This window comes from Rhododendron vialii, chromosome 13a (assembly GCF_030253575.1).
Source record: "Rhododendron vialii isolate Sample 1 chromosome 13a, ASM3025357v1".
Classification (NCBI taxonomy): domain Eukaryota; kingdom Viridiplantae; phylum Streptophyta; class Magnoliopsida; order Ericales; family Ericaceae; genus Rhododendron; species Rhododendron vialii.
Genome location: NC_080569.1, coordinates 7801852 through 7919123, shown reverse-complemented (window position 1 = coordinate 7919123; position 117272 = coordinate 7801852). Strand labels below are relative to the sequence as shown.

The 117272-nt window shown below is 38.9% G+C and overlaps 5 protein-coding genes and 5 non-coding genes across 14 annotated transcripts; 8 read left to right on the top strand and 2 right to left on the bottom strand.

Annotated features, from left to right (window-relative positions):
- Nucleotides 1-2494: 2494 nt before the first annotated feature.
- LOC131314335 (cell division control protein 6 homolog B-like) lies at nucleotides 2495-10099 on the top strand. Of its 2 annotated transcripts, XM_058342889.1 has the most exons (16): nucleotides 2495-2929; nucleotides 3687-4112; nucleotides 5182-5256; nucleotides 5339-5448; nucleotides 5561-5667; nucleotides 5799-5858; nucleotides 6423-6496; nucleotides 6598-6648; nucleotides 6874-6923; nucleotides 7422-7554; nucleotides 8259-8348; nucleotides 8554-8616; nucleotides 8707-8802; nucleotides 8916-9005; nucleotides 9100-9227; nucleotides 9810-10099. In XM_058342889.1, the coding sequence occupies exons 2-15, from the start codon at nucleotides 3882-3884 to the stop codon at nucleotides 9130-9132; spliced, it is 1263 nt and encodes a 420-aa protein (XP_058198872.1). In that variant the 5' UTR covers nucleotides 2495-2929; nucleotides 3687-3881; the 3' UTR covers nucleotides 9133-9227; nucleotides 9810-10099. The 2 variants fall into 2 exon arrangements, with proteins under 2 accessions (XP_058198872.1, XP_058198873.1); XM_058342890.1 differs by lacking the exon at nucleotides 2495-2929 and having other exon boundaries at nucleotides 3981-4112; nucleotides 5186-5256.
- Nucleotides 10100-11757: 1658 nt separating this feature from the next.
- On the top strand, nucleotides 11758-17249 carry LOC131314334 (anthranilate synthase alpha subunit 2, chloroplastic). Its single transcript, XM_058342887.1, has 11 exons — nucleotides 11758-12025; nucleotides 12104-12294; nucleotides 12687-12876; nucleotides 13701-13852; nucleotides 14172-14287; nucleotides 14416-14662; nucleotides 14748-14804; nucleotides 14947-15099; nucleotides 15754-15834; nucleotides 16186-16272; nucleotides 16505-17249. The coding sequence occupies exons 1-11, from the start codon at nucleotides 11860-11862 to the stop codon at nucleotides 16826-16828; spliced, it is 1764 nt and encodes a 587-aa protein (XP_058198870.1). The 5' UTR covers nucleotides 11758-11859; the 3' UTR covers nucleotides 16829-17249.
- A 2230-nt stretch (nucleotides 17250-19479) lies between these two features.
- On the top strand, nucleotides 19480-20124 carry LOC131314333 (pleckstrin homology domain-containing protein 1). Its single transcript, XM_058342886.1, has one exon. The coding sequence runs from the start codon at nucleotides 19510-19512 to the stop codon at nucleotides 19957-19959; it is 450 nt and encodes a 149-aa protein (XP_058198869.1). The 5' UTR covers nucleotides 19480-19509; the 3' UTR covers nucleotides 19960-20124.
- A 2963-nt stretch (nucleotides 20125-23087) lies between these two features.
- LOC131314331 (LRR receptor-like serine/threonine-protein kinase EFR) lies at nucleotides 23088-65002 on the bottom strand. Of its 4 annotated transcripts, none has more exons than XM_058342884.1 (2): nucleotides 24887-27721; nucleotides 23088-24724 (listed from the first exon to the last, which is right to left on the bottom strand). In XM_058342884.1, exons 1-2 carry the CDS (start codon nucleotides 27585-27587, stop codon nucleotides 24360-24362), a joined length of 3066 nt encoding a protein of 1021 aa, XP_058198867.1. In that variant the 5' UTR covers nucleotides 27588-27721; the 3' UTR covers nucleotides 23088-24359. The 4 variants fall into 4 exon arrangements, with proteins under 4 accessions (XP_058198867.1, XP_058198865.1, XP_058198868.1 ...); XM_058342882.1 differs by lacking the exon at nucleotides 24887-27721 and adding an exon at nucleotides 62193-65002 and having other exon boundaries at nucleotides 23089-24724; XM_058342885.1 differs by lacking the exons at nucleotides 23088-24724; nucleotides 24887-27721 and adding exons at nucleotides 60034-60552; nucleotides 62193-65002.
- A 5535-nt stretch (nucleotides 65003-70537) lies between these two features.
- Nucleotides 70538-78744, bottom strand: LOC131313841 (probable LRR receptor-like serine/threonine-protein kinase At3g47570). Its single transcript, XM_058342342.1, has 2 exons — nucleotides 76041-78744; nucleotides 70538-71045 (listed from the first exon to the last, which is right to left on the bottom strand). Exons 1-2 carry the CDS (start codon nucleotides 78742-78744, stop codon nucleotides 70681-70683), a joined length of 3069 nt encoding a protein of 1022 aa, XP_058198325.1. The 3' UTR covers nucleotides 70538-70680.
- Nucleotides 78745-82928: 4184 nt separating this feature from the next.
- LOC131315417 (U2 spliceosomal RNA) lies at nucleotides 82929-83126 on the top strand. Its single transcript, XR_009196747.1, has one exon. It is a non-coding gene; the product is annotated as a U2 spliceosomal RNA (small nuclear RNA).
- An 11953-nt stretch (nucleotides 83127-95079) lies between these two features.
- Nucleotides 95080-95277, top strand: LOC131315424 (U2 spliceosomal RNA). The gene has a single exon (XR_009196753.1). It is a non-coding gene; the product is annotated as a U2 spliceosomal RNA (small nuclear RNA).
- Nucleotides 95278-99714: 4437 nt separating this feature from the next.
- LOC131315460 (U2 spliceosomal RNA) lies at nucleotides 99715-99913 on the top strand. Its single transcript, XR_009196788.1, has one exon. It is a non-coding gene; the product is annotated as a U2 spliceosomal RNA (small nuclear RNA).
- A 2697-nt stretch (nucleotides 99914-102610) lies between these two features.
- Nucleotides 102611-102808, top strand: LOC131315406 (U2 spliceosomal RNA). Its single transcript, XR_009196738.1, has one exon. It is a non-coding gene; the product is annotated as a U2 spliceosomal RNA (small nuclear RNA).
- Nucleotides 102809-112247: 9439 nt separating this feature from the next.
- LOC131315423 (U2 spliceosomal RNA) lies at nucleotides 112248-112445 on the top strand. The gene has a single exon (XR_009196752.1). It is a non-coding gene; the product is annotated as a U2 spliceosomal RNA (small nuclear RNA).
- Nucleotides 112446-117272: the final 4827 nt, after the last annotated feature.

Here is a 117272-nt window from a genome sequence, read left to right as displayed (position 1 = left end):
GTGAAATTGGGAAAATTTCAGCCACTGTTGGCGAATATAGGGCTTCAACAAAAGATCTACAATGAATTAAGCGGTCTGACTTCTCGTGAGAATACTAAGAAAACCAAAGAGAGGAAATGGATTTTAGCAAGTACTTATGCATCTACGTTTCGGTTTTGCAATATAAAATTTCTACAACTTGAGTGTTTAAAGGCCAATTCATAATTCTTCAATTGTAGTTTTCCTTTTCAGAACAAGTGAATTCATGCACATTATTTAGTTTTTTTTTCACACGACACTGTTAATTACGGGATTAGTAGGAAATTAACGTAAGACTGGGGTACGGTGCTCTTCTATGAGCTCGAGCCTTGAAGCCCCAACCTTATTTCGCTCGAAACCAAGGACTACGTACCACTTGATGAGGGTCATACGTTACACATTATGCATATGATATCCAATTATTGGGATTAATTGATTCGAACGTTCACCGAAAAAAGAACGATTGATTCAAACAAACAGGCCAGTATGCGATGCTGGGCATTCACAAAATTTGGGTCGACTCGTCTACGTGGGCTTACAATGCATTCGATGGGCTTAGCATGGTTAGGCCCAATCCAACACCAACATAACAAAGTTGAATCTAAGGGCCCGTTTAGCTTCATTATTAATACTTTTTTTCTTTTTCTTTTTCTTTTTGCGAGTATTGTATACGTCAGTGAGGGTAGAGGGGATGTTAGTAGGTTAGTTCACATGAAATTTCAGAGGCTATTCATAGCTCTAAATTCCAAACACTTACGACGGGGCTCGAACCCCGAGTTCCCACATGGAGAGGACTAGGAGATGCCAATTGGACTAAAGCCTGTTGACAGCTTCATTATTACACTAATCTAATAAGCGAAGTAGTCGTTGTCTGACCAATAGGCTCGGACATCAGACCACTCATGCCCGCCCATTTTGTCTCGCCTTAAATGAAATGACTCTCTTAGTTACGTTGCGCCCCGACCCGAGTTCCCACGTCCGCTTTTCTCTGCCCACAACCCAAGAAGTTGGCTTTGCCAACACAACATTAGGCCGTCCCTTAGGACATGTTTGATAGCCAGTTATGGACTTGGGATTGGACTAATAAAGTGGTTTGGACTTGAAATTGCTTGTTTGGCTTAATTTTGGTGGGTGGGATTAGGAGTCCCATGGGATTGTGAATCCCACACATTGGCCGGATTACCCAACCCAAGAGGGGGGTGTTATTACCAATCCCATTCCCCTGGGATTGGTGTTGCAAGACTTTTATGCCCTCTTTTTTTCATAAATTGACACAATTACCCTCATCTATCTATATAAATGAAGAAAACCAAAATCCCCCTGTATACTTCGGATACCAGTTATTGATTGCTAGTGCATGGTTTTGTTCCGTTTCTGTGATTGCAAAATAGAAGAGTTAAATTTTGTAATATTTTTATTTTTGTAATAGTTATATAACAGCCACACATGGAAAAATAGAAGAGTTAAATTTTGCTTCATTTTTTTTACTATTTTGCATAAGGGTAAAAATGGAAATAGGCATTTTAATCTAATCCTATCCCATGTAAAACAAACATGGTAGATAATACTCCTATCGTTTAATCCGGTGCAAAACAAACATACTCATTACCAATCCCATCTCCTTATCAATCCCATCTCTTTACCAATCCCTATCCTAATCCCACCTCATTACCAATCCCCTCCAAATAAAATCTGCTATCAAACACGCCCTTAGATTCTACATTTTGCATTAAACGGATTCTGGCAATTATACATTTTTGGATAAAGCATTCTCAAAATCACACAATTTGAAGAATCTGTCTTGGAGGAGTTTTTGCATTCTTATTTTCCCTTACCGATGAAAATGATGAATTATCCTTGCCATTTTATGGAATTTCTTTATTTTCAAAATATCATAATACGATAATAATAACTAAGGGTAACATGGCAAAAAACCGACTAATAAGTTATTTTGATGTTTATATTATCAAACACCACTTATTTTGATGTTTATATTCTCAAACGCCAGTTTGTTGAAAAATCTATTATGCACAACACTCTACCAAATTCATCATCTATTACGATCACAATTCAAACTTGACAATTCACAATTCAAAATGCAAAATGAAAATCAGGCTCCCAAATAACCGGCCCCGGGGTGCTGTAGTGCACCTCCCGCACTACACGTGTAGTGCGAGCAATCTGACCGTCTATCTCGGCAATGGACGGCTCTGATTTTTATCCGAACAATAGATGGCTAGGATTTGTAGGAGTTCGAATTAAATCCGAGCCATCCGTATCGAAATGGACGGCCAGATCAACCACACCACACAATATACTGCGATGGGTGCACTACAACTCCTTTCATTTCCAAACAACCCCTCAATTGTTAACTTTTTATTACTAATAGTCGAGATGAACGAAAGTTGGGGTAAGAAAGAAGAAGTTAAATTTGATTAGCAGTCCAGACTACACAGGGGATCTATAGAAAGTCAAGCAACACGAAAAAATGTGGCGGGAAAACGAAATCCATACGGTTTTACATTTTTCCCGCTAAAAACACACGTTTTAAACGGAAACAAACCACTGCACTACATCCAAATCCTCTCACAGATTCGCAGTTGAGATCCTTGAGAGTTTCGCCGTTCTTGATATTGTAATTAGCAGCTTAAGCATGCCCACCATCGCCGCAAACGACTCAGCTGCCTTCGCAGCCGGCGACAAACTCAAGTGTGGGATAGCCGTCAAATCTGGAAGATCCGGCGAGACCCGGTCCAATGGCTGCGCCAGTCCGCGAAAACGAAAATTGAGGAACGAGTCGGCCGTAGAGGATAATCAGCTCCCCACTACGCCGCCGCCGGAGCTACGCACGCCGAGGAAGTGGAAATCTCCTCGCCGATGCATGGACGGCAGCCCCATTAGCCCCCCATTTGTATGTTACACAACGTTTAGATTTCATTTTACTTACTTGAATTACGAAGTGAAATTATGCTCGGTTTGGATATATGTGGAGGGATTTCAGTGTTTGATGTTTCACTAATAATACACGCGATTTAGTAATGGGTACTGGGCAGATTGTGGAACTAGAGTAGAAGATGGATTTGAACTAGGGAGTAAGCTATGGTACACCCATAGCAATGTTACGCAATTTTTTGTGCATGTTATGCTTATTTTGGAGGATGGTGCACATATTTTTGGCTCATCACGCATTTTCATAGTATTAGTTAGGCTTTTTTTGTTGTTGTGAAGTTCAAGTGAAGAATAGGGATGTATGGTAAATCCAAAAATAATTACGTATTTCTTTGTTAGTTACGGATATCTTTGTATTATTTACTTTTTTTGTGGTGTTAGTTATGCATTTTTTTGATAACAAATTTTTTTTGTCACCAATTTTTTTAAAGGTGTGTACCAGCCTTCTCCATGAAATACTAGAGACTTAACTTTTTAGGTTTCAATACTATTATCAAACCTGTCAAATCCAATGCCAAAATTAATATCTAGACCATCAAACTTACATATGAGTTTTTTTTTTTGGTCTGTGAAAGTCAGTATTGTTAGTTGTAGTTAGTGGGGTTTGAACCTTAGTCAAATCCATGGGAGCACATGCCTACCGCATTGAATAATTTGACATCTAATCCCGTAATTTGAAATCTGCATAAATCCAAATGGTGTTCTTCATATTTATGCAGGGAATCAATGAAGGATCTGGCGAAAAGCTTGCAAAAGCCCATACATTGCTGGTGAAAAAATTGTCTGATAGTTTTCTCGACAAACCAAAATGGAATCCGAGAGGCAAGTTTAATTCTAGTTGCAGTTCATTGCACCATGGCAGACCAGTTTATTTGATTTGTTTGTGTGATTTGCTCATGTGTTAATCAAGTGAGATGTGTATAGATTTGGAGCAACTGAGGGCGGTGAAGGAGTCATTGCATGTGTCAAGTATGCCCTCTATGGTTGTTTGCCGGGAAGATGAGCAGAAAAGGGTTTTGGAGTTCTGCAAGCAATGCATAGAAAATGAGAAGGCAGGGAGTTTATATGTGTGTGGATGTCCAGGGACTGGAAAATCACTGTCTATTGAAAGAGTCAAAGAGTCCCTGCTAGATTGGGCCAAGGAAGTAAGCTGATTGCCCTTGATTAATGTTTCTAAATCGAAGCTTAAACTATATTAGAATAATTTCTATAGTTCAATGATTTGACATGTCTGCCTCAGTACCAAATGGTTATGTTTATCATCATATACATGCAGCTGCAGTTCTATCTGGTGGATTATACAATGAATTAATCTTGGCGAATGATTTGTCTCTATGAACAAAAATTATCTTTTCCCTATCTGGCTTATAGAAGTATGATAAGTAAGTGGTTATCAATGGTCAAGGGAAAAACTAGAATAACTGCTTCGACAGTTAAAACACATTCTAGGTAAGAAACTTCTCCAAACCATGTCATAACATCTGTTATTTTTCTCCAGTTTTCCCACTGCGATACTTGTTAGTTGATGCATGTCTTATTTCGTAATCAAATGATATGTTTATACTGTAGGGCAAAAACTACATCCAATTTCAAGAATTAGCTCTGTGTGTTTTCTTATTTTGTTTTTTGGATAAGTGCAAAATTTTATAAGCCCAAACAAAGAATACAAAGTCTACAGTGTGGACCCCAAAAAAAAAAAAAAAACAGCAGCTAATGAAAAGCTATACAAAAAAGAAGAAGAAGAAACAACTGTGACAAAGAACTAGGCATGCTCCAGAATTTTTTCAGACAGCCCCCAACTACGGAAATAGCCCTATTCCACAAGGATTATTTCAGCTTCCTTCTGGAACTAAGAAAGTTTCTAACACCATTGGAGATTTTCAGAACTAATTGAGGTTGCTCTGTATGAAGCAGACCTTGATAATTTCTGTGATTCGTTTCCCTCCGCAAACCCACAGAAGCAGCTAAAGAAACTTTGAGGCACATACTACTGAGCTCCTTACCCTTGGCATTGGAATTAAACAATGTTTTCAGATGTTTCTTACGCTATTCCAATAGTTCACAACTTCACATGTTAATTACCTCTTCCCTGGTAATACAATCATGCATGGGTTGATTGGGAAGGACATTTGTAAATCTAAACATGACTGTACATTTTCTTCTATAATGTCTTTCTTGCCATTTTGCTAATCGAATAACAATTCCTTCTATCAGGCAGGTTTTCAGCCACCAGATGTGCTAGCTATAAACTGCACTTCTCTAACAAACACGCCTGAAATTTTCAGCAAGGTACTGAAACTAATAGCAGTATTAATTTTGACACCTGAGCACCACAGTATCACATATGCTTATGCCCCATTGACTTTGGCAGATTCTGGGGAATAATCTACCACAAAAGAAAGCCAAAAGTGCCACTTCACCTTTACAGCATCTTCAGAGCTTGTATTCACAAAATCAGCAATCAACTAGCATGAAGATGACGTAAGACGCATATCCTCGCCCACATAGTATTGTAGTATCCAGAAAGCAAGATGGACTAGGAGTTTTGGGTCACCATAAGTCATATTGTAATTAGCTTGGTCTCTTTATACAGGTTGATTGTTGCTGATGAGTTGGATTATTTAATAACTAAAGACCGGGCTGTGCTTCATGATCTCTTTATGCTTACGACTTTCCCTTTCTCTAGATGTGTATTGATAGGTACAGTATAGGTAGTTGTAGATTTTTTGCTCTTTATAATTCATTTTGCAGCGCCGGCAAGCTTAGATTCCAGATTTACATCTGTGAGCTACTTGTGAGAGGGACTTCTCATAATTTCTTTCCTTTTACAGGAATAGCCAATGCTATAGACCTCGCAGATAGGTTTCTTCCTAGACTGCAGTCTTTGAATTGTAAGTTCATTACTTGCTTCAATCAACTAAATTTATTCTTTATTTTTTTGATTAATCTGGTGCGATCACATATTCTTCTTCCAAGATCCTCGTTACGATGATAGAGCATTGTCTTGTCCTAGGATAATTCATATCATCTGAATAATTTATTTCTTTATTGGTCAATGAATGTATACTTTGAGTTCTAAATATAAGTACACTAGTTCCATCACAATGATTTTTTCCGTGCAGTTTTTGGTCATATGTCTCTCTGCCTCTCTTTCTCTCTCCACATACATATTATGTTATTTTTTTTTAATCAGCAGAAGACTGTATAGACACGCGTGTTTTATTTTTATTTTTATAAGGATGTAATTAGCAGCTTTGAACATGCATTTAAACGGTCTGAATGTCTAAAGCTTACAACTGTTCCTTTATAGGAACTTATTTTATGACTTGCTATGTTATTAATCCACTCCCCATCCCCCATCACAATATTCCATGTGACAATAATATAGGAGAATTAGCTGTTTCTTGTTTGTTTGTAGCACTTACTTTTCGGTTCCTACTCTTTTCTTGTGCTAGGCAAGCCTATGGTACTTGCTTTCCGGGCCTACACTAAGGATCAGATAATGGTAATTCTTCGGCAGAGGTTAACGGTATAGTTGAGCTCCCTTTTCTCCTCTCTATATAAATGATTGTCCTTTTTAAGTCATGCAGTAGCTCTTGACTCAAGACTGAATGCTCTCTCTTCCAACAGGCACTTCCTTACAATGTCTTTCAACTGCAAGCATTGGAACTCTGTGCCAGAGTGAGTCACGATCCTCCATTTTCTGCTGTACTACTACAAAACTTTGCTACAAGATCCATAAATGAGCAATTATGTTTTCATGACATAACTCATTAAGAATGATTAATGAATCTGCACTTGTCTATCTTTTGTAAGTCAGCAGTAGACCTATGGCACTAAACACCATAAGGAAAGTACAATCTAAGTGTAACTATAAGAAACTGATATTCCGTTGAAATATGGCAGAAAGTAGCTGCTGCATCTGGAGATATGAGGAAAGTTCTGTGCGTCTGCAGGTGGGTTTTTATTGCAATAGTTGCATTGCTTAGTTGTAGTGTACATTGAAACTGTTCAAAGCAAAACTAGTTTGATGCAACATATGCTTAAATTGACGAGTCAAGTAGATTATGGTTTTCTATACAATAACGTTATCTAATCCTTATTTGCAAATGCGTGCAAGGCTAGAGCACACCAAATGAGTGGGGTTTGGCCTGGCCCCAATTTGCATCCGTGATGCTTTTATCTTTGTAGCTATAGTTTCAAGAGATTGGATCCCAAGCAAAAGTAGGAGTTTTTTCTTTCTTTTTGTATTTCTTGCCTAAATTCATCATTGTCAAACAGTGGTAGCACAAGGTAGTCGCTCAGCTCTGTAATAGATCTTATGACATAAATCTAGTAGCCGGAGAAAATAAAACCAATATCTAGGTAGTACATACTCGTATGTATTTTATGCTTTCACTTTGAACAGTTATAAACTGCAATGAAGTCACTTCACCTTTTCAATTGTGTTTCAGGAGTGCAATTGAGATGCTAGAAGCTGAGCTGGTGCCGTCTAAGTACAATATGGATTTGTCATCCAGAAATAATGGATACTCCGATGATTGGATAACTCCAGCTATTGATCCAATAAAGCAAGAAATTGATGTAGTAAGTGCTGTCCTATCCATGCATGAGCCAGTATGCCAATATACACAGCATGTTCGTGGACGGGCATATGGGTCACTCTACTAAGATTTTATATCTATTTGCTAGCAATCATCTTCAACCATTGTTTTCACGCATTCTGTCTGCTAGTCAGAAATAGGAATATGTAAATCCTCAATGTAGCAGTACGAGACAAAATAAAGCTAAAGCTAGCTAGGTGGGAACTTATATTTCAGTGCTTATTGGGTCACAACCACATATATTCAGCAACAATGAACTTTTCAAGACACAGTTGGTACATGTACAATCTTTCACAGATGCACCTTGCCGGTTGTATATCAATTGTCGGGACTTGGATTGATCTCAATGTTATGATTACAATTGCTAGTCATGACTATCGTAAGCTGAACACAAATATGATCATGATAGTTTTGAGAACTCTCAATTGATTCACCTTTTCTAGTCACTTATTTTCTCTTGTAAGTATTGCCTTTCAGCAGTCTTATCATGTTAAAGTTTTTCACAAATGCCCTTGCCATATTTCCTTTATCATTGATGCCTGATCTATTTTACTAACCTTTTGTTATCCTTTCCATTTTCTCCTCGGATTTTGAATATCTATGCCAAATTATACTTGTATGTTGAGCATCTTCTGTGCATGGAATTGTCATCTTGGGCTTTTACACAACTTTTGGAACTTGTTACAGGTGAGGGTTGACCATATGGCTGTTGCCTTGTCAAAGACTTACAGATCACCAATAGTGGAAATCATACAATCCCTTCCACAACATCAACAGGTACCTTTGTTCACTTGACGAGTTGTCCAAATAACTTTTTTTTTCTTCTAAGTCGCTAGTTTCAGCTTAGACTGATTCCTTTTCTTGTATATTATTTAGTTCAGTTAATGTCCAAACAAATTTACCATGAATCGGCACCTGTTAGTTTCTATATATCTCTAGAAACTTAAATGTTGTATTCCAATTTTTTTATACTCGGCTGCAGATTGTTCTTTGCTCTGCTGTAAAGCTTTTCCGCAGGGGAAAGAAGGATACCACCATAGGGGAGGTATGGTGTCTTCCACAATGTGCAATATAAAGTCTTCATATAGCAGTCAAGTACCTGGTTAGTAAGTTTCTTCTGTGTGGATGCATGCAGCTCAGCAAATCTTACTTAAATATCTGCAAATTAACCGCAATCCCACCAGTAGGAATTATGGACCTTTCAAGTATGTGCAGAGTGCTAGGTGATCAGGTAAGCCAACTATCACGTATTATCATTGAATCATTGCTTTATAGTTCTCCATAAAGATTTAGACGGAGCATCAGAGATCGATAGGCTAACTTAAAGACATCATTAAAATGCAGGGTGTTCTCAAAGTAGGTCAAGCTCGAGAAGATAAATTAAGAAGGGTATCACTTAAAGTAGATGAATCAGATATTGCGTTTGCATTGCAGGTACTAAAATAATACTAACATTTTTTGTATGTTTGTTTGCTAGTTCAATCTGCTTGTTTACAACAATCTCAGTTTTGTTTCTGCTAATTGGCAGGGAGTTCGCCTCTTTCGAAATTGTCTTAAGTAGCGATGGTCCTACAGATATGGACGACGAGGAACTTTCTTGGCGCTTGGCATTCATGGCTGTTCCATATCCAGTGAATGTGCCCCGCCGAAATGAAGGTTAGAAGGCATTTTTATGATTCTTTTCAAAAAGTCACTTGGCTTTTAGTTTATATTAATTATTTCTCATCATAATTGTGAAACCCGGTGTCATAGAAAAGGCCTCTTCACTCGCATCTAAACAACAGAAAGCAATGTGTTTGTTCAAAATGGCTTTTCAAATTCTTTTATGCAAATTTACCAAGCAAATAACAGAAACAAGATATGCAACAACAAATTGGTGCAACCTTTGTCGATAGATCATGGCTAAGGAAATTACTTATAATAGCCAGAGGGAAGGAATCAGGTGCCAAACGTATACGAAAAAAGGTTAATGACCCATGTCGCGTGCAAGATGAGATTTGACCCTTATGACGGTCCTAAGTTTGGCAGTAAAGCTGACCTCACGTAGTCCACTAAACATATGATACTGTATCCTGTTCAAAGCATGCTGCTTCCAGATGCTGTTCATCTCTTCTTTTTTGATTGGCCCAGTTCATCTCTTTTGTTAGACTCACATTGTCACCGTACTGGAAGCATGATAATTCCCTCAGAGTCTCAGTTCATTGAATGAGTCTAAAAAAGCCTGTATTTTCATTGCAGAATTAAGGGAATTGTAACCCGAATGATCCGAGATGATTAGTTCTGATTAAGTTAACAGAAGGATGGCTGCAACCTTGCAAGGATTATTGCTTGTTGCCAGCAATGAGTTGTTGATGGAGCCTGGAGATATTTGAAATCATACAAGTTATTTCTAAATCAAAAGGAAAAAAAGACACCGGGAAGTGTTTTAGTATAATTTATAGAGATGCTGTAAAATATTTCATTTTGTTTCGCAAATATGTACCAGCACAAACATCTACTTGCAACAAAGCCATTTGGAATATGGTACTCCCGATATTTCCCTTTTTTCAGTTGAACTAAAATCTGTCCGCTCCGTTCCGTTAAGAAAAATAAATTCTTATAAAATACTTGTGAGAGAATGATATGTGTCGCAAAACAAAAAATAAGTACTTAAAATATAAAATTCTTAGCGGTTGGGGCCTGTAAGAATTAAGATGACATTTATTACGGTTTCACTTGACAACTTAGATTTGTTTATTTTATTATTAATATAGCTGTGTTTATATTCATACGAAAAATCAAATAGATTTGTCTTGTAATAAATAAATATGCTTTTTTCAAGTGGATGTTACTTCCCGTTAATTTGATTTTTTCACAAATAATTAACATATTGAGATCTACAAAAATAAACGAATCAGATCGTTAGGTGAGACTGTAGTAAGTAATATTCTATGTCTTATGAGAGGATTTATCACATGATCTATCGTTCTAGTTTACGTGATTTCTTTTCCGATCCCCAAAATGTCTTTCGTGATTTCATGCATTAATAGTAATTTTTGCCACCTGAAGCTATGAGATTTTTCAAATCTGATGTAATCATAAGCTAGACCCAGCATTCTAATGTCGTACTCAACGTATATTCACACAGTTTCGTCATTAAAATCGTGGACCTAAAACCCGAGTGGTAAATGATTTCCCGTGTTGCACAGCTGTAGGTTTGTTCGTACAAACGAATAATGCACATACAAACATGAAAAAATTATTCAGTGCCCTAAGGTATCGTCATGTGGTGTTCCAAACTATTTCTCCACCATATATTTGTATGATTTTCATTGGTCACCACAAAGTGTGTACAGCTCACAAAAAACATGTAGTAGAGAAGAGTTTGGAGTACTATCGCATGGGGCCTTAGGGGCATGAAATAATTACTTCTCACACCATCGCGTGGGGCCCTAGGGGTATGAAATAATTACTCCTCGTAAACATGTGGGGTTTGATCTTCTCTGTCCCAAAAACCTCTGAGCTCGTTCGTTTTGAAATTTTAGATTTGAATTTGGATTTATAGGTAACAAGTGTAGAGAGAAATAAAGTAATAATTAAAAATATGGGTAATGATTGAGGAAAGATAGATAGAAAAAATGAGAGTAATGATTGAAGGGAAATATGATAATGATTAGAATCTAAAGGCTGCTGATTTTGCCATTCACTTTTTTGTTAATGTCATTCCCCTGCAAGTGTATTTTTGGTACAAAATACACTTGCAAGAGAGTGGCATTAAAAAATAAGTGGCAAAATCATTTCCCAATCTAAAATCCAAAACCCGAAAGAGAGAGATAGAAAAAAAAAATGAGAGTAATAATCGGAGAGAAATAGAATAATTATTAAAATCCAAACTTTTTAAACAAATGGGGTCAGATGCCTTTGTGCCGAAGGATTTTTCAGCCGTCGAATTATGTAATTTTCCGAGCTCCTCTACCCAAAAATCTCTATTCCCCTGTATTGAGAATTTTTTCAGCCATTGAATTATGTGTTTTTTTTATTAAGTATTAAACTCTATGGGCGAGGATAAAAAAAAAAAAAAAAAAATTCTATGGGCGAAAAGCTTCTCGATACAAGGTTTTCGGGCACACACGATCCTGCCTCAAAGAACACATGATACGGAGTAGTTCCTTAAACTTCATACAGTCCGATGTAAAAACTCCCCAGGCGGCCCCTTTAATAAATACCAAATCAAACGAACAGCACAGGCCCGCAGCCGCCTTTTTCTTCTTCCTCTCTCTCACATGCTCTACTACAAACTCTGACCAGAATGGAAACCCTAATAAACCTCTCTCGCCTGCCCATTCCCTCCGCCCCCCGCCTCCCCACCGCCTCCTTCGCCTTCCCCCCGACCACCTCCTCCCTCTCTCTCCTCCCCTCCCCAAACTCCCGCCTCCGTCCGCTCCGATGCTCGGCTCCCTCTCCTCCCTCACTAGGTTCGAATCTCGCTGGTGCTCTAATCTCGATTCATTTGCAGTTTCTTTAACCGTTTTTGTAACGAGTGCAATTGACAGGTGCGATTGACCAATCGGAGAAGTTTACGGAAGCTGCGAAGCACGGGAACTTGATTCCCCTGTACCGGAGCATATTCTCCGATCACCTGACGCCGGTGCTTGCGTACCGGTGTTTGGTTAAGGAAGATGAGAGAGACGCTCCCAGCTTCTTGTTCGAATCGGCCGAGCCTGGCTTGCAGGCTTCTAGCGTTGTGAGTACACCCTATTATACTTTTCTATTTCTATTTCCGGGGGCGGCTGCAAGATTTTAGTTCGTGGCAAAAATGTAGGAAAAAAATTTTGTAGGCCTAAAATAAAGATTTATTTTGGTTTTTATTTTATTTTATTGAGCAATGTTATCCACTTAGTCGTAAATTTAAGTAACTTTTCATTTACGCTGGCTTCATATGAATGATTCAGTGCAAATAATATCATATAGCAAGATAGAATTATACAACAAAAAAAACATTTTAAGTGCATTTTTTGAAACCGTGGCGGAGCCGCTCATGTCTGTTTCCACTCAGTTTTTATAGAATTTAGAATTTGGCCATGTGCATTGTAAGTCAACAGTGAACAAAAGCTCATGACGGCTTGGTTATCTTAGGGGCGCTTTAGTGTGATTGGAGCTCAGCCGACTATGGAAATTGTGGCGAAAGAAAATATGGTGACGGTTATGGACCACAGGAAAGGGCAGAAAACTGAGGAGTTCGTAGAGGATCCGATGGTTGTTCCGAGGAGAATAATGGAAAAGTGGAAGCCCCAACGTATTGATGAGCTCCCTGAAGCATTTTGTGGTAAGAAATTTGAATTCATGATCGCTTGCTATTTGCCTTGAATTGTTAAACAACGAGGTAAAGTTGCATGCCAGATCCAGATGTGAATGTGGCCTTTTTTATCTTGAGTAGGATTATTATACTGGACCAGCAATAGTATTGGATTGAGGAGAATGAAAAGAATAGAGACCTAAAAGTTTAAAAAATAGGAAACTGAGCTAAATTCACCGGAACCTCAGGTTTACATATACACAGCTTCGGCTGCAATTTATTTATCTATTCCATTATGTCTATGCAGTTTTTATCAAGTTTGTTTGGCACCGTAATTGAAAATGGTTTTTGTGGACTCATGGAGGGAGTCCCAACAAACACGGTGATTCAATGCTCTTTTGAAACTAACTGTAGTTTTACTTTAATATTGAATTAGATTTGTCACTAATCTTATTAAGCATCTCAAAGTGGAATATCTGGGCCTAGTGCAACTGTGGGAATAGCAAACACATGTTTTTCTTGTGCCTCTGCACTTGAATTACATTACTATTCTTACCGATGTAGTTTAGAGATGAAAGATGAGTTGTGTTTAATGTCAAATAGATGAATTCACACTGTGTGACATAGTTCACGTATTTCTTGGTGAGTTGCAGTGTACCGTTATTGATGCAATTTTCAAACCTATGATATCTGCTTTTTTGCACTTTTCTATGCCACAATGGGATTTTCTTTGTGGATGTGTGTTTTCTTCTTTGGTTTGTAGTTTCTCTTCGAAGTTTTCTTAGTCATGCCAGTATATAAGGCACTACAGAGTAACTGAACTATATTTTGGAATGGTCTTCCTTCTTGTCCAGGTGGATGGGTTGGTTATTTCTCATATGACACAGTGCGTTATGTAGAGAAGAAGAAGCTTCCATTCTCAAGTGCTCCAAGGGATGATAGAAACTTTCCTGATGTTCATCTAGGCCTCTATGATGATGTGATTGTGTTTGATCATGTGGAAAAGGTTCTCTGTTTGCTCATTTAAAAATATGTTGAGGAATTTGAATATTATCCTTGTACTTTTGGAAAATAGTAATTGCGAATTACTATTGTTTATTTTCAAATAGATACTTGTCATTTCGTAGGTATGTGGTTTCAATACTGGCATTGACTGTTTTAATGATTTGGAAGTAAAGCACCTGTTGTGAATCATGATTTGCCTTCGGAAATGTATTTGATTTATGAGAAATTAACTGTCCTTTAGCTTCAGTTGTGAATGTAATGCCAAGTTTTGAGGTTTTCTTGATATTAGATTTTGTGTTGTTTGGTATTTTTAACCTCAGAAAGCATGCGTGATACACTGGGTGCGGTTGGATGAATTTTCTTCTGTTGAGGAGGCATTTAATGATGGGATGAACCGGTTGAACACCTTAGTCTCTAGAGTGCATGACATAGTTCCGTGAGTAGTCACCCTTTAATGCTTAATGAGCCATACCGTTCAATACACTGATTTGTTACTTGTATAATTTTTTCTCTTTTACAATTGTATATGTCGTTGCAGTATTTTGATTGAATTGTCAATTTCAGCCCAAGGCTAGCTGCAGGTTCGATAAAATTATATACCAGCCTTTTTGGCCCATCCTTGAAGAACTCAACCATGAGAAGTGAAGCATACAAGGAGGCGGTGTTGCAAGCTAAGGAACATATACTGGCAGGGGATATTTTCCAAATCGTATTAAGTCAGCGATTTGAACGGCGAACTTTTGCAGATCCATTTGAGGTCTACAGGGCATTGAGGATTGTTAATCCAAGTCCATATATGACTTATTTGCAAGTATGTTTGTTCTTCCTTGAATCCTCTCGTTTGTGGTCATTGTAGGATTCATTATGACTTTCTATTATACAAATTTGATGATCAGGCTAGAGGGTGTATTTTGGTTGCTTCAAGTCCCGAAATTCTTACTCGCGTTAAGAAGGTAAATTCTACCCTTCAATATTGATTACACTTTGTTTTCATGCGTATACAAGTTCCATTGTTCTAGATTGCACAATTGTAGTGTCGCTTAAACATCTCTTCTGCAGAAATTCATTTACATCACATTAAACTCTTGTTGACAGAGAAAGGTCACTAATCGACCACTTGCCGGGACTGTTAGGAGGGGGAAGACGCCCGAAGAAGATTATATGTTGGAAAAACAACTTCTACATGATGAAAAACAATGTGCAGAGCATATCATGTTGGTTGACTTGGGAAGGAATGATGTTGGAAAGGTATTACACTGATGTTTTCATTATTTATGTTGGTATAAATTTTTGTGTATCGAAAAAAATCTTTCACTTAGTATAGAAAATCTGTCCTGAGTTTATTTGTTCTACATAAAGCTTTATAACAACCACTGGGACATAAAGCTTCTAGGACACTCTACTTTGTTCTACATTTGCTCTTGGACATAAAGCTTCCATAATTTGTTCTACACTTCTACATCATAACAACAACATTTGTGCTGCATTATTGAGCCATATTTGTTATATCCTGTCATAGTGCTGTTTTGTGGTTCTTGCACTATACATATTATCCTATCAGCCTTTTCACACCCCTTCAGCGGGATTTGGATAAAACAACCATGAGATACATTGGAGGATGTAATCTGGAGTCATGATGAAGGGCTATAAATAAGTTAAATTTAAAATTTGTCTATGAATGGAAGTTCTGTATATGAATTAAACTGGTTTGTTTAAAATTATAGTTGTATGATTTCACCTGGCACATCACATCAGTAGATCTCCATTTGTTTATGTTTTGGTGATTACATTGCAGGAGTTACATTATACATACCTTGTTTTGAGTACTTGATTTTGCACCAGTGGTGGAAGGTTTGATTTTTGTTGGGATTATCTTGGTACTGAGATATGGTATACTTGCAGGTTTCAAAACCTGGTTCTGTGAATGTTGAGAAGCTCATGAACATTGAACGCTATTCCCATGTCATGCACATCAGCTCCACGGTAACTGCTCCTTGCTTTGTTAACAATGTGGATAAAGGGGGACTTTATCAATGTTTACCATCTTTCATAAACCTGATGATCAATGACCCAATGCAAAATTTTCTCCAAGGAAGATGGAAATCAAAGATATTGAAAAGCAATTGGTACAATAGTGACGTCTCAATTAGAGAAACTGCCTTCTGTTATAGCTAATCAATTATCGAGGGCTATAATGTGAGTAAAGTAAAAGAAATCAAAGCATGGTCCACATTTATCAGAGTTAATGAAAATCAAGGCAATGAATTTTGAAAAACAAGTTTGTTTCACTCTTCATGATAAAATACATTTTTTGACAGTTTATTGCATTTGCAGGTCACTGGAGAGTTGCTTGATGATTTATCCAGCTGGGATGCTTTGCGTGCTGCACTGCCTGTTGGAACAGTTAGTGGGGCACCAAAGGTTTTTTTCCCCCCTTATTCTCATTCTTCTTCACACAGTCGTGCACATTCAAGGCTATTTGACAGGAGGAGTCTAGGAGCTTCACCCTACGATAAAGAGAGAAAATGGAGAATGAGATTTATTCCTCGTTTAAAATACTAATGGTTTAATGTTATAGTCGATGGTGACCTCTATGGTAATTGCTTTAGTGAGAGCAGTTGGTTTATATGTGCTTATTGTAACTGTCGTGCAGGTAAAAGCCATGGAGTTGATTGATGAGCTAGAAGTTACGAGACGGGGGCCATATAGTGGTGGATTTGGAGGCATTTCCTTCACTGGCGACATGGACATTGCCCTAGCATTGAGAACAATTGTATTCCCAACTGAAATGCGTCACGACACGATGTACTCGTACAAGGATACAAACAAGCGGCGGGATTGGGTGGCCCACCTTCAAGCGGGGGCAGGTATTGTGGCCGACAGTGATCCAAGTGATGAGCAGAGAGAGTGCGAGAACAAAGCTGCAGCACTCGCCCGTGCCATCGACCTTGCAGAGTCTTCGTTCGTTGAGAAATGATGAAATCATCTTTCGCTACTGTGGAGATCGTTGACTTTATAAGCAATGATGTAGGACGAAAATGAGCTTTCTGCTGTTGCGGTGGACCTGTAAATAGTTCGATGACACAGTAATGCTAAGGGGAGTGTAGCTCAAAGTTTGCCGTTCAATGAGACGCGTAATGAGTTGGGACTGATCGCTCTCGTTTTCCTTTTGTACTTGGCCAATTGAGCCGGTGAACTCCTCATTTTGATTTTGAATTCCAAATAGCCTAGCTTATATTAAATCTTCGAAAACACATTTGTGTTCTTTTATGGAGTAGATTCATCTTGGTTGTAGCCATCTCCCTCTCTGCCTCTTGTAACAAGAAAAGAAAATGGTTGGTATACAGTGGAAATAGTAAATTTTGATTTTAAGCTAATGGAGCGGTATCTATACTTAATGGGTGTTTTGGCTTAATCATTCTTGTGGATTATTTTTTGTCTTATTCAATGTGTTTGTTTTTTTGCATTTGTTAGTTTTGCTTTAATATTTTTGGGAATTATTAGTTTGTCTTGACAATAAGAATTAAACAAATTAAAAAACATGAACCAAACTAAAATTCAAATAATCTGTCTGTGTTGGATTATTTTTGTTTTCAATGATTTTTTTTAAAAGTTTCAATCATACTTTTTTACTTTCTAGATTTTTCTTGTCTAGATAGATCAATAATTTACAAAAATTTGACTCAAAACTAAAAAAGACGGAATTTTTTTGAATAGTGACAGAAAAATACAAAAAGTTTATTTTAGCCGAAATTCCCCTAACTGGTCACGTATTAATTACCTATGACACACACAAAAATAAAAACTCCACGAAGTCATTACTTCAAGTTTGCAAATGTCAAGTACAAAGTGGTTCTAATGTTAGCTTCTGTTTAAGTACATGTCTCCGTTTTTCTTTCTTGATGTACAAGTGCCCTTGTTCATTAGTACCTTCAAATCTAGGTATGTCTATCTGTATATGTATATTAGCAGCAAAAGCTTCTTTATTTAGTAAACTAACGAAGTTTTTGCTGGTAATTCTCTGAGAGGATTAGAGAGACGGCTTGTAAGTCATTGGGTGTGGATCTAAGTCACATATTTTTTGTGTGCGTGCTTAAGCGCAAATGAGAGCGCGAGCATCTAAGTCACATAATTTTGTGTGTGCGTACCTAAGCGCAAATGAGAGCGCGAGCGTGAAAGTATTTTTGAAACACAGCCCAAGTAATATTTGTTAGAGCGAGAAATTGAGAGTTTGAGTGCTGGACATTTTGAAGAATTATATGACAACGGTGTACGTAGACTGCATCTCGTACTGTTTGGCCAACTCCGACCTTGTTTCGTTTGCAGAGCTCGTCGACTACTACAGTCATGTTAAAAATCAAGTCAATCAGATACCAAATAATATCTAATCAAAAACACAATTAGACAGAAGCAAAAAGAGTTGGACACACTTAATTAAATCTTGAAGAGCGTACATAAGTTTGTGGGGCTGACATACCGGTGGTTCTCATGCATATTTATGTGTATTCTTGTGTGTATTGGTGTGAAGAAAGTATACACATACATCTTATGATCACAATTGCGTTTGGAATCGTTCGATGCATGTAAATTTGTGTGCTCTTTGTGTACGTAATTGTGTTCGGAGTTATGGTCGAAAGTTATGTATGTAACACTCCTCATGCATGTGCGCTTTGGATGTGATTGTTGACGTTTTGATACTTCGTTATTAAGTAAAGTAAGGCAACTGATTTTGCCACTTCTCTATTTATTAATGTCACTCTTTTTATTTTTATTAGGGTGAATTTACTAAAACACTTTTGTATTTGGAAAGTGAGAAAAAACTAACATCATAAAGTGCAAAGGTGTTTTAGTAAATTCACCCTTATAAAAGCAAAAAAAGGAGTGAAATTAACAAATAGAAGAGTGACCAAATCATTAGCTTAAAGTAATACTAGTACTTGTATTTTTGGGGTAAATATCAATGACACCCCTGAGTTTTTCCTTAAGTACATATGACACCCCTCAGTCGTACAATTTGTTTAGAACATATTTTTAAAGGCCCTTGTAGAAAATTAGCTCAATAGGATATATCAGTGTGGACTTAATTAGTTCATTCAACTTTTTGGTAGGGTTGGTAGGGACCAAACACGAATGACTTGATCAAGCCTTTGCCGATATCTTTTGAAAGGATCCTTTAGATAATCTTTTAAACAGATCAGACGACTCTGATCATTAATGTGAAATCTCGAGGTCAATCCCACACTATTCAGTGTGCATTTCGTGTACACCAAATACTATACCCATAGTTTTTCAATAATTAAAATGGACACTGTGAAAGTTTTTTAAGTGTTGACATAACAGTTGACTAATGGTTGGTGTGTAATTGAAACACAGCACCAAACCTTAGGGTGTCGAAAATTATTTTCCAAATGTGGAAGGGGCATCTGTACTTGAGAAAAATCTCGGGGGTGTCGGTGATATTTTCCCTTCTTCTAATAAACGTGGAAGGGGGCATGTCGTTTTTTGATGATAAGAACAGCAGGCATGCTTGCACTGTTGTTCAGAAAACTCGACAAGCCAGCCAGGAGACACCTATTCCCCTTTCTCTCTCTCTCTCTCTCTCTCTAACCGTGGACTAGTACGAAAGACTAGTACGAAATCGAAACGTCCCCACTGAGCATGATAGAGTCAATGGAGAGCCTGTGGCGAGCGGCGACGGGCGCAAACCCTAACCCCGAAGACTACGACGGCGTCGAGTACTGGTCCAACCCGGAGCGCTCCGGCTGGCTCACCAAGCAAGGCGACTACATCAAGACCTGGCGCCGCCGCTGGTTCGTCGTCAAACAGGGCAGGCTCTTCTGGTTCAAGGACCCCTCCTCCGCCGCCTCCCGCGCCGGCGGCCCCCGCGGCGTCATCCCCGTCGGCAACTGCCTCACCGTCAAGGGCGCCGAGGACGTCATCAACAAGCCCTACACCTTCGAGATCTCCACCGATCGGTTCACCATGTACTTCATCGCCGATAATGACAAGGACAAGGAGGACTGGATCAACTCGATCGGGAGGGCTATAGTGCAGCACTCGAGGTCGGTGACTGAATCGGAGGTCGTCGATTACGATAGCAAACCCTAGAAGTGGATTTCTGTTGTGTTAGGTGCGTCTCGTTCTTTTCTTTCGACCTGTTTTGTGTGCTTTGGGATGTGAATTTCGTGGCTTGTATATTCGCTGGGATATGCTGTTGCTTGTTGCTCTTAAAAAGAATGATCTTACGGAATGAAGCAATTTTTCTTGTTTAAATTGTTGTGTCACTATTACTATATTTTGACGTTGAAAATGCTTGGATTGGTTCAATGTCGGTGGCTTGGATCTGAATCTACTATAAGTTATGGTTCCGTATAGGTTAATGAGACGACTGGCCACATGACACGGTCCCTAGTAGTACAGTACTGGTTACGAATTTGTGATTCGTATCCGTAAGGCTGGTCGGTACTATTAATAGCACATTTAGGTAAATGGATGAACTTAATTTGAGAGACCCGTGACATATGATTCCATGGATGGATCCAATATGAGTGTTGTCTTGATTGTATGATGCCTCAAATAGAAGAATATTGGGATCAGTACCTGCTGCATCGAAAATAAATTGCCTTGAATCAAATGTTTCCTTACGAGCTGGATCAATTTTACGTGATATATCCAAATTACTTGATGCATGCTGCTACAATACTTCACACTTGGTCGATTGCCCTGAACTAGCGCGAATGCATGAATTGGTTTAATGTTGGTGGCTTTTGTAAAGTTCCTTCGTGAGGATTTGTTTTCCGAACCCAAGACAGTAAGGTCTATACTCTGTTTGAAGATAATTGTTGGCAGTTGCTGCAATCTTCAATGATTCGAATTTGATTGTCGCTGTGGTAAGTGGTGGTTTTTACTTTTTAGTACATAAAGAGACAATTGGCCATCTTATAGAAGGGGAGGAACAGGGTAGTTCCTATTAGTAAAATTTATTATGAGACTAATGGCCGTCGAATGTGGGTTTGAAAGTTACAATTAAGGGATGTGATTCTTAGTAGCTTAATGAGACTACCATATAAAACTGATTCCTAGTAGTTAGGTTAGGCTAGACAGTTGTGTTTTGGCTATTGGATTAAATTTGCCGGTGGAAGTAAGGAATAAGGATGCATGAATTTTGCCTTGAACCTATGTTGTCTCAATTCGAAGATGGATCAACTCTTAAGTAATGGATCCAAATCATAGGTGGCCTCGATTTTATGATGCCTCTGATAAAAGAATAGTTATACAAAACTAATGCTGTCTCGTATTTGAATCAAATTTATATGATAGATTCCCATTACCGTGGCATCGGTTGAAAATATAAGGATCATATTTACTTGATAAATCTGATAAATCATGTGGCTCTTGATGCTAAATTATTCTAAATACTGGTTTTTTTTCAAGCAAGGGACATTGTTTAGCTTATGAAGTCTCCGTTGTGAAATGAGTAATGGCCTTGTGAAGCGCAAAATAGAAGTTCGGGAAAGACAATAAATGGCCCTTCATAGGAACTCTTGACTATGGGTTATATGAAAGAAAGTAATTGTCTAGCTGATTAAATGGCTTTGTGAATTTGAGTTCACGAGTAACATATGCGAACAAATGAAGGGAAAGAACCTTATTAAAGGTGTGGGTTTTGCTATTGAAGTAATTGTGACAAAAAAATCAATAGTTGTGGTTCTGAGTAGGTTAATTAGACTACTGGCCTCATTACATAGTTCCTAGATAAAAAGCACGAACACGTCTCTGGGCCTTTCGTATCCGTACCCCAGACGTCACGGACGCGCTCGTACACTTTCCCGACACGTGAAAACGTGTCTGAATATTTAATTATTTTTCCTTAATTCGGACACGCTCCGACATGAACCGGATGTGTCCCGACACGTACCGGATGCGTCCTGACACCTATCGGACACGAACCCGACATATATCAAACACGTGTGTGGACACGTTTTGGGTTTTTAAAACATAAAACTGGGTAATAAATGTAATAATTGGAATGTGAACCGAATTAAACGGTAAAAAGTGTAATATTTTATTGTAAAATTAACAAATATTCTCGATAAATGACTTACCTGGAGCAGCATAGCCAATGGTTCCTTTAATCCCAAATGAGCTGAACTGGTTCATAGTTGCTTCCTTGATAAATTTGCATACGAGTTGTGCCAGGCCAAAATCACTCACATGAGCAATGGAATCATTGTCAGGAAGCACATTGCTCGGCTTTAGATCACAGTGAGCTATGGGTGTTTGACATTGGTTATGAAGGTAATCCAATGCCGAAGTCACATCTATGCAATACTTAGTCTATGGAGAATGCTTAAACTTCTCCGTTGTGGTTGTCCCTCTTCTAGAGGCAGCCGCTTTTCCAAGCTCCCATTTGGGATGTACTCATATACCATATCCTTGGAGTCATTCCCCTCAAAGTTGATGCTTGAGCAAAGCGAGGATCTTCGCAAGGTTAATGTGCCTGATGTTTCTCAAGGCTTGGCGTTCGGTAAAAAAGCTTTTGGAAGCTCCTTCCTGTTGAAAGTTGAGTACCTTTACCGCTACAATTGTTTAATCTGGATCAAGAAATCGTCTATACACCATCCCAAAATTACCTGAACCAATCAAATTGTTTGGAGAGAACTAGTCATTGCATTGAGGAGCTCGTCATAAGAAATTTTTGGGTGTACATGCCCACAGGAAGACGCTGAATGCGGCTTATATATTCTTCATTCAACACCCCCCCCCCCGCAAAAAAAAAAAAAAAAAAAAAAAAAACCATTAATGCTAACAAAGCGACAACTATAGTCAACATCAATATCAACTTAATGTGTGCTTCTTTGGCGTTTTTGGAGATTGGAAAAGGCACGGTTGCAATTTCAGCTCTTGTACTCCCCCCACAAAGCTTTTGTTGCCGGAGACTTGAATTGCACTTGGACTTCTGAAGACACCTTTAACAGGCACCTCCCCCTCGAGATTGTTAAATGACAGGCTTAGATATAGAAATGAAGAAAGCTTGGCCAAGTACTGTGGAATTTGGCCTGAAAGGTGGTTGTGAGAAAGGACTAGACACTGAGAATGTCTTTGAAACCACCTACAGAAGGAATGGTGCCTCCAAAAAAAATCCCCATGCATGAAAAGTAGGAGCAACTCCAATCCATAACAATTTCCTTAATTGGTTGGAACGTGTCCAGAAAATTTGTTTTTGGAAATACCAAGAGCAGTGAGATTTGTCAAGTTTCCAATGTCGTATCGGCAAGGTCTCGGTCAAAGAATTATGTGAAACGTTAAGAATTATTGAGAGGGAGGTAAGGGAAAATAGTGGTTCAGGTATGGTACCATTGAGTTTATTTTGAGAAAGGTTCAATGTCAGTAGGCTTTGACAGTTTGCTAAACTTCAAGATGTGCTTCCACGTAAGCTGTTATTTTCAAGATAAATTCCCAACAACTGAATGTCGTTGCCAAGGGAAATGTGAAACTACCCAATCAGTAGATTTGACTCAAAATGCAGGCATTTCAAGTTCGATAGCTTTCCAATAATGTAATCTGGAATTTTTCTTGTTAGGGAACTTCCCTCCACGCTGAGTACATGCAAGAGTGACGAGATTTGAAATTCAGTGATTGGTAGTAGAAGAACTAAACGGGTGATGATAATGCCAAAATATGTTCCTTTTTCTGCCACTGAAGGGATCAAATATCTAATTCCAAAATACTTTTGTTTCATATCAACATAAACCAAATTAAGTTCTCTCTATATTATCCGCTAGTCATCACTATCCGCCTCCCCTTTTGTCCCTTTCACCCTAATTCATATTGTACTATGATTAGGAATTAGGATAGGGCATATTGAAAGTGAAGGTATGTTGCCAGTAAGTTGAGACAGTGTTTGGTACTTGAAAGGAAATGTAAAGAGAAATAGTCTAAGGAAAGATGGAGAGTTCCGTATTTTATTTCCTGTTTCTGTATAGAACATGATGGCGGATATTTGGAAGGAAGAAAAGAAAATTATAAAGGGGTAAAAAGATAAAGCTCACCATCTATGTTAGGAACCCAACGGAATACAGAATAACACCACTCGAGGATTTAACGAGAGATACAGAGCTGTATATACTCGCCACTCTAAGGAATCGACCTAAGAGATAAGAGCTGTAAACAAGAAGATAAAGCAAATGTTTTCTCAAAACACACTCAAAACTACTAATTTCATTCATAGCAAATGATATATACAGGACCTGTTGGAATATCTCTCCAACATAGGAAAAATAAACATAGATTTCCAAGATTAGAACTTCATGAAAAATAAAGGCAATTGACTTTCTAAAAACTAGGAAGACTCTTTAAAACTTAAAAGACACTTAGAAACTTAAATAGACTCATCGATCGACTCAATGACTTCTTGAATGACTTCAAGAACTTTGACCGGCATCAGAACAAGAGGGAGAAAATCATTTTCCTTGTTCCCTCCTTTTTTTCTCATCACAATCAATTTCCTAATGGCGAAAAGTTTTGGTCCTAATTCTACACAACTCTGCTACCACATCTCTCATGTCCATTTGTTCCCCCGGTGGTTCCATTGAGCAAGAAACTCCCATTGTCAACACTGCAACCAAGCAATCCTTGATTTTTCCTTCCCTCGTATTGTTGTCATTGTCATCACCGCCAACTTCTGAAAACAGAGAAGTTTCAACAATCTCCATCACTCTTTCAGGCAATGCAGCCTTAGTAAACTGATGTATGTTCTGACCATCGTCAAATGTCGTATCTGTAGGTTTTCTTCCTGTAAACATCTCCAGTAAGAGAATTCCGAAGCTGTAGACATCTCCCTGAATCGATGCCTTACTTCCCATGCCATACTCTATGTATAAGCACAACAAACAATCATGACAAATCGTGTTAGTTGCCATATGATTTTATACTTCAGGTTGGTTTCAATTAATTAACAATGATTTTCACATATCATAAGCATTTGTAATAAAGAAGAGAAACGAATGTGTATGAGATAGATTAGCTTAGTTACCAGGAGCAACGTAGCCAATGGTTCCTCTTATCCCAGTTGAACTTGTTTCAGCTTGAGAAACAGTGGGTGGGAGGCCACCTGACAAAAAGCTTGCTAATCCAAAATCACCCACACGAGCAGTCATGTCATGACCAAGCAGAATATTACTTGGCTTCAGATCACCGTGAACAATCGCTGCTCCAAAGTGATGGTGAAGATACTCCAGTGCAGATGCCGTATCAATTGCTATGCTTAGTCTCTGAGTCAGACTTAAACTTCTTGGGTGTTCATTCTGATCACCTTCACTTTGGTGCAGCCACTCCTCAAGGCTTCCGTTGGGCATGAACTCGAAAATTAGCGCCTTGAAATCGTCCCCTTTGGAATCGATACTTGAACAAGTGGTAATTATCTTGATGAGGTTCCGGTGTCGAATATTTCTCAGTGCATTGCATTCAGCCTTAAAACTCTTGGCAGCTCCTTTCTCTGTAAGCTTGAGCACCTTCACTGCCACAACCGTTCCTTCATTACCCAAAACACCTCTATAGACAAAACCGTAACGTCCGTCACCAATCAAGTTAGATGATGAGAACTGGTTCGTTGCTTGGACAATCTCTGCATAAGAAACTTGTCTAAACATTTCATCCAAGGGAGGCATGGTTGAAGGGCTGCTTTCTGGTCTCTTGTTCCTGTATAAACAGACTAATAAAAATGCCAGCAGAACTGAACATGAAGTAGCTACTGGAATTGCTATTTTGATGGCAAGAGTTGTTCCTCTTTTCTTTGTTACAGGTATTTGACAAGAAGGAAGTCCCAAACTCTTTATGCCTCCACACAGTTTTCTGTCCCCAACAATTGAAAATGCACTTGTATTTCTAAAAACCCCTTCGTGTGGTACCTCGCCGTCGAGGTAATTGTAAGATAGATTGAGACTTTCTAGAAGAGAGAGATTCTGCAAGTAGGCTGGAATTTGACCTGACAATTTGTTTCTGGAAAGATCAATGAATTGAAGGCTCTTTAGAGCACTCAAAGCCTGAGGAATTCTCCCTCTGAATAAGTTATCCCCCAAACTAAGGTACTCCAGCATTATACACTTGGAAAGAGTACTAGGAATTTCTCCGGACAATCTGTTATTCGAAACATCCAGTTCGATGAGTTTGCTCATGTTACCAACCTCCATGGGCAAGGGTCCGGTCAGAGAATTCTGTGATAAGTTGAAAGAAAGAGTAGTAGAAACGCTTACAACTTCCTTTGGTATGAAACCGGTTAAGTTGTTGCCGGAGAGGTGTAGTACCTCGAGTTGCTTGCAATTTCCCAAACTTGGAGGAATGTTTCCACTCAAGTTATTTCCGAACAAATTTAATCGCTGCAGTGTTGTGATGTTTCCAATTGTTGCAGGAACCGACCCTGAAATTCTGTTATTGGATAGGTGAAGAACCCCCAGTCTTTCAAGTTTGCCTATACCCTCAGGAATTTCACCGGTAAACGAGTTTGTGGATATTTCCAATCTCGTAAGGCCAATTAAATTCGTGATTCCTTCAGGTATGCTCCCTGATATCTGGTTATTAAATGCCAAAAGCTGTTGCAGCGTCGTTGAGAAATTAGCGATTGACGCGGGTAATTCACCTTGGAACCTATTCCCTGCTATGTCTAGTGTTTGGAGGTTGCTGCAGTTAGTCAAAGAAGTTAGAAAGCTGAATCCTTCTGCCTTATCTGTCTCTAGTTGATTTCCGCCAACTGTGAGCCTTACTAGGTCTTTTAAGCTTCCGAGATTTGTAAGCATGGTTCCTGTAAAATTACAATAAGTACAACCCATTTGTCGTAGTCCTGAGGCATTTGATAAAGAAATCGGCAAGTGACCGGTGAACTGGTTTACTGCGACATTGATGCCGAGAAGATTGGGAAGATTGAAGCCAATATCTTGCGGGATTTTCCCGTAAAATTGGTTGATGCTGACATCTAAATAAAGGAGTGAAGAAATATTGTAGATAGAAGGAGGAATCTCCCCCCATAAATTGTTTGCCGCAACAGTCAAAGCTTCCAAATTCCGTAGTCTCCCTAGTTCGGATGGAATGGTTCCTTGGAAGTAGTTTCGTGCCATTCTCAAGTCAAGCAGAGAAGACACATTTCCTAACCAACGTGGGATGCTGCCGGTGAGTCCATTAACAGATAGTTTAATCCACTTGAGTTTGTTTGTTGATAAAGAGCTCAGCTCCTCCGGAATTTTGCCTACTAGATTGTTGTAGCTCAAGTAGACGAATTGAATCTCAGAACAGTAGGACAAGTTGGTTGGGATCTCCCCTTGGAATGCGTTGCTGCTGAGATTGAGATATTTAAGCCGCGTCAAGCGACCGAACTCTTGTGGAATGATGCCTTGAAAACTGTTGTTTTCGAGATTTTTTCCTCTGAGAAAGCTTAGGTTTCCCAATTGAGAGGGTAATGATCCCGTCAACTTCTTGCCTGCTAAATTAAGGAGGGTGACTCTGCCTGGATGTCGGGTGCTGCATGAAACACCCTGCCACTTGCAGAAATGGGTGGAGGTGTTCCATGAGGTTATGACATTGAGTGGGTCTTGTGTTATTCTGTCTTCGAAGGCAAGCAATGCAAGTCTGTCGGTTTCGTTCCCTATCGATAATGCAGCAGCTCCTGAAGAAGGTTTGAAATTTGTTGGGTACAAAAACAGGGCAATGTAAGCAAGGATGAAGCATGATATTAGTTTTCTCATCTCGACAAGGCTGGATGAATTGGAAAGAGCTAGAGGAAGTTGGGCCAACTGCTCACGCACTTGTGTGCATGTATATTCACGTCCGATTCAGGGAGACTTCTTGTTGACTTGGCCCTTCCCAAGTCGTGAGGATACTGTACTACCAAACCGACCTGAGGAGACCTGGGAGAAGACTTCTTGTGCCCACCAGCCATTTGGCTTCTTTGTTTTTTCCTCAATGGCCTCTTTGTTTGCTTCCCCCTTTCTTGTTTATGTATATATATCTATAAGTATTTAGGGAGATATGTGGAGATAACAGAGAGGTTGAGAGTTGAGTCAGTGTTTGTATTCCTCGGTAAATTCCGTTAAAAAATGAAATAGTGGAGATTTCTAGCCAAACTACCTACATTTGGTGTCTTTGTTGCGTGTGTGACCCACAATCCCCAATATTTATTTCGTCAAGAATTACGCGTGTGTAATTATTCGAGAGTCCCCTTCGTTTGACAAGGACAAATAATTGACAGATATAAACACTCCTCGGGCATGTAGTTACAATAGACTAAGCGATGAGATTAATAAATCTACAGCTTGATGAAAATCCAGTCTTCAAAATGATTAAAGTGATGTGATCGTCTCTTCAAAATCTGAAAACGAAAGAAACCATTCGAGTCGCGTTAGGAGAACGCTTTCCTAAAGACAGTATTTGTCGCACCAGAAGGTGTGCACCGGGTTACAGCAAATCCGCTTTCAAGATAAATCGAATCCGAACTCTAGGTTCTTTCTGTCTGCGTTTGCAAAAATGAAGACAGACAGAATATCTACTTAGCAAATGTAAAAGAAACAAGGACTAATATTCTATTTATGTGGAATAATAAAATATCGGTTTTCAATTCTAGGAAGAGAATGTATAGAGAGAAATAGAGCAATTCAGTATGAAATTTTTCGGTTCATTGAAAGACTTTACAAATGGCCTATTTATAGACTTATAGATACCCTTGTGTGAAATGTTGTGTCTCTAGTAAACAATCATAAGGAATGGTCATGTCCTTCGAAGACATATTAGGGAGGATCATGTCTTTCAAAGACAATTAATAGAAAGTAACATGTCTGTTAGTAGGCACCCTTTAAACAATTAATTAGGAAGGGTCATGCCTCTTGGAGGCACCTCATGTTTCACATCTCTTCCTAACAATCACATCTTTCCCAAACGATCACACCCCAATTTAATGAGTGTTACAACTATTTACATAAAGTCACAACTCATGTCAAAATGCGTAGCAACCTTTCACAAAATTCTCACTCTAGTACCTTTCCGAAAATTCCAAACTAAAATCTAATTGTATTTGAAAATCTACGACATAGCCCCCATGGTATAACATATTACACAATTTTGTGGGATTATTTAACCAATGGACTGACCAGTAAAGAATTTAACCACACAAAGAATCTGTGATCCCTTAAAATTAGATACATAGTATCTAAATATGCATATCCGCTCAGGAAAGGGCTAGAGGAGGTTGCGCATGGAATGGAAGCCAAGTGCTCACGTAATTGGAGTAATTATTCAATAGTCCCGAACTACTACTATGTGGCATGTCCACATGGTGCTCTCAACCAATCAAATGTGTGTGTGTTTATTCACGGCCGATTCAGAGAGACTTTTTGTTGCCTTTGTCCTCCAAAGTTGAGAGGAGACTACCAATGTGACCTGAGGCCTGAGGAGACCTTGGAGGAGACTTCTCAGGAGACTTCTTTTTTTTATTTTTGATCGACGCGGAGGAGACTTCTAGGGCCCACCAGCCATCACATTCACATCTTAGCCGTGCCAAGAGCGGCTGATTGACATGGGCTTTTCATGACCTCTGTTTGCTTCTCCCTTTTTTGCAAATTCACATATATATGGACTCGACAGTTTGTGGGATTATATGACAATGTATATTTCCTCTCGCCCGTAAAGATTTTAACAAAACAATAAATATGTGATTCCTATGGGTTGGATGATATGCAAATCTGGTCAAACAAATAGACCCCAAGTGAATTGATGGGCTCTTACTGTATTTGGGATGGCTAAGGAACGAAGAATATGAACAAAAAATAAAAATTGGAGTCCTAATACGCATTTCTCATATTAGTATATACTGTTTTTTTTCTTTTCTTTGGAAGCTGTTAATGTCACAACTCCAATTGTTGAAGCCACGATCATTGAATCTAGATGGCGTATTTGCCCTTCTGGAATGCATCATCGTCTCCCTGCTCGAAGTAAATGACCCATTGCCCAGTTGCAGACTTCCCTTGCTCCATGATTTCGTTGGGCTCGAATCTATTTAGTGGGTGGGTTTCATTTTACTCATGAATGCCTCTCGCACTCACCTGCTCCATGTTCCCTTCAAACAGTAGGAGGGGTAGGAGAGCCTTTTTTGACCACCCATTTAAACTTCACCACACCATTGACAGAGTAAATACTGATCGAAGGCCCAAAGCGTCATCAAATCGATGTCATGACGACATATGCAAAAATTGAACCATTTTAAATATGAATTAACATTTTGTTATTATTAATAAAACATTACTTTCTTTGCTGTTAAAAAAAATCTTGAATATGTAGTGAGAGAAACTGGAACCGAGAAAGAGAGAGGAGAGACATTGAGGTGGGTGTTTGGATACTCATTGGTTGCATTTTTGTTTTTACCTTTTCTACTTTTGGCTGTTTGGGAGACTCTACCCACAACACATTTCATGAAAATGCATCTTTTATTTTTTGATGTTTAGAGAGCAAAAGACAAAAGTAGAGGAGGAGCTTTTTGACTTTTTCATTTTCCACTTTCCGTATTTTGGTAACATAAAGTCATAAATGACCTATAGAATGTATTTTGACATGATATCTCCCAAGCACAACTTCTATTGCAAAATGAATTATGCACAAATGTCCAAAGAACTTTACAGATTCAATACTACATTCTGACCATAATCTGTCTCAATTTGCTTGTCTAATATTGAAAATCCAACTTAGTATGGGAGCATAATAATTGCACCTAAAAGGCTGATAAAAAAAATAATTACACTTAAAAGTAGTTTACTTTTCAATATGGGTTAATTACTTGTTGCCCCCTTTATCTATACACATTTTTCACTTTACCCCCTCTTACTATAAAACACTACAACCTACCCCTTTATCTTCCAATTCCTAACACATAAGGCCTTACATTAACAAAAGATATGGCAGAGCCACTGCCCTTGCATTCATCCATACTTGGGGGTTGTTCGGCTAAATAAGTTAATTGGCTTATTTTTTTGTCATTATTCAAATTTTTTTCGCATTTGTTAATTTTTCATCAATTTTTTTTGGGATTATTGCTTCGTCATGACGAGAGGAATCTAAAAAGTAAAACATTACGATCAAAACCTATTTTTTTTGAATAAAGACATAAATAAGCCAATTTTTTCGTCTATATTAAAAAAAAAATAGATTTCGATTGTAGTTTTTTACTTTTTAGTTTCTTCTTGTCATGAAGAAGCAATAATCTCAAAAAAATTGACAAAAAATTAACAAAAAATTAACAAATGAGAAAAAATTTAAATAAGGACAAAAAAAAGAAGCCAAGTGACTTATTTAGCCGAACAACCCCTTAAAACAAAACAGTTAACTAAGTTTGGCATAGTCAATTATATCCAGGAGAATTCAGAATTCGTCAAAAGAGAAGACCACAAGCCTTAGTGAACTACGTCCAACTTGTCAAGTTTCCAACAAAATATGGCAGAGCCACTACCCTTACATTCATCCATACTTAAACAAAATAGTTAACTAAGTTTGGGATCACAGACTAACGGCAGGCCTTATGTGTTAGGAATTGGAAGATAAAGGGGGTAGGTTGTAGCGTTTTATAGTAAGAGTGGGTAAAGTGAAAAACGTGTATAGATAAAGGGGGCAACAAGTAATTAACCCTTTCAATATTTACCCTTAAACTTTTTTGAACAGTTACTTTATTTAAAAAAAGTAAGGACAAAAATGGAATTTTATCCATTTAAAAGTTAATCAGACAAACAAATTAGGACAAGACAAAGTCAAAAAATGAACATACAATATTAATATTAATATCAATTCATATTTTCAAAAGGGTGGCGCTAATGCCACGAGTATTACGTAAATGTTAGAGGCACGACCAGTAATTTGAAATGCCACATCAACCCTTTCAAGCACTTCTTTTTTCTTTCCCCTCCCTCCTGAAACACCAATGACTTACCGAACAATGCGCTCTTCTTCTACCGATTGAACGCTTACCCAACGTAAAAGTACAAAGCAAAATCTGTTCATTAAGTAGCACTGACGCCCCGTCCAAACGGTTTCTTAGAGTAAAGAGGCGACACGAGAGAGAGTCAAAACAGAAGTAATAGGAATAGAGCCAAGAAATTAACAATTACCAAACAATAACAAAAATATTGCTTCAATTAAAGGGACGAAGATCGAGGGGAATAGGAATGGCGTCGAGAGAACCCATTATCGGGCATGTTGGAAAGAGAGAAATTGCAATGTGCGTCAAACACTTGGGGGTTTGAATCTTACTCTTTTATTGTTCATCATTACAATCATTGTGCTAACAGAAAGTCAAGGAACCCAACTTAAGAACACAACTCTGGTCCCCTGACCCAATTGTGTTCGGAGATGTAAAAGGGTCCATGTTCATCGAACAACACTACACAAAGCTATGTCCGGAGTTGAGTTTTGAAGTTGGGCTCCGGCGTTGCTCTTTTGCTAATGCGCAAACATTTTGGTCCTAGTTCTACACAATTCTGCCACCACAGCTCTCATGCCCATTCGTTCCCCTGGTGATTGCATTGAGCATGAAACTCCAATTGTCAGCACTGCAACCAAACACTCCTTGATTTTGCCTTCCCTCGCCGTTGTGCTGTCATCATCACCTCCAACTTCTGATAAAAGAGAAGGTTCAGCAATCTCCATCACTCTTTCGGGCAGTGCGGTCTTAGTAAAATGATGGAGGTTTCGACCATCCTCGAACATGGTATCAGTAGGTCTACTTCCTGTAAACATCTCCAGTAAGAGAATTCCAAAGCTGTAGACATCACCCTGGATCGATGGCTTACTTCCCATGCCATACTCTATATATACACAACCAAGAATCGTGACAGATCATGTTAGTTGCCATAGGAGTTTAAACTTCTATGGCAACTCCAATTGAGCATGAAACTCCAATTGTCAGCACTGCAACCAAACACTCCTTGATTTTGCCTTCCCTCGCCGTTGTGCTGTCATCATCACCTCCAACTTCTGATAAAAGAGAAGGTTCAGCAATCTCCATCACTCTTTCGGGCAGTGCGGTCTTAGTAAAATGATGGAGGTTTCGACCATCCTCGAACATGGTATCAGTAGGTCTCCTTCATGCAAACATCTCCAGTAAGAGAATTCCAAAGCTGTAGACATCACCCTGGATCGATGGCTTACTTCCCATGCCATACTGTATATATACACAACCAAGAATCGTGACAGATCATGTTAGTTGCCATAGGAGTTTAAACTTCTATGGCAACTCCAATTGAGCATGAAACTCCAATTGTCAGCACTGCAACCAAACACTCCTTGATTTTGCCTTCCCTCGCCGTTGTGATGTCATCATCACCTCCAACTTTTGATAAAAGAGAAGGTTCAGCAATCTCCATCACTCTTTTGGGCAGTGCGGTCTTGGTAAAATGATGGAGGTTTCGACCATCCTCGAACATGGTATCAGTAGGTCTCCTTCCTGTAAACATCTCCAGTAAGAGAATTCCAAAGCTGTAGACATCACCCTGGATCGATGGCTTACTTCCCATGCCATACTCTATATATACACAACCAAGAATCGTGACAGATCATGTTAGTTGCCATAGGAGTTTAAACTTCACGTTGGTTTCAGTTCAATTGTTAAAAGAAATGATGTTGAAATTTCATAAGCATTTGCAATAAACAAAACAAAGGAAAGAGTATAAATACACGTGTGAGATAGATAAGCTTACTTACCTGGAGCAACGTAGCCAACCGTTCCTCTGATCCCAGCTGAACTTGTTTGAGAAATACTGGGCAGGCTATCCGTCAAAAACCTTGCCAATCAAAAATCGCCCACACGAGTCATGTCATGACCAAGCAGAATATTACTTGGTTTCAGATCACCGTGAACAATCGCGGCTTCGCAGTGATGGTGAAGATACTCTAGTGCAGATGCCATATGAATTGCTATGCTTAGTCTCTGAGTCAGATTTAAACTTCTTGGGTGTTCATTCTGATCACCTTCACTTTTGTGCAGCCACTCCTCAAGGCTTCCGTTCGGCATGAACTCGAAAATTAGTGCCTTGAAATCTTCCCCTTTGGAATCAATACTTGAGCATGTAGTGATTATATTGACGAGGTTCCGGTGTCGAATATTTCTCAACGCATTGCATTTAGTGGTAAAACTCCTGGCAGCTCCTTTAATTCTCTCTAAGTTTGAGTACCTTCACTGCTACAGCCATTGCTTCGCTTCCTAGAACCCCTTTGTAGACAAAACCAAAGTGTCCCTCACCAATCAAGTTAGCTGATGAGAACTGGTTAGTTGCTTGGACAAGCTCTTAATAAGAAACTTGTCTAAACTGCTCATCTGTTGGCAACATGATCGAAGGGCTTCTTTCCGGTCTCTTGTTCCTGCATAAAAAGCCCAACAAAAATGCCAAAAGAACCGAACACGAAATAGCTACTGGAATTGCTATTTTGATGGCAAGAGTTGTTCCTCTTTTCTTTGTTACAGGTATTTGATAAGAAGGTAGTCCCAAACTCTTTATGGCTCCACACAGTTTTCTATTCCCAACAATTGAAAATGCACTTATATTTCTAAAAACCCCTTTGTGTGGTACCTCGCCGTCGAGGTTATGGAAAGATAGGTTGAGACTTTGTAGAATAGTGAAATTCCGCAAGTAGGTTGGAAACATGTTTTAGCCTTAGTGGCTCCCATGATCTTTGATTTTAACATGTTTTAGCCCTCAATAGGTAGAAAAAAGAATAATTTTGGAAAAATCATTGAATCACGCAAACTTTAAACCGGATTATAACCTATTTTGTATGGATAAAGACTGTATTTGGATTACTAAAATATGGTGGGATTGAACCATGATTATAATAGATTTTGGTTTATCGAAAGTTGGTTGAAAGCAGACCAACTCAAAGATCATGGGAGCCACTAAGGCTAAAACATGTTTTCATGCCCTTCCATTAATTGATTCTATGATCCCTTCGGTACTCGCATTCCTAGTTCTAAGGCCTTCATTCATTTCTAAAGAGCTCCAGAGAGTTTATAAGGCTTTTTACACTTCATCGAACAACACAAAACTGCTTTATCATCGAGATTCGCCTAATGCATAGGGCTTATACATTTAAGAACCCAAATTTTGGTGTCCATACCCCCAACAATATCACTTGACAACTACAGCTCCCAAACCACGATCACCACCATCATTTGATAACCACAACAAGTATTGACGCCACTACCTTGGTGGTAGTGATGTTTGTGTCGGAGGTGAAGTGATGATGGTGCTCCGTTGATCTTTGTAGTGGTCTACTTACTACTAACTTTTCATAAATAAAACATGAGTACTTTTATGATTGGATTTTACCATCTTATAGTACTTTGAAAATTCTTTTTATCGTTATATAATTGGTCTATATCGAATTTAAGATGAGGGAGATGCGTGCTCTTTACATAAATGATTTACTTTTCGACTCACAAAAGGTAAATTGGTCATGTCACTTGTTGCAAAAATATTTAAGGATTCAAACTTCTTGGGTTAGAAATTAGACTTAAAGAGCATTTTAACGGCTCAAACCTTGCAAATATGGGAGTTCCGGAGTGTCCAGGACAAACCCGCAAAGTTTGAGGAATTGTTGAGTCATAATGCGCCTGGCGCATTACCATGCTCCCCAGACGCAAGCCTTGCACCCGGGCGCATCTTAGGAGTTTCAAAACATACCAAACTATGCATTCTTGCCGCGGACACTCCCGATCTCCGATTTGGACGTGGTTTGAACCATTGAAAAGCTAGTCTTGCCTAATTTCTAACTGAATTAATTTTACTCCAAAACAATTAACTCAACAAAAGATAGGACAATTCTACCCTCAATAGGTCGAAAAAAGAATAATTTTGTAAAAATCATTGAATCATGCTAACTTTAAACCAGATTGTAACCTATTTTGTATGGATAAAGACTGTATTTCAATTACTAAAATATGGTGGGATTGATCCATAGTTATAATAGATTTTGGTTTATCGATACTAGGTCGAAAGTAGAAAAATTCAAAGATCATGGGAGCCACTAAGGCTAAAACAGCTTTTCAAGCACTTCCATTGATTCTATGTTCCCTTCGGTACTTGCATTCCTAGCTCTAAGGCCTTCATTCATTTCTAAAGAGCTCCAGAGAGTTTATAGGGCTTTTTACACTTCATCGAACAACACAAAACTGCTTTATCATCGAGATTCGCGTAATACACAGGGCTTATACATTTAAGAAGCCAAATTTTGGTGTCCATACCACAAACAATATCACGTAAAAACTACAGCTCCCAAACCACCATCGCCACCATTATTTGATAACCACCACAAGTATTGACGTCACTACCTTGGTGGTAGTGATGTTAGTGTCGGTGGTGAAGTAATGGTGGTTGTCCGTTGATCTTTGTAGTGGTCTGCTTACTACCAACTTTTCATAAATTAAACATGAGTCATTTTATGATTCAATTTTACCATCTTTTAGTACTTTAAAAATTCTTTTTATCGATATATAATTGGTCTATATCGAATTTAAGATGATGGAGATGCGAGCTCTTTACTTAAATGATTTACTTTTCGAATCACAAAGGGTAAATTGGTCATGTCATTTGTTACAAAAATATTTTAGGATTCAAACTACTTGGGTTAGAAATTAGACCTAAAGAGCTTTTTAACGGCTCAAACCTTGCCAAAATCGGAGTTCCGGAGTGTCCAGGACAAACCCGCAAAGTTTGGCAATTGTGGAGTCTTAATGCGCCCCAGGCGCATTACCATGCTCCCCTTGTGCCCGGGCCCATCTGAGGACTTTCAAAATCTACCAAATTTTTCGGTCTTGCCACGGACGCTCCCGATATCCGATTTGGACGTGGTTTCAACCAATGAAAAGCTAGTCTTGCCTAATTTCTAGCCGAATTACTTTTACTTCAAAAATAATTATTCACCAAATGATAGGACAATTTTACCCTCAATAGGGCGGAAAAAAAATATTTTTGGAAAATACCATTGAATCTCGTTAAATTTAAACCGGATTGAAACCAATTTTTTGTGAATAAGGAGTGTATTTAGATTACAAAAAAATGGTGGGATTGATCAATAATTATTATAGATTTTGGTTTATCGAAAGTTGGTCGAAAATTACTCAATTCAGAGATCATCAGAGCCACTAAGGCTAAAACAGATTTTCATGCCATTCCATTGATTCTATGTTCCCTTTGGTACTAGCATTCCTAGTTCTAAGGTCTTCGGTCATTTCTAAAGAGCTCCGGAGAGCTTATTGGGCTTTTTACACTTCATCGAATGACATAAAATTGCTTTATCATCGAGGTTCGCCTAATACACAGGGCTTATACATTTAAGAAACCAAATTTTGGTGTCCATGCCAACAACAATATTACTTGACCACTAAAACTCCGCAACCTCCAACACCACCAACATTTGATAACCCCCAAAAGTATAGACGCCACTACCTTGGTGGTAGTGATGTATGTGTAGGTGGTGAAGTGATGGTGATGCTCTGTTGATCTTTGTAGTGGTTTTCTTACTTCGAACTTTTTATAAATTAAACATGAGTACTGTTATGATTGGATTTCACCATTTGAAAATTCTTTTTATCGATATATAATAGGTCTATATCGAACTTAAGATGAGGGAGATGCGAGCTCTTTACTTCAATGATTTACTTTTCGACTCAAAAAAGGAAAATTAGTCATGTATTTTGTTGCAAAATTATTTTAGGATTCAAACTACTTGGGCTAGAAATTAGGCTTTATGAGATTTTAAACGGCTCAAACCTTGCAAAAATCAGAGTTCCGGAGTGTCCTGGGCAAACCCGCAAAGTTCCAGGCGCATTACCATGCTCCCCAGGCGCAAGCCCTTGTGCCCTGGCGCATCTTAGGAGTTTCAAAACCAACCAAACTATGCATTCTTGCCGCGGACACTTTCTATCTCCAATTTGGACGTGGTTTGAACCATTGAAAAGTTAGTCTTGCCTAATTTCTAACCGAATTAATTTTACACCAAAAAAATTAACTCAACAAAAGATAGGACAATTCTACCCTCAATAGGTCGGAAAAAGAATAATTTTGTAAAAATCATTGAATCACACTAACTTTAAACTGGATTGTAACCTATTTTGTATGGATAAAGACTGTATTTCGATTACTAAAATATGGTGGGATTGAACCATAATTATAATAGATTTTGGTTTATCGAAAGTAGGTCTAAAGTAGACCAATTCAAAGATCATGGGAGCCACTAAAGCTAAAACATGTTTTCATGCCCTCCTTTGATTCTATGTTCCCTTCGGTACTCGCATTCCTAGTTCTAAGGCCTTAATTCATTTCTAAAGAGCTCCAGAGAGTTAATAGGGCTTTTTACACTTCATTGATTAGCACAAAACTGCTTTATCATTTAGATTCGCCTAATACATAGGGCTTATACATTTAAGAAGCCTAATTTTGGTTTTCATACCACCAACAATATCGCTTGACAAACTACAATTCCAAAACGACTATCACCACCATCATTTGATAACCACCACAAGTATTGATGCCACTACCTTGGTGGTAGTGACGTTTTGTCGGTGGTGGAGTGATGTTGGTGCTCCGTTGATCTTTGTAGTGGTCTGCTTACTATCAACTTTTCATAAATTAAAAATGAGTACTTTTAGAATTTGATTTTACCATCTTTTAATACTTTGAAAATTCTTTTTATCAATATATAATAGGTCAATATCGAATTTAAGATGAGGGAGGTGCGAACTCTTTACTTCAATGATTTACTTTTTGACTCACAAAGGGCAAATAGGTCATGTCAATTGTTGCAAAATTATTTTCTGATTCAAACTACTTGGGTTAGAAATTAGATTCAAAGAGCTTTTTAACGGCTCAAACTGTCACGCCCTCGATTTTTAACATAAATAAATAATCCATTTCATCAAATGATCCTCGCATAGTACAGATAATACCCAAAAGAGAGAATTCCAAATAATCATTTACAAACTAGGTTTCCAAGTTTAAAGATTTACAACATTGGCACTGCGGCCCAAACTCCATAGTTAGTTAAAGATAGCAAGTTTAGAGGTTACATAATATCTGAAATTAATAGAGTTCAAATGAATTTACAATTTAATCTTTTCAAAAGATCATACAAAAAAATCATAGGATCACTTCTCGGGCGGCTTTCAAAAGATATGATGTCAAGCGTGCACACCATGCACTCCGCGTCAAGATCCTTGAGGTGTACCTGAAAATGATAGGTTGAGCTACACTAGCCCAGTAGAGAATTCTATACCCAAGCTATATGTAAATGCGATGAAACATGCCACAATAATGAATGATTTCCAATGAACGATCGAAGATACAACAGGCACAATGAACCGACGAACAACGACTAAGGAATTCAATACTTTTTATGGATATCCCTTGCCATTCGTACAACAACTAGGAGCAGCTTTAAGCACAAATCAATCTAATTAACCCCATACCGTTTCTCAAATCATTTTAAGATTTCTCGAATGACTGCCACCTTTATTTTCCTCATTTCTTACCTTATACCATCAAGCCTCTTTTATAAAAGAAAACATTTCCTTTTTGTTGCCAAAATAACTTTGAGAAAACTCTCGACCTTCACGGGTCAAGCTCCGTTGATTCGCTTGAATACCGGAATCCGTTGATTTGTGCTGAAATACCGAAACCGTTGATTCGCTTAGGAATACCGGAGGATTTTTCATAAAAATCTTTTTTCCAAAACTAAATTCCTTTCTTTTCAAAACCTTGATAAAATCGATCATTTATTCCTTTGTTCGACAGTTACCATCTCAAGCAACAAACAACAACACGAACTTCTATAACCAATCATAACTTCCTTCATCATGCGAGACATTCAACCGTATTACCACCCCTTGCGTTACAGTGAATTCTTTCCACGTGGATTTTCGCATTACCACACCTGGCATTGCGGGCCCTCTAGAGTCTCCGCATTACCACACCTTGCGTTGCAGGACTCTCAATTCAAATTCATAACTCACACAAACATATAAGCATTAACAATTTGAATACAAGATCGATGACAACACTTCTCAAGGTCACAGTCTTTCATTCATTGTCATTCAATGCATTATAAATTCACAAACATGTCCCTTTTGTACATTATTAAATACCTTTGTTCCACGTTATCTCTCAAAGTTTATCACGAAGCCCCATGTCATGTACTGAACCCAAAATGACTCTACAACACACCATCCGCTAAGTTTTAAATGAGAATCTTATAGATCGGGTGCCAAAGGAATTTAGGAAGATCAACGAGACAAGGCACGAGGATACGGGTTACCCTATTCTCATCTGGTCCGCAAGGAAAACCCCCATCGACCAAGTATGCACCCTCCGATATACTTTATGGCCTACGATACTCAATAACCACTCCATAGTACAATTCTCAATTCACCAATCATCACGTAATGTAATAACGCTTAACAAGTCTATATCAATCATTAAGACATACCACAACATCTACTTCAATCAACCAAAAGCGTAAACTAATGTACGAGTATCCTAGCCATTTAATTCTACACTTTTCTAATCTACGACGAGAGCCCAAGGAGACCGATTGGTCAAAGAATCTTTTGAGGCACAAGTGATTTGAAGCTATTCAAAAGGTGTTTGAAGTATTCGGGATTCAAACAGGCACGAGAAGAAACAAATGAACCAAATCTGTCCGAATAGAAGAGGGGTATTGATACCCCTAATCGAGGTATCAATACCTGGCCAGAGTCTGGTCCAGAGGAGAGTGGGGTATCGATACCCCTTTTGAGGGTATCAATACCACAGAGTTTTTCTGTAGATTTTCAGCTTTTCAATAACGAAACTCCAACAACAAACAACTAACCAAGCATGATCAAGGCACAAAATCAACCTATAAACACATAGAGAGAGTAAGAAATCCCTACCTTAAGTGATTCGAACGAGATCCAAGCGATTGATTGAAGTCCAAGCGAGCCCTAGACCTCCAAAGCTCCGAAATCGACCAAGAACTTCCCTCCAAGCTTGACCCACAAAATTTCGAGCTCGAGAATGCTATTGGATGGCTGAAGGGTGGTTGATCTTTGAGGTTCTTGAGGTCTTGGAGGAGTTTTGAGTGAGAGGAGAGGAGAGAGAGAGGTATGGCCGGCTAGAGATAGAGAGGAGACGTGAAGGAGAGAGAAAGAAGGAGATGAAATAATCTCCTACATACACACACCCCTATTTATACTCCCATATCCTTTAATCACACACCCATTCCCTCAAGTTTCAATCCCTAATTCAAATAGCCACCAAATAAACTATATTCTTCTAATTAGCCAATTAATAAACATTTTCAAATAATTAAATTTTTTTTACGGGTCTCTACACAAACCTTGCAAAAATCGGAGTTCCGGAGTGTTCAGGACAAACCCGCAAAGTTTGAGCAATAGTGGAGTCTTAATGCACCCCAGGCGCATTTTAGGAATTTCAAAAACCTACCAAACTATGCATTCTTGCCGCGGACACTCCCGATCTCCGATTTGGACGTGGTTTGAACCTTTGAAAAGCTAGTCTTGCCTAATTTCTAACCGAATTACTTTTATTCCAAAAAAATTAACTGAACAAAAGATAGGACAATTCTATCCTCAATACGTCGAAAAAAGAATAATTTCGAAAAAATCATTGAATCACTCTAACTTTAAACCGGATTGTAACCTATTTTGTATGGATAAAGACTGTTTTTCGATTACTAAAATATGGTGGGATTGAAACATAATTATAATAGATTTTGGTTTATCGAAAGTTGGTCGAAAGTAGACCAATTCAAAGATCATGGCAGCCACTAAGGCTAAAACATGTTTTCATGCTTTTCCATTGATTCTCTGTTCCCTTCGGTACTCACATTCCAAGTTCTAAGGCCTTCATTCATTTCTAAAGAGCTCCAGTGAATTTATAGGGCTTTTTACACTTTATCGACCAACACAAAACTGCTTTCTTATCGAGATTCGCCTAATACACAGTGCTTATACATTTAAAAAGCCTAATTTTGGTGTCCATACCATTAACAATATCTCCTGAAAACTACAACTCCCAAACCAGCATCACCACCATCATTTGGTAACCACCGCAAGTATTGACGCCACTACCTTGGTGGTAGTGATGTTTGTGTCAGTGGTGAAGTGATGGTGGTGCTCTGTTGATCTTAGAAGTGGCTGCTTACTACCAACCTTTCATAAATTAAACATGAGTACTTTTACGAATTGGATTTTACCATCTTTCCGTACTTTGAAAATTCTTTTTATTCATATATAATAGGTCTATATCAAATTTCAGATGAGGGAGATGCGAACTCTCTACATAAATGATTTACTTTTTGATTCACAACGGGTAAATTGGTCATGCAATTTGTTGTAAAATTACTTTTGGATTCAAACTACTTGGGTTAGAAATTAGACTTAAAGAGCTTTTTAACGGCTCAAAGCTTGCAAAAATCGGAATTCCGGAATGTCCAGGACAAACCCACAAAGTTTGAGCAATTGTGGAGTCATAATGCGCCCCAGGCGCATTACCATGCTCCCCAGGTGCAAGACGTTGCGCCTGGGCGCATCTTAGGAATTTCAAAACCTACCAAATTTTGTGGTCTTGCCATGGTCACTCCCGATCTCCTATTTGGACGTGGTTTCAACCATTGAAAAGCTAGTCTTGCCTGATTTCTAACCAAATTACTTTTACTCCAAAAATATTTATTCACCAGATGATAGGGCAATTTTACCCTCAATAGGTCGAAATTTTTTTTTTTTCGAAAAAACCATTGAATCGCACTAACTTTAAACCGGATTGAAACCTATTTTTTATGGATAAAGAGTGTATTTAGATTACAAAAATATGGTGGGATTGAACAATAATTATTATAGATTTTGGTTTATCAAAAGTTGGTCGAAAATTACCCGATTCAGAGATGATCGGAGCCGCTAAGGCTAAAACAGATTTTCATGTCATTCCATTGATTCTATGTTCCCTTCGATAATCGCATTCCTTGTTCTAAGGCCTTCGGTCATTTATAAAGCGCTCCAGAGAGCTAATATGGCTTTTTACACTTCATCGAACAACATAAAATTGCTTTATCATCGAGGTTCGCCTAATACACAGGGCTTATACATTTAAGAAACCAAATTTTGGTGTCCATTCCACCAACAATATCACTTTACCACTAAAACTCCGTAACCTCCATAACCATCATCATTTGAAAAACCCCAAAAGTATAGACGCCACTACCTTGGTGGTAGTGATGTATGTGTAGGTGGTGAGTGACGGTGATGCTCCGTTGATCTTTGTAGTGGTATGCATACTATCAATTTTTCATAAATTAAACATGAGGACTGTTATGATTGGATTTCACCAACTTTTAGTACTTTGAAAATTCATTTTATCGATATATAATAGGACTTTATCGAATTTAAAATGAGCGAGATGCGAGCTCTTTACTTCAATGATTTACTTTTCGACTCACAAAGGGAAAATTGGTAATGTCTTTTGTTGCAAAAATATTTTTGGATTCAAACTACTTGGGCTAGAAATTAGGGTTAATGAGATTTTAAACAGCTCAAACCTAGCAAAAATCGGAGTTCCAGAGTGTCTTGGACAAACCCGCAAAGTTTGTGCAATTGTGGAGTCTTAATGCGCCCCCGGCGCATTACCATGCTCCCCTTGCGCCTGGACGCATCTTAGGACTTTCAAAGTCTACCAAATTTTTCGTTCTTGCCACAGACACTCCTGATATCCGATTTGGACGTGGTTTGAAACCGAATTACTTTTACTCGAAAAATATTTATTCACCAAATGATAGGACAATTTTACCCTCAATAGGTTTGAAATAATATATTTTTGGAAAAAACCATTGAATCGCGCTAAATTTAAACCGGATTGAAACCAATTTTTTGGTTTATCGAATGTTGGTCGAAAATTACCCGATTCAGAGATCATCGGAGCCGCTAAGGCTAAAACAGATTTTCATGCCATTCCATTGATTCTATGCTCCCTTCGATACTAGCATTCCTAGTTCTAAGGCCTTCGGTCATTTCCAAAGAGCTCTAGAGAGCTTATAGGGCTTTTTACACTTCATCGAATGACATAAAATTGCTTTATCATCGACGTTCACCTAATACACAGGGCATAAACATTTAAGAAACCAAATTTTGGTGTCCATGACAACAACAATATCACTTGACCACTAAAACACCGTAACCTCCATCACCACCAACATTTGATAACCCCCAAAAGTATAGACGCCACTACCTTGGTGGTAGTGATGTATGTGTAGGTGGTGAAGTGATGGTGATGCTCCATTGATCTTTGTAGTGGTTTTCTTACTTTCAACTTTTTATAAATTAAACATGAGTACTGTTATGATCAAATTTCACCATCTTTTAGTACTTTGAAAATTCTTTTTATCGATATATAATAGGTCTATATCGAATTTAAGATGAGGGAGATGCTAGCTCTTTACTTCAATGATTTACTTTTCGACTGAAAAAGGGAAAATTAATCATGTATTTTGTTGAAAAAATATTTTGAACTGTGCTATTCACACAGAGAAAACCCACACAGATCACACACAGATTTTTTGTGGGGCCCATTATGGGTCCCACATAAACAATCTAAGTCATTCATTAAATGTAAAACATTTTTTCAAGGGTCTTTGCAAAAAATCAGATCAATCCAATATCTATAGAAACTCGATCCAATCATCTAACTTTTCATTCGGATTTTAGGATAATGAAAAAATAGATGATTGGATTGAGCACCTATAGGTATCGGATTGAGCTGATTTTTTGCGGAGACCCTTGAAAAAATATTTTATATTTAACAAACGGCTCGGATCATTTTTGTGGGATCCTTAGTGGGCCCCACAAAAATCTGTGTGTGATATGTGTAGGTTTTGTCTGTGTCGTTAGCATTATACAAATATTTTAGGATTCAAACTACTTGGGCTAGAAATTAGGCTTTATGAGATTTTAAACGGCTCAAACCTTGCAAAAATCGGAATTCCGGAGTGCCCTAGACAAACCCGCAAAGTTTGAGCAATTGTGGAGTCTTAATGCGCCCCGGGCGCATTACCATGCTCCCCAGGCTCAAGCCCTTGCACCCGGGGGCATCTTAGGACTTTCAAAACCTACCAAACTATGCATTCTTGCCGCGGACACTTTCGATCTCCGATTTGGACGTGGTTTGAACCATTGAAAAGTTAGTCTTGCCTTATTTCTAACCGAATGAATTTTACTCCAATAAAATTAACTCAACAAAAGATAGGACAATTCTACCCTCAATAGGTCGAAAAAAGAATAATTTTGTAAAAATCATTGAACCATGGTAATTTAAAACCGGATTGTAACCTATTTTGTACGGGTAAAGACAGTATTTCGATTACTAAAATATGGTGGGATTGAACCATAATTATAATAGATTTTGGTTTATCGAAAGTAGACCAATTCAAAGATCATGGGAGCCACTAAGGCTAAAACATGTTTTCATGCCCTCCTTTGATTCTATGTTCCCTTGGGTACTCGCATTCCTAGTTCTAAGGCCTTCATTCATTTCTAAAGAGCTCCAGAGAGTTTATAGGGCTTTTTACACTACATCGAACAACACAAAACTGCTTTATGATCGAGATTCGCCTAATACACAGGACTTGCACATTTAAGAAGCCTAATTTTGGTGTCCATACCACCAACAATATCACTTGACAAACTACAATTCCCAAACGACTATCACCACCATCATTTGATAACCACCACAAGTATTGACGCCACTACCTTGGTGGTAGTGACGTTTGTGTCGGTGGTGAAGTGATGTTGGTGCTCCGTTGATCTTTGTAGTGCTCTGCTTACTATCAACTTTTCATAAATTAAAAATGAGTACTTTTAGGATTTGATTTTACCATCTTTTAGTATGTTGAAAATTCTTTTTATCGATGTATAATAGGTCAATATCGAATTTAATATGAGGGAGATGCGAGCTCTTTACTTCAATGATTTACTTTTTGACTCACAAAGGGTAAATTGGTCATGTCAATTGTTGCAAAATTATTTTCTGATTCAAACTACTTGGGTTAGAAATAAGATTTAAAGAGCTTTTTAATGGCTCAAACCTAACAAAAATCGGAGTTCTGGAGTGTCCAGGACAAACCCGCAAAGTTTGAGCAATTGTGGAGTCATAATGCGCCCCAGGCGCAAGCCCTTGCGCGCGGGCGCATCTTAGGACTTTCAAAACCTACCAAACTTTGCTTTTTTGCCGCGGACACTTTCGATCTCCGATTTGGACTCGTTTGAACCATTGAAAAGCTAGTCTTGCCTAATTTCTAAGCGAATAACTTTTACTCCAAAAAAATTAACTCAACAAAAGATAGGACAATTCTACCCTCAATAGGTCAAAAAAAGAGTAATTTTGTAAAAATCATTGAATCACTCTAACTTTAAACAGGATTGTAACCTATTTTGTATGGATAAAGACAGAATTTCAATTACTAAAATATGGTGGGATTGAACCACAATTATATTAGATTTTGGTTTATCGAAAGTAGGTCGAAAGTAGACCAATTCAAAGATCATGGAAGCCATTAAGGCTAAAACATGTTTTTATGCCCTCTATTGATTCTATTTTCCCTTCGGTACTCGCATTCCTAGTTCTAAGGCCTTCATTCATTTCTAAAGAGCTGCAAAGAGTTTATAGGTTTTTTACACTTCATCGAACAACACAAAACTGCTTTATCATCGAGATTCGCCTAATACACAGGGCTTATACATTTAAAAAGCCTAATTTTGGTGTCCATACCACCAACAATATCACTTGACAAACTACAATTCCCGAACGACTATCACAACCATCATTTGATAACCACCACAAGTATTGACGCCACTACCTTGGTGGTAGTGACGATTGTGTCGGTGGTGAAGTGATGTTGGTGTTCCGTTGATCTTTATAGTGCTCTGCTTACTATCAACTTTTCATAAATTAAAAATGAGTACTTTTATGATTCGATTTTACCATCTTTTAGTAAGTTGATTTTTTTTTTATTGATATATAATAGGTCAATATTGAATTTATGATGAGGGAGACGCGAGGTCTTTACTTCAATGATTTACTTTTTGACTCAAAAACGGTAAATTGGTCATGTCAATTGTTGCAAAATTATTTTCTTATTCAAACTACTTGGGTTAGAAATTAAATTTAAAGAGCTTTTTAGTGGCTCAAACCTTGAAAAATTGGAGTTCTGGAATGTCCAGGACAAACCCGCAAAGTTTGAGCAATAATGGAGTCTTACTGCGCCCCAGGCGCATTAACATGCTCCCCAGGCGGAAGCCCTTGCGCCCGGGCGCATCATAGGAATTTCTAAACCTACCAAACTATGCATTCTTGTTGCAGACACTCCCGATCTCCGATTTGGACGTGGTTTGAACCTTTGAAAAGCTAGTCTTACCTAATTTCTAATTATATTACTTTTACTCCAAAAAAATAAACTCAACAAAAGATAGGACAATTCTACCCTCAATAGGTCAAAAAATACTGAATCACTCTAACTTTAAACCGGGTTGTAACCTATTTTGTATGGATAAAGACTGTATTTCGATTACTAAAATATGGTGGGATTGAACCATAATTAGATTAGATTTTGTTTTATCGAAAGTTGTTCAAAAGTAGACCAATTCAAAGATCATGGTAGCCACTAAGGCTAAAACATGTTTTCATGCCTTTCCAATGATTCTATGTTCCCTTTGGTACTCGCATTCCTAGTTCTAAGGCCTTCATTCATTTCTAAAGAGCTCCAGTGAGTGTATAGGGCTTTTTACACTTTATCAAACAACACAAAACTGCATTATTATCGAGATTCGCTTAATACACGGGGCTTATACAATTAAGAAGCCAAATTTTGGTGTCCATACCACCAACAATATCACTTGACAACTACAACTTCCAAACCACCATCACCACCATCATTTGATAACCACCACAAGTATTGACGCCACTACCTTGGTGGTAGTGATGTTTTTGTCTGTGGTGAAGCGATGGTGGTGCTCCGTTGATCGTTGTAGTGGTCTGCTTACTACCAACTTTTCAAAAATTATACATGATTACTTTTATGATTGGATTTTACAATCTTTTAGTACTGTGAAAATTCTTTTTATCGACATATCATAGGTCTATATCGAATTTAAGATGAGGCAGATGCGAGCTCTTTACTTACATGATTTACTTTTCGACTCACAAAGGTAAATTGGCCATGTCATTTGTTGCAAAAATATTTTCCTATTTAAACTACTTGGGTTAGAAATTAGACTGAAAGAGATTTTTAACGACTCGAACGTTGCAAAATTCTGAGTTCCAGAGTGTGCATGACAAACCCGCAAAGTTTGAGCAATTGTGGAGTCTTAATGCACCTTAGGCACATTACCATGCTCTAAGGCGCAGTACCATGCTCCCCAGGCGCAAGCCCTTGCGCGCAGGCGCATCTTAGGACTTTCATAATCTACCAAACTTTCCGGTCTTGCCACGGACACTCTCGATCTCCAATTTGGACGTGATTTGAACCGTTGAAAAGCTAGTCTTGCCTAATTTCTAACTGAATTACTTTTACTCCAAAAAAACTAACTCAACAAAGGAAAGGACAATTCTACCCTCAATAGGTCGAAAAAAGACTAATTTTGTAAAAACCATTAAATCGCAATAATTTTAAACTGGATTGAAACCTATTTTGTATGGATAAAGATTGTATTTCGATTACTAAAATATGATGGGATTGAACCTTAATTATAATAGATTTTGGTTTACCAAAAGTTGGTCGAAACTGGACCAATTCAAAGATCATGGGAGCCACTAAGGCTAAAACGTGTTTTCATGCCCTTTCAATAATTCTATGTTCCCTACGGTACCCACATTCCTTGTTCTAAGGCCCTCATGCATTTCTAAAGAGCATCAGAGAGTGTATAGGGCTTTTTACACTTCATCGAACGATACAAAATTACTTTATCATCGAGGTTCGTTTAATACACAGGGCTTATACATTTGAGAAACCAAATTTTGGTGTCCATGCCACCAACAATATCACTTTAACACTAAAACTCCGTTACTTCCATCACCACCATCATTTGATAACCCCCAAAAGTATAGACGCCACTACCTTGGTGGTAGTGATGTTTGTGTAGGTGGTGAAGCGATGGTGGGGCTCTGTTGATCGTTGTAGTGGTCTACTTACTATCAACTTTTCATAAATTAAACATGAGTACTTTTATGATTGGATTTTACAATCTTTCAGTACTTTGAAAATTCTTTTTATCTATATATAATAGGTCTATATCGAATTGAAGATGAGGGAGATGCGAGCTCTTTACTTAAATGATTTACCTTTCAACTCACAAAGGGTAAATTGGTAGTGTCATTTGTTGCAAAAATATCTTAGGATTCAAACTACTTGGGTTAGAAATTATACTGAAAAAGCTTTTAAAAGGCTCAAACCTTGCAAAATTCTGAGTTTTAGAGTGTTTAGGACAAACCCGCAAAGTTTGAGCAATTGTGGAGCCTTAATGCACCCGAGGTGCATTACCATGCTCCCCAGGTGCAAGGCCTTGCGCCCGGGCTCATCTTAGGAGTTTCAAAACCTACAAAACTATGCATTCTTGCCGCGTACACTCCCGATCTCCGATTTGGACGTGGTTTGAACCATTGAAAAGCTAGTCTTGCCTAATTTCTAACCGATTTATTTTTACTCCAAAAAAATTAACTCAACAAAATATAAGACAATTCTACCCTCAATAGGTCGAAAAAAGAATAATTTTGTAAAAATCATTGAATCATGCTAACTTTAAACCGGATTGTAACCTATTTTGTATGGATAAAGACTGTATTTCGATTACTAAAATTTGATGGGATTGAACCTTAATTATAATAGATTTTGGTTTACTGAAAGTTGGTCGAAAGTAGACCAATTCAAAGATCATGCGAGCCACTAAGCCTAAAACTTGTTTTCCTGCCCTTTCAATGATTCTATGTTCCATTCGGTACCCGCATTCCTACCCGCAAAGTTTGAGCAATTGTGGATCCTTAATGCACCTTAATGCGCATTATCATGCTCCCCAGGCGCAAGCCCTTGCGCCCAGGCGCATCTTAGGACTTTCATAACCTACCAAACTTTCCGGTCTTGCCACGGACACGCCCGATCTCCGATTTGGACGTGGTCTGAACCATTGAAAATCTAATCTTCCCTAATTTCTAACCAAATTACTTTTACTCCAAAAAAATTATCTCCACAAAAGATAGGACAATTCTACCATCAATAGGTTGAAAAAAGACTAATTTTGTAAAAACCATTGAATTGCGCTAACTTTAAACTGGATTGAAACCTATTTTATATGGATAAAGACTGTATTTCAATTACTAAAATATGATGGGATTGAACCTTAATTATAATAGATTTTGGTTTACCGAAAGTTGGTCGAAAGTACACAAATTCAAAGATCATGGGAGCCACAAAGACTAAAACATATTTTCATGCCCTTTCAATGATTCTATGTTCCCTTCGGTACCCGCATTCCTAGTTCTAAGGCCTTAATGCATTTCCTAAGAGCTTCAGAGAGTGTATAGGGCTTTTTACACATCATCAAACAACACAAAATTGCTTAATCATCGAGGTTCTCTTAATACACAGGGCTTATACATTTGAGAAACCAAATTTTGGTGTCCATACCACCAACAATATCACTTTACCACTTAAACTCCGTTAATTCCATAACCACCATCATTTGATAACCCCCAAAAGTATAGACGCCTCTAACTTGGTGGTAGTAGTGATGTAGAAACCAAATTTTGGTGTCCATGCCACCAACAATATCACTTTACCACTTAAACTCCTTTAATTCCATCACCACCATCATTTGATAACACCCAAAAGTATAGATGCCTCTAACTTGGTGGTAGTAGTGATGTTTGTGTAGGTGGTGAAGCGATGGTGGTGCTCTGTTGATCTTTGTAGTGGTCTACTTACTATCAACTTTACATAAATTAAACATGAGTACTTTTATGATTGGATTTTACAATCTTTTAGTACTTTGAAAATTCTTTTTATCGATGTATAATAGGTCTATATCGAATTTAAGCTGAGGGAGATGCGAGCTCTATACTTAAATGATTTACTTTTTGACTCACAAAGGGTAAATTGGTCATGTCATTTGTTGCAAAAATATTTTCGGATTCAAACTATTTGGGTTAGAAATTAGACTGAAAGGGCTTTTTAATGGCTCAAATCTTGCAAAAATCGGAGTTCCGAAGTATCCAAGACAAACCCGCAAAGTTTGAGCAATTGTGGAGTCGTAATGGGGCGCATTACCATGCTCCCCAGGCGCAAGCCCTTGCACCCGGGCGCATCTTAGGAGTTTCAAAACCTACCAAATTTTGCAGTCTTGCCACGGACACTCCCGATCTCCGATTTGGACGTAGTTTGAACCATTGAAAAGCTAGTCTTGCCTAATTTCTAACCGAATTACTTTTACTCCAAAAATATTTATTCACCAAATGATAGAATAGTTTTACCCTCAATAGGTCGAAAAAAAATATTGTTGGAAAAAACCATTGAATCGCGCTAACTTTAAACCGGATTGAAACCTATTTTTTACGGATAAAGAGTGTATTTAGATTACTAAAATATGGTGGGATTGAACAATAATTATTATAGATTTTGGTTTATCAAAAGTTGGTCGAAAATTACCCAACTCAGAGATCATCGGAGCCACTAAGGCTAAAACAAATTTTTATGCCATTCCATTGATTCTATGTTCCCTTCGGTACTCGCATTCCTAGTTCTAAGGCCTCCGGTCATTTCTAAAGAGCTCCAGAGAGCTTATAGGGCTTTTTACACTTCATCAAACAACATAAAATTGCTTTATGATCGAGGTTCGCATCAAACAACATAAAATTGCTTTATGATCGAGGTTCGCCTAATACACAGGGGTTATACGTTTAAGAAACCAAATTTTGGTGTCCATGCCACTAACAATATCACTTGACCAGTAAAACTCCGTTACTTCCATCACCATCATCATTTGATAACCCCCAAAAGTATAGACGCTACTACCTTGGTGGTACTGATGTATGTGTAGGTGGTGAAGTGATGGTGATGCTCTGTTGAACTTTGTAGCAGTCTGCGTACTACCAACTTTTCATAAATTAAACATGAGTACGTTTATGATTGGATTTCACCATCTTTTAGTAATTTGAAAATTCTTTTTATCGATATATAATAGGTCTATATCAAATTAAAGATGAGGGAGATGCGAGCTCTTTACTTAAATGATTTACTTTTCGACTCACAAAGGGTAAATTGGTCATGTCATTTGTTGCATACATATTATAGTATTCAAACTACTTGGGTTATAAATTAGACTTAAAGAGCTTTTTAACGGCTCAAACCTTGCAAAAATCGGAGTTCCGGGGTGTCCAGGGACAAACCTGCAAAGTTTGAGCAATTGTGGAGTCTTAATGCGCCTTAGGTGCATTACCATGCTCCCCAGGCGCAATCCCTTGCGCCCGGATGCATCTTAGGACTTTCAAAACCTATCAAACTTTGCGGTCTTGCCACGAACACTCCCGATCTCCGATTTGGACGTGGTTTCAACCATTGAAAAGCTAGTCTTCCCTAATTTTTAACCGAATTACTTTTATTCCAAAAATATTTATTCACCAAATGATAGGACAATGTTACCCTCAATAGGTCGGAAAAAAAATATTTTTGGAAAAAACCATTGAATCACGCTAACTTTAAGCCGTATTGAAACCTATTTTTTATGGATAAATAGTGTATTTAGATTACTAAAATATGGTGGGATTGAACAATAATTATTATAGATTTTGGTTTATCTAAAGTTGGTCGGAAGTTACCCAATTCAAAGATCATCGGAGCCACTGAGGCTAAAACAGGTTTTCATTCCATTCCATTGATTCTATGTTTTCTTCGTTACTCACATTCCTAGTTCTAAGGCCTTTGTTCATTTCTAAAGATCTTCAGAGAGTTTATAGGGCTTTTTACACTGCATCGACCAACATAAAATTACTTTATCATCGAGGTTCGCCTAATACACAGGGCTTATACATTTAAGAAACCAAATTTTGGTGTCCATACCACCAACAATATCACTTGACCACTACAACTCCGTAACCTCCGTCACCACCATCATTTGATAACCCCCACAAGTATAGACGCCACTACCTTGGTGGTAGTGATGTATGTGTAGGTTGTGAAGTGATGGCGATGCTCCGTTGATCTTTATAGTCAATCTGCTTTTTTTCAACTTTTTATTAATTAAACATGAGTAATGTTATGATTGGATTTCACCATCTTTTAGTGCTATGAAAATTCTTTTTATCGATATATAATAGTACTTTATCAAATTTAAGAGGAGCGAGATGCGAGCTCTTTACTTCAATGATTTACTTTTCGATTCACAAAGGGAAAATTGGTCATGTCTTTTGATGCAAAAATATTTTAGGATTCAAACTACTTGGGCTAGAAATTAGTCTTAACAAGATTTTAAATGGCTCAAACCTTGCAAAAATCGGAGTTTCGGAGTGTCCTGGACAAACCCGCAAAGTTTGAGCAATTGTGGTGTCTTAATGCGCCCAGGCGCATTACCATGCTCTCCAGGCGCAAGCCCTTGCACCCGGGTGCTTCTTAGGGCTTTCAAAAGCTACCAAACTTTGCGGTCTTGTCACGGACACTCCCGATCTCCGATTTGAATGTGGTTTGAACCATTGAAAAGCTAGTCTTGCCTAATTTCTAACCGAATTACTTTTACTCAAATATCCTATACTAAAAATTGGATCTAAACCATTGATATTGTAGAGTTTGATGAGTATTTCATCCACACCAAAATTCAAGTCGATCAAAAATTGAAAACCTCATGGTCGAATCGAATTTATTGGGAAGTAAATTTTCAAATTTAAATTTGTCATTCATTTCAACAAGAATTAGATCACTGAATTATTGATATCTGATTGAGTTGCTCTATAATTAGTACATTATAAACGGCTCAGATTAGATTTTGCCCATTTTGGTGGCAAAAGGGTATTTTCCTCTTATATATTGTTTTTGAAATTCAAAATTTTGTTAATATAGATGGAAAATATGACTGCATACTTTACAAACCACAAGGTATTATCTGTACACTTTTAAACCATAAGAGGTGCATCTGTACATAACTCAAACCACAATGGGTCAAAGTGTACTTTGCCCTTTTAGCAAATAGACCGAGATTATGGCGGCTAGCATTTTCCACCATAATTTGGTTCATCTACAACACTGTCTGATATTATCACATTTTGGTCCACAAAAGTAACAAGCATTACTGGCCATAAGATCCGCCATCATTTTGGATTGAAAAAAGAAACGAGCATTAGGAAAAACTCATGATTTTTTGGGAGATTTTGCGCTTGACTAATTGTTGGTCGTTCTTGCCGAATAATGGGTAATGAGCCAATAAATCAAACAAAGAGAATACACAGATATTTGCATGGTTCGAACAAACTTGCTTTTTAGCCAAATTCGCCTACTCCATGGCAAGCAGCCTCATCCATTCTCATTAACAAATCTCAATGAGCACACATATCCATTTACATCGAATAAATCATTGTAGATGTCAAACAATTATCCATAATAAATGGAATACACAAATATCAGACTAAGACATGGATATCTCGCTGTCTTCAAGAAGATTCAAGCCCTCTGCGGCTAGTTGAATCTTGAACCACAGTAGAACTCCAATATGGCTTGTCCCCTCCAAGATAAAACAGCTCGACAAGGCCGGCTCAAGACTTTTGGGGGCTTGAAGCGAATTCCTATAGTGGGCCCTTATACATTTAATTTGCAAAAAAAAAAAAAAAGAAGCAAACTAACAAATACATCCAAGACCCGTGAAATCAGTAATACCTAATTGTTTAATACGATCCCAGGCAAAGAAAACGCTAAACTTGAAAGCATCCAACTGAAAAAAATTATGATAATTTATTCCCGTGCAGGAAGCATATTTAAAACAATGAATCTTATTTCAACTCCCTCATGGAAAGCAAACAAGTAGTAAATAGTGAGTGGCATGAGTATTTGTTACCCATCCCACATCGCTTTTGTAGAAACAAAAACACTCCAAAAGAGGCTATAGCATATAAATACCCAAGTAGTTCAGAGTCTTTACTGTTTGGAAAGTTTAAACCAGAATTCTCTTCCTATTAGGTGGCGGGCCTACAGCCCCATGTAATGTATAGTAAATCTATATGAATGGTGTTACCAAAATTCTTGTTTTCTTTCCAATCGACGGAGAATCGACGGAAAATTGTATTCGAGGTTTGCTGGAATGTGGATGTGAAAAGTGGAGTTTGGTTCCTCGCCGTATTTCAGGACTTCTTTGGAAACAAACAATGAAGTGGATGAAGTATGGAAGAAGATTAACAAAACGGACTTTATTAACCCTCAAAGTAGCAGAACAATCAATCGAGATGATTGAGTGAACAATTACAAGTTAACTCTACTCCTAGAAAAGAAAAGATAAAGGCCTGATTGGCGTTGTTTGTGTGTCCTTACAATGAGGCCTAAAAAGGCTATTTATAGGAAAACAAATATGCGCAGGAAATAACTTCCCAACTTCTTCAATACTCCTCATTCTCCTTTGCTTCCACTTGTCCAAATAACTTCCCACTAACATCAAAGTGTGTAGGAGTATGCCAAGTGTTCTTTTCAACCGCCAAGTGTGTAAGACAATGCCATGTGTCCTTTCAACTTCCAAGTAAATAGAGATACGCCAAGTGTCCTGCACATGTTATTAAAATACAAATACCAAAAATAATAATAAAATAGGTTGTATTTCTATAATCGTCACCTTTCGGTCGATTATCGACGGGCGGTGAATATATGGTCCAAACAATGCCCCCCTTATTCATTTGGGTGAAGTGCTAACGTAACCCAAGTGAATAATGAACTAGTTTTGAATCACCCCTCTGTCGATATCGACGGGTGATAACTTATTATGGTGTAAATAATTTGCCCCCCAAGTTCATTTGGCAAAACCAAATAATACTAGGCAATTAACGATTTTCACATATTTTCAGAGGGTTCTTTTGGTCCATAAACATGATTAAAGTTTCTAATCAAGGGCCAATATTTGCTGGCAAAGCCTTGTCCATAATCGACGGACATGGCTTAAAATCGACAGAAATTTCCTATTATCGACAGGAACAATTGGCCACTATTAATATTAGTATCTAACACAGAAGTCTTTTGTCATAAGACTGTATTTGTAACTACCCAAGAGTGGTTAACGCAATTAGCAAATCAAACAAAACCATACAAATGACTTTGGAAATCCATCCAAATAACGTCCCCTTATTCATTTGGGTGAAGTGCTAACGCAACCCAAGTGAATAATTTAACTAGTTTTAAATCAATCCTCTGTCGATATCGACGGGTGATAACTCTTTAGGGTGTATAAACATTTATGCCCCCAACTCTCGAAGAGTTTTAGATAAATTTTACATAACTTTTTCACTTTTCGACTGAAACAACACAACCTTGAAGGCATAAAAATCACTGTCGAAAATCACATGGCATGGCTTAACAGATTGCCTCTGTCGAAATTTTTTCTTTGAACTGAATCCTTACTGAAAGGAAATTGGAAACGTGGTCTGTCGATAAAAATGTTGACAACCTAAAATCCACACGTATTTCAACCAAAACCAAAATGAAAGGCTTTCAAAAATTCATCCCTCTTAACATCCGAACAACGTCCAACATAAATTCGTATTGAACATATGATTGTTCATGATTTGCAGCCATGATTGGTTTGAACTCGTACTCCATGGGCAAGTTTTCACCATTCTAAACCCGTATAGATGGAGTGGAAGAATCATTTTCTATTTGACCATCGATGGTCTAAATTAAAAAACTCTGGTCGAATTATCTTCACGACTTGACTTGCTTCGAGTTTCAATTTTCGAGCCACTTAAGTTTTATAATTGGCTCTTCTAAGGATAAGTTTGCCCCCCAAGTTCATTTGACAAAACCAAATTATACCAGGCAACCATCAATTTTCACATATTTTTCAAAGGATTCTTTTGGCCCATAAACATGATTAAAGTTTTTAATCAATGGCCAATAATATTAGAACCGTGCTTCAAAAGTGTTGGTTGTAAACCTTATGAATTATCGATAGAAGACTGTCCGAATCGACTGCTCAAATCGACAAGAGCATAACCTGTGAATCCATTTTGTAGTATTAAGCATTTAAAACCCTTATGTTTATAAGAGCCTTCCACATGTACCTACATAAAACCATACGTGTAATGGAAGCCAAAAAGGTCAAATGCCTTGACATGCCATGAACACATCAGTAAATTGAAGGCAGACACATGTAATGGTAAACACATCTTGTTTTAGTATCAAGCCTTACGTGTAAGGCTATAATTTTTGCATGAATAAATTCTTCAAGCCTTGCAAGGCTTTTATTTCCAAGTTGATTTTTTTTTTTTTTTAAGAACTGATGGTGCGGACAAAATTAAGATATTTTGCCCAAAAATTGTAGAAAAGCATTGAACATATCGACACCTCTTAACCAAAATTGGGCATGTTTCAACCAAAACCAATACGGATACCAATATAGATGGCTTCTAAAAAATCCATACCTCTTCCGAATATTGTTGATCAATAATTGAACAAATAATTCTGGGGTTCTTGTGGTTGATGTGTAGTGTGCCATAAGAGGCACATATTGACTTTGATTAGTACCAAATCCATGCGGTACTTTGAAACCAATGGGAATGGTTTCATTTTGGTCATTACCACATTGACTTCCAACTCTATTACTTCCACTAGTATTTGGAAGTGGTTGATAAAAATCCATTGGCCTTGTTGGGCTAGGCCTAGGTTCAAAAATTGGATTTTCAAATACTTGAGAAAAAGGTACCTCAGTAACATGATTTGGACATCCACTGCTTTGTCCAAGGTTAACGTTTACGTTAACTGGTACTTCCATTATTGGCTGATTTCGAGCCATTGCAACTTTAAACATAGCCATCAATGTTTTGGCTATTTCACTCTCTGGATCATTTAAAACCCTCGCAAATCGTTGAATCAAGTCAGACGATTCAATCTCTGAGCCATTTGGTGCCATTGCTCACTTCCAAATTAGTAACGAGCCCTCCTTCTAGCGCCAAAATTGTTACCAAAATTCTTGTTTTCTTTCCAATCGACGGAAAATTGTATTCGAGGTTTGTTGGAATGTGGGTGTGAAAAGTGGAGTTTGGTTCCTCGCCGTATTTCAGGACTTCTTTGAAAACAAACAATGAAGTGGATGAAGTATGGAAGAAGATTAACAAAACGGACTTTATTAACCCTCAAAGTAGCAGAACAATCAATCGAGATGATTGAGTGAACAATTACAAGTTAACTCTATTCCTAGAAAAGAAAAGATAAAGGCCTAATTGGCGTTGTTTGTGTGTCCTTACAATGAGGCCTAAAAAGGCTATTTATAGGAAAACAAATATGCGCAGGAAATAACTTCCCAACTTCTTCAATACTCCTCATTCTCCTTTGCTTCCACTTGTCCAAATAACTTCCCACTAACATCAAAGTGTGTAGGAGTATGCCAAGTGTTCTTTTCAACCGCCAAGTGTGTAAGACAATGCCATGTGTCCTTTCAACTTCCAAGTAAATAGAGATACGCCAAGTGTTCTGCACATGTTATTAAAATACAAATACCAAAAATAATAATAAAATAGGTTGTATTTCCATAATCGTCACCTTTCGGTCGATTATCGACGGGCGGTGAATATATGGTCCAAACAAATGGAATACCAGAGTTCAGGGGCCTAGTATGGATCACAAATTGGGGGCTGTAAGCATCTGATTCCTTCGCCTACCCCATGAACTGGGCTGCATTTCTGTTGGCTCGAACAATCCTGCACAAGTTAGTTGAGTCCAAAGCTCCACCACAGAAAAAACACCCTTCCATTTTTTGCTGGGTAATCTCTCTATAAACACAATACATAGAGTATACAAATATGGAGTAATATGGGAGAACCTTGATCACAGCCTAAAGGCTTGAATACATCAGGCTTATGCTTCTACATACAACAAAACAACAGAAGCATACATTTATATAGAGGTGAGTGCACAAATAAAATGTGGCAATCCCTCGGATTTTTTCTTTTGCCGACAATACTCTTATCAATGCTCCCAACCACTTCACTGTGGCTACATACCACCTTATAGGTTTTTGTCTCCAATAATATGCCCGACACACACACATAAAAATTAGATGGGAAAACCGACCCGCCACCATGCGATAAAAATTAATTGTTATCGGTCAAAATTGAAAAGCAGATGTCAACCATTAATTGTTGAAATGGACGGCTGAGATTGTGCAAAGCCGTGAATAAGTTTCTCTCAATTTGCTAATTATCAAGAATATTTAACAACTGAATGCACCACTGAGACATGGGATTTAACACCACCTTCAGTAATTGATAGTAGTCAGTAGAAGAGGAGATGAAAGATGACTAAATGGGCGGATACTTCCGCAATAAGTTCTGAGTTTTGCAACAAACTCATTCAATGAGGCCAAAAAAATCCCTGTGAAACCTTCAAACCGTCCAAGGACCGACAGTATTTTCGGCACCAAAGACTCTTTGACGATCAAGTTAGTGGAAGGAGATACAAGTGTATATAGGAACTCTGAAATTAGGGTTATAGAGTGTGCACCTTCTTAACATGACATTGAGACATATAGATACATAAATATATGCGGTATGTGGTAGAGATTATTAGAGATTTTATGTGATTACAATTGCGTGATTACAGGGGATTCTATGTGATCCGTATTAGGATATGCTCGTCTTTTCATACCGGATCATGTGCTGCCTGGCACAATCTGAGTGATCCCCACATCACTGGAAGACTGGACGAGGGTCGGATGCTCAGGTCAGCTAAAGGACTAAATTATGACTCATCATTACGTTTGGAAGAAATTTTCAATTAAGAGGCAAAAAATCGGGAAGGTACGGGATTTTTTATATTTTATTTTTTGTTAACTTGGTATGGGATTTTTTATATTTCATTTTCCTTGTTCCCTTCTTTTCTTTTATTACAATCATTATTATGCTAACAAAATGTCAAGGAACTCAACTTTAGAACACGACTCCGTACTCAATTGTGCTCGGAGATGTATGAGGTTCTATGTTCATCGAACGGCTCTGTACACTGTTGTGTCCAAAATCATGTTTTGGAGTTGGATTCCTGACATTGCTCTTTTACTAATGCGGAAAAGTTTTGGTCCTAATTCTACACAATTCTGCTTCCACATCTCTCGTGTCCATTCGTTCCCCTGGTGATTCCATTGAGCATGAAACTCCAATTGTCAGCACCGCAACCAAACACTCCTTGATTTTGCCTTCCCTCGCCGTTGTGCTGTCATCATCACCTCCAACTTCTGACAAAAGAGAAGGTTCATCAATCTCCATCACTCTTTTTCGGGCAGTGCTGTCTTAGTAAAATGATGGAGGTTTCGACCATCCTCAAATATGGTATTAGTAGGTCTCCTTCCTGTAAACATCTCCAGTAAGAGAATTCCAAAGCTGTAGACATCTCCTTGGATCGATGCCTTACTTCCCATGCCATATTCTATATACACAATCAAGAATCATGACAGATAAAAAACCTGTCAATCCAAGATCGCCCACACAAGCATGAGCATTTGCAATAAATAAAACAAAGAGTATATCAATACACTTCTGAGAAAGATGAGCTTACTTTCCAAGAGCAATGTAGCCAACAGTTCCTTTTATCCCAGCTGAACTTGTTTGAGTTTGAGAAATAGTGGGCTGGTTATCAGATAAAAAACTTGTCAATCCAAAATCGCCCCCAATATCTTGTTATTATCAATGAAAAATTACTTTCTTTGCTGATAAAAAAATCTTGAATATGATTAGAGAAACTGGAACCGAGAAAGAGAGAGGAGAGAGATTGAGGGGGTGTTTGGATACTTATTGTTTGCATTTTCATTTTTACCTTTTCTACTTTTGGCTGTTTGGAGACTCCACCCGTAACACATTCCATGAAAATGCATTTTTGATTTTTGGTGTTAGAGAGAAAAAGGCAAAAGTAGGGGGAGAGGAGTTTTTTGACATCTCGTTTTCCACTTTTCCTATTTTGGTGACATAAATGACCTATAAAATGTATTTTGCACATCTCCCAAGCACTATCCCTGTTGCAAAATGCATGCTACACAAAACTCCAAAGTTATAGATTCAATAATACATTTTGACAATAATCCATCCCAATTCGTTTCTCTAAACTCTTTCCTTAATGTTTCTAATCTATTCCGTTTGACCAAAAAAAGAGAGAAAGAAATGCAACATCTAACTAAACAATTACTTCAATTAAAGGGACGATGCGGGAGAGTCCTGACTCCTGAGTCGAAGATGGAGGGGAATAGGAATGGCGTCGAGAAACCCCATAATGGTGGAGGACAGAGTCACTCTGTAAACGACTGCTAGAGATGAAGACGCAAAAAAGGAAAAATGGCAGATGCCTTTGGGATTTCCTTGTTCCCTTCTCTTTTATTGTTCATTACAATCATTGGGCTTACAAAAAGTCAAGGAACCCAACTTAAGAACACAACTCCAGCCCCAATTATGTTCGGAGGTGTATGAGGGTTGACGTTCATCGAACAACTCTATACACATCTATGTCCGGAGTTGAGTTTTGAAGTTGGGCTCCTGGCAAATGCTCTTTTGCTAATGAGCAACAATTTTGGTCCTAGTTCTACACAATTCTGCTACCACATCTCTCATGCCCATTCGTTCCCCTGGCGATTGCATTGAGCATGAAACTCCAATTGTCAACACTGCAACCAAACACTCCTTGATTTTGCCTTCCCTCGCCGTTATGACTTCTGATAAAAGAGAAGGTTCAGCAATCTCCATCACTCTTTCGGGCAGTGCAATCTTAGTAAAATGATGGAGGTTTCGACCATCCTCGAATATGGTATCGGTAGGTCTCCTTCCTGTAAATATCTCCAGTAAGAGAATTCCAAAGCTGTAGACATCTCCCTGGATCGATGGCTTACTTCCCATCCCATACTCTATATATACACAACCAAGAATCGTGACAGATCATGTTAGTTGCCATAGGAGTTTAAACTTCACGTTGGTTTCTTTTCAATTGTTAGAAGAAATGATGTTCAAATTCATAAGCTTTTGCAATAAATAAAACAAAGGAAAGAGTATCAATACACGTATGAGATAGATAGGCTTACTTACCAGGAGCAACATAGCCAACCGTTCCTCTTATCCCAGTTGAACTTGATTCAGTTTGAGAAATAGTGGGTAGGCTATCAGACAAAAACCTTGCCAATCCAAAATCGCCCACATGCGCAGCCATGTCATGACCAAGCAGAATATTACTTGGCTTCAGATCACCATGAACAATCGCTGTGTGGCAGTGATGGTGAAGATACTCAAGTGCAGATGCCATATCAATTGCTATGCTTAGTCTCTGAGTCAGACTTAAACCTCTTGGGTGTTCATTCTGATCACCTTCACTTTGGTGCAGCCACTCCTCAAGGCTTCCGTTGGGCATGAATTCGAAAATTAGTGCCTTGAAATCCTCCCCTTTGGAATCAATACTTGAGCATGTAGTGATTATCTTGACGAGATTCCGGTGTCGAATATTTCTCAACGCAGTGCATTCAGCCATAAAACTCTTGGAAGCTCCTTTCTCTTCAAGTTTGAGTACCTTCACTGCTACATCCATTGCTTCGCTTCCTAGAACCCCTTTGTAGACAAAACCAAAGTGTCCCTCACCAATCAAGTTAGCTGATGAGAACTGGTTAGTTGCTTGGACAAGCTCTGAATAAGAAACCTGTCTAAACTGCTCATCTGTTGGTAACATGATCGAAGGACTGCTTTCTGGTCTCTTCTTCCTGCATAAACAACCCAACAGAAATGCCAACAGAACGGAACACGAAATAGCCACTGAAATTGCTATTTTGATGGCAAGAGTTTTTCCTCTTTTCTTTGTTACAGGTATTTGACAAGAAGGAAGTCCCAAACTCTTTATGCCTCCACAGAGGTTACTGTTCCCAACAATTGAAAACACGCTTATGTTTCTGAAAACCCCCTCTTGTGGCACCTCACCGTCGAGGTTATTGTAAGATAGATTGAGACTTTGTAGAAGAGTGAAATTCTGCAAGTAGGCTGGAATTTGACCTGACAAGTTGTTTCTAGAAAGATCGAGGAAATTAAGGCTCTTTAGAGTGCTCAAAGCCAGAGGAATTCTCCCTCCAAATAAGTTATCCCCCAAACTGAGGGACTCCAGCATGATACACTTGGAAAGAGTACTTGGAATTTCTCCGGACAATCTGTTATTCGAAACATTCAGCTCCACGAGTTTGCTCATGTCAGCGACCTCCATGGGCAAGGGTCCGGTCAGAAAATTCTGTGATAAGTTGAAAGAAAGAGCAGTAGAAACGCTTAGAACTTCCTTTGGTATGAAACCGGTTAAGTTGTTGCCGAACAGGTGTAGGAACTGGAGTTGCTTGCAATTTCCCAAACTAGGAGGAATGTTTCCACTCAAGCTATTTGTGAACAAATATAATCCCTGCAAATTTGTGATGTTTCCAATTGTTTCAGGAACCGACCCTGAAATTCTGTTATCGAACAGGTAAAGATATTGCAGTCTTTCAAGTTTGCCTATACCTTCAGGAATTTCACCGGTAATCGAGTTTGCAAAAATTCCCAATCTTGTAAGGCCGATTAAATTTATGATTCCTTCAGGAATGCTCCCTGATATCTGGTTATTATCTGCGAAAAGCTGTTGTAGCGTAGTTGAAAAATTAGCGATTGAAGTGGGCAATTCACCTTTGAACCTGTTAATACCTATGTCAAATAACTCGAGGTTGCTGCAGTTAGTTACAGAAGTTAGAAAGCTGAACCCTTCTACCTCATCTGTCTCTAATTGATTTCCGAATACTGTGAACCTTACTAGGTCTTTTAAGCTTCCGAGATTTCTAAGCATGGTTCCTGTAAAAGTATTCAGAGCAAAATTACATTGTTGTAGTCCAGATGCATTTGATAAAGAAACCGGCAGGTGACCGGTGAACTGGTTTTTTCCGACATACAAGCCGCGAAGACTGGGAAGAGTGAGGCCAATGTCTTGTGGGATTGACCCGTGGAACTGGTTGTTTCCTAGACCTAAGACAAGGAGCGAAGAAATATTGTAGATAGAAGGAAGAACCTCCCCCGATAAACTGTTTTCATGAATACTAAATTCTTTCAAATTCAGCAGTCTCCCTAGTTCGGATGGAATGGTTCCTTGGAAGTAGTTTCGTGACATGACCAAGTCAAGCAGAGAAGAAGCATTACCTAACCAAGGTGGGATGCTTCCGGTGAGTCCATTAACAGATACATAAAACCCCTTGAGTTTGTTTGTTGATAAAGAGCTCAGCTCCTCCGGGATTTTGCCAACTAGATTGTTGTAGTTCAACCTGATGACTTGAATATTAGAACAATAGGACAAGTTGGTTGGGATCTCCCCTTGGAATGCGTTTCTGCTGAGATAGAGAGACTTAAGCCGCGTCAAGCGACCGAACTCCTGTGGAATCATGCCTTGGAAACTATTGTTTTCGAGATTGATCCCTCTGAGAAAGCTGAGGTTCCCCAAGTGAGGTGGTAATGATCCGGTCAACTTCTTGCCTGCTAAATTAAGGAATGTGACTCTTCCAGGATGTCGGGTGCTGCATGAAACGCCCTGCCATTTGCAGAAATGGATAGAGGTGTTCCATGAGGCTGTGAGATTGAGTGGGTCTTGGGTTATTCTGTCTTTGAAGGCAAGCAATGAGAGCCTGCCGGTTTCGTTCCAGATTGGGAATGCAGCAGCTACTGAAGAAGGTTTTGAATTTGTTGGGTATATGAAGACGGCAATGTAAGCAAGGATGAAGCTTGTTATTAGTTTTCTCATCTTGACAAGGCTGATCTCTGGTGGAATGGGAAAGAGATAGAGGAAATTGGGCATGTAAGCCAACTGCTTACCCACTTGTGTTTATGTATATTCACGTCCAATTCAGAGGGACTTGGCCCTCCCAAGTCCTGAGGAAACTTCTTTCTTGTGCCCACCATTCATTTAATGGCCTCTTTGTTTTCTTGTCCTTTTTTCTTATGTCTATTTGAGGGAGATGCGTGTAGAGAACAATTAAAAGGGTCAAGCTCCCATCTAGTCTTCGTTACTGTCTAGTCAGCCATATTCCGGCGAACATCAGTTTCGTTCAATGATCGGATCTATTCATCTTGTAGATCTCTTCGAGACGCATAATGGTGTTAAAAATCATGTCCATTGGATATCGGTCAATACACTATTGGAACATATTTATTTTGGACAAATGGATGAAAGGGGTTCCAATCCAGCGTGGTTATGTATTATTTTCAAATTTTTTGACATGGTTATGTGTCTCGATGAGATCTACGAGATGAACGAATCCGATCATTGAACAAAACCGATGTTCGCCGGAAAATGGTCAACTGGCTGGAACTAGACAATAATTAAGGAAGACTGGACGAGCTTCCCCCAATTAAGAGAGGGTGAGACAGAACCATTGTATGAGTTTTTCTTTTCTTTTCTTTTTTTTGATGTTATTTTCTTTTTTGCCCTTCATCCCATATTCAAATTCAAACAAGAAAATGAAGGAAAAATTCATTAGGGTATCTCCAACGCAACGCCCTCTAAAACTCCATTTTGGATGATCAAAATACTACTCCCTTCATCCCAATTTGCTTGCCCCTTTTGGCGAAGCGAGTTTTTATGGGTAGAATGATGGAAAATATATTTGGTATTGATTTTCTCAATTTGCCCCTACTTTATACTTTGATATGACACACTTAATGTAGATGAAAGTGTAATGTTGCACAATTTTTTATGTGGACTTTTCAAAATGGACATTCATTTTGGGACATCCATAAAAGAAAAGGACCAACAATTTGGGATGGAGGGAATATTTTATAACAAAAAAGTTGATTTAGAGGATTTTACTATTCATCCAATCTCCAACCACAAATCTCTATATCCCTCTTTTACATCTCCATTTCAACTATTCTTTTACTTTTTCTCCAATGATTGTCTAGTTTTCTATCATATCTAATATTTTCTCTATTGTTATATTCAAAAAGTGGTTTTAGAGGATTTTTTTTTTCTCATCCTCCATATTTGTAGTATGAAAGCCAATCATCCAAAATGGAGGAAAATATGGAGTGTATGTTGGAGTGGTTTTTTCCTCCAAAATGGAGGAATGGAGGCAAATTTGGTTAGAGTTTAACAGGCCATCATTGCATTTCAAAGAGGGTAATTTTTGGAAATTCAATTTTTTCAAAGAGTGATGGTTATGCTTCCTTAAAATGTCAGATTCCCAAAGAGGGACCAAAATTTTGGGACTGAGAGAGTAATTAATCAAATAAGCAAAGTAATTACTCAATGCTCCCAGGGCACCGCAGGTGGTGCCTTAGGCCTCTTCTTCACCACACATTGTGGTGGGAGCTACACATTTTGCCTTGGGTCCCACCACAATGTGTGGTACAGAAAGAGCTCGGGGCACCAAGTGACGGTGCCCAAGGACATTGATTAATTTTTCCTAATATGCGTATCCAGTTAAACAAATAGACCCCAAGTGAATTGATGGGCTCTGAGTCTCTGACCATCTAACACACATTTCACAAACTCATATTCTTAATTGTTACTACTTTTTTTTGTAATACATTTCGTTTACTTTTCAAACACAGTTTTTGCAAAGAGGCCGAGATTATGGCCGGCGGCTAGCATTGTCCACCATAATTTGGTTCATACTTCATCCACAACAATGGCCGATACTATTAGAACGTTTTGGTACACAAAGCAACAAGCATTACTGGCCATGAGATCAGCCACAATTTTGGACTGAAAGAAGAAACGTTCATCCATCAGGACTTTTCAAAGTGCAACTGGTAGTGGTGAAGGCCCTTCCCTTCCATTTGCAATAAGATATTTTCTTCATGCATTGGGGAAAAAAAATCATGATTTTTAGGGAGATGTTTCACTTGACTAATTGAGTCACATGTACCTATCATATTCATGTGCCTAATCCATTGATACCATCTCTTGTTTTTTTAGGGAGATAATTCGTGATCTTTTTTTGCACCAATAAAGAGTGAGTGGTGGCAAGAGGCTCCAAATTTGACTTTCAGATCTGCATATGAGTTCAAAGTGGAGCAGAGTAGATAGATGAAAAAGTTGGCAATCTGGTTTTCGACATTTGAAAGGGTTTCTTCAATTTAGAGTTGGGAAAACTGGGGAAGATTTTGTTGGAAGTTTCTGCACCAAAGATTCTCCTCATTTATATAATTTGTCAAAGATTTTTCCACCCCTTGGTTTTGTTTCTGCCACATTGAGATTTGCAAGAAACTATGAGAAAAATAAATTTAAAAAAAAAAGTTTGCAAGAAACTCATTCAATCATTTCCAAGTTTCACAAGTGACAAGCCAAAAGGTTGAAGTAAAAGACATGTCAAGATATCATTCTCAACTGGTTATGCGAGAGTTTTTCGCATGAAGCAAGAATGAGATATCTATGAATATAATCCACAAATTAGCCACTTGCAGTAGACATTCGAAAGATTTCTTGCAGGGCAATAGAAAATAGGCTAAGGTGATTTGGGCAAGTCTATCGTAGATCTGGAGATGCCGTAGTTAAGAGAGCAGATAAGATAGGTTTGCGTAGCAATGCTACCGGGAGGGGAAGACCTAAATTGACATTAGAAGTTGTTGTGCGCAAAGATATGAGTCTAATGAGTTTGAGTAAACACGTGACCCTTGACAAAGTTTAATGGAGAAAAAAGATTCATGTACCCGACCCCAATTGATTGAGACATATAAGGCTCGGTTTGGTTTGGTTTAATAGAAACCAATGAAGTAGACTATAAGCATCGGCTCCAAAACTGAAACAAAAAACCAACAAACAAAGTCCAGTTTCTGGGTTCCTGATTGATCATCACTTGCACTCGTCGCTTTTACTTTGCTTTGAGAACTCTATGGACCTGTTAAAAACAAATAGATCAGATTCATATGCTAATTGATTTTAGCTGGTGAGTTCCAATAGCACACATTATATCAGAAATTTCACCTGTCATTGTGGACGCAACCGTAATATGTTCTTTGTGCATTCTAGATCTAAGAAACGTCTCTCTGATGGAAAGCAGTTCAATGGTGGCATTTCTCATGTTTAATCTGTCATGTGGAGAATCTGATGAGCATCCAAGTCCAATTTGAAAAACCGAAACCAAGTATGCGCTCAGTTCACTTCTTGGGTCAGTCGAACATCCAACTTCAGTGAATTTTTCTGTATCTTCAGCAATCTGAATAGCTGATCGGTCCACAATCTCCAGTACTTTACTGGACAATGCCATTTTGACGAAGTTGTGGAGGTTCAGATTATCTTCAAATGAACCATCAGTGGGTCATCGTCCAGTGAAAAGCTCCAACAAGAGAACTCCAAAGCTGTACACATCTCCGAGAGTTGACACCAAACTGCCCATGCCATACTCTGTAGAATTCATGGAAATTTCTGTTTGTACTGAATGCCATTGTACGCACTTCAGTAGAAAATACAAGTCTGAAATTTTGCAACATTGAAGTGCACTGGACACCAGGATACTATTGACTGCATAATTCGTAATGATTCTGGCACTCTTGTCTTCCCTAACGAGACTCCTTGTTTCGTCTTTTCAATGTGGAGTAACAAAAGCACCCTACGTAATTAATCCATTTGAGCAAATCAAATGAAAAATTATAAAGACAAGGTCGGAGCTATTCCATCACAAGAAGATAAGCCAAAGGCTTTCTCAAAACTACTTATTTCATTCATAGCAAATGATATATATAGGACTTGTTGGAACATCCTTCCAACATAGGAAAAATGAACTTAGATTTCCAATATTAGAACTTCATGAAAAATAAAGACAATTGACTTTCTAAAAACTAGGAGGACTCTTGAAAATTTAAAAGACACTTAGAAACTTAAATAAATCGATCGACTCAACGACTTCAACGACTTTGTTTACTTTTCAAACATAGTTTTTTGTAAATAGGCCGAGATTATGGCGGGCTAGCATTTTCTACCATAATTTGGTGTTGTGCCGCAAGGATCGATCAAAACTAAACACACACAAGACAAATATTTATGTGGTTTCCCAAACTCGAGTACTCCACGAAGGACAATCGAAGCAACTGATTTGAACTCTAGAAAAAAGCTTTACAAGTGAGTTCTCTCCTAACTCACTTCTCTTCACTATGATTACCTCAAATTGCTAGCCTCACAGATCTCACCCACACTGAGATACAAGACCTCCTATTCACAAGTCATGCCAGACTTGACAACTACGAATTTTCTCTTGACAAAAAAACAAAAAGAAAAGATATGGCAATTATTCCGGGGGTTGGGAGAAGCTGATTGTCTCAGAAGAGTACAAAACCCATTGACGAGGATGGGAGCCACAAAGGGCCCTCCCAATGCAAAGTCGACAATCGGTTCATCTACAACAATGCATGGCTGATACTGGCCATGAGATCCGCCACCATTTTGGACTGGAAGAAGAAACGTTTATCCATTAGGACATTCCAAAGTGCGAGTGGTAGTGGTGGTCCCTCTTCTAGATGCAGCCAGTTTTCCGAGCTCCCATTTGGCATGGACTCGTATACCAAAGCTTTGAAGTCATTCCCCTCAAAATTGATACTTGAGCAAGCAGTGAGGATCTTCACAAGGTTTCTGTGCCGGATGTCACTCAAGGTTTTGGAGATTTCTGAGAGAGAGAGAGAGAGAGAGAGAGAGAATTTGTGAGGATGTACCGGATCTTTTTTCTAGCAAAAAACCCCGTAGTTCATACTTGTACAGGAGGCGTTAAAAAACAAGAGAGATTACCCATAGTTCACTCTTTTGCAGGGGTGAGTCTTTTATTCTAATCCATATTGATCCCATTTTAACCCACTTAAATCCATGTGAATGTGGGTTTATATGGGTTAAACCCATTATAAAATATGGGCGGGTTGAATTGGGTTATAAGTTAGCGGATTTGGACAGATTAAAAAATATGGATTGAGATTGCCACCTCTAGCATTTATTATCTTCAGTAAGTAGTCAAGCAAGCGGACATACTAGTTCTTATTCACTATTGCTGCCTTTTCTTTTTAAAAAGTGTTTGCAAATAGGCCGAGACAATGGTGGCTAGCACTTTCCAGCATAATTTTGTACACCTATAACAATGGCTGATATTATTAAAAAAAGCATGTTAGTAAATGGCAACAAGCATTACTGAAATGGAAAAAGAACGTGCATCCATTAAGACTTTCCAAAGTGCTAGTGGAGGCCCTTCCATTAGCAATGAAATGCTTATCCATTGATACCACCTTCTCCATTTTGAAGATAACTCATGATCTTTTTGCACCAATATCAAGTTTGAATCATAGAGGCTCCAAATTTGACTTTTTATATTACATCCGAAAGTGCTTTTCAATTCAGATTGAAAAGCAGGGAAAAAAAAATTTGGAAAAATTTACATAATGTCTCATAGACCAAAAATATTTAACAACTGAATGTGCCACCGAGACGCGGGATTTAACCCCACCTTCAAACACCTTGGAAAGGGTTATGGATAGGGAAAGGGCTACCTGTTTTCTCTCCTGCTTTTGCGTAGAACAACAGGGAGAAAATTATTTTTTCATTACAAACAGTTTGCTAATGGGGAAAAGTTTTGGTCCTAATTCTAGACAATTCTGCTACCACATCTCTCATGTCCATTCGCTCCATGGGTGATTCCATTGAGCATGAAGCTCCGATTGTTAGCACTGCAACCAAACACTCCTTTATTTTTTCATTTCCCGTCATTATGTTTTCATCGACACTAGGAAGCTCTGACAACAGAGAAGGATCAGCAATCTCCATCACTCTTTGGGGAAGTGCGGCCTTAGTAAACTGATGGAGGTTCCAACCATCCTCGAATATCATATCCGTAGGTCTCCTTCCTGTGAACATCTCCAGTACGAGGATTCCAAAGCTGTAGACATCTCCCTGAATCGACGACTTACTTCCCATGCCATACTCTATGTGTATATAAAACAAAGAATCATGTCAAATCTGTAGAAATTTGATAACTATTTCGGTGGAAGGAAGAGAAACAAAACAAGTTCTTTCTTTCTTACTAATCAAACTTTCTTTCTTTTATTTCTTTCCCCACTAACTTACAACCGGATAGTACTCTATTTATAGTGCTAAACAAGACTCTTAAAATTCGTATTAAAAAACAGCTTTAAAACAGAACAATAAATTCTGACCCTTCCTTGCTAAAACTGCCATAACTCTCTGTAGAAGACTCCAAACGCACCCCTTGGCCTTTCAGCTACAAAGCCTCTTGACCTTTTATTTTCCACTAACTTCTAAATTTAAAACCCACTAAAGATAGCATTTAATGTTTATTCAACAAAACTCCCCCATAAACTTAAATGCTTCTACCATCCTTCATGCCAATCATCTTCTTGCATTTATCGAGAAGTACTTTCGGTAGCGGTTTTGTGAAGATATCGGCAGCTTGATCCTGACTTGCCACATGTACCAATTCCACACTTCCTTCCTTCACATGATCTCGGATAAAGTGAAAACGAACGTCGATGTGTTTGCTTCTTTCATGGTTCACTGGATTCTTTGCCAACTCAATTGCTGATTTGTTATCAACTTGAATCACGGTTGCACCTAGTTGCTTTAGCTCCATCTTGCTCAACAAATTTCTAAGCCATATCGCATGACATACAGACCAAGATGCCGCCACATATTCAGCTTCACACGTCGAGAGCGTCACGATCGGTTGCTTCTTTGAAAGCCAAGTAAACGCAGTATCTCCCATAAAGAACACATATCCCGCGGTACTTTTCCGATCGTCTATGTCTCCGCACCAATCGCTGTCGGAGTAGCCAACCAATTTGTAATCTTCTGCTTTTGAGTAGAACAACCCGAGTGACACCGTTCCTTGGATGTACCGTAGGATACGCTTCAACGCCTTCCAATGTGAATGAACCGGCTCCTCCATGAACCGACTTACAATGCCAACACTTAATGAAAGATCCGGCCTTGTGCATGTGAGATAGCGAAGGCTTCCTATCAAACTCCGGTATCTACTCGCATCGACACGTTCTCCTCCATCGAACTTCGAGAGTTTTGCACCTGGTTCCATTGGTGTTGATACCGGGTTGCAATTTGTCATCTTGTACTTCTTCAGAATCTCTTTTGCATATGTCTCCTGTGATATAAAAATACCCGTCTCTGCTTGTCTAACCTCCAAACCAAGGAAAAACTTCATCAAGCCCAAATCTGTCATCTCAAATTCCCGTGTCATTGTGCCCTTAAACTCTTCTATCATCTCATCATTGTTACCCATAAAAATGAGATCATCGACATAAAGAGCAACAGATAACACGTTACCTCCATTCTTCTTTACGTAAAGGGCATGCTCGTAGGGACATTGCTTGAACCCGTTCTCTTTGAAATAAGAATCGATACGTGTATTCCATGCCCGCGGTGCTTGCTTCAACCCGTAAAGCGCCTTCTTCAATTTTAGCACCTTCTTCTCTTCTCCGACTTTCTTGTACCCGGGTGGTTGTTCGATATAGACATCTTCTTCGAGCACACCATTCAAGAATGCCGACTTGACATCCATTTGAAATATCGGCCATTTGAATTGAGCAGCTTGTGAAATGAGTAATCGGATTGTCTCCATTCTTGCAACAGGAGCAAATACCTCGTCATAGTCGATTCCTGCCTTTTGCTTGTATCCCTTCGCAACAAGTCGCGCCTTGTACCATTCTATCTCGCCTTGAGCATTCATCTTTTTCTTGAACACCCACTTCACACCAATAGGCTGACTTCCTTTCGGCAATTCTGCTAGCTCCCATGTGTTGTTGTGGTTAATCGCCTTAATCTCCTCGTTCATGGCAGTTTGCCACTTCTTGTCTCGCACTGCCTCTTCAAAACTGATATTTTCAGCATCTGCCAAAAGACATACAAGGTGTACCTCATTTGTCGAATCATACAAATCTTGCAAACTTCGCATTTTGGGTTGTCGTGGTTCATCTTCGTTATCGGTAGTTTCAGAGTTTGTTGGTATGCTTGTTGGTGCAACGACTGATGATTCTCCAACTTCGATGATTACCTCCGTCGAATTATTCCAGTCCCACTCGCTTGCTTCATTTACTCGCACATCACGACTCACCATCACCTTCTTGCTTATTGGGTCGAGTAGCTTGTACCCTTTTGTCTTCTCATCATACCCAATAAAAATATACCTTTTGCTTTTGTCTTCGAGCTTCGTTCTTCGTTGATCCGGTACGTGTGCATAAGCCACACTACCGAACACTTTGAGATGAGAAACTGTCGGCTTTTGTCCGCTCCATGCCTCTTGTGGTGTTTGATCATCTAACTTCACATGTGGACATCGATTTTGTACATAGATGGCACATTGCACGGCTTCTGCCCAGAATTCCTTCGGCATCTTCTTGCTCTTGAGCATTGATCGAACCATGTCGAGAATAGTCCGGTTCTTCCTCTCGGCCACACCGTTTTGTTGAGGAGAGTATGGTGCGGTTAGAAATCTCCTTATGCCTTGCTCCTCGCAATACTCCATAAAAGCCGTCGAGGTATACTCACCGCCTCTATCGGATCGTACGGCTTTGATGTGTCTGCCAGTTGCCTTCTCCACCATTACTTTGAACCTTTTGAACACCTCGAATGCCTCGGATTTTTCTTTCAAAAAATAAACCCAAGTTTTTCGTGAGAAATCATCGATAAAGGAAATGAAGTACCTTTTACCGCTGAAAGATTCGGGAGTGATTGGTCCACATATGTCGGTATGAATCAATTCGAGAATATATTTAGCTCGATATTCTGCCTTTTTCTGAAACGAGGTTCTCGCTTGCTTGCCAAGCACACATTCTTCACAAAATTTGCCCTCATAGTCCATGTCCGGCAGCCCGTGCACCATGTTCTTCTTTGCTAACTTTTTTAGACCACCATGATGTAAGTGACCAAAACGGAGATGCCACAGCAACGCCTTGTCTTCTACGTTGACTCGCAAACATTTTTCTCGCATTCTCAAATTCAGTTTGTACATCCGATTTCTTCCCATCTCGACTCGAGCAACCAGATGCCCTTGATTGTCTTTCAATTGTAGTACCCAGTTTTTCATGAATACCGAGTATCCCTTCTCCATGAGTTGACCCATGCTCAAAATATTGCTCTTAAGATCAGGTACATAATAAACATTCTCGATTGACCCTTCCGTACCACCTTTTTGTAAATAGTAAACCGTACCTTGGCCTTTTACTTGGATCTTTGACGCGTCTCCGAACGACACATGTCCATCTTCAACCTCTCGCATCTCCTTGAATAGGTGCTTGTGCCCGCACATGTGGTTACTAGCGCCGGTATCGAGATACCATACTGTGTCGTTATCGGAAACGGTATCTTTGTAGGCCATCAAGAGTACACCATCTTCTCTTGTCTCCTCTTCCGCGACTAGATTCGCGTTTTCTTCTACCTTTTTCTCGGAATAGCACTCCTTTGCATAGTGCCCATACTTACCGCAATTATAGCACTCGATATTTGATTTGCACTCTTTTGCGTAGTGCCCATGCTTGCCGCAGTTGTAGCATTCGACATTTGAATGATTTGACCGGCCGCCTCTCCCACGACCACGTCCTCTACCTCGACAATTTTGTTGGCTTGACTGCCCCTTCTTCTCGTCATATTCACCTCGACCGCGGCCTCCACCACCGCGACCATTGTTACGACCTCCACGGCCACGACCTCTACCTCGAAAGTTTTGAGAATAGAGTAACTTTTCGTCTTTGATTGACGCCTTGGTATGAAGTGCTTGCTCGAGTGTCTCCTCCTTCTTTTTCTTCTTACGTTGTTCATGTGCCTCGAGAGAACTGACAAGCTCGTCGACTGTGAGCGTCGCAAGGTCCTTTGACTCTTCTATCGCGCATACCACATTCTCAAAATTGTCGGTTAATGATCTCAAAATCTTCTCCACAACTCGCGCATCGGTTAACGCTTCGCCATTACGAATGAGTTGGTTCACCACGACTTGTACACGCGTGATGTAGTCAGATACAGTTTCCGACTCCTTCATCTTCATGCTCTCCAACTCGCCACGAAGAGTTTGGAGACGCACTTGTTTGACTCGGTCGGCACCTTTGAACACTTTTGCTAAAATGTCCCACGCTTCTTTTGAAGTAGTTGCACCGGCAATCTTCTCAAAGCCCGACTCGTCAACAGCTCGGAACAAGAAGTAGAGAGCGATCTTGTCTTTCATACGCGTTTCTTTTAACGCCTTTAGCTGATTCGCCGTCTGATTGGTGTTTGCAGCCGGCTCTTCATAACCGTCTTCAACTACCTCCCATGCATCTTGCGCACCGAGCAAGGCCTTCATTTGTATGCTCCAGTTCTCGTAGTTCGCCTTCGTTAGTCGTGGTAACGGCATTTGACCCGTCACATTCGCCATTGGCTCTGATACCAAACTGTAGAAATTTGATAACTATTTCGGTGGAAGGAAGAGAAACAAAACAAGTTCTTTCTTTCTTACTAATCAAACTTTCTTTCTTTTATTTCTTTCCCCACTAACTTACAACCGGATAGTACTCTATTTATAGTGCTAAACAAGACTCTTAAAATTCGTATTAAAAAACAGCTTTAAAACAGAACAATAAATTCTGACCCTTCCTTGCTAAAACTGCCATAACTCTCTGTAGAAGACTCCAAACGCACCCCTTGGCCTTTCAGCTACAAAGCCTCTTGACCTTTTATTTTCCACTAACTTCTAAATTTAAAACCCACTAAAGATAGCATTTAATGTTTATTCAACAAAATCATGTTAGTTGATGCAGGACTTTAGACTTCAAGTTAAGTTTCAATCCATTTACATTTGATAAGGAATGATTTTTGACATTTCATAACAAAAAAATAAAAGATAGATGCGTAAACATTTGCAATAAATACATGATAGGAAAAAAAATCAATATAAATAGAAGATAGATGAACTTAGTTACCAGGAGCAACGTAGCCAACTGTTCCTCTTATTCCAATTGAGCTTGTTTGAGGTTGAGAAATAGTGAGTAGGCTATCAGATAGAAACCTTGCCAGTCCAAAATCGCCCACACGAGCAGTCATGTCACTGTCAATAAGAATATTACTTGGCTTCAGATCACCATGAACAATCACTGCTCCACAATGATGGTGAAGATACTCCAGTGCAGATGCGACATCGATTGCTATACTAAGTCTATGAGTTAGACTTAAACTTCTAGGGTGTTCATTCTGATCACCTTCACATTGGTGCAGCCACTCCTCAAGGTTTCCATTGGGCATGAACTCGAAAATTAGTGCCTTGAAATCCACCCCTTTAAAATCAATACTTGAACATGTAGTGATTATCTTGATGAGATTCCGGTGTCGGATACTTCTCAATGTATTGCATTCAGCCATAAAACTCTTGGCAGCTCCTCTCTCTGTAAGTTTGAAAACCTTCACGGCCACAACCGTTCCTTCGTTACCCAAAACCCCTTTATAGACAGAACCGTAACGTCCCTCACCAATCAAGTTAGATGATGAGAACTGGTTAGTTGCTTGGACAATCTCTGCATAGGAAACCTGCCTAAACCTTTCATTCACGGGAAACATGGTCGAAGGGCTGCTCTCAGATCTCTTCTTCCAGCATAAACAACCCAACAAAAATACTAACAGAACTGAACACAAGAGAGCCACTGGAATTGCTATTTTGATGGCAATAGGTGTTCCTCTTTTTGGTTTTACTTGAACTTCACAAGTAGGAAGTCCCAAAATCTCTATGCCTCCGCAGAGTTTTCTGTTCTCAACAATTGAAAAGGCACTTACATTTCTGAAAACCCCTTCGTGTGGTACCTCACCTTCGAGATCATTGTAAGATAGATTGAGACTTTGTAGAAGAGTGAAATTCTGCAAGTAGGCTGGAATTTGACCAGACAATTTGTTTATGGAAAGATCGAGGTAATTAAGGCTCCTTAGAGCGCTCAAAGACAGAGGAATTCTCCCTCCGAATAAGTTATCCCCCAAACGGAGGGACTCCAGCATTATACACTTGGAGATAGTACTTGGAATTTCTCCGGACAATCTGTTATTTGATACATCCAGCTTTACGAGATTGCTCATGTTACCAACCTCCATGGGCAAGGGTCCGGTCAGAGAATTACGGGCCAAATAGAAAGCAAGATTAATAGAAGAAAGGCTTACAACTTCCTTTGGTATGAAACCAGTTAAGTTGTTGCCGGACAGGAATAGTAGCTCGAGTTGCTTACAATCTCCCAAACTAGGAGGAATGTGTCCACTCAAGTTATTTCCGAACAAATATATTTGCCGTAGTTTTGTGATGTTTCCAATTGTTTCAGGAATTGACCCTGAAATTCTGTTATCAAACAGGCGAAGATCCTCCAGTCTTTCAAGTTTGCCTATACCCTCAGGAATTTCACCGGTAATCAAGTTTGCAGAAATCACCAATTGTGTAAGGCCGATTAGATTTGTGATTCCTTCAGGTATGCTCCCTGATATCTGGGTAAATTGTACAATGAGCAGTTGTAGACTACTTGAAAAATTAGCTATTGAAGTGGGTAATTCACCTTTGAACCTGTTCATTCCTATGTCCAGCCCCTGGAGGTTGCTGCAGTTAGTTAAAGAAGTTAGAAAGCTGAACCCTTCTGCCTCATCAGTCTCTAGTTGATTTCTTGCTACCGTGAACCCTACTAGATCTTTTAAGCTTCCGAGATTTGTAAGCATGGTTCCTGTAAAATTATTTTCAGCAACAAAAAAATCTTGTAGACCCGACGCATTTGATATGGAAACCGGCAGGTGACCGGTGAACTGGTTTCCTCCGACATAGAGGCCAAGAAGATTGGGAAGAGTGAAGCCGATATCTTGTGGGAATTTGCCGTAAAATCGATTGAAGCTGAGACCTAAAAGAAGGAGCGAAGAGATATTGTAGATAGAAGGAGGAACCTCCCCCACTAAATTGTTTAAACCAATCTGAAAGAGTTTCAAATTCAATAGCCTTCCTAGTTCTGATGGAATGGTTCCTTGGAAGTAGTTTACTGACATGGACAATTGAACCAGAGAAGAGGCATTTCCTAACCAGTGTGGGATGCTTCCGGTGAGTTCATTGCTGGCTACATAAAATCCCTTGAGTTTCTTTGTTGATAAAGAGCTCAGCTCCTCCGGGATTTTTCCAACTAGATTGTTTTGCTTCAAGCCGATGATTTGAATATCAGAACAATAGGACAAGTTGGTTGGGATCTGCCCTTGGAATTCGTTGGCATTGAGATTGAGATGTTTGAGCCTTGACAAACGACCAAGCTCTTGAGGTATCATGCCTTGAAAACTGTTGTTTTCGAGATTGATCCCTCTGAGAAAGCTGAGGTTTCCCAACTGAGGAGGTAAGGATCCCATCAACTTCTTGGCTGCTAAATTAAGGACGGTGACTCTTCCAGGATGCCGGGTGCTGCATGAAACACCCTTCCATTTGCAGTAATGGATGGAGTTGTTCCATGGGGTTATGAGATTGAGTGGGTCTTGTGTTATTCTGTCTTTAAAGGCAAGCAATGCGAGTCTGTCAGTTTCGTTCCCGATTGATAATGCCGCTTCTACTGAAGAAGGTTTTAAAGTTGTTGGGTTTATGAACAAGGCAATGCAAGCAAGGATGAAGCTTGTTGGTATTAGTTTTTCCATCTTTACAAGGCTGGTGGAAGAGGATAGAGGTAGAGGAGGTTGCGCATGTAAGCCAAGTAGTACTTGTCACGGACTAGTTTGTATGTATATTCAAGTGCGATTCAGAGAGAACTTTTTTCGTCGTGAATTCCTCACGCGTGTGTAATTATTCGCGGAGTGTATTGATGGGAACCATCGAGCGGGGTGGCTAAGGAGTGAAGAACGTTAAAAAAAACAGGAGTCCTAATGCACATCTCACATACTTGTATTCATTGTTTTTGTTTTTTATACAAATTGTTTACTTTTCAAACACAGTTTTTGCAAATAGGCCGAGATAATGGCGGCTAGCATTTTCCACCAAAACAAGCATTACTGGCCATGAGATCAGCCACCATTTAGGACTGAAAAAACAAAAAGGTCATCCATTGGGACTTTTCAAAGCTAGTGCGACTGGTACTGGTGGAGGCCCTTCCATTAGTTCAAAGTGGAGCAGTGTAGATAGATAAAAAAGTTGGCACCCTGTTTTTCAACATGTGAAAGGGTTGTTTCAATTTAGCTTTGGAAAAACCGGGGAAGATTTTATTGGAAAATTTTGCTCTCCTCATTGAAATAATTTGTCAAAGTTTTTTTACAATTGGTTTTGTTTGCCACTCTGAGTTTTGCAAAACAATGCCTGTAAAAACTGCACAATATCAAAATTTGCTAGATTATCATTTCCAAGTTTCGCCCAGGCCAAAAGGGGTTTAACCGTTTAAATAAAAGATGTGTCTCCATGTTATTCTTTATCGGTTATGCAAGAGTTCTTCACATTAAGCAAGAACCATGTATGAATATAGTCCACAAATACAGTATGCCAATCAAAGCAGACAGTCAAATGATATTTTGCGGGGTAATTGAAAGTTGCAAGTCGTTGTTTCCTCATGGAGCGGTCATTCTGGCCAAACTACGTACATTTGGTGCCTGTGTTGTGCATGTGTAAACCACGAACCCGACACATTTTTTGTTGAGAATTGTGTATGTAATTATTGGAGAGTCCGTCCACTCGTTGGGCAATAAAGCCCCCATGTATAACATATTCCCCACTTTGCCGAGCAAAAAAAAAAAATATTCCCCACTTTGTGCGATAAAGTAACTGATGGCAATTTAATATGACCCGTACGTAATACTATTCTGCTAAGTGTTAACCAAACACTAAATATGTGATCCCTCTGAATTCTATACAATGTATTCCCCCATCCTAAAATTTTGGTCGTTTTTTCCTTTCTAGCATGTTACTTAAGTTGTCCACTTTGACTAGTCAAGGAAAAAAAAAAGTTATTTTCTTTCTTGACCTTCATACCGTATTCAAATTCAAAGAAGAAAATGAAGGGAAAATTCCATTAGGGCATCTCCAACCCAATACCCTCTAAAACTCCATTTTAGATGATAAAAATACTATTTTTTGATCAAAAAGTAGATTAGAGGATTTTACTTTTCATCCAATCTCCAACCGCAAATCTCTATATCCCTTTTTTACATCTCCATTTCAACTATTCTTTACTTTTTCTCCCATCCATCTCTAGAACTTCAACATGGAGAATGAATGTGATATATTGAGAGGAGATTCTGTAATGTATCTTCTCTTTTGTTCAATGTTTTGTACTTTAAGAGGGTATCTTGGAGGGACTCATCGTTCTTTTTAGAGATTTGGTCTCCAAAATAGAGGTGTAGTGTTCATTTTTGAAGATCCAAAAAAAATTTGTAGACCCAAAAAAAATTTGTAGACTAAATCTCTAAAAAAGACAATGAATCCCTCCAAAATTTTCTCATAAAGTACAAAACAGAAAAAGAAAAGAGGGAATAATTACAAAATCCATTTTGTATTTTGGAGTTTTAGAGTTTAACAAACCATCATTGCATTTCAAAGAGGGTAATTTTGGAAATACAATTGTTTCAAAGAGTGACGATTATGCTCCCTTAAAATGTTGGATTCCGAAAGAGAATATCTAATATGTGCTTAATTATTCAATGGCCTTGGGGCACCACACCTGGTGCCTCATGCCCCTTTTTAACCATATATTGTGGTGGGATCCACATATTTTGCTTTGGGTCCTACCATAATGTATGAAAGAGAAAGGGTGGCGCCCCAAGGGCATTGACTAATTTTTTCTAATATGCATGTCCGGTCAAACAAATAGACCCAAGGGCAGTACTGGCCATGAGATCCGCCGCCATTTTGGACCGAAAGAAGAAACGTTCATCAATTTGGACTTTTCAAGGTGCGAGTGGTAGTGGTGAAGGCCCTTCCATTTGCAATAAAAGTAGTAATGTTTCAAAGAGTGAAAGGCTCCAAATTTGACTTTGAAATCAGCAAATGAGTCCAAAGTGGAGCAGCGTAGATAGATGAAAAAGTTGGCAATCTGGTTTTCGACATTTGAAAGGGTTTCTTCAATTTAGAGTTGGGAAAACTGGGGAAGATTTTGTTGGATTCTGCTCCAAAGATTCTCCTCATTTATATAGTTTGTCAAAGATTTTTCCACCCTTGGTTTTGTTTCTGCCACAATGAGATTCGCAAGAAACTATGAGAAAAATAAATTTAAAAAAAAAGGTTTTGCAAGAACATTCAATCATTTCCAAGTTCATTAACGCTAGAGACAATGAAAATTTATCCCGAAAGTACCCAAAAAGAGCTACTAGTTGTTGAAATATACTTTGATGTGTGGGATCCAATCATCAAAGTGAATCTCAACCACTGATTGCTTTTTTTGGGGGTACTTTTTGGGTAAATTTTCTTTGTATCTAGCACAGGTGACAAGCCAAAAGGTTGAAGTAAAAGACGTGTCAAGATATCATTCTCATTTGGTTATGCAAGAGTTTTCGCACGAAGCAAGAATGAGATATAAGAATATAATCCACAAATATGCCACTTGAAGTAGACATTCGAACGATTTTTTGCAGGGCAATAGAAATCACTTTACTGAAGTAATCTATAAGCATCGGCTCCAAAACTGAAACCAAAAACAATAGGCGAAGTCCAGTTTCTTGGTTCCCAATTGATCATTTGGTTCTGATGAAAAATAATGTTTACATCAAAATACGTGACCATTTTACCATCAATTGGTCGAAAAACAAATTCTTTCAATAAAATGCTCGTATCGTTTTTATTTTAAATTGGATTAAGACCAATTATATAATGATAAATAATGTCTCAATTGTATTAAAAGATGATGGAAACAACCAATTAAAATAATGAAATTATGAAAGTTGGTCGAAGGGAGACCGATTCAAAGATCATTGGAACGACAAAGGCTAAATTTCGTTTTCATGCCCATTTATACATTCTAAGTTTTGTTTGACGCACACATCCCTAGTTGTATGGTACTCGTTCATTGGGCTCTCCACACTTCATTAAATAATCAAAAACCGTTTCATCATCAGAATTCAGCCAAGGCGAGATTTGTGGTGAGGGTGAGAGATAACCAAAGGGAGTCGAGCTCAAAGGAGTGCTCCTCTTGAGAGTCTTTTTTTTTTTTTTTTTTTGTAATGTTATTGCATATGATCCAATAATAGTTAAGTTTTCTCTCAATTTGTGTGTGAGTGTTTGGTTTAATCCTCGACGCGCAACACGAGTCCACTCAATGAGCTTTAGTGCAAGTTTGTTTTGGTAAGTTTCTTTTCATTGGGAAAAAAACAAACTAAAAAACATGGACCAAGGGGATATTGGATACCCTTGAGAGTCCAACACAAAAACCTACCATGTACTAGACAAGGTCGTCCAAACCAAAATAGAAAGAAGAGAGGAATTATAGGGCTAAAAACAAGAACAAAGGGAACTCCAGGGGTAGCAAAGTCTTCCTGAAGCTAGAACAAACTCAATCACATTCTAGACTATACAGTGCTGCTTATTAAACTCATTATTGGGCAATTTGGAGGGCTAATTTAGTGTGTGTGGGGGGTGGGGGTGGTTGGTTGTGGGTGTTTAATCCCAAGCAATCTAATACTCAATAGATTCAGCAGTTACAATGGAATTGGTGGACACAAGGACTCACTAGGTACTCAGAGGCTTTAAACAACCGAGTTGAATTGACTGCACAAACCAAGCAGAATATGTGCAAAAGCAGCAAAACCCAATTTGTTACTTTGGGGTTTGCTTCCCACATGAATTAGCAAATAAACGAGGAGAGAAAACTTGACTATAAAATAGGCAGCCCAAGAGAAGAGAAGACATACCTTTCTAGGCCTTTTGGCAAAGATCTTGTGTAGTATCTGTTCTTATTAGTTTAATATCTGATATGTGGGCCATCGGTTCACTATTTATGAAATTAATAATTTTTTGGGGGAGGCCCCACTACAATAGATTGCTACTGGGGCCTCTAATGCGTTGCCTTTGTGTTGCACTACTGCCTTGCCTTGGCGCACCCCAACCAAACCAAGTTCAAATGTTTCTGCTACTTTGGATCTAGAACCAAATTAGTTGGCTTGACATATGCAGATCTGTGTAATTGAGAAGTACTAGTATTTTGTCGACTGTATAATTACAAGGTTAGTCTCTTTCCCTATTAAGCGGATCATCAATCAGCTGATCTAGTTTTAACTCCTTCAAATTAATGTCTTACACTCCCGCTCTCAATTCTTACACTATACTTGCGCACTCAATCTGTAACACCCCGTCCCACATCGGAAGTTTACATGGGTGATCTTGGGCATATAACAAACCTTGTGGGCTACTACTAGTACCTTGTGCTTAAGCTTTTGGGCCATGTGGTGTGGCCTGTGGATCAAAATCAGGATACTGGGCCAGTGGTCTGCTCGGGGCGTTATAGGTGGTATCAAAGCTTAAGTTTCGATTTTTATACTTGCATTCGTCATCGCATCTTGTCTTAGATGAGGTCCAGGTGCCAGAGTTCAATAGGTATTTTTGGTTGAGCTATCATCTCATTCCATTGATCATTTTTATCTAGCTTTTGCAAAAAAAAAAAGAGAGGGGGTTTTCAATCGAATGATACATATGTGTTGGGTTTAAAATTTTTGTTACTGAGGTTCTTGGCAGATTGCTGAAAAATGTATTGTCACATGTGTATTAATCTTTTTGTTGTCATGATTAGGAAGTAAAGCTAAACATTCTATCTGTTACAGTATTTTTGATGTTTAAAGTAAAAATTTTTCAGGGTGACACTCCTATGTTTGTTAATATGTAATTCATTACGTTTTGATAAGTCTGCATCTATGTTCTACTAATTTCGAGGGCGAAATTCTTTTAAGAGGGGAATGATGTGACATCCCGCTTTTTCAAAAAAAAAAAAAAGAAATATTTTTGACACAGATATTTAATTCTTTCATTTTTCTTTTTCAAACTTCTTTCTAATAAAAAAAAAGAGATATTGATTATTATAAACTGTATTTATTTCGAAAATTCTTCTAATCTCGAATAACTTATATTTTCTTTTGTGTGTGTGTGTGTGTATGTGTGCATGTTAATTATATTTTTGGGCCGGTTAATTTTACTTGAGTTGGATTTAACTTTCAAACTCGGGCCAGGCTAGTTAGTGAGAGTATATTTAATTATTGAGGAGAGGGCCCCTTATGCTTTTATAAATATTGAGGAATTAGGGTTAAGGAGTATTATTTTTCTTAAAGAGGACTGTGAGAGAGTGAGGAGAACGAGAGAGAGAGCAGCGGTGGTGGGAGACGTTGGGCACGGTTGCATACAACTCCTCTTGTTGGTTTCGTGAGGTAGTTTCTTCAACCTTTTTGTTCTTTTCATTTATTGATTAATACAGTCAATGGAATTCTTGCATATGTAGGATTGGTTGGGTTCTTATTTGTAGGAAGGAGAGTGAGAGAGATAGAGTTGTGTGCGTGTGTGGTGGCTGTGTATAGCCATGGGTATTGGTGGGTTGTGTCGTGGTGTGCATGTGAATGGAATTTAGGGTTATTTTAATAAAATCGGGTAATCAATTCTTGGGGTGGGATTAACGCATAAGGCTGTTCATGGAATCTAGATTAGGAGAGTCAATATTAGTAGCTTTCATGCCTTAAATTGATTTCGGTACATGCAATTCTTTTTATTCAGCCTAGTAGAGCACTCGGGCATTGCATTTTGGCGATCTACCGTTCGATCGAGGTGAGTGGTTAAGCATGTGATCCCTTCTTTTGGAATCCTCTTGAGCCTATCGATTCTTTACAGTTCGTTATTGGTTGTGATTCGATGATAATTATTCCTATTCGTTGCTCTCATAATTATTGGCAATTGACGTACCCTTTGGCATACAAGGTTCATTGATAAAAATTAATAGGATTGTTGGATTGCCCATATTTTTCTTGTTGCTCCATAATATTATTGTGACTCTGCAACGGCACGGAGAATAATCCTGGTGCAGGTGCCTCCGGCTCGCCGTTGTTCTATTTGTGTTTGGGACCATAGACTGTGTTGATATTTATTAAAGTCTAAGGAAAAGACCCGTGAGATATCGTGGTGACTTTGGCCACTAGGGAAAAGACTTGTGAAATACCCTGTGACTCTAGTGCTCAACGGATAGGGAAAAGACTTGTGAAATACCCTGTGACCCTATTCCGGATCGGCTTAGGGAAAAGGTCCCAGGCGCCATCCTGTGGTGACTCTAAGTACGGTGTTGGATCCAACGGGCGAAGCCCTGAGAAAATATTTGGCATTTGGTACTTGGTAATTGGTGATTATGGTTCCCACTTTGGTTTAAACTCCCATTTATCATCGTTCATCGTTCGGATATTATTGGACTCATTGTTTGGTATAATTATTGTGGTGATTTGATTATTGTTCATATTATTCATTAATCTGTATTCGTCTTGTGGATACTATTTGATGAGCCATTGACTTCGTTAGTTTGTTGGTATTCTTCGTTGAACCTTCGACCCTCCTTAATTTGACACCATTTCTTTGGAACCCTCATTATCGTACGTTCAAAAGTATGCCACTTTGTATTATTACCCTTAGCATGCTTAACTACTCACTGAGCGCGTTAGCTGACGGATTTATTCCATTTTTTTTTCCAGGTTAGTTCATGGAGCATTGTAGTGGACTCTGTGGCATTGTCGGGACCTTCGGTTTGGACCTCTAGGACGTCTGCATTTTTATTTCTTTTCTATTGTCAAAAAGCTTCCGCACTTTTATTTATTAGCTTCCGCACTTTTATTAATTGGCAGTTCATTATGGAGTTGGAGATTGAAAGATATGAGTTATTGTGTCATTTGCTTAAGAAAAATATTGGTTTGGAATCGTGCATTTTATTGTAATAAAATATCTAGTATTTCTTTATTTGTTTCAAGCTACTAAAAATATTTTTAATTAGGCTTCGTGTCCCATGATTACTTCATGGTACACGGCCGGTCATGCTCCCGGATTTGGGGCGTGACAAGAGTGGTATCAGAGCCATCCATGTACACGACCATGTGGGCCTTTGGAGTTTGGTTGGATTTGGTTGTTGGTTAATTTGGTTTGATTAGTATTGGTGATTATAGTGCTCAACCCCTCGCGAGGGCGCGAGGCTATAAAGTTGGGGAGATTGTAACACCCCGTCCCACATCGGAAGTTTACATGGGTGATCTTGGGCATATAACAAACCTTGTGGGCTACTACTAGTACCTTGTGCTTAAGCTTTTGGGCCATGTGGTGTGGCCTATGGATCAAAATCAGGGTACTGGGCCAGTGGTCTTCTCGGGGCGTTATACAATCCTTGCACTCTCAATTCTTAATTTTACAATCTACTGTATGAGATCCTTGGTGAAGTAATTCGGTTGGAGATCGATCCAAGTTGTTCAATAATTCCACATCTTCATGGATGGAACTCTTGGAATCCCTTCCTATGTATACTGGCTTCTTGTGCCTCTCTTATGCTTGAACAACTCTTGGAATCACTTTGTACGGGCTTTTTGTGCCTCTCTTATGCCTTAACAATCCTTATATTGGTTAAAGTATTGTCTTTTTTAGTCTCCTGCCAATTCGGACTAGAAAAACTCAGTTAAAAAAAAATCAAGAATATTTGCTGCATCACATGTGCCTCAGGCGCATTTAAGTTGCGCCCGGGCGCATTCACATTTTCTATCCTTTTGTAATATATGTGCCTCAAGCGCAATTGAATCGCGCCCTAGGTGCATTCTATTTTCTCTCATTCTGTAGGGCGCCTCAAGCGAATTTCAACTGCATGTTGGGAGCATTCAGTTTTTTTCTGTTGATGTAATTTCATTCCTACCTATAACATCCAGTGGCTCATAGATTTCAAGAATTTGAAGGTGCGATTGATTTCCATAAACAAACCCATGGATTGATCATTAGGATTCAACGCAGCTCCACCTTGGCTACTCTCCGTACTTCTTCAACTCTATCCCACCTTTCAGTAATAGCTTGAACTTTACTAAGTGTAGTAGCTAGCCAGCATTTTTAGGTTCCAAATATAAAAGCCATTTTGCTACATATTCCCCTCATTTTTTGGTTCCCATGAACTCTACGGGCTGCCAATAGCGCTCCCAAAATCCTACCACATGGAAAAATCACTAGTTTCTGAATCATTCCAAATGCCCATTCCATGACCGGCCCAACAAATCCTCGTTGAGCTTCCCACTTAGAATCTCCATTTCATGGCATAAATGACTACAAACAAATGGCCAAAGTGGCTACAAGTAGATAATAAGCTCAAGAAGGTCATACTATTCGGCTCCATTCCTTCTTCTGCCATTTGACGACAAAATTGCAGGGCTTCAAAACCTAGACATGGTCATATTATATCAGCTCTCCATCAATAAGACCTGATATAATAGCACTCCAAGTAATGTTGTTCTCCATGTCCCCAAACTTTGCATAAAAATCCAACAATGAAGTTTGGAAAACACTGTGATGAAGTCCATTTTTCAACAGCAAAATCAGAAATTTTGCCTTGAAAAAGATTAACATTCTTCCCAGAAGCTGAGATATGCAAGGTCAATGTCCCATTGCTAGGCCTTACTTCACCTTGCAGTTTATTAAAACAATTGTCAACTTCCACAATATCTTGCCTTGAAATGTACCAAGAAATCAAGATATTGTCAACTTGTATTTTAATTGAATAGGCCTTTTAGCTAGTTAACTGATTTTCTTGTAACGAAAGCATAACCAACAAAGAATGCCGCCATTGACGCGAAATAATTTGATGATGACTAACTTTACATTCAATATGAAATTCTCGGTGAAGTGATTTGATTGTAGATCGATTTAAGTTGTTCAACGAAATCTTCACAGATGGAACTCTTGGAAACCCTTCACACTGGCTTCTTGTGCGTTTCTTTTGCTTGAAAAATCCTTACAATAATTAATGTTTAAAGGTTGGCCTTTTATAGTCTCTAGCCAACCAGGACTAAAACGAACTAGTCAAAAAAAATTTGCATCACACGTGCCTCGGGCGTATTTGAATTGCGCCAAGGGCGTGCATCCTGATTAATTTGCACACATTTTGAAGGCACATTTAAGTCACACCCCGGCTTGGCGCACCCAGAATTTCTTCTTTTTTATAATGTGTCTCAAGCGCAATTGAATTGCTCCCTGGGCACATCCTATTTTTTCCCATTCTGTAATATGCCTCAGGCGCATATGAATTGCTCCTTGGGCGCATTCAGTATGTTTTTCTTTTTTGATGTAATGAACTATGTAAATACACATTCAGTTTTTCATAAAACAGCCAAGAGGCATACCAATGCACCAACATTTCGCATAGAAATCCGTCATTCTGATTCAAAACACATTTATAGTTGTTGCCAAGTACTTTAAAAACACTATTTATTGATAAATAATGGGCCATGATCCAATTTAAAATGAGAAACATACACGCGTTTTGCCGGAACGAATCATGCATATTTTGACCCATCGAGGGTAAAATGGGTCACTTCAATAGATATATAAATGATTTTTTTATCGAAACTACTTGGGCTAGAAAGTAAATTGGACAAGCTTCCTAACGGTTCAAACCACGCGAAAATTGGAGTTCTGGAGTGTCCGGGGCAAGTTCGCAAAGTTTAACATGTTACGCAGCAACCTTTGCGCCCCGGGCGCGTCCTGAACATTGCAAACAAGTCCAACTTTGCGGACTTGCCCCAGACACTCATGAATTCCAATTTGCTCATGGATTGAACCGTTAAAAGGCTTGTCCAATCTAATTTCCTACCAAGTTGGTTCCAATGAAAATAATTTTTACATCAAAATACGTGACCATTTTACCCTCAATTGGTCTTAAAACAAATTCTTTCAATAAAACACTCGTATCGTTTTTATTTTTAATCGGATAAAAACCAATTATATAATGATAAATAAGGTTCTAAATGTATTAAAAGATGATGGAAACGACCAATTAAAATAATAAAATTTTATTTATGAAATGTCTGTGGAAGGGAGACCGATTCAAAGATCATTGGAGCGACAAAGCCTAAAGTTCGTTTTAATGCCCATTTACACATTCTAAGCTCCGTTTGATGCACACATCCCTAGTTCTATGGTACTCGTTCATTCTGTAAGAGTGTCCACAAGGTTCATTGGGCTCTCCACACTTCATTAAATAATCTAGTTTCAACTCCTTCAAATTAATGTCTTACACTCCCGCTCTCAATTCTTACATTATACTTTCGCACTCAATCCTTGCACTCTCAATTCTTAATTTTACAATCTACTGTATGAGATCCTTCTTGAAGTAATTCAGTTGGAGAATGATCCAAGTTGTTCAATAAGTCCACATCTTCTTGGATGGAACTCTTGGAATCCCTTCCAATGTATACTGGCTTCTTGTGCCTCTCTTATGCTTGAACAACTCTGGAAATCACTTCGTACGGACTTCTTGTGCCTCTCTTATTCTTTAACAATCCTTATAATGTTTAAAGGATTGCCTTTTTTACTCTCTTGCCAATTCAGACTAGAAAAGCTTAGTAAAACACAAATCAAGAATATTTGCTGCATCAGATGCACTTCAGGCACAATTCGAATGCGCCTCAAGCGAATCCACATTTTCTCTATCCTTGTAATGTGCCCCGGGCGCATCTTATTTTCTCTCATGATTTCCTATATAAACAGTTTGGATTTAAATTTTCAGATTTCAAAATGAAACCTATTTCGAGGGAACAGAGCCTGCTGTGCTCCAAAGCCAGCAGTAGGGGCCCCACGTCCAATATTGCAGTTCCAAACGCCTCCGTCTAACTTAATAATTCCAATAAGCTAGGAGGAGTAGTAGAAAACAACGTACGTACGTACCATAAAAATATATTCATTGAGGAAGAAAATTAAGTAAACGCATAGTACAATACAACAGATTCCTAGATTAAAAAAAAAAGAAAAGAAAAGAAAACACGTGGAGAAGGAATTTCACAATCCACACAACACACTTCAAACCTTACAAGTGTGTGTGTGTGAGAGAGAGAGAGAGTGAGAGAGAGAGAGTTTTTCTTTGAAAGGCAGAGAGAAAGAGAGTTTCAATTGAAAAAAGTTGGCCAGTTTGTGGCTGGGAGTTTTAGTACAAAAGCGTGACTGATGAACACGATTACAAATATGTTTGCGGCCATGAGTAATTCGATACGGCCAAGTCTAATTCAACGTGGCCAAGTGTACCTCGACGCGGCCATGAAGCATGTATAAAACACGAGAATGTAATTTGATGCGGCAAAGTGTAATTCGACGCGTCCCCAAGTAATTCGAAGTGACCAAGTGTAATTCAACGTGGCCAAAAAGCATGTAAAACACAAGAGAATTTAATTCGACGCGTCCATGAGTAATTCAAAGCGGCCAAGAAGCATTTAAAACACAAAAGAATGTAATTCGATGCGGCCAAGTGTGATTAGAAGCGGTCACGAGTAATTGAAAGTGGCCAAGTGTAATTCAGTGCGGCCAAGAAGCATGTAAAACACAAGAGAACGTAATTCAACGCGGCCAAGTGTAATTAAAAATGGTCACGAGTAATTCAAAGCGGCCAAGTGTAATTAAACGAGGCTAAGAAGCATGTAAAATACAAGAGAATTATGCGCAGTAATCACGCTTTCAATAACGTGCGGCCACGAGTAATTAGATGCGGCCAAGAGTTATTGTTTGCGGCCAAGTGTAATTCTGAATGGCCAAGAAGCATGTAAAACGCAATAGAATCGTGCGTAGTAATCACGCTTTTAATAATTTGCGGTAGGGGTGTGCACAGGTCGAGCGGGGCAGGTTTGACCCCAAACCTGACCCGACATGTCGGGTAACAAATATTTTAGGCCCATAATCGAAACCGAATAGGGGTAAGAACCGTCCGCGAACCCGATTCGTCGGGTCAAGTCGGGTCCGACCAAAAATTGAATTGATCTTTATGGATTGGTCGGGTCGGGTAAGAAACACACAAACCCGAACCTCGAACCAAAATCTGATTTTTAACAGAAATTGAACCCGCACCCGTCCGAACCGCATGTTCGACCCCGCCCGAGACCGTTCAGGTTGGGTCGGGTTGGGTCCGCGGGTTGACAGGTTTTTAGCGCATGCCAAATTTGCGGCCATAAGGAATTGTTTGCAGCCAAGTGTACTTCTTTTAAGTTCTTCTTCTTCTTCCCTAGATGACCAAAACCAAGAAGAATCAACGCAACGGAGAAAGATTATTGCAGCAGCAGAAAATTTTGCAGGAAGAAAATTGTCGTTCAATTCTGAGCAAAACCCAACTTCTTCTTTCTAAATCATACGACGTAAGTTCTTCTTCTTTATTGCACTTAACATTATTATTATTATTATGTATCTCATCGATTAAAGTTCTCTTCTTCCCTTGTTTTTAATTCATTTGGACAATGCAAGAAAACAAGACAAGTTTGAATTTTTCTGTTTGCATACGGGTACCAGCAAGGACAGAATCAAGATTTCGTAAACGTGGGAGCCGAAATAGGAACAACAAGAAAGATGCCACCGTCTAGTTCGTGGGCAAATATGTAGCAGGCCGAGTCAAAGGCTCGGTCAATACCGAGCGTAGATCCGAACCCTTGGTAATTCGCCTAAGTTTAAGCCGTTACCAAATTCTGGTTCGGCGAACCAACGGCCTCACGATAGGGGTTCCATCAACCTCAATTCAATTAATTGGCTCGGCTTTGACGGTCGGGCTTCACGTCCAGCCTTGAGCGGACGTGGGGGCCAAAGTTCCAGCCCACCCATACGGAAAAAGCAACCGTGGCCATGATGACAACCGTGACGTTATCCGAACGGTTATCGAGATAACGATGGGAGCACTTGAAGATGCTAGCTCATCCTGTAAACGGTTACAAAGCCCTATTGTGACGCGAGGGTGAAATCTTGGAGGCCAAGCTAGGAGTTCTCTATATATACCCCACTATGCCTTCTTGGAAGAGGTATGTTCTACAGAACCCTAAAATCTCAGCTCTTGGTCTCTCCTCTTCCCTCTGCAAGCATACTGACTCTTGCACCGGAGGGCCATTCCGGAGAGCCCCAAGTGTGGTCTGTAGTCGTGCCTCGTTTTGCAGGGCCAGGAGAAGATCAAGGATGAATCTCGAATCCCAGATCCAAAGGAGCGAATTGTCTTGATCTGAGCCCCACAAAATATCTGACACCGTAAGTCTATTTTCAATGAAATCTTCATGGATCGAACACTTGGAAACCATTCGCACTGGCTTCTTGTCCGTCTCTTTTGCTTGAAAAATCCTTACACTAATTAATGTTTAAAGGCTGGCCTTTTATAGTCTCAAGCCAACCAGGACTAAAACGAAGCAGTCAAAAAAATTTTGCGTCACATGCGCCTCGGGCGTATTTGAATTGCGCCAAGGGCTTGCATCTTGATTAATTTTGACTCAGCGGAATTCACAAAGAGATTAGTTAGCGTACTAATCCAAACGAGATAAACAACTCGTCGCAACGAGCAAATCTTGCGCACAAGAAAGAAAGAGAAAATCTCTGCAATATTATTAATCAAAAGCTACATAAACTCTAGGTTACAAACCCTTAAATAGGCTGAAACACTAGAAACCCTAAAAATAAACTTGGAAAATAAAAAGTGCCATAATTTGGGGCTTTTCCAAAAACTGAAAACGGGAAAGAAAAACAAGACTTTCCCAAAAAGAATCAACTTAAAAGGAAATACGGTCTAAGAGTTATTAATGAAACAAATCTTTCCTAAAACGGCAAAATAACGCAATTGAAGGCCTAAACGAAGGAATTAGGCCGAAAAGCACCATCGATCATAAACTTAAGGTTATGAGTATTGACCGGAGCGCGAAATTAAGTCAGCCCACCAAGTTTGGGCCTATTCCGAGATCGTCCGAATTTAGCCAATTTGGGTAATCTGAAATTAAACACCGTTTGGACTTTCGGGGCTTGGCTCGGTCCAGCTGATCATGGAATTGGGCCTCCACGTGTTCTACATCAAATTTGCACTCTTTTCGCAAGGCACATTTAAGTTACGGCTTGGCTGGGCGCACCCAGAATTTCTTTCTTTTGGTAATGTGTCTCAGGCGCAATTGAATTGTTCCCTGGGCACATCCTATTTTTTCCCATTCTGTAATGCGCCTTGGGAGCATTCAATACATTTTTCTTTTCCGATGTAATTAACTTTTGAAATAGACATTCAGTTTTTCATAAAACAGCCAAGAGTCATACCAATGCACCAACATTTCACATAGAAATCCATCATTCTGATTCAAAACAAATTTATAGTTGTTGCCAAACAATGTATCGTTCAGATTGATGCTTCCAAAAAAAAATACCAACAGCAAGCAAGAATATCGCTTGGTTCAATGTGGGGAAAGTGCAACTATATGCTCAACTCCCATTTGTGGTTGGATCCCTCCATCTTTTAGTACTTTAAAAACACTATTTATTGATATATAATGGGTCTTGATCCAATTTAAAATGAGAAACATACACGCGTTTTGCCGGAACGAATCATATTTTGATCCATTGAGGGTAAAATAGTCACTTCATTAGAAATACAAATGATTTTTTTTATCGAAACTACTTGGGTTGGAAAGTAAATTGGACAAGCTTTCTAACAGTTCAAATCACCAGAAAATTGGAGTTCAGGAGTGTCCGGGGCAAGTCTGCAAAGTTTAACATGTTACGCAGCATCCTTTGCGCCCAGGCACATTACAATGCTCCCCGGGCACATTTGCAAACAAGTCCAACTTTGCGAACTTGCCCCAGACACTCCCAAACTCTAATTTCCTCATGGATTGAACCGTTGGAAGGCTTGTCCAATCTAATTTCTTACCAAATTGGTTCCAATGAAAAATAATTTTTACATCAAAATACATGACCATTTTACCCTCAATTGGTCGAAAAACAAATTCTTTCAATAATACACTCGTATCATTTTTATTTTAAATTGGATTAAGACCAATTATATAATGATAAATAAGGTTTTAACTGTATAAAAAGTTGATGGAAACGACCAATTAAAATAATGAAATTTTATTTATGAAAAGTCGATTGAAGGGAGACCAATTCAAAGATCATTGGAGCGACAAAGGCTAAAGTTCGTTTTCATGCCCATTTACACATTATAAGTTCCATTTGACGCACACATTCCTAGTTCTATGGTACTCATTCATTGGACTCTCCACACTTCATTAAATAATAAAAAACTGTTTCATCATCAGGATTTACCCAATGTGAGATCTGTGGTGAGGTGAGAGATAACCAGAGGGAGTCGAGCTCAAAGGAGTGCTCCTCTGGAGAGCCTTTTTTTTTTTTTTTTTTGTAATGTAATTGCGTATGATCCAATAATAGTTCAGTTTTCTCTCAATTCATGTGTGAGTGTTTGGTTCTGATCCTCGACACGCTACACAAGTCCACTCAATGAGCTTTAGTACAAGTTTGTTTTGGTAAGTTGCCTTTCATTGAGAAAAAAACAAACTAAAAAACATGGACCAAGGCGATATTGGATACCCTTGAGAGTCCAACACAAAAACCTGCCATGTACTAGACACGGTCCAAACCAAAATAGAAAGAAGAGAGAAGTTACGGGGCTAAAAAGCAGAACAAAGAGAATTCCAGGGGTAGCAAAGACTTCCTGAAGCTAGAACCAACTCAATCACATTCTAAGCTATACAGAGCTATGTATTGGACTCATTATTAGGCAATTTCGGGGGGGGGGGGGGGTGGCGGCGAAGGGGTGGTGTTCATTTTATCCCAAGCAATCTGATACTCAATTGATTCAGCAGTTACAATGTAATTGGTGAACACAAGAACAAACTAGGTGCTTAGAGTCTTCAAACAACCGAGTTGAACTGATGGCACAAACCAAGCCGAATATGTGCAAAAGCAGGAAAACCAAGTTTGTTACTTTGGGGTTTGTTTCCGACATCAACCAAGCAGAAAAATGAGGAGAGAAAACTTAATTATAAAATAGGTAGCCCAAGAGAAGAGAAGACATACCTTTCTCGGCCTTATGGCAAAGATCAAGTGTAGTATCTATTTTTATTAGTTTAATATTTGATATAAGGCCATCGGTTCACTCTTTATTAAATTAATAATTTTTTGAGGGGAGGGCCTACTACAGAAGCTTGCTACTGGGGTCTCTAATGTGTTGCGTTGGTGTTGCACTATTGCCTTGGCTTGGTGCACCCCAACCAAACCAAGTTCAAAGGTTTCTGCTTCTTCGGGTCTAGAACCAAATTAGTTGGCATGACATATGCAGATCTGTATAATTGAGAAGTACTTGTATTTTCTCGACTGTTTAATGATAGGATTAGTCTCTTTCCCTATTAAGCGGATCATCAATCAGCTGATCTAGTTTTAACTCCTTCAAATTAATGTCTTATGCTCCCGCTCTTAATTCTTACACTGTACTTGCTCACTCAATCCTCGCACTCTCAGTTCGTAATTTTACAATCTACTATATGAGATCCTTGGTGAAGTAATTCGGTTGGAGATCGATTCCAAGTTGTTCAATAAGTCCACATCTTCATGGATTGAACTCTTGGAAACCCTTCCTATACTGGCTTCTTCGGACTCTCTTATGCTCGAACAACCCTTGGAGTCACTTCGTACGGGCTTCTTGTGCCTCTCATATGCTTTAAAAATTGTTATCATGTTTGAAAGATTGCCTTTTTTTAGTCTCCATCCAATTTGGACTAGAAAAACTCAATTAAAAAAACAAATTAAAAATATTTGCTGCATTTAAGTTGCGGCCAGGCGCATTCACATTTTCTATCCTTTTGTAATGTGCCTTAGGCGCAATTGAATCGTGCCCCGGGCGCATTCTATTTTCTCTTATTCTATAGGGCGCTCAAGAGAATTTCAACTGCATGTTGGGAGCATTCAATTTTTTTCTATTGATGTAATTTCATTCCTACATATACCATTCAGTGGCTCATAGATTTCAAGAATTTGAAGGTGCGATTGATTTCCAGAAACAAAGCCATGGATTGATCATTAGGCTTCAAGGCAGCTCCACCTCGGCTACTCTCCGTACTTCTTCAACTCTATCCCACCTTCCAACAACATCCTCCTTGAGCTTCCCATTCCAAATCTCCATTTCATGGCATAAACGACTCTACAGCCCTCACCTAGATGGCCAGAGTGGCTACATGCAGATAATAAGCTCAAGAAGGTCATACTGTTTGGCTCCATTCCTTCTTCCGCCATTTGATGACAAAATTGCAGGGCTTCAAAATCTAGCCCATGGTCATATTATATCAGCTCTCCATCAATAAGACCTGATATAATTGTACTCCAAGTAATGCTATTCTCCATGTCCCCTAACTTTGTATAAAAATGCAACAATGAAGTTTGGAAAACACTGTGATGAAGTCCATTTTCAATAGCCAAATCAGACATTTTGCCTTGAAAAAGATTAACATTTTTCTCGTTAATTTGATAATGGAGTTCAATGGAACAGATTAAACTTCCATATCTCTTCACATAAAAAAAAGAAAAGAAAAGAAAACACGTGGAGATGGAATTTCACAATCCACACAACACACTTCAAACCTTAAAGTGTGTGTGTGTGTGTGTGAGAGAGAGAGAGAGAGAGAGAGTGAGCGTGTGTTTCAATTGAAAAAAGTTGGCCAGTTTGTGGCGGGGAGTTTTAGTACAAAGAGTGACTGATGAACACGATTACAAAAATGTTTGCGGCCACGAGTAATTCGAACACAGCCAAGTCTAATATAACGTGGCCAAGAAGTACGTATAAAACACAAGAGAATGTAATTTGATGAGGCCATGTGTAATTCGACGCGTCCACAAGTAGTTCGAAGCGACCAACGATAATTCAATGTGGCCAAAAAGCATGTAAAACACAAGAGAACGTAATTCGACGTGGCCAAGTGTAATTCGACGTGTCCACAAGTAATTCAAAGTAGCCAAATGTAATTTAACGCGGCCAAGAAGCAAGTAAAACACAAGAAAATGTAATTCAATGCGGCAAGTGTAATTAGAAACGGTCAATAGTAATTAGAAGTGGCCAAGTGTAATTCAACGCGGCCAAGAAGCATGTAAAATGCAAGAGAATGTAATTCGACATGGCCAAGTGTAATTGAAAACGGCCACAAGTAATTCTAAGCGGCCAAGTGTAATTAAACACGGCTAAGAAGCATGTAAAGTACAAGAGAATCATGCGTAGTAATCACACTTTCAATAACGTGCGGCCACGAGTAATTAGACGCGGCCAAGAATAATTGTTTGCGGCAAAGCGTAATTCTCTCCGCCCAAGAGCATGTAAAACACAATAGAATCATGCGTAGTAATCACATTTTCAATAATTTTCAGCCAAAAGAAATTGTTTGCGGCTAAGTGTAATTCTTTCATCTTCTTCTTCTTCCCCAGATGACCAAAACCAAAAAGAATCAACGCAACGGAGAAAGATTATTGCAGCAACAGAAAATTTTGCAGGAAGAAAATTGTCGTTCAGTTCTGGGCAAAACCCAACTTCTTCTTTCAAATTCACACGACGTTCAGTTCTGGGCAAAACCCAACTTCTTCTTTCAAATTCACACGACGTAAGTTCTTCTTTATTGCATTTAACATTATTACAAATATTATATATCTCATCAATTAAAGTTCTCTTCTTCCCATGTTTTTAATTCATTTGGACAATGCAAGAAAACAAGAAAAGTTTGAATCTTTCTGTTTGCTTACGGGTAACAGCAAGGACAAAATCAAGATTTCGTAAACGCGGGAGCATTCAGTATGTTTTTCTTTTTTGATGTACTCAAATGAACTACTGAATTAGCCATTCAGTTTTTCATAAAACAGGCCAAGAAGCATACCATTGCAACAACATTTCACATAGAAATCCATCATTCTGATTTAAAACACATTTATAGTTGTTGCCAAACAATGTATCGTTCAGATTGATGCTTCCAAAAAACATACCAATCACAAGCAAGAATATCACTCAGTGCAATGTGGGGAAAGAGAAACTAAATGTTCAACTCCCATTTATGGTTGGATCCTGCCATCTTTCAGTACTTTAAAAACACTATTTATTGATATATAATGGGTCTTGATCTAATTTAAAATGAGAAACATATATGCGTTTTGCCCGAACGAATCATATTTTGAGTCTTTGACCCATCGAGGGTAAAATGGTCACTTCATTAGATATAAAAATTATATTTTATCCAAACTACTTGGGCTAGAAAGTAAATTGGAAAAGCCTTCTAACGGTTCAAACCACGCTAGAATTGGTGTTCGGGAGTGTCCAGGGCAAGTCCGCAAAGTTCAACATGTTATGCAGCATTACAATGCGCCTCAGGCACACTCCTTTGCGCCCAGGCGCATTACAACTTTGCTGATTTTGAGATTCCAATATTGCGAACTTGCCCCAAACACTCCCGAACTCCAATTTGCTCGTGGATTGAACCATTAAAAGGCTTGTCCAATCTAATTTCCTACCAAATTGGTTCCAATGAAAAATAATTTTTACTTCAAAATACATGACCATTTTACCCTCAATTGGTCGAAAATATAAATTCTTTCAATAAAACGCTTGTATCGTTTTTATTTTAAATCGGATTAAGACCAATTATATATTGATAAATAAGGTTTTCACTGTATTAAAAGATGATGGAAATGACCAATTAAAATAATGAAATTTTATTTATGACAGTCGGTCGAAGGGAGACCGATTCAAAGATCATTGGAGCGATAATGGCTAAAGTTCGTTTTCACACCCATTTACACATTTTAAGTTTTGTTTGATGCAAACATCCCTTGTTCTATGGTACTTGTTCATTGGGCTCTCCACACTTCATTAAATAATAAAAAATCGTTTCATCATCAGGATTCACCCAAGGCGAGATTTGTGATGAGGGTGAGAAATAACCAGAGGGAGTTGAGCTCAAAGGAGTGCTCCCCTGGAGAGTCTTTTTTTTTTGTAATGTTATTGCGTATGATGCAATAATAGTTAAGTTTTCTCTCAATTCGTGTGTGAGTGTTTGGTTTTAATCCTTGACGCTTTACACGAGTCCACTCAATGAGCTTTAGTACAACTTTGTTTTGGTAAGTTGCTTTTCATGGAGAGAAAAACAAACTAAAAAACATGGACCAAGGGGATATTGGATACCCTTGAGTGTCCAACACACAAACCTGCCATGTATAAGACAAGGTCCAAACCGAAAAAGAAAGAAGAGAGGAATTACAGGGTTAAAAAGAAGAACAAAGGGAACTCCAGGGGTAGCAAAGACCTCCTGAAGCTAGAACCAACTCAATCACACTCTAAGCTATACAGAGCTGCGTATTGAACTCATTATCGGGCAATTTAGAGGGCTAATTTAGATATCTAAAGGGCTAATTTAGAGGGGTTTTTATTTTTATTTTATCCCTAGCAATCTGATACTCAATAGATTCAGCAATTACAATGTAATTGGTTGACACAAGGACTCACTAGGTTCTCAGAGGCTTCAAACGACCGAGTCGAACTGACAGCACAAACCAAACAGAATATGTGCAAAAGCAGCAAAACCTAGTTTGTTACTTTGGGGTTTGTTTCCCACATCAACTATGCAGACAAACGAGGAGAGAAAAATTGACTATAAAATAGGCAGCCCAAGAGAATAGAAGACATACCTTTCTTGGCCTTCAGGCTAAGATCAAGCATAGTATCTATTCTTATTAGTGTAATATCTGATATGTGGGCCATTTGCTCACTCCTTATTAAATTAATTTTTTGAGGGGGGAGGGCCCTACTATAGTAGCAAGCTAGTGGGGCCTCTCATGCGTCACCTTGGTGTTGCACTATTGCCTTGGCCTGGCGCACCCGCCCAAACCAAATTCAAAGGTTTCTGCTTCTTCGGGTCTAGAACCACATTAATTGGCTTGACATATGCATATGTGTGTAATTGAGAAGTAGTATTCTGTCAACTGTTCAACTGCAGGGCCTAAAGCCTCTTTTCCTAACAAATTGTTGGGAGATTTGGTGATAGGTGCACTATAGAGATTTCACAAGTCCACCTATCTATTTTGTACGTATGCCCACAAGTCCACTAACCTAAACCCTAGGGTACCCCTATGAAAGTGCCTAAAATCTTAAATTCTATGAAAGTGCCTAAACCACTAAAATCCTATTATTGGAGGAAAAAAAAAACACTCTAAAACCCTATTAAAGTGTCTAAATCCTAGGGTACCCTACCCTATAATAAGAAAGCACACTCTAAAATCCTATGAAAGTGCCTACACCCTAGGGTACCCTACCCCAGGGAGTGGACTGTGCAAACTTTATAAATTAGACCTGACACCTTACAAAACTAATAAGCCTTTTAGCTAGTTAACTGATTTTGTGAGAACTTTGTAAATTGGACTATTCACCTCGCAGTTTGTTAAAATAACTGTCAACTTCCACAATATACTGTCTTGAAATGTACCAAGAAATAGAGATATTGTCAACTTGCATTTTAATTGAATAGGCCTTTTCGCCTGTTAACTGATTTTCTTGTAACGAAAGCATAACAAACAAAGAATGCCGCCATTGATGAGAAATAATTTGATGATGAGTAATTTTACATTCCATATGAAATTCTCAGTGAAGGGATTTGATTGGATATCAATTTAAGTTGTTCAATGAAATTTTCATGGATGGAACTCTTGGAAACCCTTCGCATAAAAAAAAATTGCATCACATGCGCCTCGGGCATATTTGAATTGCGCCAAGGGTGTGCATCCTGATTAATTTGCACTCTTTCCATAAGGCACATTTAAGTAGCGCCCAGGCTGGGCGCACCCAAAATTTCTTCTTTTTTATAATATGTCTCAGGAGCAATTGATTGCTCCCTGGGCACATCCTATTTTTTCCATTTCCGTAATGCACCTCAGGGGCATTTGAATTGCGCCTTGGGAGCATTCGGTGTGTTTTTCTTGTTTGATGTACTCCAATGAACTACTGAAATAGAAATTCAGTTTTTCATAATCTTGGCTCACCAATGCACCAACATTTCACATAGAAATCCATCATTCTGATTAAAAAAACACATTTATAGTTATTGCCAAACAATGTATCTTTCAGATTGATGCTTCCAACCAATTGCAAGCAAGAATATCGCTTGGTTCAATGTGGGGAAAGAGAAACTATATGTTCAACTCCCATTTATGGTTGGATCCCGCCATCTTTTAGTACTTTAAAAACACTATTTATTGATATATAATGGGTCTTGATCCAATTTAAAATGAGAAACATATATGCGTTTTGTTGGAATGAATCATATTTTGACCCATCGAGGGTAAAATGGTCACTTCATTAGAAATAAAAATGATATTTTATCCAAACTTCATGGGCTAGAAAGTAAATTGGAAAAAATTTCTAACGGTTCAAACCACGTGAGAATTGGAGTTCGGGAGTGTCCGGGGCAAATCCGCAAAGTTCAACATGTTATGCAGCATTACAATGCGCCTCAGGCGCACACCTTTGCGCCCAGGCGCATCTGAACATTGCAAACAAGTCCAGCTTTGCGGACTTGCCTCGGACACTCCCAAACTCCAATTTGCTCGTGGATTGAACCATTAGAAGGCTTGTCCAATCTAATTTCCTACCAAATTAGTTCCAATGAAAAATAATTTTTACATCAAAATAAATGACCATTTTACCCTCAATTTGTCGAAAAATAAATTCTTTCAATAATACTCTCGTATCGTTTTTATTTTAAATCGGATTAAGACCAATTATATAATGATAAATAAGGTTTTAACTGTATAAAATGTTGATGGAAATGACCGATTAAAATAATAAAATTTTATTTATGAAAAGTCGGTCTAAGGGAGACCAATTCAAAGATCATTGGAGCGACAAAGGCTAAAGTTCGTTTTCATGCCCATTTACACATTTTAGGTTCCGTTTGACGCACACATCCCTAGTTCGATGGTACTCATTCATTGGTAAGTTTCTTCAGTGCAAGTTTGTTTTGTTAAGTTTCTTTTCATTGGGAAAAAAACAAACTAAACAACATGGACCAAGGGGATATTGGATACCCTTGAGAGTCCAACACAAAAACATGCTATGTACTAGACAAGGTCCAAACCAAAACAGAAAGAAGTGAGGAATTACAGGGCTAAAAACAAGAACAAAGTGAACTCCAAGGGTAGCAAAATCTTCCTGAAGCTAGATCAAACTCAATCACATTCTAAACTATACAGAGCTGCTTATTGAACTCATTATTGGGCAATTTGGAAGGCGAATTTAGAAATCTAAAGGGCTAATTTTGTGTGTGTGTGTGTTGGGTTTTTAATCCCAAGCAATCTGATACTCAATAGATTCATCAGTTACAATGTAATTGGTGGACACAAGGACTCACTAGGTGCTCAGAGGCTTTAAACAACCGAGTCGAACTGACGGCAAAAACCAAGCAGAATATGTGCCAAAGCAGCAAAACCCAGTTTGTTACTTTGGGGTTTGTTTCCCACATCAACTAAGCAGATAAACGAGCAGAGGAAACTTGACTAAAAATTAGGCAGCCCAAGAGAAGAGAAGACATACCTTTCTAGGCCTTTTGGCAAAGATCATGTGTAGTATCTATTCTTATTAGTTTAATATCTGATATGTGGGCCATTGGTTCACTATTTATTAAATTAATAATTTTTGGGGGGAGGGCCCAGTACAATAGATTGCTACTGGGGCCTTTAATGTGTTGCCTTGGTGTTGCACTACTGCCTTGGCTTGGCGCACCCGAACCAAACTAAGTTCAAATGTTTCTGGTACTTCGGGTCTAGAACCAAATTAGTTGGCTTGACATATGCAGATCTGTGTAATAGAGAAATACTAGTATTTTGTCGACTGTTTAATTATAGGGTTAGTCTCTTTCCCTATTAAGCGGATCATCAATCAGCTGATCTAGTTTTAACTCCTTCAAATTAATGTCTTACACTCACGCTCTCAATTCTTACACTGTACTTGCGCACTCAATCCACGCACTCTCAATTCTTAATTTTACAATCTACTATATGAGATCCTTGGTGAAGTAATTCGGTTGGAGATCGATCCAGGTTGTTCAATAATTCCACATCTTCATGGATGGAACTCTTGAAATCCCTTCCTATATATATTGGCTTTTTGTGCCTCTCTTATGCTTGAACAGCTCTTGGAATCACTTTGTACGAGCTTCTTGTGCCTCTCTTATGCCTTAATTAACAATCTTTATAATGGTTAAAGGATTGTCTTTTTTAGCCTCCTACAAATTCGGACTAGAAAAACTCAGTTAAAAAAAAATCAAGAATATTTGCTGCATCACATGTGCCTCCGGCACATTTAAGTTGCGCCCGGGCGTATTCACATTTTCTATCCTTTTGTAACATATGTGCCTCAAGCGCAATTGAATCGCACCCCAGGTGCATTCTATTTTCTCTCATTCTGTAGGGCGCCTCAAGCGAATTTCAACTGCATGTTGGGAGCATTCAATTTTTTTCTGTTGATGTAATTTCAATCCTACATATAACATCCAGTGGCTCATAGATTTCAAGAATTTGAAGGTGCGATTGATTTCCATAAACAAACCCATGGATTGATCATTAGGCTTCAACGCAGCTCCACCTTGGCTACTCTCCGTACTTCTTCAACTCTATCCCACCTTTCTGTAACAGCTTGAACTTTACCAAGTGTAGTAGCGAGCTAGCATTTTTAGGTTCCAAATATGAAAGCCATTTTGCTACATATTCCCATCATTTTTTGGTTCCCATGAACTCTACAGGCTGCCAATAGCGCTCCCAAAATCCTACCACAAGGAAAAGTCACTAGTTTCTGAATCATTCCAAATGCCCATTCCATGACCGGCCCAACAAATCCTCGTTGAGCTTCCCATTCGGAATCTCCATTTCATGGCATAAACGAGTCTACAAATGGCCAGAGTGGCTACAAGTAGATAATAAGCTCAAGAAGATCATACTATTCGGCTCCATTCCTTCTTCCGCCATTTGACGACAAAATTGCAGGGCTTCAAAACCTAGCCCATGGTCATATTATATCAGCTCTCCATCAATAAGACCTGATATAATAGCACTCCAAGTAATGTTGTTCTCCATGTCCCCAAACTTTGCATAAAAATCCAACAATGAAGTTTGGAAAACACTGTGATGAAGTCCATTTTTCAACAGCAAAATTAGAAATTTTGCCTTCAAAAAGATTAACATTCTTCCTAGAAGCTGAGATAGGCAAGGTCAATGTCCCATTGCTGGGCCTTACTTCACCTTGCAGTTTATTAAAACAATTGTCAACTTCCACAATATCCTGCCTTGAAATGTACCAAGAAATCAAGATATTGTCAACTTGTATTTTAATCGAATAGGCCTTTTAGCTCGTTAACTGATTTTCTTGTAACGAAAGCATAACCAACAAAGAATGCCGCCATTGATGCGAAATAATTTGACGATGACTAACTTTACATTCAATATGAAATTCTCGGTGAAGTGATTTGATTGCAGATCGATTTAAGTTGTTCAACGAAATCTTCACGGATGGAATTCTTGGAAACTCTTCACACTGGCTTCTTGTGCGTTTCTTTTGCTTGAAAAATCCTTACACTAATTAAAGTTTAAAGGTTGGCCTTTTAGAGTCTTTAGCCAACCAGTACTAAAACGAACCAATCAAAAAAAATTTGCATTGCATGCGCCTAGGGCGTATTTGAATTGCGCCAAGGGCATGCATCCTGATTAATTTGCACACATGTTGAAGGCACATTAAAGTCACACCCTGGCTGGGCACACCGAAAATTTCTTCTTTTTTGTAATGTCTCTCAGGCGCAATAGAATTACTCCCTGGCCACATACTATTTTTTCCCTTTCTGGAATGCGCCTCAAGCGCATATGAATTGCTCCATGGGAGTATTCAGTATGTTTTTCTATTTTGATGTAATGAACTACGTAAATACACATTCAGTTTTTCATAAAACAGCCAAGAGGCATACCAATGCACCAACATTTCACATAGAAATCCGTCATTCTGATTCAAAACACATTTATAGTTGTTGCCAAACAATGTATCATTCAGATTAATGCTTCCAAAAAAAATACCGAACTCAAGTAAGAATATCGCTTGGTTCAATGTGGCAAAAGAGAAACTATATGTTGAACTCCCAGGTTGGATCCTGCCATCTTTAAGTACTTTAAAAACACTATTTATTGATATATAATGGGCCATGATCCAATTTAAAATGAGAAACATACATGCGTTTTCCCGGAACGAATCATATTTTGATCCATCGAGGGTAAAATGGTCACTTCATTAGATATATCAATGATTTTTTTATCGAAACTACTTGGGCTAGAATGTAAATTGGACAAGCTTTCTAATGATTCAAACCACGCGAAAATTGGAGTTCTGGAGTGTCCGCGGCAAGTGTGCAAAGTTTAACATGTTATGCAGCATCCTTTGCGCCCAGGCACATTACAATGCGCCCCGAGCACATCCTCAACATTGCAAACAAGTCCAACTTTGCGGACTTGCCCCAGACACTCCCGAATTCTAATTTGCTCGTGGATTGAACCGTTAGAAGGCTTGTCCAATTAATTTCCTACCAAATTGGTTCCAATGAAAAATAATTTTTACATCAAAATACATGACCATTTTACCCTCAATTGGTTGAAAAACAAATTCTTTCAATAAAACACTTGTATCGTTTTTATTTTAAATCGGATAAAGACCAATTATATAATGATAAATAAGATTTTAAATGTATTAAAAGATGATGGAAATGACCAATTAAAATAATAAAATTTTATTTATGAAAAGTCAGTCAAAGGGAGACCGATTCAAAGATCATTGGAGCGACAAAGCCTAAAGTTCGTTTTAACGCCCATTTACACATTCTAAGTTCCGTTTGATGTACACATCCCTAGTTCTATGGTACTCGTTCATTCTGTAAGAGTGTCCGCAAGGTTCATTGGGCTCTCCACACTTCATTAAATAATCTAGTTTCAACTCCTTCAAATTAATGTCTTACACTCCCGCTCTCAATTCTTACACTATACTTTCGCACTCAATCCTTGCACTCTCAATTCTTAATTTTACAATCTACTGTATGAGATCCTTGTTGAAGTAATTCGGTTGGAGATTGATTCAGGTTGTTCAATAAGTCCACATCTTCATGGATGGAACTCTTGGAATCCCTTCCTTTATATATTGGCTTCTTGTGCCTCTCTTATGCTTTAATAATCCTTATAATGTTTAAAGGATTGCCTTTTTTACTCTCCTGCCAATTCAGACTAGAAAAGCTTAGTAAAACACAAATCAAGAATATTTGCTGCATCAGATGCACTTCAGGCACAATTCGAATGCGCCCCAGCGAATCCACATTTTCTCTATTCTTGTAATGTGCCCCAGGCGCATCTTATTTTCTCTCATGATTTCCTATATAAACAGTTTGGATTTAAATTTTCAGATTTCAAAATGAAACCTATTTCGAGGGAACAGAGCCTGCTGTGCTCCAAAGCCAGCAGTAGGGTCCCCATGTCCAATATTGGAGTTCCAAACGCCTCCGTCTAACCTAATAATTCCAATAAGCTAGGAGGAGTAGTAGAAAACAACGTACGTACCATAAAAATATATTCATTGAGGAAGAAAATTAAGTAAACGCATAGTACAATACATTCTCTCCTCGTTTATTTGATAATGGAGTTCAATCCAACAGATTCCTAGATTAAACTTCCATATCTTCACATAAAAAAAAGAAAAGAAAAGAAAACACATGGAGAAGGAATTTCACAATCCACACAACACACTTCAAACCTTACAAGTGTGTGTGTGCGCGTGAGAGAGAGAGAGAGAGAGAGAGAGAGAGAGAGTTTCAATTGAAAAAAGTTGGCCAGTTTGTGGCTGGGAGTTTTAGTACAAAAGCGTGACTGATGAACACGATTACAAATATGTCTGCGGCCATGAGTAATTCTCGACGCGGCCATGAAGCATGTATAAAACACAAGAGAATGTAATTTGATGCGGCCAAGTGTAATTTGACGCGTCCCTAAGTAATTCGAAGCGACCAAGTGTAATTCAACGTGGCCAAAAAGCATGTAAAACACGAGAAATTAATTCGACGCAGTCAAGTGTAATTCGACGCGTCCACATGTAATTCAAAGCGGCCAAGAAGCATTTAAAACACAAGAGAATGTAATTCGACGCGGCTAAGTGTGATTAGAAGCGGTCACGAGTAATTCAAAGTGGCCAAGTGTAATTCAATGTGGCCAAGAAGCATGTAAAACACAAGAGAATGTAATTCAACGCGGCCAAGTGTAATTAAAAATGGCCATGAGTAATTCAAAGTGGCCAAGTGTAATTAAACGAGGCTAAGAAGCATGTAAAATACAAGAGAATCATGCGTAGTAATCACGCTTTCAATAACGTGCGGCCACGAGTAATTAGATGGCGCCAAGAGTTATTGTTTGCGGCCAAGTGTAATTCTGAACGGCCAAGAAGCATGTAAAACACAATAGAATCGTGCGTAGTAATCACGCTTTCAATAATTTGCAGTAGGGGTGTGCACGGGTCAAGCGGGTTGGGTTTGACCCCGAACCCAACCCGACATGTTGGGTAACAAATATTTTAGGCCCGTAATCCGAACTGAATAGGGGTAAGAACCGTCCGCGAACCCGATTCGTCGGGTCGGGTCGGGTCGGGTAAGAAACACACCAACCCAAACCTCGAACCGAAATCTGATTTTTAACAGAAATTGAACCCGCACCCGTCCGAACCACATGTTCGACCCCGCCCGAGACCCTTCGGGTTGGGTCCGTGCATTGACGGGTTTTAGCACTCGCCTAATTTGCGGCCATAAGGAATTGTTTGCAGACAAGTGTACTTCTTTTATGTTCTTTTTCTTCTTCCCTAGATGACCAAAACCAGAAAGAATCAACACAAGGGAGAAAGATTATTGCAATAGCAGAAAATTTTGCAGGAAGAAAATTGTCGTTCAGTTCTGGGCAAAACCCAACTTCTTCTTTCTAAATCATACGACGTAAGTTCTTCTTCTTTATTGCACTTAACATCATTATTATTATATATCTCATCGATTAAAGTTCTCTTCTTCCCTTGTTTTTAATTCATTTGGACAATGCAAGAAAACAAGACATGTTTGAATCTTTCTGTTTGCATACGGGTACCAGCAAGGACAGAATCAAGATTTCGTAAACGTGGGAGCCAAAATAGGAACAACAAGAAAGATGCCACCGTCTAGTTCATGGGAAAATATGTAGCAGGCCGAGTCAAAGGCTCGGTCAATACCGAGCGTAGATCCGAACCCTTGGTAATTCGCCTAAGTTTAAGCCGTTACCAAATTCTGGTTTGGCGAACCAACGGCCTCACGACAGGGGTTCCATCAACCTCAATTCAATTAATCGGCTCAGCTTCGACGGTCGGGCATCACATCCCGCCTTGAGCGGACGTGGGGGCCAAAGTTCCAGCCCACCCATACGGGGAAAAAGCAATTGTTGCCATGATGACGACCGTTACGTCATCCGAACGGTTATTAAGATAACGATGGGATCACGTGAAGATGCCAGCTCATCTTGTAAATGGTTACAAAACTCTATTGTGACGCGAGGGTGACGTCAGCTGACGCATGTTGAGCGTAGGTGCAATCTTGGAAGCAAAGCTAGGAGTTCTCTATATATACCCCACTATGCCTTCTTGGAAGAGGTATGTTCTACACAACCCTAAAATCTCAGCTCTTGGTCTCTCCTCTTCCCTCTGCAAGCATACTGACTCTTGCACCGGAGGGCTATTCCGGAGAGCCCCTGGTGTGGTCTGTAGTAGTGCCACATTTTGCAGGGCTAGGAGAAGATCAAGGATGAATCTCGAATCCCAGATCCAAAAGAGCAAAATGTCTTGATCAGAGCCCCACAAAATATTTAACACCGTAAGTCTATTTTCAATGAAATCTTCATGGATGGAACTCTTGTGAAATTATGCGGAAGCGTTCAACTCCTAGAGGGGGGTGAATAGGAGTTTTAATAAAAATATACCAATTTTCAAATTTAACAGTCTTGATTAATCCAAACCAAAAAATAAAGTACTGCAGTAGAACAAAAATTATAACAAGAGACGCACGCTTACGTGGAAAAACTTAGGGTCCTAAATAACCCTAAGCCAAAACCACGGCCTAATATTACTGCTTTATTCTATTAATCGAAAAGAAGTACAGATTGCGAAATAACAAAAACCTTACCCAAGCAAGCTTTTACCTATTCTCGCCAATCTCCGATGCTCCCAGAGCTTCTTCAAGATCCAATAGATGCACCACGGACTTCACGCCCGATCTCCGGATTCAACCGGCTCCGAATCAATCTCCCAAAGATTCGGCCACAGCAGGAAATGGCACAAAGAACCACCAACAGTGAATGAATGATATGATGAGAAGCGTGATCTAGAATAGCCAAAAAGTGTTCGAAGATTCAAGAACAAATAAAAAATTGGGGCTGCCAGGAAAACAGTCAATATCGCCTCTCTGTATATTTTTCCGCGCTGGTTCCTTTTATGACCTAATAGGTCCACATATATAGAGGCAGATGCAAGATGCAAAAACGAAGGAAAAAAAAAAAAACGTCGGCTGGAAAAAAATAATCTCCGTTTTCAGTCCCTTTTAAATCCATAGCTTCCTAACCTATTTTATATTCTCTGAAAAGAAAATCGTTTAAAGATCTCTACATATGGAAGCCTCCAATTTTGTTTTAAATATTTTAAAAGGAAATCTTTAAATGACATATATGTATGTATATATAAAAACGAATTTGTCGGAGATCTAATTTTGGTAACAAAATCATCATATGCATGACGTGCTGTGTAATGCTTTTACGTACCTCTCATGCAATTTGATCAATTTCGTAGCGGTCAATTTGGCGCAGAAAATGGGAGGAGAATCAAGCATGCAACTACCCCTTACGAACCTACCCATTACAATCAAACGGAGTCGATACAACAAAGACACCAATGGAGGTTTTGAACAACCCCGAAAAGTGCCAAAATATCTAACATCTTGGAAACGCTTCGCACTGGCTTCTTGTGCGTCTCTTTTGCTTGAAAAACCTTAATCTAATTAATGTTTAAAGGCTGGCCTTATATAGTCTCAAGCTAACCAGGACTAAAACGAAGCAGTCAAAAAAAATTTGCATCACATGCGCCTCGGGCGTATTTGAATTGCGCCAAGGGCTTGCATCTTGATTAATTTGCACTCTTTTCGCAAGGCACATTTAAGTCGCGGTTCAGCTGGGCGCACCCAGAATTTCTTCTTTTTTGTAAAGTATCTCAGGCGCAATTGAATTGCTCCTGGGCACATCCTATTTTTTCCCATTCTGTAATGCGCCTCGGGCGCATATGAATTGCGCCTTGGGAGCATTCAATACGTTTTTCTTTTTTGATGTAATTAACTACTGAAATAGCCATTCAATTTTTCATAAAATAGCCAAGAGGCATACCAATGCACCAACATTTCATATAGAAATCCATCATTCTGATTAAAAAAACACATTTATAGTTATTGCCAAACAATGTATCATTCAGATTGATGCTTCCAAAAAAAATACCAATCGCAAGCAAGAATATCACTTGGTTCAGCGTGGGGAAAGATAAATTATATGTTCAACTCCCATTTATGTGGTTGGATCCCGCCATCTTTTAGTACTTTAAAAATACTATTTATTGATATATAATGGGTCAAGATCCAATTTAAAATGAGAAACATACACACGTTTTGCCAGAACGAATCATATTTTTACCCATCGAGGGTAAAATGGTCATTTCCTTAGATATACAAATGATTTTTTGTCCAAACCACTTGGGCTGGAAGTAAATTGGACAAGCTTTGTAACGGTTCAAACCACGCGAAAATTGGAGTTTGGGAGTGTCCGGGGCAAGTCCGCAAAGTTTAACATGTTGTTGAGCATCCTTTGCGCCCAGGCGCATTACAATGCTCCCCGGGCGCATCTTGAACATTGCAAACATGTCCAATTTGCGAACTTGCCCCAGACACTCTCGAACTCCAATTTTCTTGTGGATTGATCCGTTAGAAGGCTTGTCCAATCTAATTTCCTACCAAATTGGTTACAATGAAAAATAATTTTTACATCAAAATACATGACCATTTTACCCTCAATTGATCGAAACAAAAATTCTTTCAATAATACACTCGTATCGTTTTTATTTTAAATCGGATTAAGACCAATTATATAATGATAAATAAGGTTTTAACTGTATAAAAAGTTGATGGAAACGACCAATTAAAATAATGAAATTTTATTTATGAAAAGTCGGTCGAAGGGAGACCAATTCAAAAATCGTTAGAGCGACAAAGGCTAAAGTTCGTTTTCACGCCCATTTACACATTCTAAGTTAACTTGTTTCATCATTAGGATTCACCCAAGGTGAGATTTGTGGTGAGGTGAGAGATAACCAGAGGGAGTCGAGCTCAAAGGAGTGCTCCTCTGGAGCGTCTTTTTTTTTTTGTAATGTTGTTGCATATGATCCAATAATAGTTAAGTTTTCTCTCAATTCGTGTGTCAGTGTTTGGTTCTGATCCTCAAAGCGCAACATGAGTCCACTCAATTAGCTTTAGTACAAGTTTGTTTTGGTAAGTTACTTTTCATTGAGAAAAAAATAAACTAAAAAACATGGACCAAGGCATTATTGGATACCCTTGAGAGTCCAACACACAAACCTGCCATGTACTTGACAAGGTCCAAACCAAAACAGAAAGAAGAGAGAAGTTACAAGGCTAAAAAGCAGAACAAAGGGAACTCCAGGGGTAGCAAAGACTTCATGAAGCTAGAACCAACTAAATCTCATTCTAAGCTATACAAAGCTACGTATTGAACTCATTATTAGGCAATTTGGTGTGTGTGTGTGTGGTGGGGGGGGGGGGGGTTGTGTGGTGGTGGTTGTTGTTCATTTTATCCCAACCAATCTGATACTCAATTGATTCAGTAGTTACAATGTAATTGGTGGACACAAGGACAAACTAGGTGCTCAAAGGCTTCAAACAACCGAGTAGAACTGACGGCACAAACCAAGCAGAATATCTGCAAAAGCAGCAAAACCAAGTTTGTTACTTTGGGGTTTGTTTCCAACATCAACTAAGCAAAAAAATGAGGATAGAAAACTTGACTATAAAATAGGTAGCCCAAGAGAAGAGAAGACATCCCTTTCTCAGCCTTATGGCAAAGATCAAGTGCAGTATTTGTTCTTATTAGTTAAATATCTGATATAAGGCCATCGGTTCACTCTTTATTAAATTAATAATTTTTTGAGGGGAGGGCCTACTACAGTAGCTTGCTATTGGGGCCTCAAATGTGTTGCCTTGTTGTTGCACTATTGTCTTGGCTTGGCGCACCCCAACCAAACCAAGTTCAAACATTTCTGCTACTTCGGGTCTAGAACCAAATTAGTTGGCATGACATATGCAGATCTGTATAATTGAGAAGTACTTGTATTTTCTCGACTGTTTAATTATAGGATTAGTCTTTTTCCCTATTAAGTGGATCATCAATCACCTGATCCAGTTTTTACTCCTTCAAATTAATGTCTTATGCTCCTGCTCTCAATTCTTACACTATACTTGCTCACTTAATCCTCATACTCTCAATTCGTAATTTTACAATCTACTATATGAGATCCTTGGTGAAGTAATTCGGTTGGAGATAGATTCCAAGTTGTTCAATAAGTCCACATCTTCATGGATGGAACTCTTGGAAACCCTTCCTATACTGGCTTCTTCGGTCTCTCTTATGCTCGAACAACCCTTGGAGTCACTTCTTACGGGCTTCTTGTGCCTCTCTTATGCTTTAAAAATGTCATAATGTTTGAAAGATTGCCTTTTTTTAGTCTCGCTCCAATTCGGACTAGAAAAATTTAGTTAAAAACACAAATTAAAAATGTTTGCTGCATTTAAGTTGCGCCCGGGTGCATTCACATTTTCTATCCTTCTGTAATGTGCCTTAGGCGCAATTGAATCGCACCCCGGCACATTCTATTTTCTCTCATTCTATAGGGTGCCTCAAGCGAATTTCAACTGCATGTTGGGAGCATTCAATTTTTTTCTATTGATGTAATTTCATTCCTACATATAACATCCAGTGGCTCATAGATTTCAAGAATTTGAAGGTGCGATTGATTTCTAGAAACAAAGCCATGGATTGATCATTAGGCTTCAAGGCAGCCCCACCTCGCCTACTCTCCGTACTTCTTCAAATCTATCCCACCTTCCAACAACTGCTTAAACGTTACTAAGTGTAGTAGCTAGCCAGCATTTTTAGGTTCCAAATATAAGAGCCATTTTGCTACATTTTCCCCTCATTTTTTTTGTTCCCATGAACTCTACAGGCTACCAATAGCGCTCCCAAAATCCTACCACCTGGAAAAGTCACTAGTTTCAGAATCATACCAAATGCCCATTCCATGACCAGCCCAACACATCCTCCTCGAGGTTCCCATTCCAAATCTCCATTTCATGGCATAAACGACTCTACAGCCTTCACCCAGATGGCCAAAGTGGCTACAAGCAAATAATAAGCTCAAGAAGGTCATACTATTCGGCTCCATTCCTTCTCCCGCCGTTTGACGACAAAATTGCAGGGCTTCAAAACCTAGCCTATGGTCATATTATTTGAGCTCTCCATCAATAAGACCTGATATAATTGCACTCCAAGTAATGTTGTTCTCCATGTCCCCTAACTTTGCATAAAAATCCAACAATGAAGTTTGGAAAACACTGTGATGAAGTCCATTTTCAATAGCCAAATCAGACATTTTGCCTTGAAAAAGATTAACATTTTTCTCATTTATTTGATAATGGAGTTCAATCGAACAGATTCCTAGATTAAACTTCCATATCTCCTCACAGAAAAAAAAGAAAAGAAAAGAAAAGAAAACACGTGGAGATGGAATTTCACAATCCACACAACACACTACAAACCTTACAAGTGAGAGAGAGAGAGAGAGTGTGTGTGTGTGAGAGGGAGAGTGTGTGTGTGTGTTTTTCAATTGAAAAAAGTTGGCCAGTTTGTGGTGGGGAGTTTTAGTACAAAGAGTGACTGATGAATACGATTACAAAAATATTTGCGGCAACGAGCTAGTAATTCGACGCGGCCAAGTCTAATATAACGTGGCCAAGAAGCATGTATAAAACACAAGAGAATATAATTTGATACGGCCAAGTGTAATTCGACGCGTCCACAAGTAATTCAAAGTGACTGTGGGCACGTGCCCCGGAAATTTTCGTTTACAAAAACTTGGGCGCGGCCCTTTTTCGGAAAGCGCGGCGAAACGCTTTGATTCAGAGTTGCCACTCGGGTTTTAGCGGTGAAAACACCCAAGGAACCGAACTCGAAAACGTTTGCCACGTTTGTTTGATTTTGAAAAAGGCTTGTAGACTGGACCGTCGTCACCTTCGATATCTGAGGTTCGGGAGCTAGGTTACGAGAGGGGAAGGGTTTTATGGCACCCCTCTCGCCCAATCCGGAGATCGGTCTCTACTCGGGCATTTCTTTGTAAAACGTTTGCATTTTTCTCTCATTTGATCATTTTTAGCCAGTTAGGGCGGGGGAAGCAGTTAATGGGGATTAAAACTGTAACAAGTTGTGATTATGTGACAAAATGTTCATGAATGCTTGCTTGCAATGATAATTATAGATTGAGAACAAGCACTGAGAGCAGTCTGAACAAGTTAGGGTACGCTGCCCCGGAGGGACATGAGCAGGATCCACGCCAGCATGCACTGGCTGAACCAATGCATGCTGATAAGACCTGCGCACGCCACAACCACACCGGCGTACTCCACTTGTCAGATTTCACAGTCTTTGTTTGCAACCCTCTGGGCTCTAAAAATGGACCAGCGCACACCCAGGGCAAATCACACAGTTAATAGAGCAGAATATACATAGTTACAGGCAGATGAAATGGCTTGAAGCCATAAAAATAGACAGGAAACCCCAAAAACAGTGCGGGGACAGGAAAAAGGCCAAGATTAAGCTAAGATGCAAGGGCCAGCCACTGGCTCCTAGATATAACTGTCGTACGCTAGTCATATGACGCCGTACGCCAGTTATCTCTATTATCCAGTGCTTGGCTTTGCATCATCTGGGCTCTGGAGCATGACCAGAAGGATCCCAGAGGCCTTTTGAATAGACAAAGAGTAAGCAATAACTACCGCATCTAAACAGCTCTGAATATACAGAAAGCAGTAAACTGGTTATTTAGCATGCAAGGGTGATTGACAGAAAGATAAAGCAACAGAGATGACAATCCATGATTCCCACGCCAGTAGTACTCGCTCTGCCATGACTGGCGTATGGCATATGGTTACTGGTGTGCGCCATGTGTCACCTCATACGATGGTTGTATTTTACCAGTTTAAAGCCAGGACTAGTATTGTTTACTAGCCTGGGCCTTACTGGCTCCCCTCAGGAGTCGAAAACAGAAAAGAACGTAAAGGTGGTATACCTTTTTGTATTGGGGTTTGAAGGAGGTATTGAGCTTAAGGGTTGAAGATGGAGGCTTAGAAGGTGGCTCTATGTCAGCAGGGTGTATGGAGGAGGGTTGCTTTCCTTTCTCTTTTAATGGAAGAAGAGAAATAGAGAGCAAGAAGAGAGGAGAAGAAAGCTTTGTGCTTCTTAATGAGGCTAACCCCTTGCAAATGAATGCAAGGGGGTATTTATAGGGAAGAGAGACTGAGATCAGTCTGGTGCTAAGGCCCTGTTTGGCTGGTTGCTTGAGGAAGGGAACCTCCCATGCATTAAATACATGGGACTTGCCTTGATGGGGGGTGTAGGAGAGAAGGGGGACGGGCCTGGACGATATAATCATCAGGGGCTACTGTGGCCGACGTCAGGGTGGCACAAAAGTCTCATCCATGTGGCTGAATAAAGTTGATTTGACTGGATTTGACTGGCGTGCGCCACACTTTTACCGGCGTGCGCTAGTGATAGCTGAGTCAACGGTCGATGACTGACACGTGGCAGCTAACTGGCGTACGTCATCAAGGTACTGGCGTAAGCCAGTTGGGTTTTGCTGGGGCCGTTTGGCTCTGGTTTGAAGGGCTTGAAAGGGGTTTGAAAGAGTCTCGGGATGCTCAAAGCTCAAACACACCATCGTCCTCAGACTGTTCTCGACTATAATCATCATTGGGGGAATCAAATGCCGTAAGTAAACTAATTTGGAATCCAAAATAGGGTGTCTACAGTGACCAACTGTAATTCCATGTGGCCAAAAAGCATGTAAAACACAAGAGAATGTAATTCGACGCGGCCAAGTGTAATTCGACGCATCCACGAGTAATTCAAAGCGGCCAAATGTAATTTAATGCGGTCAAGAAGCATGTAAAACACAAGAAAATGTAATTCAACGCGGCCAAGTGTAATTAAAAGTGGTCATGAGTAATTAGAAGCGGCCAAGTGTAATTCAACGCGGCCAAGAAGCATGAAAAACACAAGAGAATGTAATTCGACGTGGCCAAATGTAATTAAAAACGGCCACAAGTAATTCGAATTGGCCTAGTGTAATTAAACGCGTCTAAGAAGCATGAAAAATACAAGAGAATCGTGCGTAGTAATCACGATTTCAATAACGTCGGCCAGGAGTAATTAGACGCGGCCAAGAGTAATTGTTTGCGGTCAAGCGTAATTCTCTCCGCCCAAGAGCATGTAAAACACAATAGAATCGTGTGTAGTAATCACATTTTCAATAATTTGCGGCCATAAGGAATTGTTTGCGGCTAAGTGTAATTCTTTCATCTTCTTCTTCTTCCCTAGATGACCAAAACCAGAAAGAATCAACGCAACGGAGAAAGATTATTGCAGCAGCAGAAAATTTTGCAGGAAGAAAATTGTCGTTCAGTTCTAGGCAAAACCCAACTTCTTCTTTCAAAATCACAAGTCGTAAGTTCTTCTTTATTGGATTTAACATTATTGCTATTATTATATATCTCATCGATTAAAGTTCTCTTCTTCGGTTGTTTTTAATTCATTTTGGACAATGCAAGAAAACAGGACAAGTTTGAATCTTTCTATTTGCTTAGGGGTACCAGCAAGGACAGAATCAAGATTTTATAAAAGCAGGAGCCGAAATAGGAACAACAAAAAAGATGCCACCATCTAGTTCGTGGGCAAATATCAAACACCATAAGTCTATATTCAATGAAATCTTCATGGATGGAAATCTTGGAAACTC

Bases quoted from the DNA above. Each gene is read 5' to 3' on its own strand.
- LOC131314335 (XM_058342889.1), top strand. From the start codon at position 3,882: ATGTGTATAGATTTGGAGCAACTGAGGGCGGTGAAGGAGTCATTGCAT. The intron at 5,668-5,798 runs GTACAGTATAGG...TTCCTTTTACAG, and splicing joins CTCTAGATGTGTATTGATAG to GAATAGCCAATGCTATAGAC. The intron at 6,924-7,421 runs GTGGGTTTTTAT...ATTGTGTTTCAG, and splicing joins AAAGTTCTGTGCGTCTGCAG to GAGTGCAATTGAGATGCTAG.
- LOC131314333 (XM_058342886.1), top strand. From the start codon at position 19,510: ATGATAGAGTCAATGGAGAGCCTGTGGCGAGCGGCGACGGGCGCAAAC.
- LOC131314334 (XM_058342887.1), top strand. From the start codon at position 11,860: ATGGAAACCCTAATAAACCTCTCTCGCCTGCCCATTCCCTCCGCCCCC. The intron at 14,288-14,415 runs GTGAGTAGTCAC...TGTCAATTTCAG, and splicing joins AGAGTGCATGACATAGTTCC to CCCAAGGCTAGCTGCAGGTT. The intron at 16,273-16,504 runs GTTTTTTTCCCC...ACTGTCGTGCAG, and splicing joins CAGTTAGTGGGGCACCAAAG to GTAAAAGCCATGGAGTTGAT.
- LOC131313841 (XM_058342342.1), bottom strand. From the start codon at position 78,744: ATGGAAAAACTAATACCAACAAGCTTCATCCTTGCTTGCATTGCCTTG. The intron at 71,046-76,040 runs GTAACTAAGTTC...ATATACACATAG, and splicing joins AGTTGGCTACGTTGCTCCTG to AGTATGGCATGGGAAGTAAG.
- LOC131314331 (XM_058342882.1), bottom strand. From the start codon at position 64,944: ATGCCCAATTTCCTCTATCTCTTTCCCATTCCACCAGAGATCAGCCTT. The intron at 24,725-62,192 runs GTAAGTAAGCCT...GCTTATACATAG, and splicing joins GGTTGGCTATGTTGCTCCTG to AGTATGGCATGGGAAGTAAG.